The sequence below is a fragment of the Lissotriton helveticus genome, chromosome 3_2, assembly GCF_964261635.1.
Source record: "Lissotriton helveticus chromosome 3_2, aLisHel1.1, whole genome shotgun sequence".
Taxonomy (NCBI): domain Eukaryota; kingdom Metazoa; phylum Chordata; class Amphibia; order Caudata; family Salamandridae; genus Lissotriton; species Lissotriton helveticus.
This window is the reverse complement of record NC_136062.1, coordinates 202701877-202846055: the sequence shown is the minus strand read 5'-3', so window position 1 is coordinate 202846055 and position 144179 is coordinate 202701877.

Here is a 144179-nt window from a genome sequence, read left to right as displayed (position 1 = left end):
AGACTGAAAACATAACGGCCCCCTGTCAAAAAAACAGCCCAACCCCATCCAGCCTACTGGGGGATTGCCCTGTGCCCGGAAATACCAGTCCGGCCCTGTCCCCCTCCCTCTTCAACCTTTACCTAGAACCGCTTGCCGAAGTACTACACACCACGAATATTTCTTACCACATGTAGGCTGACGACACCCAGATCTACATCAAGATCTCCTCTCTCGAGGAGATTATTTCCCTGAATGAAGCCTTGAATTTGACTGTCCAATTGCTCTCCTCCAATCAACTCATACTCCACGCAAAGAAGACAGAATTTCTTCTAATTTCCACACACAAAACCAACCCAGAGACTCAGGTATGGATTAACGCCATCACAGCCTTAAACTGCCCTCCGACCATCATGGACTCGGCTAAATCAATTGGAATAACCCCGGACTGTAATTTGTACATGTAGGACCACATCAACTCGATGGCCAAATCAGCCAGATTCCACCTGAGCTATCTAAGGAAACTGAAACCCTTCCTTGATACTCCCGACCTAAAAATAGCAGTCCAGGCACTAGTCATCTCTAGACTGGAATATGGCTGCTCCACCCTCTCGAGTTTACCCAAGATCTCCATGGCACCTTTAAAAGCGTGTCTTAACGCGGCCACCAGGCTACTAACAGGCTCAAGGAAGTTCAACCACATCTCATCACATCTGAAAGATCTGAACTGGCTTCCTCTACAGGCCAGAATCCAACTTAAAATGGCATGTATCATGCACAAGGCCTAATACTCAAACTCCCCTGCATATCTTGCCCAGAAACTCGTGATATCCGGAGGAACCAGAAACTCGCGGTCCACCAGAGACCTCTTGCTCCAACCTGTACATTTTAGGAAAAAGAAAACTTACAATTGGGATTTCTCTGGGGCCGCACCAAGAACATGGAACTTACTCCCACCCGCCATCAGAAGAATCCCTTCTCTGGCTTGCTTCGAAAAGGATGCCAAAACCTTCCTAATGTGCAAATTTCTAACCTAAATGTTGCCTTCTATTTCACCCAGAGACCTTTCTCTATTTCCTCTCTAATGCATCCCCTGGAGTACACAGACACTATCCTCCTGGCACCTCTGGGCATCGCTGCAAGGACCTTCGGACCTTTGTTTCTCGTAAAATGTAAATGTAAATTGTACGTTGTCCCTTTTATCCGTTTGTATCTAGCCCCCCAAAGTATTTTGTATACTACAGCTGATTCCTGTAAAGCACTCTGATACCCTAAATAAATAAATAATAGGGAGAATAGGAGGAAAATGTGTTTGTGCTTCTCATTTTTGTCTCATATTCTAATTATATACAATTTGGTGGGGGAATTGCAGTGGGTACCATGTAAAAAGAAATGGAAAATGAGTGAAGAAATGACTGCTCATACCCTATGTTTCTCACACATTTTCCCCTTTCTCCTATTTATGGAAGCAAGAATGTCTTCCAATAAAAAATGGGATCACTTTTATATATCGCTAGTTTCGAAATAGCGGTTCTATTTGAAAAGGCAAGATTTTGAAAGTGGCTTTACTTCACAGAAAATTCTGAGTGCCATATTAATATGCCTGGGTGAAATCGAAATTACACCAACATAATTTGTGTAATTTTGGGGATTTTGCTTTATTCTTGTAATGCGGAATTCCCCAAATTATGCCATTGCACCACTTTGCGTAATTGTGTGCAGTTCCTGGTAAACATTTACAGCGAATGTTACAGTCAACGCAATGGAACAACAGAACGTGAGCAGCTGTTGTTTGCGGTGCTTTTGTTTAAGTGGGTCCTCGTGCCAAAAATTACTCCGAGGGCACACTTTGAGCTACAATATAGCATGAAATGCCTGATATGTATTTTGCGTAATTAGGCAAAAGCAATTGAAGTGAATTTTGCACATCCCTACTTATTAGTGATAAAGTGCAAAAACAAGGTAGGCTTTTAGGTGTGGAGCTTTGGCACAGTGCATGAAAGCAGAATCCACCTAACAACGTGAGGGAACTTGATTCTCAGCACTGATATAACAAAAACAAAAATATAATTATCCTCAGTTGACAGCACAGAAAACAAAGCTCTGCCTCTTGGCAAAAGTGCTGGTTACGGTGACCACCTGTCAAGCAAGTGCAAAAATATGCCAGTAGCGCCCGTGTTTGAGACAAGTAGCAGGGCAGGCATGCGGGGAGAGGGGGCTAGCGTTGGCGAGGAGAGGGCTTTCAAAGGGAGAGGGGGCAACATTAAAAATTATTTTAAAAACAAACTTACCTTAAGCCGACCGCAACGTGCTCCTCTGCTGCTTCAAACAGGCATAGGCTCACATAATGCGGTCAATCCTGACCTGCTCTCACATGAGCACAGCTACAGGATTGACCAGAGCGCTCTCGATTGGCACTCCAAGACAGACTGGCAGTCTGTGCCTGCTCTCTCCATTCCCAGCAGTGCAGCTGGGTTGGAGAGAGGTGCACAGAGCATGATGGTTTGGCCGGCCTGAGACAGCCGGCCAAACCATCTTGCGCAGTGAAGGGCGTGCACTACCTCCCCTCAGTGCCATCGCCCCACAGGCCCCGCCTCTCAAGACTCGGCAGAAAAGGAGATATAAAATGAAAAGGGGGGGCTCTTGGCCCCCCCGCCCGCATGGCGGCGCGGCGACCGCCTCCCTCTCCGGGCCTCTCGGTGGTGGGGCGTGCCCTCCTGGGCGCGCCTCACCATTGATTGGGTGGCGCCCTCCCTGACCCGGATGTCATTTTACGACTTCCGGGTCAGGGGGGCGGGCCGCAGGAGGGGCCGGGTGGGGGGCGTAGCCGCCACCCCCTCGGACCCCTCAGGAATAAAGAGGCAGGGAGCGCCCGGGAGACCCTCTTGTTCCCCGGACGCTCCCTCGCAGCCTGTCGTGCCCCGCGCTCGGGGGGCTTCTTATTTTTTCTGATTTTTCTTTCAGGCTGCAAGTATCGCGGGGGCCGGTTCCCAGTGCTGCCGGACCAGCGTTCCAGGTCACCGGACGAGTGGGTGTGATCACGAGAGGAGTCGAGAACTCGGGTCGTCGGAGCCGGAGTGCGGAGCGGTGGAGGAGCGGGTCACAGGTCTCGTGAGGCGGCGTTCTGGGATCGAGGTATTTCTCGGGGGCGGGCTCCACAGCGAGTGTCTGCCGACCGGTTTAGGACAAGGAGCATTTCCCGCCATCAAGGGTTAGCGCGGGAGGGTTGTTTCATCGGGTGGGTGAGGTGTGCCTCACACGGTGATTCTTTGCTGGTTATTTACTTCTTGACTCGTGCACGTCCAGCGCCACAGCCTGCAGAGGCAATCGGGCGGAATTTTAAGCCAGCATTACACGAGGTGGGAAAGGAGGCGAAGCAGGGTCGACCAGGGCAGGACCTGGAGGGGAGACCCTTAAGAAGATAGGGTGCAATTTTGATTGTCTTGATAGGAAAACAGGGGTTGTTTTATTGAAGCTTCCATTGTGTTTAATTTTGAACAGCTAAAGGCAGCTTAGGAGGTGATTAACTGGGGGTCTCCAGCTTCTAGCAAGTTCAAGCCTTTTCTGTACAAATTGGTTTCATCAGCTGCTCCTGCCCCATACTCCCAGGTACTGATACATTTTCTATTTCAGGCACTGTGAGATAATATTGCTGCACTTCACGTGGCGAGCACAAGGAGGCGGACGTAAGACGAGGTTGCAGATCAGGATTTGATCGCTAGAGGAAAACGGGGGGCTAGCATTTCATCGCTCCTGGTAACCGCCGGGTGGGTCTACGCTAGGTTTACTCACCCCTGACATAGCCGGAGAAGCCGGTGGTGTTGCGGTTGCCATTGCATGGTGCTGAAAGCCCCCTGGAGATCCTCCATCTGGTGCAGGTACAGAAAGCAAGCACGCCCGGTTGTGACACTAGGAGTGTAGCAGTTGTTAACATGCCAGGACCAAGGGGTGGTAAAGGAGGGCCTAAGATGGAGGTGATGATGCGTGCCATGATGCGGGAAATGGGCGAAATTAACAAACGGTTGGGGAAGATTGATGAATTGGAGGCTCGGATTAATGAGAGGTTTGATGATTCCCCTGGCCCATCGGGTAGGCCTGTTCGTCAGAGCGCGCCCCCCTTGCCAAGGGGGGATTTTGTTACCTCGCAAAAGAGGTCGAAGGCCAAGAAGCCTAGGTACGCTGCCCCTGCCCCTGAGCCGGTAGTCCCGGTACCTATTACACCTACGCCTGTGATCCCAGCGCCCGTGGCACCGGCTCTAGTACCTATTACACCTACTTCTGTGTTCCCAGTGCCCGTGGCGCCGGCTCCAGCCATCCCGCCGGCGCTCCCACCTGTGGGGCCTGCTCCTTCGCCTGTGGTGCCAATCCCAGTCACGCCCGCACCCTTGCCCATTGCTCCTGTGCCGCCGGTCGTGCCCCCAGTGGTGCCTGCGGGCCCAGCAGGTGCTCCAGGCTCAGTTCCTCCGGAATTGGTATCTCGGATAGCAGATTTGCTGCCGTGGTTGCGAAAGGGGTGTGTGTCCTTTGATTCATTTGATCATGTAGCAGAAGCGGAAAAATTGGTAGAGAAGATTAAGGCTGCAACGGCGATTGACAGTAGTGCAGGTCCATCATCTTCTTCCCTTACAGGTTCCAGTCCCGCCCAGGCGAATGTTGATAGTGCTTTATCGGCCCAAGTGCCCGTGAATGGTAAGGAAGTGTCCCTGCCTCTTTTGGGGGACGGCCTAGTGCCAACAAGAAGTGAAAACTTGGGCCAACATGTGTCCAAGGAAGTGAAGGAGATGATTTGGGCAGGGAGATATGTATACATTTTCTCTTTATTACTAGACAATAGGGAAATGGAACAGGCCAAGGTATTGAAGGAGTGGATGCACCCAAGTGAATGGAGGGCACAATGCTCCAGGTTTAGAGTAGAGGAGACTTTGAAGAACTGGATCAGGGCCTTTGCTGTCCTTTCAGCCATCACGGCAGAACACCCCCCAAATGTGCAGGCTGCAATGGCTTGCTACCTGAGCAGGATTGTGGGGTGGAGTGATCAATACACTGGGGATGCATGGAAGGAGTATGATGTTAATTTCAGGAAGGCCAAGGAATTTGACGCATCACTAGCGTGGGACAAGGTGGACTCTATGTCTTGGCATAAATAGTTCTCAGGTGACACAGCCCCATCTCAGGCCATCAGTACAGTCAGGGTGTTCTCCGCAAGGCCTCAACAGCCCTTTCGGTCAACCCAGGGGAATGAGGTCCCGGGGAAGAGTAAGGGGGTGGGGTCAGAAAGGAGAGGGGTATGCTGGGATTTTAATAAACGCACATGCACAAGACCCCAGGGCACCTGTAGATTCAGGCATGCATGTGCAATCTGTGGACACCCGTCACACCGCGAGACAACCTGCAGGTCCAAGCCAGGCAACCATGGGCATAGGGGAAGGGGGAAGCCAGAGTAACTTAGACGAGCTGGGCCCCCCCACACCAATAGATGTGTTAGCATTGATCCCATGGTTAAATAGATACCCTGACCACGCAGCGGCCACCCTACTTCAGGAGGGGTTCTCACAAGGTTTTAGGATACCAGCAGTGGGTTACACAGGTAGCAGAAATTGCAGGAACCAAGTGTCAGTGAAACAAAATCCAACGGTGGTGTCCGCTAAGATTACCAAGGAACTGGCCTTAGGCAGGATAGCGGGCCCTTTCGAGGAGGTACCTGTTCCTAATTTTGTGTGTTCACCGCTTGGAGTAGTACCCAAAAAAGAGAAAGGTGAATTTAGACTGATCCACAACCTATCTGCGCCGAGAGGGGCATCCTTGAACGATGCGATTGATGAAGGGATTTGTAGTGTAAAATATGCCTCCTTTGATCAGGCGGTTGCTTTATTGCGTGCCCTGGGACCAGGGGCATTGATGGCTAAATCTGACATAGAATCCGCTTTCCGTCTCCTCCCAGTGCACCCGAGGGACCACCACCTGTTAGGTTTCACCTTTGGGGGCAAGTTTTACATGGACAAATGTATGCCCATGGGCTGTTCCATATCGTGTGCCTATTTTGAGACATTTAGCTCATTCCTAGAATGGGTCATGAGACAGGCGACGGGCCACCAACAGGTTATGCATTACTTGGATGATTTCCTGTTCCTAGGCGCGGCGGACTCTCAGGAGTGTGCTTGGGCATTGCAGGAATTTTGCGTGCTCATGCGGGCTTTTGGGGTTCCGCTGGCGCCCGGGAAGACGGTTGGCCCGGCGACTTGCTTGGAATTCCTGGGCATCGAAATTGATTCAGTACAGGGGTGCTTCAGGTTGCCCAAGGACAAAGTGTCTAAGTTCAGGGCAGCTCTGCGTCACTGCCTATGCAAAGTCAAGGTTACCCTGCAGCAGCTGCAGGAAGTGGTGGGGCAACTGAATTTTGCACTGCGAGTCATCCCAATGGCGCGCCCATTCTCACGCTCTATTGCCCAGGCCATGAAAGGACTACGGGAGAAACACCACCGCACTAGGCTGTCAGCTGAGGTTCGCCAGGACATGCTTATATGGATGGCATTTCTGGAGGACTTTAATGGCAGGGTAGTGTGGCAGGTCCTCCCGCTACATCAGCAGAATTGGGTTTATGGACAGACGCTGCTGGTAGTGTGGGCTTTGGCGCCATTCTAGGGACCAAGTGGGTAGCCCAACGGTGGCTAGAGGAATGGAAAAAATGGGGCTTGACCGCCAACATTGGCTTCCTGGAACTCTTTCCAGTATGGGTTGCATTGAAGGTCTGGCCAGAACATCTATGTAACCAATCAGTGGTGTTCTGGTCGGATAACATGACAGTGGTTGAATGCATAAACCAGCAGGGGGCACGCTGTCCGTTCATCTTGCACCTAATTAAAGAGATTGTGCTTCAGTGCTTGAAATGGAATGTACTCTTCGGGGCCAAACATGTCCCAGGCGTCCTCAACAATGCAGCTGACTCCCTTTCTCGCTTTAAAATGCAGGTTTTCAGGGAACATCTTCCTGCAGCAGACCCCTCGCCAGCACAATTCCCGGCAGTACTCTGGCAGATTGGTGCCCCAGATTACTGGACCTCGTGGTTGCTAGCCTAGCCCCCAGGACCAAGACAGCTTATGAAGGGGCATTTTTGTCTTACCGCGCTTTCCTAGGGCAGGATTGGGAGGTCAGGTGGGCGCAGGAGGACAGCTTTGCGGACTATTTGGAATGGATGCACAGGGAAGGGAGATCAGTGGCAGCAGCAAGCAGACATAGGGCGGCGGTCTCCTTCTTTGCGCAGGCTAAGGACATGCGAGACCCCACCAATAATGTTATGGTGCGCAAGGCCATGAGGGGATGGCGCCGATTGCAGGGCCACTCTGCGGATACAAGAAAGCCCATAGGACTGGCGCGGCTGACAGCCTTATTACTGGCATTGCACGAGGTGTGTAGTTCAGAGTGGGAGATACATCTGTTCAAAGCCGCTTTTTCCCTGGCTTTTTATGGGGCGCTAAGAATTGCTGAACTGGTGGCAGGGTCGAAAGGGGATAAGTTGGGCGGCCTACAACTGACTAGTGTCAGGATTAAGGAAGATACCATGTGGGTGACAATTCAGAGGTCAAAAACTGATCAGGAATCTCGGGGTCACACCATAGTGCTCCACCGGGTCGGGACCAACCCCTGTTGCCCGGTCTCTCATGTGGAGGTTTTCCACAGGCAACGGGAGGGCACGGCAGGGGGGGCACTGTCGTGTCATGCCGATGGGACACCATTGACTAGATACCAGTTTAGGCGGGTCCTGGAACTGACCGTTAGACAGGCAGGGTTGGATCCCAAGGAATTTGGCAGGCACTCCTTCAGGATAGGGGCGGCAACTGAAGCTGCGCTAGGGGGTCTCTCGGCTGACAGTGTGAAGAAAATTGGGAGATGGTCATCTGATTTTCACAAACGATATGTACGGATTGACATGTTATGACAGGATGATTCTCACGCTGGGTATGTTTTCAGGTTCTTGTAGTTTCTCAAACCTGTGACGCAGGGGAGGAACTCACCGCCGGGAATGAAGGAGCTACACCATCGCAGCACAGGCAGCATGCCGGACACGAAAAAATGAAGATTTGGATTGTGGGCCATTCTTATGTAAGGCGGGTGCAACATGTTTTTCTTTCAGGAGACCGTAGGAGAAGGGCGGCACTGAGGGGGTTGGACATCTCATTCTTCGGGAGAGGGGGTCTGTGCCTTGGTCAGTTTAGGAACTTCTTCCAGGGAATCTTAGCTCAGCAGCCCGACTCCCCATCAGTGGTGATAATTCACCTAGGGGAGAATGACCTGGCCAAACTGGGGAGGCGCATCCTCATTGATGAGATCATCTCCACTGCGGGGTGGGTGTCCAGGACTTGCCCGGGTTGCACAGTAGTATGGTCTCAACTTATACCTCGGTGGCAGTGGTGAGGGGGGGATTCGGTCAGGGCGTTGAATCACTCGGTAAAGAGGATCAACACACAGTTGGACAAACTATTCCGAACCCCCCGGTTGCAGACGATTCCACATGGGTGTATCTGGGGCGCACAATTCTACCTGGGTGATGGGGTGCACTTGACTGAAGCAGGGAACGTCTTGTGGTCGAATAATGTCTGGGCCTGGTTGGAGGGTTTTGCTAGGTGAGCCTTTCTAGGGTGGGTCAGGTCAGGGGGAGGCCAGATCGTCGGTTAACAATGCTGGCCTGTGGCGGTAAGGTCATGACCGGTGAGCAGCTAATTTTAAGGTCTGAGGGGGCGGACATCATCCCATGGAGGTTCCCGCCCAGGGGGAGGGGCCATTGGCCCCTCCTAGAACTTCAGGGGCAAGGTAACTGGTGCTTCAAAGGGCCGCGGGTTGGAGTAGTCACGCTTTCCTTAGGCTGGTAGCCACCCCGCGCGCGCATACTTATGACGTCACCTGATGGCGCAGAGTAAGGGCCCTCCTTTAGTGGGTAAATGGAGTTCACGGCGTGGACCGAGGTAATTAACGGGCCCGGCTGCGCATGCGCACATCTCTAGGTAAGGCGCAGCTAGTAGGACCTGACACCGGTTAGCGACCTTGCCATATGGCCAGAAATGTAATATACAAAAATCTAGGTGAGGATGTTAGATTCGGTTAGGAACAAGCTGTATTAGAGTCTCTGTTAAGGTTAGGCTCTCACATTTGTTGACAACATTGTATCTAATGTCTCGATGATTTTTGTATAAAACGTTTATCATGCAATTAAAATTTTTATGATCTTATATCCTAATAAATACGGCCGGGGGGTGGGTTTCGCGACCCCCTCCCCTGCCTTCCAAAAGTTAACCATGTTTCAAGTGCCTGTATCCGGGTCTGGTGTGGTGAGTTGGGAGAGGGGGGCGGCAGCCAGTCGCCGACCATGTGAAAAGGGGGGGCTCTTTGCCCCCCTGCCCGCATGGTGGCGCGGCGACCGCCTCCCTCTCCGGGCCTCTCGGTGGTGGGGCGTGCCCTCCTGGGCGCGCCTCACCATTGATTGGGTGGCGCCCTCCCTGACCCGGATGTCATTTTACGACTTCCGGGTCAGGGGGGCGGGCCGCAGGAGGGGCCAGGTGGGGGGCGTAGCCGCCACCCCCTCGGACCCCTCAGGAATAAAGAGGCAGGGAGCGCCCGGGAGACCCTCTTGTTCCCCGGACGCTCCCTCGCAGCCTGTCGTGCCCCGCGCTCGGGGGGCTTCTTATTTTCCCGCCCGCCATCCCTGGAACAAAGTGGTCAATGCTGTACTAGTTGGGTTTAGGTGTAAATTCGTAGGTTATGGCTATGTATATTTTGCTGATGATGCTTTCTTTAGGAAATGTTTCCCCTTTTTAGGGATATGTGTTGAAATATGTTTTGTGGCTCCAATTGTGTTTAGGCCCTTTCTTCCTTTGGTAGATACGTTGATGTGTGATGTGATGTAGCAGAGAGTAGTTGTTCATTAGATCTTTTTCCCATAGGTCGTCGTATTTATTAGGGTTGGGACATGCGGTAAGGTCATGACCGGTGAGCAGCTAATTTTAAGGTCTGAGGGGGCGGGCATCATCCCATGGAGGTTCCCGCCCAGGGGAGGGGCCATTGGCCCCTCCTAGAACTTCAGGGGCAAGGTAACTGGTGCTTCAAAGGGCCGCGGGTTGGATTAGTCACGCTTTCCTTAGGCTGGTAGCCACCCCGCGCGCGCATACTTATGACGTCACCTGATGGCGCAGAGTAAGGGCCCTCCTTTAGTGGGTAAATGGAGTTCACGGCGTGGACCGAGGTAATTAACGGGCCCGGCTGCGCATGCGCACATCTCTAGGTAAGGCGCAGCTAGTAGGACCTGACACCGGTTAGCGACCTTGCCATATGGCCAGAAATGTAATATACAAAAATCTAGATGAGGATGTTAGATTCGGTTAGGAACAAGCTGTATAAGAGTCTCTGTTAATGTTAGGCTCTCACATTTGTTGACAACATTGTATCTAATGTCTTGATGATTTTTGTATAAAAGGTTTATCATGCAATTAACATTTTTATGATCTTATATCTTAATAAATACGGCCGGGGGTGGGTTTCGCGACCCCCCCCTGCCTTCCAAAAGTTAACCATGTTTCATGTGCCTGTATCCGGGTGTGGTGTGGTGAGTTGGGAGAGGGGGCGGCAGCCAGTCGCCGACCATGTAACATGAGTGTCTTTATTTTTACCTTTATCACCTTTTTTGGTGGGGCGGGGGAGGGGAACACTCTTCCGCCATCGCAGAGAAGCTGCCGCTGCAATATGCGCCTCGCTGAACCGCACGAAAACCACATCTTTTTTTTAAAAAAAAGATGGGATTTTCATTTATTTACTCGCTCATGCAGAATCGCTGAGACTGAGTGGACAATCTGTGTTCACCTTGCAGTGCGAGGGAGCCTGTCTAAACGAGGGCCAAAGGAGGTATGAGAGTTGGTCAGAGGGGATACCAGGTATTGGAGAGCTGGCTAGAGATGACGGAAGGCAGACAGAGGGTCTCTAAGACTAACAGCCTGATTCATCAAGCCTAATTGCGCTCGTAAAGGGCCAGATTCTGAGAATCTGGCCCATTGCGGGCGCAATTTTTGCATTTGGGATTCATCATCCCAAATGCAAAAATCGGTAATTGCTAATTCGCTAAATTGCGAGGAATTACATTTAAGGAATCTCTATTTGAGATTCCTTAAATGCAATTCATCAACCATTTTTAAATTGCTAATTCGCAATTTCGGGCCGCTATTTACCGAGAGGTCAGACCTCTCGGTAAATAGCAAAAACTTAGAAAAATGCTTTTAAAAGCATTTTTCTAAGTTGCATGTTGCACACACACATGTCCTTTGGACATGTGTGTGCGCAACACCAGTTTCAATTTGCATTTAAGGGGTGCTACAGGGTGTCCTTTGGACACCCCTGGCACCCTTTAAATCGCTATCTTATTTGCGAGTAGCAAATTGCTAATCGCAAATAAGGAATACTCCCCATTCATTCCTATGGGAATGAATGGGGAGTTATTCCTTATTTGCCTTTTGGCCCTTTGGCCCATAGGAATGAATGGGGCCCATAGGAATGAATGGGGAGTTATTCCTTATTTGCGATTAGCAATTTGCTACTCGCAAATAAGGAATGTGTAAGAATCTCTATTTATTTAGCAATTCCTACATGAATACCGTTTTGCGAGTCCTTAATAGCGATTCGCTATAAATCGCTATTAGGGGCTCGCAAAACGGCCTGTTGATGAATAAGGCTGTAAGGGCCATATGTATCAAGCTAATTAGCATTCGCAAAGGCCGAAATTCGGCGAATTTCGGCCTTTGCGAATGCTAATTTGACAAATGGTATGTATCAAACATGTTTGATGCAAAATAAGCAAATAAGCAATAGCAAAATTTGCAATTCCTTATTTTGCGATTGCACCTAAGGAATCGCAAATTTTGCGATTCCTTAAATGCAATGTATCAAACAAAAAAATATTCAAAAAATGCCATTAAGGATTCGCAAATTACCACCAACTTCTAGTTGGTGGTAATTTGCGAATTCTTTTCAAAAAGCTTTTTTCCAAAAAACAAAAGGTGCCATATGACGCCCATACATGCCTTAGGGCATGTATGTGCGCCTTATGCCCCCAAATGTCTTTTTCAGGGGTGCAGCAGGGTGTTCTTGAGACACCACTGCACCCTTGAAGAAATTCCTAATTTGCGATTAGCTAATTGCTAATCGCAAATTGCACCTTCATTCCTATGGGCCTCCTGGCCCATAGAAATGAATGGGTAATTTGCGATTAGCAATTTGCTAATCGCAAATTAGGAATGGTAAAGAATCGCTATTTAATAGCGATTTTGTACATACATACCGTTTTGCGAATTCCAAATAGCGATTCCTTAAAATTCACTATTTGGAAATCGCAAAACGGTAGTATGATACATATGGCCCTTGGTGACTGAGAGATCTAAGAGGGATTTTCAAAGGCCTTTGGGTAGTATCAAAGTGCAATGGCCTCTGGGACGGACTGTTGAAGGGAGGGACTGATAGACATCCAAGGGCCCCTGACGGTGAGGTGAAGTTCTTTCATGCCAGCATTATATGTAGCATGCACATATTACGTAAAAGTCTATGCTGCTGGAGTGATGAAATTCAGGTCAGGAGGTCGAAAATGGTCGAGAGGTGGAATTGTTCCTGAAACCCAAGTAGGAGATGGTAGAGTGAATAAAGAGCGGTAGTTTGTTCAACGATAGAAGGGTTAGGTAAGAGAAGGAGCGGCCTCCTGCTCTGAACGGTAGATGCTAGGTTTGTGGAGAAGTGGGAGGGACACCAAACGAAGATGTCTGGAAGAGAATCGGAAGTGGATTATGCTGCTGAGGTAGGAGGGACCGATATTGTTGAGCACGCTGTAGAGTGAAAGAGTAGTTTAAAGAGTGCACACGTGTGCACAGGTAGCTAGTGAAGGTTGCCATAGTGGCCCATGATGAAAGGACGGTGGTGCAAGTTCGCATCGAGCATGGCAGCTGTGTTCTGTACAACCTGTAGCCCATTACTGAGGTGGGAAGTGATACCAACACAGAGTTAAGAAGTCTTAGAAATTCCCTGCTCAGAGACTAGTGCTGTTTTAGGAAAAGTTGTGGTGTCTGAGGCAGAGTTTCACAAGTGGGACAGACAGACCCCCCCCCCCCCCTCCAACTCCACCCCCGCCGCCTCTACCCCCACGCCAAACCCATCTGAGGGCCACCGGTCTGGGATTAGTTTCCACATTCTGAAAGGCAACTATAAGTTGAAAACAAACTAAACCTACCGTTTTGCAGGCATGGGACTGTTCTAGTAAGGATTGTGTTGTCAAACAACAAATATGTGTTTTATAATGTACGTGCCCTGGCACGTACATTTTCACTTTCTACCCACAGTTCCACGAGGAAGTCGTGCTGCCTCAGAGCGCCATAGTTACTTTTCGGAGAAATGTTTCAGATTTTCCACAGTGTAATCATTTCTTCAAATTTGTTTTATAGCATGCATTTTAAATGTTAATAAATTAATATTTCAACGAGTTCACATAAAGTGTACATGCAAATTTGCTGCATTTTAAGTTTAGATTTTTTTTGTATCCAGTATGCCCTTTGCTCCTGATTTTCATAATCTAATTTCATTCTTTCCTTTTTAATAACCATTTTCTGGTGCCCAGTTTGACATGGCTGAGGCTCATCATTAATGTCAACACTCCCAATTTAGGTCTGAGACTCCAATGCAAGTTAGCAGGAGGACCCAATCCGCACTAAAGCCCATTTTAATTTCTAGCTCTCTCTTTATTGTTTTTCCAAATGACATGTAGGAAAGCTTTACTTGTTTTGAAGATCTGAGCTGCTGTGGGTCCAGCAAATTGTTTATTTGAAAGAGGATACACAACATAATTGTTTAGGAGGCAGAACCCTAACTTTTGTTTTTAACCAATATCACTTTGTACCTTGGGCCATGCTTAGAAAGGCAAAAGTGGGATTAAATGTTCCAGAATGCTTAATCAGTTGACTACATAAGCCAGGAGTAGGTGCCTAACTGACGTGGTATTTAGCACGCCTTAGTGGGATCTTCTCTGCAGACTTTCTTTGTGCCTGAAACTATATCTCTTTGTGTTTAAATCTTTGTATTGGCATTTTGGAAAGGCAAAAGAAGAAAGAACATAATACAAAGAGAAACAGCAACAGCCCTGCCAAATGCCACGCATCAGGCGTTGGACTAATGCATTTCAGTGTGGTGGTCCACATCACTGCACAGAAATGCAAAGTCACACATAACAGTGCCTGAGCCTGACTTGTCAAGTTGAGCGCTGCTTATGCACCAAACACTGAAATCTGAAATGGCAGCGCGCGGCCCGCTGGCGATGTATCTGGCCTGGGATAGGTGTGGTGCATTATCAGGGACGCTGGATTACTGGGAGTTGGTATGTGCCATTGCAGGTTCATGAAGGAGGGATCAAAGAACACATGTGGTGGGGCAATGGTTTGCCGTAGGGTAGTGGGATGTGGGAAGGGAGGTCCTGACAAGGTTCCTTTGTACAGTTCATGAGGCAGTCCTGTATAATCAAGGGCACGGGTGGAGGTCGCCAGATATCTGAGTGGTCCTATGGAACAAGTGGTTGGTATAGAATTTAGCAGAGAAGGGGACTCCATGTGTCATTGAAAATATGTTCTTGATCGTTTGATCTGCATATATCACTTTGATTTTTGCGTGTTCTGTTTTGCATTGCAGGTAGGACCTTACTGTGAGCTGCTATGTGTAATATGAGAAAGAATATATCTACTCGTGCATCAAGTATGACTATGATTGTGGTAGCAAGACAGCCACATCAATGCTGATGTAGTACATTCTCCATGACTCTATAATGCTGTTTTTCGGCAGCTCTTATTTTGAGCATTGTTTTATTGATTGTCATTGGACAATATGTTAATGTTACACAATGACACCTCATTTTTTTTTAACAAGTCTTTATTGAGGTTTTTTATCTTTTTTTTCCAACATCACATTTGGCCCCCCCTCCCCCTCCCCTAGGACCCCTCCTCCCGGTACAGGTAACAATTTGCAACATAGCATTAAAAAATTAAAAATTAAAAAGAAAAATAGAGAAATAAAGGCTTCGAAGAGAAAAAAAAAAAAACATAAAACATCATTATATTCCTTACGAACTCGATACTTCTCGGTTACATTATTGATCTAAACTGGGCTCCCTAGCCATAGTCTAACTGGGTCCCAATTTTTTAATCCGTTTGTTTTCTTCTTGATACCTTTCCGGCTATAAATGGCGATTTCAAGATTATATGTAGCTAAGAAGCGTGTCTGCCACTGTTGAAATATGGGTGGGTATTGCTCCAGCCATGCGGAAGTCAAACAGATTCTTAAGACTGCCATAGCAATATAGATGAGTCCCTGCATGGCGATAGGTCTGGTAGCTCTATCCACCCCTAACATAATTTATGCTGTGCTGATCTCTATATTGACTTCTAATATTTCAGATAGGAAGTTTGAGATATCTCGTTTAATATTATCTAATATTAAACGAGATAATTTTAATGCATCTGAATTTAATTTTGATATTCAGATTCACAGCATTGCACAAACAGAATGTTGTACCTTAATGCACAGTTGCTACCAGAATAAAACTACGTAATGCAAGGGTAATATTTTGAACTGGTTATGTTTTAAAACAAGGTTCATGAATAGGATATGCCTACATCTAAGCAAGGTCACCGCCATATGGCAGCCAATAAGTTGCCACTATACTGAGATAAGTTGCCACTATACTGAGATACGAGATCACTGGTTTAGGAGACTGCCCTAGGAAATGGACTATCTCAATATTATAGTATGAGACACAGTTGCACTTAAACTTGTAGATATACCTGTTAGTAGTGCAAGATATTCACCAACCAAGGTGCTATGCTTCATCATAGGGTCTGCTCCTCTACTAGTCAAGACGTGAGTTATGGCAGGGTGGGCTTGAATGTCGGAGTTCTTGTTGAAGATCTTTTTAAAGCAGGGTTTGCTTGGATAAATATATCTTCTTATTAGTAAAACCAGCCTGTCGGGCGGGATCGCCCCGGACAAGCGTTTTTGTACCCATTCCTTTCGAATAGGCGCAGCCACGATGGCATTTTTGGAAAGTTTGCCAGAGGAGGGCATCAGGCAGGTAGGGCGGTGGCAGTCTCACTGCTTCAAAAGATACATTAGTCCATGAGTGCATTAGTTTTGCAAGCCAGTAATAGTCCCACAGGAGGGCAGTCTTTGAGGTATTGGGGGCATCTAATGTTAATGAAGGTTGGCTTGCAGCCATCAAAAGTGATTATTTGCCAGGACACGGCTTCCGGCTGGCAGCAGAGTGTTGTGTGATGTATTCATTGCAGTGGTTTAAGTGTGTTAATAAAACAATTTTGATACATCACATCTGTTTCATTTACCAGGAACAAAGGTCTGGGTGATTGGCCATGCGGGTGTCTCCAGACTGGCACAATGGTCTGAAAACAGGAAGTGGAAGCATGGGTTGCACAACACTGAATTTGTGTGGCTGGGAACACCGGGAATGCGTTGGAATGGGTTGCTGGGTTCGCTGCAGCGAGAACTGGGTAGGACCCTCCCTCCTCCGGATGTGTTAGTCATAAACCTCGGGGGGAACGACCTACCGGCACTGGGCAAAAGGACTTTGTTGAGGGACATGAAGGCGACCCTGTTCAAGATTAGCAGCATGTTAGGGACATGAGACCTGTGGTGGTCAGAGATCATGCCACGGCTAGTGAGGCATGGGGCTCGCTCGGGTCAAGCTTTGGAGTTTGCGCTCAGGAGAGTTAATTGTGCTATGTGTAAATTCACCGATCAAATGGGGTTCGGTTTCATAAGGCATGGGGAGCTGCACGCCAAATCCACAGGTTGTTTCGATATAGAAGGAGTTCACCTTTCCAAAGTGGGCATGGACCTTTTCCTCCTAGACCTAGAAGATGCACTAATAGGAGCAGGTTGCAAGAAGGAGGGCGGGCTCTGGTGGGGGGCCCTGGTTGCGGCGGTCGCCACACCCAGGGCTTTGGCGGAGTTACAGGATGATCCAGAAGCGGAAAGGTACTCAGGAATACCCTATCCAGGAGCACAAAGGGTGATGAGGCCTATTATCCCTTGGAGATCTGTGCGGTGGACCCTGGGGTGCGACGGTGCCCCGTTCATCCAATGGGTGGTTTGAAACCTGTACAACCGGGGGTCGCATGAACGCTCCGCCCCTCATAGGGGGGGTGTGAGCAAGAGGGTGGACCAATGGTTCACCGGATGTGGGAGGGGCTATCCTCTCACCACAACCGCTAAGCACCACCTGGCCAAAGCCGCGATGCAATTTGGCCTATCAAGTGGTAAGCTGCGAGGGGCGGCTTGCTGTTGGATCATCTGTAAGATAACCCACCATGTTGGCATATTTGTTATGCTAATAAACCTGCTGCAACGTTTTTCCATCATCATATTGTCTGGTCGGTATGTTACCTTTATAACGCAACTTTTACAACGCACTACCATTACAACGAAACTTTTACAACGCAAAAACTATTACAACGCATGTATTTACAACGCATGTTTTTACAATGTAGGTACCTTTACAACGCATACCATTACAACGTAAGTATTGGTACGTATATAATTATAATTAAAATGTTATATGTTTTGGTTTTTTTAAGGGGTATTTTTAGGGTTCATGGTCAGTTTTGGGTTTTTGGGTAAGGGGGTATTTTTAGAGTTTAGGGTCAGTTTTAGGTTTTTGGGTAAAGGGGTATTTTTAGGGTTCAGGGTCAGTTTTGGGTTTTTGGGTAAAGGGGTATTTTTAGAGTTTAGGGTCAGTTATAAGTTTTTGGGTAAAGGGGTATTTTTAGGGTTCAGGTCAGTTTTGGGTTTTTGGGTAAAGGGGTATTTTTAGGGTTCAGGGTCAGTTTTGGGTTTTTGGGTGAAGGGGTATTTTTAGGGTTCAGGGTCAGTTTTAGGTTTTTGGGTAAAGGGGTATTTTTAGGGTTCAGGGTCAGTTTTGGGTTTTTGGGTAAAGGGGTATTTTTAGGGTTCAGGGTCAGTTTTGGGTTTTTGGGTAAAGGGGTATTTTTAGGGTTCAGGGTCAGTTTTGGGTTTTTGGGTAAAGGGGTATTTTTAGGGTTCAGGGTCAGTTTTGGGTTTTTGGGTAAAGGGGTACAGGGTAAAAATAAAGTAAAATTAAATTTAAATTAAATTAATTAAATTAAATTAAATTAAATTACATTACATTAAATTATATTAATTTCAATTAATTTACAAGAAAAATTTTTATATATACTTACCAATACTTACGTTGTAATGGTATGCGTTGTAAAGGTACCTGCGTTGTAAAAACATGCGTTGTAAATACATGCGTTGTAATAGTATTTGCGTTGTAAAAATTTTGTTGTATAGGTATGCGTTGTAAAAGTATGCGTTATAACGTCATATATCCTGTCTGGTCTGTTTATTCATGGGATATGTATTTTTGCTGTGGAGGGGCTGGTTTGCGGGCCGATATTGGCACTAAGCTGGATGCCATTTGAGCTCTGATGTTTCCTCAGATTTTCTGCCAGCAAGCGTGGCGATGGCCAACCGAAGGACAAGGTGTTGCGCACTGGAGGTGCGTGTGTTTATGTGAAGGAGTCTGCACCGCCGACTCGCCTGGCTTGAAGCTTCCCTCCTTTTCACCAGGTCAGATAGCAAAAATGCCAGCTGGGCCTGGGATATTTGGTTCGTTGCAATTATTGGAGGCCTGTTAAAATTGATGTCCCTTTGGTTGTTTGGATAATTATTTCCTCTTTTATGCAGTTTAGAGAGGTTTGAAAAACAGCGCCTAATTTTATTAGACTATCAATGCGAGGTATGCGCAGTGCTTGACAAGTTCCTAATTTGAATTTTGTTAACAAGATAAGGCGAGTGAGGCTAACGACATAAATACATTACTTTAACTCACTTGACAAAATATTTGTGACACTCTAGTCAGCAAAGAGTTAAAATGGGAGGCTCGGGATTGCATGTATATTGGAATCATTTTCCATATAGAGCCAGCGGTCAAACATGCAGGTACCTGCTGCTTTACATCGAGACACATAAGGTAAGCAAAATAATTGTGCTGCAGGATATCAGCGTTAGTCTTTCTCTGATGAGGTAATGCAACATGTAAACTGCATTTATTTCAATCTGTTGATCAGCCTTATTTGACAAATGCAAATGCAGTCCTTCTATTTCAGTGTTCTAGTCTGGAACGTAACTTTAACAGCCATTATGGACACATATTGCTTTCACTTATCTATTGTCTTGTAGCCTGCAGCCTGTGTGTTAATAGCCCTAATAAATAAAACCTCTGGGCCTGAAAGCTGTGCCCTTCTGAGTCCGAGCAATATGTGTATAAGCTTACATGTACTTGAGCGAGGCAAAGTTCGGGATTTTATTTTGTGTTTGAGCAATAGAACTTGTCCAATTTTGCTTTCAGTCTCTCTGACTACAACCGTGCAGTAATATCTGATTGAAAAGAAAACTTCCATGTATTTCCTAGCTGGGGATGACTGGATATTCATGAGTATCTATAAAGACCTTTGGTTTGTGTAGATGATGTTCATTATTGACTTTTAAAATAGTTTACATTTGTCTTCTCAGAGGGCAGCTTGGGGTACCTCAGTATCCTGCCACTTGCCTGCTTGCTGCATTTTCTGAGTGCTGAACAGTCCACATGCATGCTTTCACCGTACACTGTTGTCTGGCTATACGCAGTGTGTATCCTGCAGGTTTTGGGCATGATGTGTGCTTACGTGCTCTACATGTTCAGCATATTGTGATCAGTATTAGCTTGTAGATGATATTTTAGACTATGTATTGTTGTGAAAATGCTATTTGTGCTCAGAATAATATTGTTTTATTTAGTCTGCACACACACAAATGCTGTATAGAGTATAGTTGTGTGGGACCTGTGCATGTGTACAGTATGTGTGCAAATAATCAATGTACAGTTATTTTGATGCTGTGTCTCTATATTGTATAGGGTTTGTACAATCTGTGTGGCATACCATGCATGCACATTGTGTTTACCCAGTTTATGTGTACATTGTCTGTACAGTATCGTCAGTGTGAATGTTTCTAAAAAATTTCAGTACGTTTTGTATATGTGGTTAGACAATAGTGTAAGCACACTCCAATAGGCTGCATCATTTTATCTAATTTTCGTTAAATAACATTTGCACAGCAAGTGTTAACTAGCTTCCCAACAAATGCCATGTCCTCCCAAACGTGACCCCTCCTCCTCTCACCCCCAGCGAAGCTCAGCTTCACCACACTCAAACTTCACCAGCCGCCACTGGCAGGAAGGAATTTATTTTTAATGAATTAATATTAAGTTGTTAATTAATTAATTGACAATTAAATATGGAAATTGTGTAGTTAGGCGGAAAAAGTCATACACGATAGCAGGGGTTGTAAGAAAAAGATTGATAAAATATGGTCCCCCTGGGAGACATATAGAAACAGAGGAGGGATATTGCCTGTGTGTGAGTCAGGGCGAATAGGCAAAATCTGTGTATAGAATCAATCCAGAGTCTTAAACTATTTGATTTAACCAATGTTAAGGATGTGATAACCCAATAAAACTGGGGTGTACTTTAAATGTGGAGCTGGCCATAATGAAACTGAATAGAAACCAATGTATTGAAACGGTAAATTATTTGTGCACTGTACGAGATATTGTGAGCCTGTTTAGTAAAAAGATTTTTTAAAATAAATTTTGTAGTTAATTATAGTTGTAGGTTTTTAGTTTATTAGTTATAAATGGTGGGAAGTCATTTATTTTTAATATATTATTAACTAATTAATAATTGATAGTGAATAATGAATTGAACATTACTTAGGTAACTGTTTTTGTGTGCCTGTTTTGGGTCTGTAGGGGTAAAGGGTGCAGAGTCAATTAATTTTACTTTATAATTAGTTCATACATACTAATGGTTATTTAATTGAAAATAAAGTTTTATTGTGTAATTAATTTTTTTGCAGTTTAATTTTAGGTGTGGGTTGTGGGGATTATAGGCGTAAAGGTTGGGAAGTTAATACATATTTATGTGTTTTATTTGTTTTTTAATTAATAATATTTGTTTAAATGATCATCAATTATGTTAATTATGCAAAGATTTTTTTTTAGATATGGGTTGTGCATTGTGTGGTGTTATAGGGTAGGAAGTAAATAGACTGCATTTATGTAATAATTCATGTGTTTGTAAATAAATAATTTGTAAATAAAAGTATGTATTTGTTTGAAAATTATTTTTTTATTTCATTTAATATTATATATACAGGTATTTGTGATATTTATTTAAGATTACAATATGTTTTTATTTTTAAATTATTTAATATTACATTTCTTTTTATTTTTAACATATTTAAGTATTTTTATACACTTTTTAAAAAAGTGTTTTTATTTTGTTGATATTTTCCTTGTTTTTAATTTTGAACTGACTGGAGTGGGAATAGTAAATTTCACCCCTCCACAATCCAACACTTTCCCTTTTGATGCACTGACTGCAGTGGGAATAGTACATGTTATCCCTCTGCTATCCAACACTTTCCCTACGGTTTCACTGACTGTAGTGGGATTAGTAAATTTGATCTCTCCGCTATCCAACGCTTTGCCTACTGTTGCACTCACTGTAGTGGGAAAAGTACTTTTTACTCCTCCGCTATTCAACACTTTCCTACTGTTCCACTGACTGGAGTGGGAATAGTAAATGTTATTCCTCCGCTATCCAACACTTTCCCTACTGGTGCACTCACTGGAGGGGGAATAGTCATTTTTACCCCTCTGCGATCCAACACTTTCCCTACTGTTGTACTCATTGGAGTGAGAATAGTAATTTTTACGCCTCCGCTATCCAACACTTTCCCTACTGTTGCAATGACTAGAAAGGGAATAGAACATTTAATCCCTCTGCTATCCAACACTTTTCCTACTGTTGCACTCACTGGATTGGAAATAGTAATTGTTACCCCTGCGCGATCCACCACTTTCCCTACTGTTGCACTCATTAGAGTGGGAATAGTAATTTTTACCCCTTTGCTATCCAACACTTTCCCCACTGTTGTACTCATTAGAGTGGGAATGGTAATTTTTACCCCTTCGCTATCCAATACTTTCCCTACTGTTATAGTAGTTTTTACCCCTCCGCTATCCAACACTTTCCCTACTGTTGCACTGACTGGAGTGGGAAATGTAAGTTTAAAGATATTTAAATAGTTTAATGTTTTATTTTATAATAGAATTTTTTTTAATAGATTTTATGTTATTGGTATATGTATATCTATATATTTATATTTATTTGTTACATTTTTATATCATTTTTAAATTATAAAATACATCAAAATGATTGGTTTAATTATTGTTTTAAAGCAACTATATATATATATATATATATATATATATATATATATATATATATATATAAAAATTACTATTAGTGTGTTTTTAAATTAATTTTATTTGTTAAAATGTAAATTAAATGTATATTTTTTAAATTAATTTTATTATTTAATACATTTAATATTATTATTTTATTTTATATCTATATATAAAAAACGATGTCAGGCTGTCCAAGTGCCTTTCAGAATCGATTCGGACTGCCCGAACAGTTTCCGGGTATAGTAATGGGCCGTTAGGAAAAATGTATGATTCGTTTAGAAACAAGGGTCCCGAATTGGATTCTGCAATACTGAATCCCATTCGGAGCCTTCCAGAACCACATTGTAATTGGCCCCTTTGTCAGTGTGTTACACCGTGCAGCACACATGCAAAGTCGGAAAAGAAAGGAGAAATAAAAACATTTTTTCTTGTTATCACCTTCTTTGAAATAGCGTCACCTTTTGGCACAAAACTTTGTCTACTATTGTTTGTAGATAGGGTTTTGTGTCAAAAGGCATGCGTGGTTGCATGGGAACGCCCAAGTACCACCCATGCAACGCTTCCTTAGTGCTAAGTAATGGCAAGCAGTGCTTGGTTCGGCTATGCGTTGCTTTTAGGATTCTTTCCAGGGCAAAACTTGCAAATTAGGCAAAAGCATTTTGTACTGGTTAGCACCACTTTTGTGACACTAACCCAGCGCAAAATGTTTGTAAATCTACTCCTTTGTCTGTTAAAATTAATCTCAGGGAGGTAGTAAAAGGGAGAGGGGTTCCAGCAGCAGTTTCAACCTCTAATTGCGCCTGCCTCTCAGGGAAATGCCCGATGGGATAGATTGCCAAATCGGTGCTGCTCTGAGCCTAGGTAACTGCCATAGCCTTTGAAAATTAGAAGACCCTGGGCTAATGCCCATTGGCCAAGAGGAATTAAAAAGGTGCCTGCAATATAGTGCTTCATGTGCGGCCTCCAATAAATGAGGCTTTTGGGGAGCTTGCCAAGTGAAGAGTGCATAATGAGTAACAAAGACCATCTCTATCATCATAAGCCATTACCTGGTGCTTATGCCACTCACAGAATACCCTGATCATTCTGCAAAAGGGAGGGGGGAGGGGCCTGGCTGTACAGCACTGTGAATGTCAATACCATCAAAGGCTTAACCTTTTTGGCTTGGACCGGTACTTATTGGAAGAAGTGCTACCTAGTCACCCTAGAGGAGGGCCGTCAGTTTCCCGTACCACTGCAGATTGAGGCTAATGGTGTGATCTTGGAGCAGGACAAAATGATTTACTGTCAATATTGAGTTTGATCAAATGGGTATGCTTAGTACTCAAGGTGGCCAAATGGAAGAAATAAGTGCTGCTTTCCAACCAGCACGTTATGGTATGGTATGGCCTTTTCTGCCCGACCAGAAATCGTGCGGATTGCCGACTGGCAGAAAAGCAGCGGACAAACTTTCCGTCCGCTGCGGCACCCCCGCCATGGTAATATGGCGGGGGTAAATGGTGGTCAGACAGGGAGTTAATGTGGTAGTGGATCACATTTGCACAGCCTATCAGCAGAGGCCCCCCTGCCAGCAGGCCACATTTTTTTTTTTATAATAAACCCTTGTTTATCGTTTTATTTTTTCTCTCTGAGCCAAGACTTGGGCATGGGGACAGGGTCATGACAGGCAGACAGTTGTTGCACTGCTACTCAGTGCGCATGACGGTTTGGCCAGTCTTCTCAGGTCGGCCAAACCGTCATGCGCACTGATCTCTCCAACCCAAGCTGCGTTGCTGGTTAGGAGAGATCAGGCACAGGCTCCCAGTCTAAGTGGGAGCGCAAATCATAGGGCCAATCCTGATGCAACTTACAGCAGCATGAAAGCAGCATCAGGATTGGTTGCAGTGTACTCTGGGAAACTGTGCCTGTAGAAGAGAGGGGCACAACGGGCAGGTAAGTGTTTTTAAAATAACATTTTATCTGTCTCGTCCGTCCTTCCACCCCAACCCCGCCCGACACTCTATAAACACACCGGCAGCTACTCAAGCCTATCCTCAGCGCCAAACCCCCACCCCTCATGTGTGTCACTTTCTGGTTCAGGATGGTCATGATTCCAGTGAGTACTGAGATGATCAGGAACCTGAAACTAGGATTATGACACATGTGGTGCCAGAGAAGGTATATGATAGATCGTGGAGAAGTGTGGCTCAGGGGTTAGAGGCAGCAGACCTGGAAGCTGAGATCGGTCCTGGACCAGGGTTCAATTCCCCGCCTTGGCGGGTCTTGGGCTAAAAATTCCACGGACTCGATAATTCTCACCCCGGTGCCTCCTCGACTCACGGGTTCACACTCTGCGACTCTGGGCAATAGCTTGCTTAATCTCCACAACGGCCCCTCACGGCGGGATGCCTGACTTTCACCTTGTGGATACCCTGCTATCTCACAGGGGAATACCAGGAAGGGTTCCCTAAGCAAGCGCCGGGACACCCACTGCGGGTAGCTGTGCGCTATATAAGCTCAACTACATTTACATTTAGCCAGGCTCTGGCTAACGTTGGTTAAACCAGGACTCTGCTGGAGGGCACTGGGGTGCAGCAGAGAACATGAATGGCTGGAATATCTGTGTTAAGGTTGGCAATTCTATGTCAGGACAGGAGGCAAGGCTTATGCTATACTTTCTCCACTTTTATTACAACAGCCATGTAACATGTAACAAGAAACAACGGGGAAAAAATGTAGTTGAAAGCAGCCAATGGGCAGCATTCTGCTAACCAATCAGCACATAGGCAGTTCAACATAGTCCATCATCCATGTCCAGTCCTCTTTCTCTGCTGCTGCAGCAAAGATTAGTGCTCTGTTTTTTATCTCTCGCCCTATGTGGTGAAAATTGTGTGTAGTAGCCCGTAAATTACTTCAAAGTGTTACTGCGCGTTTGCGCTGTGCAGCGCTTGCTATCGTGCGTTCGAGTTCGATCATTGTTTATTTTTATCTGGTACGCGTTTCTTCAAGTTGGTTCATTTGTTCTTGCCCGCATCTAACTGTGTGTACACAGCGGGCGCTTGCGAGCGCGAGAGAGGCTTTTCGCTTTTACGTGCTGGGTTCTGGAGAGCAGTTGGCCTCCTAATGGTAGGGGGCGTGAGAGGCTCAGCGGGAGTGATGCACACTTCAAATTCCTCTGATAGGAATTTCGACGTTTGCGCGCTTCCCATTGCAGAGGCCGGTGAGGATTACGCCCATGTGTGGGTCTGCACTTGCATCTTGGTGACAAGGATTCTGACGCTCTGCTTCAGCGCAGAGTCAGTAGCGTTATATACGCCTCCTTGAGGTCTGGTATTGCCCTTGTTAAAGGCACCTTGTCATGGACACGTCCCCTGGCCTCAACAACTGCCTTGTTATCGCTTCTGCTCCAGACTGTTTCCCAGGGCCTTGTGCCCTTCAGATTAGAGTGTAGTACCCTCCTTTCCTTGACTGACACCCAGTCTCCCATAAATTTGCCTGATTCACAAGGTGGTGCTGACCCAATGGCAGATCTCCAGTGGGATGAGGATTTTTACGACGCTGTGGTGCGTCTATATATAGGGCACTGGAGGAGGCTATGAACCCTCTAGAAGAAAGTCTCTCTTGTCAGATTAATCAAGCGCTTGAGAGGTGAGCCCCTCCAGTCGCACCTGGTATCCGGGGATTCTTCAGCCCCCCCCCCCAAGTGTATTTGCGAGGCTGGGGTTGATACAGATTTTATTTATTTATTTATTTATTTATGCGATTTTATATAGCGTGAACTTTACCCGAAGGTGTCAGAGCGCTTTACATAGGACCCAGTTTCAACCATAAGGACTGATGGTTACATTCGGAAAAACAGATTTGCAAATGTTTGACTTACATAAGAACCAGTTGAAAACATACGGATTTAGGATTACATGTGTTACAAAAAAAGGTACAAACAGAACAAATTGCAAATGTACAAGAGATAGAGTCACACAAGGAGGAGATACAAATGGATAAACTCTAGGCATATACTAGAGATATCTCTATCTACTTAGGGAGGGGATACACATGGATATACTCTAAGAGTCACAGAGGAATGGTAGAGAGCACAGCGGACTCCTGCATAAACTAGTGATTAGAGTTATCTCTATATACATAGGGAAGGGGTAAGACTGGATATACTCTAAAAGTCACATGGGAATGGAACAGAGCAAAGCGGACTACTGCATGTCCTAGTGATTAGAGTTATCTCTATATACATAGGGAAGGGATACACATGGAAATACTCTAAAAGTCACATAAGAGACTAGTCATTAGAGTTATCTCTATATACATAGGAAGGGATAAGACCGGATATACTCTAATGGACACATAGGAATGGTAGAGAGTACAAAGGTCTACTGCATACACTAGTGATTAGAGTTATCTCTATATACATAGGGAGGGGATAAGACTGGATATACTAAAGAGTCACATAGGCAAGGTATATGGTGCAAGGTCTAAAGCAAATACCATTGATTAGAGTTATTACAATAAGTCAAAGAGCAGAGTTCCATAAGTGTGGATGCAGTCACAGAACAAAGGGAGGGTGGGAGGAATGCAAGGGTTTGGAGAGAAGGGGAAGCGGAAAAGGGAGGGAACATTTGAGGATCATCCACGGGGAAAAGGGTTGATGGACGAGGGAATGGGAGGAGGGCTAGAGTCCATCGAAACTGTCCGAAAACAGCAGCAAAGTGATGGTCAGGACAAAGCAAAAAGTCAAGAAGTCCAGGAGTGAAGGTGGGAGATGAAGCTGGAGGCCAGCCGCAGGCGCGACACCATCTTGGAGAGCTTGCAGTCAGCCGTCTCAGTGGGGGAGAGAGTGCGCCAGGTGGTGAAGGCCATGTTGACGCTGTTGGTGCGGTCACGCGTTGGCCATGGGGCGCTGCACGGCTGCCGGTGGGTTGTGTGTGGATTCACCCGCAAGCAGTGTGGAGTCCATTCAGAACACTGGTGCCCTGTGGGGGGGAGGGGGAGGGTGAGTGGTCTGGAGATCCGGCCCGTGTTGCAGGGCCCCAGGGCATTCCGGCACTGGCAGGGGCCCCAAACTGGCAGCAGGTCGGGAGGCAGGCCAAAAATCCAAGAGAGGGCCGGATTAGCAGGAGGCCGGGGAGAAGTTGGGGCGAGCCAGAGATGCCTTTGATAGGTTACGTCAGGCCTGTATGACTACTCAACCAGCATTACCACCAGGAAATGGGGGTTTAGCCCCCTTGACCCTTCCTGCTACACCTAAGGGTTTAGGAGTTCCTGCGGCGGTACATGGCCCGTCGGGCTCCGGTGGTTTCTCCCTTACGGCTTCCTCCACCACAGATTTGTCTGATATGCTGGATCTAGCAGATATAATTCACCCCCGTTCTTCAGAATGGGCTCTTGGCAACAAAGTTGCCTGTTATGGGTCGACTCGCATTCGTAGACCCCTTGAAAAGGAAGCTAAGAATTGTTTGGTTGCAGAGTGCCTGCGACCGTCCCTAGAGGGCAGAGTTGCACTAACCCCGAAAAAACTTCATGAAAGAGCCCAAAAAAGGCATAGACCGCTCTTGGCCCGCATGCCAGGATAAACTCTTAGATGCCCTAGGGCCCTTAACAAACATCCTGGATATGACAGAGGAAGCCAAGGTATCTGGTGCTCTTATTACCCCCGATACCCTCTCTGGGTGGGCTCAATGCTCTATAATTTTCCTGGGCAATGCAAATTATTCCCTTTTCACTGAGAGAGGGCATTCTCTCCTTGTAAAGGTGGACCCTAAATAGGGGAATTTGGCGGATTCTGAGTGGGGGCAGTGGCGCAGCACAGTTGCTACATGATAAAGCTTGAAAGTTTCAATAAATATTGTAAACTTTATTTGTGTCTTTCATTTGTTTATGGACATGCATGAGTGAGAGAACGAAAGTAGATCTGGGGTGTCAACTTACCTCTTACTCAGGGAAGTTTAGGAGAGCAGGTAAGGCACTATGAACTTGTCAGGATTTGGGCCCAGAGGTACTGATTTGGTATGGTGACTCAGTCCCTACACACTGACGTTCTGTAATCCCAGGCATAGTTTTGTTTCCAAACAGAATCCCTGCAATACTGTACTGAGTGGGAGTCTGTTAGATTATCCCTTTGCATTGTCTCATTGGGCCGAATTGTGCAGATGAGTGATGTTTTACGTTCACTCAGAGGTGTGCCATGAGAGCGGCAACTGAAAGTATTTTGAGGCATTGTACTTATACAACTGTCCAATCTCTACCAACTTGCATTGCATTGGGTCTCCTGTGATTGGGGTGTCCAGACATTTGATGAGCTACCGGGCTCAGTCACAGAGGGAGCAGGGGAGATGCCAGGCCCTCCAGCACTGTGATCTCAATGTCTCAAGGACTCTAAGACCAGAAGGCATTCAAGAACACACTTGTAAAAGACACTACAATGGAACAAATGTAGGATTAGACCAAATAGGCCTAGGAATGACGCTTAGGTTCTGGATATACTGACAAGTAGAGTCCTCTACAGTGAATTCCCAGAGTCATCCCTGATTGAATCATAATTGATGCTGGTAATAACAGATTCCTACAGAAAATATTTTTCGAGATTTTTCACAACATTTTTAATGGCAATCGTCTTCTGACTGACTGCTCAATAGTTATATTCCCACCATTACTGACAATCTGTAAACATGTTGTAGTTCATGTCACATGTTAGCTAACCAAGAACACTTGTGATGGACAGTTGCAGGCAAATCAGTGGAGTGAACCACCATCCAGGCATTGGTAATTACCAGCTATAAATATCAGTGGGACCCTCGAAAGCATGTTAAAGAGCATTAATTGAATCACATTAGAGGCTAATGCAGAAGCATCTTTTCTATCTCGTCTTGGTGTACTGGAAGGGTCCAGTCAAATCCTCTAGGCTCAGCCCAAATGAACTCCTGTATGGGTGTGAGGTAAATAGCAGTGGCATAACGAAACTTGAGTGGGCCTCTCTGCAAAGTCCATGGAACTGCCTCCTTCCAGACTTACTCAGGAGCTCTCAAGACAAGGTACTGTGCTGCGGAAGCTCCCTAGAGCTCCCCCTCCCCCGTACTGCAGGGGCCTTTGTTACGCCACTGGTACATAGATCCACACACATCATCCAAGATGCTGAGGAAGGCAAGGTATATATGTAATCCTCTTCTGCCATTAACATCAGAAAACATGGTGGGGGGCATGGCTAGCCGAGCCTCGGAATGGCCGCTTTGTAAGCGTGCTCCGCTGGCCGGGAGGAAATCCTGTAATTATCCTGCACCCAGGGAGCTATAGCAGCGCAGAAATTACCTCTCGAGCTGCCAAGGCACCCGCTCCTACATCACTGCTGGTTTTAGGAGTGAAGTGCATCTTGTGTCGGAGCTACAAGTCCTCACGCAGAACCGCAGCTGACCTGCTGGCTCCCGCCCATTGCCGCGACTGGGCCACCTAAAAAATTGAGCCCACGGCTATGGAAGCTTACTAGGCCTTGGGCGGATCGTGCGACGGCAGAGGGCCGGACTGGGGATCGGAGGTTACTCCCGGACTGGGCGACCACCTCCAAAGGTACGAGGAGCTGCGAGGCTACATCGGGACGCGGAGACCTATTTGCGAGGATCGGAGGGATGCTATCTGGGAGGCCGCAACCGCCAATTTGGGCACCAACGCAGAGGCCTAGTGGTGAGGAGGTAGGAGGTGGCTGGTGAGATTGTGGTGCCCCAATACACGCACACCAAGCTCGAACAAGGGATACGTTTGCAGGGGAGCTACTGGTGCTTACAGTTTGAGCACAGGAGATCGGGCCATATTGCATACATTAGCACAAAGGGCTGCTGACCCTGCTACATTGCACCAAGGGCTGTGCCTGTAAGACCACCTGCAATTGCTGTGGACTTAGTGACTCATCCGCAATTGAAGCGAGACACGCGGGCGGAGGAGTGTGACACGCCACCGAAAGCTGTTCTGTGCAGCCATAGAAGTCCCTGGGTATTAAAGAACAGCCCATATATCCTGCTGCATGTACTGGAGGCGAGGCATCACACGCTAGGCACTGGCACTGGTTGCGGTGCAGCTACATCCTGATTGACCACACCAGTTGGTCGGCTGAAGCCTGACCATAAAAGGTTTTGCCCGGACGTTGTTGGGGATACTGCTGGAGCGAGAGTCTGCAGAGTAGTAAAATTGTACATAGCCCGCTAGCTTGTAACTGATTGTGGGACGTCGTGCAGGCCCGTTACACACGTGTAAGACAGTGAGCACTGAGAGGCCTTTTGGCTGCTGGCATAATGGGTAAACCGGATGCCAAACACCCCAAGCTGAACTTTGAGAATAATCGCTCCACAAGACACACAGACCCCAACCCGGAAGCACAGGGCGATGTTCATCGAGACTCACAGGCTGATGATCAGGGGGAGGACTTGCAGACCCTGATGCTGGAAATGCCCTCCAGCTTGCGGAACATAGATACAAAATTGGACACTCTGACCGGGCAGTTGGATTCTGTAAAGACACAGGTGTCTGCCCACAAGACTATGCACATGGATAAGTTGTTAGATATCATAAGGGCCAAGAATGATGATTTAGAGGCGCGCTCTAGAAGGAATAACCTCCGAATTATGGGCATTCCGGATACCACTGCCATTTCTAAAATGTAGGCCTTTGTTGCAGATCTCTTACATGAGCTCTTTGACCCTCACTTGCACTCGGTTTTCGTAAATGAGAGAGCCCACAGGTCCCTAGGTCCGAAGCCTCCTGTTGGTGCAACGTCCAGACCAATCCTGGCCTAGCTACTGAACTACCAGGACAGGGATCTTATTCTGCGCCTGGCGAGGGAGAGAGGTCAAATTTCCCATAAAGGCAACACCATCTCCTTTTACCCTGACTTTACTCCAGCGGTGCAGGCGGTACAAAGAGAGTTTCTCCCCCCCCAAGCGAATCCTAATGCAGGCACAAATTCCATACTCCCTGCTGTATCCAGCTAAGCTAAAGGTCTTGCATGATGGCACTGCTCGCTACTTCACAGATGCGAAATCTGCCCTGAAGTTTGCTAAACATGTCAGCGGGAAGAGGTCGAAGAACGCTGGTGCTGCTGAGGGAACTTTGGGAGGCCACCTCAGTGACAAAGACTGACTTGTCCCCGCATTTATGTCTGTTTTCCTTCGCTGATATATTACCAAGCTATGGAGATGTCCTATCTCGTTTAACATTGCTGGTTTTCTTGTTTTTTTTGGCTCCTTGCTTTGCTAGTTCCCCGAGATGCGATGCTGGTGTCCGGCGGTCCTGAGGCACATTAACAAATGTTATTCACTGATGTTGGTAACCGCTGCTTGCCTTTCTGCATTACTCCCGGCCACCCTGTGCAAGCAGGGTAGTTCGCCGGCTTTCCCTCGCCCTCATGGGAAGTCTCCCCTTATTCCATTTGATGTTTTCACAGGTTCGAACTGGGATGGGTAAGCTGCAACATGATTGGGGGGTTGGAGTGGGTGGTGGGTAGAGGATGGGGTTTGGTTTTTTGTTGGTAAGCCAGCATGCTGATTCAGAGAAAATTGGAGTGCTCATTGGTTATAAGGAGCAGCTGCGCTGCTCAGATGCAGAAGGTGGATATACACGCTCACGGCCTGAACACACAGTAATACACTGAATGTTCTTACAGGGAATATTGTGGGTTGAACGATGGTAGGAAGGCCAGGCTTGTACATACATATTTATCTAGACACAACATCGACTTATGTATACTGCAGGAAACGCATTTAAACGACAAACCGTCCCACCGACTAAGGCACAGCAGGTGGGGCACAGTGTATTCATCTATCTATTCGAACTGTGCCAGGGGTGTGGCAGTGCTGATTAGGAAAGAGGTAGACTGGATGGAGCAAACTGCTTATGTTGATCCAGAGGGGAGATGCATACTCTTACATGGGAAGCTGGGTGGTTTACCCTTAGTATTGGTGGCAGTGTATGGCCCAAATGTGGACTCTCCGGAGTTCGTTCGCACTCTTTGGCCTAAGATTAGAGCAACCGGTTGCAATACAGTCCTTTGGGGTGGTGATTTCAATGCAATATTAGATGATGACATGGATACACAGGGCACATCTCGTAGCCTAAACCCTCAATCTGGCGCTGCACTGCAAGATATTATGTTAGACGGAGACCTGTTAGATATGTGGCGAACTCACCACCCAAAACTTCGAGAGGGGACTTGCATTTCTAGCCATCGCAGTGCCTGGTCCCGCCTGGACTATTGACTAGTTTCACGTGACACCGCTACCTGGACATCGGAGATATTGCATTTGGCGCGCTCACTGTCAGGCCATGCCCCTTGTCTGCTCAAGCTATGCATACCAGGAAAACCCCCCCGCACTTTCACTTGGAGTTTATACCCTCAGGCGCTACTAGATGAGGCCTTTAAGGTAGAAATCCGCTCTGACATCACTGAATACTTTACTCTTAATGCTGGCTCAGTAGATACTGAGGCCTCTTTTTGGGAGGCCTTTAAAGTGGTTATTAAGGATCAATGCATCGCCAGGCAAGCCGGGGTCTTGAAGGCTATAAGAGGTACCAATGCTACCTCGGAAGGGCACATAAAAGAACTTGAGAAACAGTTCTACTCTACAGACGACCCGAGGTCAGTTGCGCTCCTAAAGGAAAAGCTATTGGAATTTGCTGAGGAATCGCAGTGGGAGGTTAAATTCCTGGCATTTTATTCTACCCTGTACACTGCCACCCAAAAATCTAGCCCAGAGGGTCTGCAGGACTTTTTAGACTCCATTTCGCTGGTGTGGTTCAACAATACCCATAGAGAATATATGGATCTCCCCATTACGGTGGAAGACGTAGCCCAGGTTATTAAAAGTCTACCACTTGATAAGGCACCTGGGCCCGATGGCCTGACTACTGCATTCTTTAAGACCTATGTGGAGGAGCTGGCCACTAGACTGCTGGCAGTCTATGAAGAACGCTGGAGGCGGGAGCTCTGCCTAAATCAATGGGGGAAGCTATCATTATTACCCTATTGTAACCTGGGAAGGTGGCAACGGAAGTAGACTCCTACAGGCCATTATCCTTGATAAACGTGGATGTCAACATTTACGCTAAGCTATTGCCAAATAGATTACAGCTGTTACTTCCCATGATTGCACTCCCTGACCAATCGGGGTTTATCCCTGGAAGCTCGACATCTCATAACTTGCACACACTGTTCTCAGTGCTACATTACCTCAATCAATCAATCAATACATTTATAGAGCGCACTACTCACCCGTAGGGTCTCAAGGCGCTAGGAGGGGGGGGTGCCTTTACTGCTCGAACAGCCAGGTCTTGAGCTTCTTCCTGAAGGAGAGGTGGTCTTGGGTCAGGCGCAGGTCGATCGGGAGGGAGTTCCAGGTCTTGGCGGCCAGGTAGGAGAAGGACCTTCCTCCTGTTGTCGCTCTTCGGATGCGGGGGACGGCGGCGAGGGCGTGGCTGGTGGATCTGAGGTGGCGCTTGGGAGCGTAGAAGTGGATTCGGTTGTTGAGGTAGCTCGGGCCTTGGTCGTGTAGGGCTTTGTGTGCGTGGGTGAGGAGGCGGAAGGTGATTCTTTTGTTGACGGGGAGCCAGTGCAGGTCTCTCAGGTGTCCGGAGATGTGGCTGTTTCGTGGGATGTCGAGGATGAGTCTGGCTGAGGCGTTCTGGATCCGCTGGAGTCTCTTCTGGAGCTTGGCGGTGGTTCCGGCGTAGAGGGCGTTGCCGTAGTCCAGTCGGCTGGTGACGAGGGCCTGGGTGACAGTCTTCCTGGTCTCGGTGGGGATCCACCAGAAGATCTTCCGTAGCATGCGCAGGATGTTGAAGCATGATGAGGAGACGGCGTTGACTTGTCTGGTCATGGAGAGGGAGGAGTCCAGGATGAAGCCCAGGTTGCGTGCGTGGTCCGTTGGTTTGGGTGCGGTGCCCAGGGCGGGGGGCCACCAGGAGTCGTCCCAGGCGGAGGGCGAGGAGCCCAAGATGAGGACCTCCGTCTTGTCTGAGTTCAGTTTCAGGCGGCTGGTCGTCATCCACTCGGCTACATCTCTCATCCCTTCGTGCAGGTTGGCTCTGGCGGCGGCGGGGTCGTTGGTCAGGGAGAGGATCAGTTGGGTGTCGTCGGCGTAGGAGATTATGTTGAGGTTGTGTTGGCGTGCGATGGCCGCGAGGGGGCTCATGTAGACGTTGAAGAGGGTGGGACTCAGCGAGGATCCTTGAGGGACGCCGCAGATGACTTCGGTGGCCTCTGACTTGTACGGTGGTAGGCGGACTCTCTGTGTTCTTCCGTAGAGGAAGGAGGTGATCCATTCCAGTGCCTTCTCCTGGATTCCGATGTTGCCAAGGCGCTGCACTAGGGTGCGGTGGCAGACAGTGTCGAATGCCGCGGAGAGGTCCAGGAGGATGAGGGCCGCTGTTTCTCCGTTGTCCATCAGGGTTCGGATGTCATCGGTGGCAGCGATGAGGGCGGTCTCGGTGCTGTGGTTGGCTCGGAAGCCAGACTGTGTGGGGTCGAGGGATCCATTTGTCTCGAGGAAGGCGGCCAGCTGTTTGTTGACGGTCTTTTTGATGACTTTGGCTGGGAACGGGAGGAGCGAGATGGGACGGTAATTCTTGAGTTCGGTGGGGTCTGCTGTAGGTTTCTTGAGTAGTGCGCTGAGTTCGGCGTGCTTCCAGCTCTCAGGGAAGGTGGCGGTGTCGAAGGAGGTGTTGATAATGTCCCGCAGGTGGGGTGCGATGACAACGTCGGCCTTGTTGAAGACGTGGTGAGGGCAGGGGTCGGTTGGAGATCCGGAGTGGATGGAGTTCATCGTGCGGATGGTGTCTTCGGTGCTGATCGGAGTCCAGGCGCGGAGGGTGGTGGTGGGTGGCGTTGCTGCGGTTCTGGCGTGCGTTGGTTGGATGTTGAAGCTGTTGTGTATGTCCGCGATCTTGTTGTGGAAGTAGGAGGCGAGGGAGTTGCAGAGGTCTTGCGAAGGGGTGATGTCGTTGTTTCCGGCATTGGGGTTGGAGAGCTCTTTCACGATGTTGAAGAGTTCCTTGCAGTTGTGTGCGTTGTTGTCCAGTCGGTCCTTGTATGCAGTTTTCTTGGTGGTGCGGATCAGTTGGTGGTGTTTCCGGGTGGCGAGCTTGAGGGTGGACATGTTGTTCATTGTTGGTTCCCTTCTCCATACTTTCTCGAGGGCTCGGCAGTTCTTCTTGGAGCTCTTGAGTTCGTCGGTGAACCATGGGGTTTTTCTGCTGCCGGGTCTGCTGGGCGGGGTCCTCAGAGGGGCGAGTTCGTCCGCGCAGTTGCTGATCCACTTCGTGAGGTTGTCGGCGGCCTGGCTGGGGTTCGTTGAGCCGGCAGGAGGGTGCTGGCTCAGGGAGGCGGTGAGCTGGTCGGCTGTGATCTTGTTCCAGCTTCTTCGGGCAACCTGTTGCTGGTGGTGGTGGATCGTCGTTCTTTTGAAGGTGAAGTGGACACAGCTGTGGTCCGTCCAGTGGAGTCCTGTTGCGTGGCTGAAGGCGATGTCTTTGCTGGATGAGAAGACGGCGTCGAGTGTGTGTCCGGCGAGGTGGGTGGGGGTGGACACCAGCTGTTTGAGTCCGAGGTTGGCGAGGTTGTCGAGCAGGGTGATGGTGTTACGGTCGCTGTTGTTCTCCAGGTGGAAGTTGAGGTCCCCCAGGAGGATGTAGTCGGCGGACGGGAGGGCGTGCGGGCTGATGAAGTCGGCGATGTCCTCGCTGAATCGTGTGCGTGGTCCCGGGGGTCGGTAGATCAGGGTGCCTCTGAGGGTGGTCTTCGGGTCGGTGTGGATCTGGAAGTGCAGGTGTTCGGCGGTGGTTAGGGTGTCGTCGGTGTTGGTTGTGATGCGGATGGTGTTCCTGTGGATGATGGCGATGCCTCCTCCCGTCTGGTTGGCGGTGCGGTCCCTCCGGGTGATCTTGTAACCCTCCGGGATGGCGATGGCGATGTCGGGCGCAGAGGAGGTGTTCATCCAGGTCTCCGTGAGGAAGGCGATGTCAGGGGCTGTGGTGTCGAGGAGGTTCCAGAGTTCGATGGCGTGTCTGTGGATGGAGCGGGTGTTGAGCAGGATGCACTGGAGGTGGTTGCTGCTGGTGTTCGGCTTGGCGGGTGCTGGTGCAGGGTAGGTCCGGATGCAGGTGAACTTGCAGGCGTGGCAGCTGAAGGGTCCGTGGGTGTGCTTCGGGGTGGCTCGGTGACATCCCAGGATGCCGCCGGTGTTGAGTGCGATGAGTTCGGTGGCGTTGTAGGTTCGTCGGGTCGGCTTCCGTCGGTGGGGGCCAGGGGTCCTGGCCCTGGGCGCGGTCCAGGCGCGGACGGGCGCAGACGGGCTTACCTTTGGCGCGCCTTCGGCGCACAATCGGCGCGCCCGCTGCGCGTCAACGCATATATGGCGAAGTGCGCGGGGGGGCGGAGCAGCTGGGAGGCGGGAGCGGGGAGGGTACACAAAGCAAAGGGGCGAGGCTAGCGGTGAAGGCGGGAAGCGGGGAGCGGGGGGGGTTGAGACGGGGACGAGAAAAACGAAGGCGAAGCAGGCACAAATGGGGAAGGAAAGAAAACAAATCAACAGCAAATAGCAAACAGCTCAATACAAAACAAACAGATCACTATGGCAACAGCAGGCAGGGACACAGGCCGGGAAGCTGGCAGAGACCACGCCGCTCGATGTCAGGGGGCGTGGTCACGCGGCGGAGCCGGGGCAGTGAGGCAGAGGGCGGGGATCACACGCAGCAGCTGGTGGCCGTGCGGCGCGGGGGTGTCCTAGAACTAGGTCACACTCACCTGCGCCCAGAAGTGCATGCTGCCGCTATTTTTTTAGACGCAACAAAAGCGTTTGACACACTTGAGTAGCCATATTTATTCACCATACTGGCGCGCATGGGACTAAGCCCTCTGTTCATAAACCGTATAAGGCTATTATATACTATGCCGATGGTGCGGATCAGGGTAAACGGATTGTTATCTGACCCATTCCATTTAACGCGAGGCGCCAGACAGGGGTGTCCTCTTTCACCCCTGCTCTTTGCCATTGCTATGGAACCCCTAGCCTCCCGGATCCGGCAACACCATACAGCACGGGGTATCGGCTTCAGTATGCGGAGCCTCCTGATCTCACTTTATGCTGATGATGTGACCGTATACATTCTAAACCCAGAAGAACATTTAGACTAAGCCTGGGCCTACTAGGCGTAGTGGGGCTACGCGAAGCTACGCGAAGTGGACCAGAAACTACGTCCACCTATGCACTTCGCGTAGCCCCACTACGTGCCACCCGCCTCCCTCCCGCCCTCGCTAAATACCACCCGCCTCCCTCCCGCCCTCCCTAAATACTTAAATAATGATTTTATAAACAATAAACACCACTTACCTTGTCGGCTGCGTCTCCGGGGCTCCCTCTGGTAACCGCGCCGCCATCATGGATAGTAATGCGCATGCGTGGCCGCCCGCGCATGCGCGTTTCTCGTGAGAAATGAGCATGCGCGGGCGGCCGCGCATGCGCATTACTATCCATGATGGAGGCGCGGTTACCAGAGGGAGCCCCGGAGACGCAGCCGACAAGGTAAGTGGTGTTTATTGTTTATAAATTCATTATTTAAGTATTTTGGGAGAGCGGGAGGGAGGCGGGTGGCGGGCAACTTCGCTACGCCCACGGAGTGGGCGTAGTGTTGCCTGCTACGCCTACTTCGCAAATGGCGAAGTAGGCAACACTACGCCCACTCCGTGGGCGTAGCGAAGTGCTACGCCCAGGGTTAATTTAGACCCGGTTCTTAGGGAATTTATTAGATTTGGAGGGCTTTCTGGGGTCTCCATTAATTGGACAAAATCAGTGACTTTCCCACTGACTGATGGTACACCCACAATAACGTCTGACGAGGCAGTCAAATATTTGGGAGTGTGGCTAAGCCAGGACATGTAGGAGATATGGAACTTGAATTTCGGTAGGGCATCCACTAGGCTAGAAGGAAAGGTCGACTGCCTCTGTCCATTGCTGGGAAGATACCGCTGGCCAAAATGGTCATATTGCCGAAATTCCTATATCTTTTTGTCAATGTGCCCATTCCTCTTACGCAACACTTTTTCTCCAGCTTGAGATCGCAACTGCTGTCCCTAGTTTGGGCTGGAGGCCAAGCTAGAGTTTCATGGGACCTATTGACACTCCTGTTGCGGCAGGGCGGTTTGGGTGCTCCAGATATGCAACTATACACTCTATGTGCCCAGGCTCAGTTCCTGTATTTCTGGGTTCACCCAACGCTGTGCCAACCTCATGTAGCAGTGGAGATTGATGCGGTGACCCGAGTGCTGCTTAGGGTAGTGCTTTATCAAGCGTCACACCGCCCCAGTGGGGATGTAGATATGGCGGGCACTCTGCGGTGGGCGTGGAATGCGCTTCGGAGGAGGGCCAATATCCCTCTGCTGTATGCTCCATCCATACCGTTGGCGCAAAACCTCATGCTTCCCTGCATTAAAGACGGGGTGAGTAAGACCTTGGTAAGTGATATGACCCTGTACACATTTGAAAATCTATACCCAGATGGCCCGTTTAGGCCTCCCCCGCTGGGACTGAGGATCGGGCTGTACCTTTTGCAGAGCTACTTCTGTATCACAAGCTGCGTGCGGCGTGTTGTGCGCTTTGGGAAGGATTTCCTGATGCTCCCCCATTATTGCCAGCTTTAGAGAACATTCTGGAATCACCATCCCCCCCAAACTAGTTACACGCCTGTATACCCATATGCAAGCTACGAATTCAGTGGTTAAGCCTAAGTCCCTCCAACATCGGAACAACGAACTTGACACTCAATTGACAGATGAACAGTGGGAATTTTGCTGTAGACAGCCAACAGAGCTTTCTCCAAACTATAGGCTTCACCTGATTCATTTATATTTTTTACATAGATATTATAGGACACCTGTCAGTTTATATAGCATGAAACTTAGGGAGGATGAGAGCTGCTGGCACTGCCGATACAACCCTGCCTCCTTTTTACATATTGCTTGGGATTGCCCACAGATTACTACATTTTGGCTGGAGGTTTTTACCGCAGTTAACCAAATTGTAGGCAGAGCGGATGTTCCTTCCCCGGCATTGGGACCTTGGGATATGTGAAAGACACACCACCAAAACAGCGCAAACTACATGCACTCCTCTTACTGTTTGCACTAAGACAGGTTACTATTCGCTGGGGAAGAAAGAGAGTACCTTGTATAAAGGATTGGCTGACTGATGTCACGTATGGTCACACACAACTTAGCGTTTTCTGGGACTTAATGCCCTCGAATTCGAGGCCGAGTGACATTTGGGAACCATTCTTAATTGGGCACACAGTAGGTCCGGTTCCCCTGAACCCAGCCCACCTGTAGATGATTAATGATGTATGGCCTCCAGGTACTGTTGTGGACTGCCTTGATATTATATACTCTCTGACCTGTATTTTTCCAATATAATGTGCTTAACTGGTCTCTGCTATTTGTGTTCCCCCGAGGATTCATGTGTATTTCAGGTCTCCAATGCTTAAAATTGAAGATAGTGGTATGTGAATTGTTATATTGATCACTGTATTGTGCGAGCTGCTCACCTGAGGTATTACTCTATATGTGACACTCCGTTGTATTGTACGGTAATGCCGCTTTATTAATGCATTGTCATGCTGGCTGATTTTGTTGGAACTCGCAGTTCCTTTTGTTTGTATTTGAAAAACCTAAATAAAACAATAAAAAAATGTAAAAAACCATCAGAAAACATGTGTAGCAGTTTATGTCTTTGCTCAACGAACTCTATGGGAGGCATGCACAAGCTGAAATTCTGGTAGGACTGCCAAGCCTAGGTCATTACCTATAAGGCGTAGCAGGAGCCCTTACTTTTGTCACCATCCCTGGATTTTGTCTTTGTTCAATTTCTGACGCAGATCTCCTTCTTCTTGAGGGTAAAAAGTGGTAATCAGGCATGATGTGTATTTGTCAAAACTGTAAATCACTGCAGCTTTGTTCCGCAGCCCCCGGTGACTGTCTGGAGTCTGTGAGAAACCAAGCAAACCTAAACCAAGTCCTTGGCTCATGTGACCGAGTGAGCCAGGCCATAAAAAAACCTCTGCAGGTAGTGTCACAGTTAAATGGTGGAAGTATGCCTGATAGTATAATTAATCTGGAATGGCAGAAAGTGGGACTATAGATTTAAGGAGCTGGTGGAGAGGTGTGGTCGGTAAATCTTCTTAATGCATTGCAGCTGGAAAACTGTGGCTAAGCTCACTTTGATAAGATGAACAAAGGGCTGAGTGCATCATTTACAAAGCATGAACCCTCAAGTGAAATGTGAAGCTCCTAAAATCACAAGATCTGTGAGAATAAACACCATTTTTTCTTCACATTGTCCATCAGATTTTGCTGTGAAAATCACAGTACATGCTTATCATTTCATGCTGGTCCTGCAGGGAGTCGCATTGTTCCATATCTCTTCTATATGCACGTCTTCAGGAGCAGAAGAGGGTGTCAGGGTGCACAGAATATGGACTCCACCAGCAAAGAAGCTACTCACCTCCGATAGGCTCACTACACTGAAGACATGCGTGTAGCCAAGACCTGAAATTGGTTGCAGACGTCTTGATAGCATCCTTGCTAGGTAATTGTGACACATTGTTGTTGTCGACAGGACTAATCAGAATTTTGAAAACCCTGCAACCTGATATTCTTGGAAGAATGTACTGCAGTCTGAGAAGTATTCCAGCACAGTCGTCAGGTTTAAGGATATATCATTAAAGCCTAAACATTAATTATGGCTTGTGAACTCCTATATTGCACTTGTCTTCACAAGAAGCCATTCATTAGGATTACCCAATCCTATAATGCACTTGTTTGTTAGCAGAAGGAGTCATTCATTAAAGATTACAAATTCGATTCTTGCACTTGTTCTACAAGAGGAACAAATAGGAACCTCATCTGATACAGACATTGATAACCTTCTTTAAAAACATTTAGTATTAAAGATATTGCTTAAAACAGCAAGTAACAGTAGGTTGTTTAGATGAACTACATGGCATTATTCAACACCTAATATATTATAGTTTATGAACTAGTTATGTTGAAGGTAAATTGAACCACTAAAGAATATTGCATAACTGTGTAGGTAGTTATCTTTTGCAAACACATAATAGCTAAGAAAGCTATTGATACTACATAGATTCTAATTGTTATTCAGCTGTAGAAAAACACTCAGCTACAGAGGGTTGGAAATAAAGAGGCTGTTGAAAGGTATACATATACAATAACAGAAGTTAGATGCCACAGTCAACATTAAAGAAATACTAAAATGCATTTCTTGTCTTTAGTTATCAATTTCCGGCAGTACAGATCAAGCCTAGCTGAGCTACCAGGCTGTGTCACAATATGCAGGGACTCTGGGGCATATTAGCAAGAACCTCGTTAGAATTATTGCCGTTTTAGCGGCAGGAAACTGCCGCTAAAACGGCGATAATGGGCTTGCTAATATGCGTTATAGAATTTCAATAGAAGCCCAGGTGACCTGGGCTTCTATTGGAATTCTATAACGCATATTAGTAAGCCCATTATCGCCGTTTTAGCGGCAGTTTCCTGCTGCTAAAACGGCAATAATTTTAACGAGGTTCTTGCTAATATTCCCCTCTGTTTCTTTCTTTTGTCACATTTCCCTTTTCCTGGGTCTACTAATAACCAAAATATTGTCATTGTATGGTTGACAGTGAGGTCAGAGAATTGTGGAAGCGCACATAGCTTCCACTGGATCTGGATTGAAATGTTAGTGCATCTTGACATATATTGTTGATATCAATGGAATTTTACAACGGCTTCCTACATCACCGTAGGTTGTAAAGATTGCATTGTTAAGCACATCATAGATGTGAATTACAAAATAAAATAATACATACTTGCTCATATATGAATCTTGCTAGTAATACATGTGCAAATGTTGTACACTGCAGCAAGCGGAGTGTCTTTCACTGAGAGGTTCTAAGTAGCATGATAGACAACAAAAGCAAAACTTGCTAATTCTTTGATGTCGACCGAAAAGCCTGAAGTAGAAAATATCTATCTTGTTTACAATCACCCATCAAAGAAACCAAATGTAGGGAAGGGTTCTAGGGGAAAACATTTTTTTTAGAGACCTACTTGTATCTTGTCCCCCAACTCGAATACTGAAAAACACGAAAGATACCAAGGGTCTATAAGAGAAGAGTCACTACCAAATGTTAGTATGTGAGCTTACAAATACCTATAGGTTATTGTTGTGACATAGGAGAGAAAGAACTTTACATTAAAGTGAAACCCATCAGCCCAACTATTGGTGAAGACTCATCATCTGGGTTTTGTTTCCAAAAAGTGATGCCCACTAGTCATTTTCTCATAATGTCTAATGAGGATGGCTAGAATAGGGTCATCATCTGGAAGAAAAGAGATGAGTATGATGAAGGCTGATAGGATGTTGTGCAGTGCTCAAAAAATGATAACAGTGTGTTAAAAAATGCCTGTTGTGATGTCTAATTGCAAAAAACAACAAGTGATGGACTGAATGTGGATCAATGTCACACACTCCCCCAGTCAAAAGATCTGGGCCCAAATCCATCGTTTTTTTGCACTCCACACCACCCTGGGTCAGATAATGGCTTTATGCAAATCAGCTCTGACCCTGTTGCCCCATGGGAACAGTCCAGTCCGAACTACAACAGCCATATCTTTCCCAGACAGGAATCAAGCATCCGAGGACCGGACCGGTTTCGAGGTAACACCTCTCTTCAGCCCGGCTAGCTTGACTCCAAGTGGTGTGGAGTGCCTGGGACCCACGTCTGGGCATCCCCAGCGCACTTAGGGCGGCAATTGCAAAAAACAACAAGTGATGGACTGAATGTGGATCAATGTCACACACTCCCCCAGTCAAAAGATCTGGGCCCAAATCCATCGTTTTTTTGCACTCCACACCACCCTGGGTCAGATAATGGCTTTATGCAAATCAGCTCTGACCCTGTTGCCCCATGGGAACAGTCCAGTCCGAACTACAACAGCCATATCTTTCCCAGACCGGAATCAAGCATCCGAGGACCGGACCGGTTTCGAGGTAACACCTCTCTTCAGCCCGGCTAGCTTGACTCCAAGTGGTGTGGAGTGCCTGGGACCCACGTCTGGGCATCCCCAGCGCACTTAGGGCGGCAATTGCAAAAAACAACAAGTGATGGACTGAATGTGGATCAATGTCACACACTCCCCCAGTCAAAAGATCTGGGCCCAAATCCATCGTTTTTTTGCACTCCACACCACCCTGGGTCAGATAATGGCTTTATGCAAATCAGCTCTGACCCTGTTGCCCCATGGGAACATGATTCCGTTCTGGGAAGGACATGGCTTTTGTAGTTCGGACTGGACTGTTCCCATGGGGCAACAGGGTCAGAGCTGATTTGCATATCGCCATTGTCTAACCCAGGGTGGTGTGGAGTGCAAAAAAACGATGGATTTGGGCCCAGATCTTTTGACTGGGGGAGTGTGTGACATTGATCCACATTCAGTCCATCACTTGTTGTTTTTGCTGTTGTGATGTCTAAGGCACAATTTTAATAGAAATGACCATCAGAACGGCATAATTAAAAGCAACGTGAAAATAGTATTTATAAAATATAACTATTAATCATAGATGAAATTGGTCAACATGTTTCAGCCCTTCAGGGCTTTCATCAGGACCTACGATATCCACTACTGCAACAATGATCACACTAAGTGAAAAAAGAAACAAATAGACCTACCAAACGTGTGGTCTTTTGATCCAGTTCCTCTCCTATGAAACATGACACAAACAGTAAATATGTATACATAGTGCACAGTCATCCTCAAGGTATGAAGCATTTACTATGTTATATCTGATATGTCAATTCTTTTATCAAGAAACCACTCACCCATCAATGTAGGGAGGAAAGGCCTCACCTTGCCTGGCACTCGCTCAGAAATAAGGGGCCACGCACTGTAAGAACAAAAGTATTTGAAGATTGTGTAAAGTTTTGTTTGTTTTGCTATTATTTTTGCACCATAAACAGATAAAACTCCGAGGGCAGAGAAGCAGGGTCCGAAATTTAGACTAGAGACCAGCAAGCAAAATTTGACAGACCTAAATATCCATGCAATTGGAAATCAGAAAAAGACTGCTTTAAATCAGGAAAAGAGATGCTGCCCTGTATTGTCTACAGCGCCTCTTAGCATATAAAACTAATTACTGATCCAAAACAAGCTCTGAATACTTAGGATGTCTTACCACTGAAAGTAATAGGTGGTGTCAATCGCATTTATATCGTTCCCTAGCGCTCCCACATACCTGTCCGTCGTTGCCCCGGTCTGGAAATGAGCCGAGGGGAAGGTAGTGAGTATACGTGCTGTGTTCATTTAAAAAGGGAACGCTGCGGACCTTGTAGGAAGCATGCTCCTCTTATTAGTCCTCTTTTGATAGGCTGGTTCGCGTTGTGTCTCCGCCTCTATTTCCATAGTAAAGTACGTGTATCAAGGAACGTCTAGTGATAGGTCACTGCTGGCGGAACCGGAAATAAATCGAACTGTGGAATCTGCTCTCCCGCGAGTCCGTTTTCCGATATACTAAATTGTTCCTGATAGGTTCACGTTTTTGCAAGCGATATGGTGATAGGACATCGCTAACGTGAGCGGAAATGTATTGGATTCTGATGTCGGGTTTGCCGCAATGCCTATTTCTTTTACGCATAGTCGTTTCTCATAGGCCACAGCTCTGAAAGCGTTGTGATGAAGGGACAAACGCTTTCGTGAGCCAGAATGTGTTGAATACTGATATCGGGATTTGCGCAATGTCTAATTCCCTTACGATTGGTCATTGCTGATAGGCCTAAGTTCTCAAGGAATCAAAAAATGCACTTGGAGACAGATCTTGTTGTTGCATTATAAATTGTAACTGGACAGGAATAATATAGAATCAACCACACAACGCTACTAAGTAAGGCGGTGTTCTCAACGTATGTCTACTTGGCGCTTGTATCAACAGATCGCATAATGACCAAAAAGAGCCGTATAGCATGGAGGGGTTTATCGAAAGTGCATCGCCCTTCAGAAAAAATATACCATGAGGCGAGGTCACGATGAAATGTAAGAGGCTGCTGTCCTGCACGCATTTGACCTTAAAACAAAGGACATCCATTTGGTACAAGCTGGCTGCAAATTGATACAGGAATGTAGGGTGAAAGTTCGTGTTGTTTATTAACTATTGTGGATACACAAATATATGCTGTCTGAAAATATAGGTCACCTATGTACTCACAGGCCGGTATTTAGACAGTAATCATTTTTACTGGACAGCCACACATGTTGTACCAGTGCGGTTGACCATAGACAGGAATATATTTATTAGTATTTGATTCAATCCACAATACGTCAAAAAATGTTGGTGAATAATACATGATCACGATGGTGCTGATGACATACTAGATTACAGCTGTAACCAAGGGATTTCGTCATTCAACCCTTCTGAGTCACATTTCAGTCTGAAAACCCACTTCTGCTCTCTGATGAGTAGGAAGTGTGATATGTCACACACATGAGGAGGTATGAAGGGTTGTTCTAGGACCAACCACTCCAAATCTTCAGCCGAGTGTTTCATGCTTAAAAAATGCGATGTCATCTTGGTTTTCGGTAAAGACTGCTTGAAAGGTGACTATCTTTAGGCATCACTAGTAAATCCAAAAATGGAAGTTCAGTTTTACTGTATTCGACAGTGATTCTGAGATATGGATTCCGGCTGTTCACTGGTTCCTCGCCATACCACCAAAATATCATCTATGTACCTCTTCCACAACACCGTCTGGTGGAAGTACAGATTGTTGTGGTTGAGGACATGATGAGTTTCAAAATGATGAACATACAAATTTGCCAGACTGGGCGCAAATTTGCTGCCCATTGATGTCCCTGATGTTTGGAGATATATGCAATTCTCAAAACCAAAGAAATTCTCAGTCATTGCAATTTTCGCTAAATCCATAATGAAATGGATAGGTGTAATACTGTCATGTTCAGTAGTGGCTATGAGTTCTCGAATGGTCTGTAGAGTTTCCATTTGAGGTATACATGTATACAACGTAGGTCCTGATGAAAGCCCTGAAGGGCTGAAACATGTTGACCAATTTCATCTATGATTAATAGTTATATTTTATAAATACTATTTTCACGTTGCTTTTAATTATGCCGTTCTGATGGTCATTTCTATTAAAATTGTGCCTTAGACATCACAACAGGCATTTTTAACACACTGTTATCATTTTTTGAGCACTGCACAACATCCTATCAGCCTTCATCATACTCATCTCTTTTCTTCCAGATGATGACCCTATTCTAGCCATCCTCATTAGACATTATGAGAAAATGACTAGTGGGCATCACTTTTTGGAAACAAAACCCAGATGATGAGTCTTCACCAATAGGTGGGCTGATGGGTTTCACTTTAATGTAAAGTTCTTTCTCTCCTATGTCACAACAATAACCTATAGGTATTTGTAAGCTCACATACTAACATTTGGTAGTGACTCTTCTCTTATAGACCCTTGGTATCTTTCGTGTTTTTCAGTATTCGAGTTGGGGGACAAGATACAAGTAGGTCTCTAAAAAAAAATGTTTCCCCTAGAACCCTTCCCTACATTTGGTTTCTTTGTTATTTGTGCGGCTACGGCCGCGGGTTCGGTTATAATTAGGTTCACTGCTATTGTGTGACCTTTGCTATTTTTGCATCAACGGGTAATACAACATGGCAGATTTTGCAGGTCTGGGTTTTGATGATGATACTCTCGCATCCATCTTAAATGACAATCCTAGCATGCTGGATTTGGTCCCTACCACCGTTCAAGCACCCCCAGGAGATTGGGATACTGTGCTTAACCTTAAAAAGAGCCATTCACGCACCATAGTACATGGACAGATCATGGCGGAATACCTCCATGGGAAGTGCGCCCCCACTGGTTTAATTGTCACAAATGCGCCCAGGCTTTTTTTGACAGACAAGACATTCATCAAGGATTGGTCATTGATAGCCTGGCATTGCACTCGGGATTGGTTAATTTTAATTATCACAACTGCTAAGAGGGTGGCAGATGCTATCCTCATAGAAATACAGACCCTAGAGGGACAGATAAAAACAACTCTGACGGTAAAACGCTTTGAGAAACAACAAGAAGAGTCAAACAAAGCTAATAAGCAGTATAAGGAACCCATATTTTTCGCAAAAATTGATAAGTTCAAAAAAGACCTAGCGAAATTCACCCATGAGAGGATCTATCCATACACCAGCGAGGATTACACTCCAATGGATTCTAAAAAACAAGGGAAATCCTATGGGTCCAATTATGCCACATCTTCTGATTCAGACTCTTCAGGCTCAGATAACAATGATCCATCCCAATGGAGAGGGAGAGGTCGCAATAATCGATCCAACCGCAGGCACAATGGGCGAGGTAACGTTTACCAACAGGGACCATGGTGGCCACCCACTCCTTGGGGCTACCCACAATTTCCACCCCCTATGCCACATTATGCTATGCAACCCCAGTACTATGATAGCCAGGCTTTTTTAGGGCAGAGCCGAGGCTGGAACAGAGGGAGACGCAGAGGCTCCAATCAAGTTCAATGGGCAGACGAACAGGATCCACCAGTCACCCGCAGCAAGCGAGGCCAGTAACTAAACCCACTAATCATGATGATTTAGTGGTTAACCTAAGTGCTCGTATTTTGTCTCCTCTAGAACATCAAGTTCTTAACAAAGGGCTTGGTTTTGTGCCCACCAACAGCGGTGATGCCTTCAAACTTCGCGGGGAAATTGAAAGATTCTTCCGCAGAGTAAGATTGCATTTTTTCTTTAAGGACAGTAGCCCCGACCAAACACAAAGTAATGACAATACAGGTCTCAAAACCAAATCTATCTTTATGCCCCTTTTGCATCAGGTGCCATCGAGAGTGGATACGTTTGAGTCTGCTGTTCTGCATGAATTGAAAACAATGGATTTTTCTAAACGTGGCGAATTCCAGAATTTATCTAGGAACGAAAGACAAGCTTTGATAAATCTGTCCAGTGACAAGGACATTACGATTAAACAGGCCGATAAGGGGGGTGCTATAGTCATTCAAGATACATCCTCCTATCGGGCTGAGTGTCTAAGACAGTTGAAGAACACTAATTTCTACACCCCTTTAAAAGAAGATCCTACTAGCAGACTCTCCATGGAGATAAAACATCTAGTGGAAGAAGCCAGCACGGAGGGCTGGATAACAGAAAAAGAGGCGAAATTTCTAGTCACGCCATATCCAGTCACTCCTTACTTCTACACACTGCCCAAAATTCATAAATCTACTAGGCCCCCCCCTGGGCGGCCTATAATTTCGGGCATTGGTTCTCTGTTAGAACCATTATCTTCCTTTGTAGATGTGTTTTTAGCACCATTGGTGAAGACCATGCCTACATACCTTCAAGACACTCAAGATGTCCTACGTCTGTTACCTGAAGTAGAATTCGACGCTGTCCAAGACTATCTGGTCAGTTTTGACGTAGAGTCGTTGTATACATGTATACCTCAAATGGAAACTCTACAGACCATTCGAGAACTCCTAGCCACTACTGAACATGACAGTATTACACCTATCCATTTCATTATGGATTTAGCGAAAATTGCAATGACTGAGAATTTCTTTGCTTTTGAGAATTGCATATATCTCCAAACATCAGGGACATCAATGGGCAGCAAATTTGCGCCCAGTCTGGCAAATTTGCATGTTCATCATTTTGAAACTCATCATGTCCTCAACCACAACAATCTGTACTTCCACCAGACGGTGTTGTGGAAGAGGTACATAGATGATATTTTGGTGGTATGGCGAGGAACCAGTGAATCACTACTGGCTTTTCATTCGTGGCTGAACAGCCGGAATCCATATCTCAGATTCACTGTCGAATACAGTAAAACTGAACTTCCATTTTTGGATTTACTAGTGATGCCTAAAGATAGTCACCTTTCAAGCAGTCTTTACCGAAAACCGATGTCACGCAATTCGCTTTTGAGGTTTGACAGTCACCACCCTTGTTCCCTAAGGGAAAATCTCCCTTTCGGACAATTTCTCAGGGTCCGGAGGAACTGCTCAGAGAAACCTGACTTCCTGGAAGAATCAAGAGATCTATCCATGAAACTGGAACAACGATTATACCCGATCAAACTCATCAAAAAGTCCTACAAGAGAGCCTCGAACAACCACCGTGAGGCATTACTTGCACCTCCAGTCGAGAAACCAGCCTTGACCAGATTGGCTTGTGTAACTACATTTAGCACTGCATCGTCCAAGATACAAAAGATCATTAGACAGAAGTGGCATATCTTGAACAGCACAGGGGACAACATTCCTTTGCCCCTTTTTACTTTCAAGAGAAGTGCAAATTTAAAAGATGAATTGGTCCACACCAGACCAAAACACCCAATCCATGATACTCCATCTAGATTGTGGAACCTTCCGCCAGTACAGGGACACCATCCGTGTGGTATGTGTTCAGTGTGCCCCCAGACAAAGAAGACAATGTCTGTTGATATTGGCACTGCACATCCCTGGGAATTGAGACATCACACAAACTGTAACAGCGAAAGGGTCATCTATCAAATTACCTGTCCTTGTGCCCTTCGCTACATAGGAATGACTACGAGGGAAATAAAACTCAGGATACAAGAACACAAAAGTACCATCAGATGCAATAGGCAGGCGACCAGGATGACATCGCATTTTTTAAGCATGAAACACTCGGCTGAAGATTTGGAGTGGTTGGTCCTAGAACAACCCTTCATACCTCCACATGTGTGTGACATATCACACTTCCTACTCATCAGAGAGCAGAAGTGGGTTTTCAGACTGAAATGTGACTCAGAAGGGTTGAATGACGAAATCCCTTGGTTACAGCTGTAATCTAGTATGTCTCTAATAAAAGAGAGAGGGACCCAAAACCAAAGGGATGGGGTACCAACAATAGACTTCATGTCAAAAATAGAATTCCCTTTGGGCATATAAAGTGTACGGACATCAACTTCTCAACGACACAAATGGACAACAGATATTCGTCCCGCGAGTCAATCGGGAGCGGATTGACTCGCGGGACGTTAGCAGATTCAGAAATTACGAGGCCATTTGAGGAATAATTATAACCCAACCAAGGCCCGGATAACGTTTGTGTGCAGTGGCTACATATACGCACTGTAAAGGGAGATATATTGTGTTTTTTACAACTACGTCGGAGTCATATGGATAATCACAACCAAGCTGTGATCCTAGGCTTGTACCGCGAGTACTTTGGATCTCAAATACTTTCTGTATAGACTATCTACCGAATAACTACTCGTCTCATCTGGGAGTGGTTTCTAAATCTTCTATCCCTGATTTGCTGAGCAGCTTTTCAGTCGCCCAACCAATAGAGCGCGATTTGTTCGAGATAGGAGCAACTAACTTCTTCATTCGGGTTACGGGCTTGAAACAAAAGATTTCTTGGGAATACAGTCTATATTTCCTGATGAAGACGGCGATATGCTAACTGTCCGTCGAAACGCGTTGAACTTGAGGGAATAATACTATTGATATTTGATTTAGGATTTTTGTGTATTTCCCTGTTTTAGGGGTATGAATTTGATTAGATGAATTGATGGTTTTGATTCATTCCCTTGATATATTCTCTGTGTTCCCAATTCTACTGTGATTTTATTTGTTTTTATTAATTTTATGTATAAATAAACTGTGCTTATTTGAACTTACCGTTATCTCATAATTTTGAAGCTTATGCATTGCTCTTAGTTTCTTAGTTTCTATGTTTGAATCTGTTTTTTATGCTCACAATATCTGTTGTCCATTTGTGTCGTTGAGAAGTTGATGTCCGTACACTTTATATGCCCAAAGGGAATTCTATTTTTGACATAAAGTAATCTAGTATGTCATCAGCACCATCGTGATCATGTATTATTCACCAACATTTTTTGACGTATTGTGGATTGAATCAAATACTAATAAATATATTCCTGTCTATGGTCAACCGCACTGGTACAACATGTGTGGCTGTCCAGTAAAAATGATTACTGTCTAAATACCGGCCTGTGAGTACATAGGTGACCTATATTTTCAGACAGCATATATTTGTGTATCCACAATAGTTAATAAACAACACGAACTTTCACCCTACATTCCTGTATCAATTTGCAGCCAGCTTGTACCAAATGGATGTCCTTTGTTTTAAGGTCAAATGCGTGCAGGACAGCAGCCTCTTACATTTCATCGTGACCTCGCCTCATGGTATATTTTTTCTGAAGGGCGATGCACTTTCGATAAACCCCTCCATGCTATACGGCTCTTTTTGGTCATTATGCGATCTGTTGATACAAGCGCCAAGTGGACATACGTTGAGAACACCGCTTTACTTAGTAGCGTTGTGTGGTTGATTCTATATTATTCCTGTCCAGTTACAATTTATAATGCATCAACAAGATCTGTCTCCAAGTGCATTTTTTGATTCCTTGAGAACTTAGGCCTATCAGCAATGACCAATCGTAAGGGAATTAGACATTGCGCAAATCCCGATATCAGTATTCAACACATTCTCGCTCACTAAAGCGTTTGTCCCTTCATCACAACGCTTTCAGAGCTGTGGCCTATGAGAAACGACTATGCGTAAAAGAAATAGGCATTGCGGCAAACCCGACATCAGTATCCAATACATTTCCGCTCACGTTAGCGATGTCCTATCACCATATCGCTTGCAAAAACGTGAACCTATCAGGAACAATTTAGTATATCGGAAAACGGGCTCGGGGGAGAGCAGATTCCACAGTTCGATTTATTTCCGGTTCCGCCAGCAGTGACCTATCACTAGACGTTCCTTGATACACGTACTTTACTATGGAAATAGAGGCGGAGACACAACGCGAACCAGCCTATCAAAAGAGGACTAATAAGAGGAGCATGCTTCCTACAAGGTCCGCAGCGTTCCCTTTTTAAATGAACACAGCACGCATACTCACTACCTTCCCCTCGGCTCATTTCCAGACCGGGGCAACGACGGACAGGTATGTGGGAGCGCTAGGGAACGATATAAATGCGATTGACACCACCTATTACTTTCAGTGGTAAGACATCCTAAGTATTCAGTGCTTGTTTTGGATCAGTAATTAGTTTTATATGCTAAGAGGCGCTGTAGACAATACAGGGCAGCATCTCTTTTCCTGATTTAAAGCAGTCTTTTTCTGATTTCCAATTGCATGGATATTCAGGTCTGTCAAATTTTGCTTGCTGGTCTCTAGTCTAAATTTCGGACCCTGCTTCTCTGCCCTCGGAGTTTTATCTGTTTATGGTGCAAAAATAATAGCAAAACAAACAAAACTTTACACAATCTTCAAAAACATTTGTTCTTACAGTGCGTGGCCCCTTATTTCTGAGCGAGTGCCAGGCAAGGTGAGGCCTTTCCTCCCTACATTGATGGGTGAGTGGTTTCTTGATAAAAGAATTGACATATCAGATATAACATAGTAAATGCTTCATACCTTGAGGATGACTGTGCACTATGTATACATATTTACTGTTTGTGTCATGTTTCATAGGAGAGGAACTGGATCAAAAGACCACACGTTTGGTAGGTCTATTTGTTTCTTTTTTCACTTAGTGTGATCATTGTTGCAGTAGTGGATATCGTAGGTCCTGATGAAAGCCCTGAAGGGCTGAAACATGTTGACCAATTTCATCTATGATTAATAGTTATATTTTATAAATACTATTTTCACGTTGCTTTTAATTATGCCGTTCTGATGGTCATTTCTATTAAAATTGTGCCTTAGACATCACAACAGGCATTTTTAACACACTGTTATCAGTTTTTGAGCACTGCACAACATCCTATCAGCCTTCATCATACTCATCTCTTTTCTTCCAGATGATGACCCTATTCTAGCCATCCTCATTAGACATTATGAGAAAATGACTAGTGGGCATCACTTTTTGGAAACAAAACCCAGATGATGAGTCTTCACCAATAGGTGGGCTGATGGGTTTCACTTTAATGTAAAGTTCTTTCTCTCCTATGTCACAACAATAACCTATAGGTATTTGTAAGCTCACATACTAACATTTGGTAGTGACTCTTCTCTTATAGACCCTTGGTATCTTTCGTGTATTTCACTACAATCACCCATCTGCAATTTATTACCATGCTACACCAATAAGTCATGTTAAACCTAACCCCTGCCTCTTGCAGAACTTTCCGACATGCTCAACTGCCTCGAAGCCATCTCCGAGGGAGAGGTTGACTTACCTAAAACAAAGGGTTTTGAGGAGGAGCTCTCTTACCCCTACTCATCCATATCTCATTATTGTAATAGTATTATATAGAGCTTACAGCCCCTGACAAAGCGTCGAATCACTTTTCAGCGAGTAGCATTCTACTACGGCACCCAAGAGAAATATGTGTTAATTTGAGGGGTGGAGATGTGAGTCTGTCAGTTGGATTGTATAGGATAATGGAGGGGTAGAAGAGGGAAAAGACTAGAAAGGGATTAGGGAGATCATAGTAGTAAAATGTGGTTTGGGGTGAGCCAGGAGGGAAAGAGGAGGGAAGAGTCTAGAAAGGACTATTTTGGAGATCGTAGTAGTAGAATGAGGTTTGGGTGATTCAGGGAGGGGAAGTAGACGATATATTAAGAGAGGTATAGGGTGAGACAGAGTAGTGCATTGGAGAGAGTGAACTTTTTTGGTACTTTCTTCTACAGTAGGAGTAAAGTAATAAATATATACATCCACAACTACATACAAAGGGTATGCATGTATAAGGAAGATAATATATTGAGATTTGAAGTTGTATTGTATTATCTCAGACGTTCAAATTTTGCAGTAAGTGAAGCTAATTTATTTGTGTATTTTTATAACTCAATTGTTTTTTTAAATTTTCTTTTCTTACACATTTCAACTGTGAATTACTTCTACATAAAATTGTTATGATAATATTTACATATTGTGCTAGATAAATAAAACAGAGACCCATAATCATCTAGTCAAATATACAAACTATGCAGTGACCTAAAAACGTGTTAAGCATAGAATAATATATATTTAACCATAAGTAATATATACATTTGCTAAGCAGACATAAAAAACATCTATATATTTTAAAAACCATATTCATTATTCATATATGTACAAGGAAATACATATATCTAGATACATACATATAATTAAATAAAAAAATGTACCCATGGACATGCTGTACATTAGTGTTTGAGTATGGTGGTTATGTAGGAAAGAGCCAACTCTGAGTCTTGAGAAGTCTGTAAAAGATAAGATAGTTATCAATGGATCTTAGGTTTGGGGTAATGAATTCCATAGTTTGGCTGCTTGAACAGAGAAAAATGTGCCACCTATGGTCTTTTTCTTGTATGATGGACTTTTGAGGCGAGGTGCCAATCTTGAGTGGAAGTTCCTTTGTTCCAATTTTCTGCAACTGAATTCCACCAAATCAGAGATCCTCCTGGTTGGCAGAGATTCCCATCTCTGGACAAATGAATGGTGGCCTCCGGCTTTGGGTGACCCCCCTGATCCTAAACCTGTGGTAAAAAACTTGGGCTTCATACTGGATAAAGATCTTAATCTTGAAACACATGCTAAATCAGTGGCCGGGAAATGCTTTGGGCTATTGCGCGGCCTTAGACCAATTCTGGGTCTTTTTAATGCCCAAACACGCCAGTTGATTTTTCAAGCATCTATCCTGGCCCATCTGGACTAATGCAATATGCTTCTTCTGGGATCTAATAAATCTGTGATTAAGAGATTGCAGAGAGTCCAGAACGCGGCAGCACACGCCATCTTTTCCATCCCGAAATTCAGCCGCGCCTCTAACCTTCTTTATGGCCTTCACTGACTGCCCATCGAACAGCGTGTTAGGTTTAGGACGCTTTGCATCACGCATAAGAAACTAATAGGAACTGCCCCAGACATTCTAGACAATCTGTGCACTCTGTATACTCCATCACGTGCGCTGCAATCAACGAACCAGTGTCTTGCATATACTCCTCGCATACGTAAAGCTAGATCTGGTGGCTGCTCTTTCAGACGTCTGGCACCCACTCTTTGGAACTCTCTTCCCCTTCACATCCATACAAACCCTGATCACCAGGCATTCAGGCGTCATGTGAAAACCTGGCTCTTCTCTCAGGTCTAACCCCTTGTTGTGTCACTTGCCCAGTCTTGCTCCAGCACTGGGACGCCTTTTTGCCGAGGCAGCAATGCGCTTTACAAGTATTTTAATCTAATCTAACCTAAACTTGAATGTATGTGGTGATTATATTCCTGATAAAAAGCAATCCTGTTCTACGTATTGCTTTGAAGTTGGTACAAAGTAGCTTGAAGGTGGTTCTTCTGGCAAACGGTAACCAATGTAGGGTCCCCAAGGCAAGTGAGATGTGGGGTTGTGGCTTTACATTCAGAGTCTTGCAGCAGAGTTCTGAATCCATTGTAGTCTTTTTTTAGTTGACAAAGATGATCCGTCCATGTTAGAGACCATTGGCGTGATCAAGTTTAGAAAGTACAAGAGATATAGTAGCCTGGACCTTGTGTGGAAATCTCAGGTGGGGAAAGATGGGTCACATAGTTTTCATAGTAATGAAGCTTGGACTTATCTGTCCACTTGGGCATTCATTGATTACTTGGAGTCTATGGTATTTCTAAGGTGTATTACTTCCTTAGATACTTTAGGAGGAGGTCCCAGATTGTCAGGCTAGGGGCAGAGTGGGTCACAATTTTTCCAATCACCCCATGTGAGTATTTCATTTTTGGAAACATTCAATTTGAGATGGCTCCATGTCATCCACTGATCAACGGTTCTGAGGCAATTGAAGATTTTTTGAGTTGCCAATATATTTGTGGGTCTTTTTCATAGTGAGCTGAAGTCATTGATCATTGCTGGTAATGACTTTGTGAAGATGTTGAAAAGCATGAGGGATCCTTAGTTATGTGAAGTGTGGTATGGATGAGAAAGGGGGAGTATATACATAATTTCTTCTGTTTTGAAGGTAGGATGTGATTCAGTTGTGATCTATGCCTACCTTTCTCAAGACTTCTTCCTAGATACTCCTAATACTTACATATCTCCCTATTCTTGAAGAAATAAATTCACACTAGGCCCTGATGACCTCGCCAGCTGATAGCCCAACAGTTTTCCATCCTTCATCAACAAGATTATCACAAAAACTCATCTACACTCGGTTCCAAGATCATATCAACAATCTCTTGCAAGAATACCAATCCAGTTTCAGATCATGTTGTAGTATCAAAAGTACCTTGCAAAGCATAGACTATGGCCTCCTGAACACAGATCAAGATGAACACCGCCTCCTATGCTGCAGGACCCCTCAGCCTCATTCAACAGTCGTACATCACTCCCCTATTCACACCATGGTGAACTTCACTGGGCACGTCCTTCACTTGTTCTCTTCTCTCCTATGCAACAGACGCCAACCACTCTATTTTCAAACCCAGCTGCATCATCTACAAGGTTATCCTGACAAGGAACCTTGCCCATGTGACTGAAAAGCTCATCATTTCAAGTGTTACTTGGCAGACCCCCAGTCAGGACACCATCAGAGTGGAGATAAAGAATTGCAAAAAACTAAAAAGCAAGGGTACAAGGCCTTCTTTGTACCAGCTTTGCCATCATTGCGGGGTAGGCCAAAGGGGGGTCTTGTAATTTTTATTTCCATACTGATACCCTGTGAAGTACGAAGAATTGTAGCACAACATACAGGTGTAATGGGCTTAACTTTATCTGGAGGTAATGTCCTTGTGGGCCGGGTGGATTTTTACAATGCTACCTATGATAGTGCAGGCAGGAATCAAATTCTCATACTAACCTCTTTTGTCTCTGGGCCACAACCTCATGATTATGGGGGATTTTAATCTGCATCCATGTATAGATCCACTGCACAAGTGCTTATCAGAAATGACCTGTGAACGTGCGGACTGTCTCCATATGGAGCACACTAAGGAGGGGGAAATGTGCAATGACCTATTGAATGACTTTGACCTTTCTCTGGCTATGTCTCTAAAGGACCCGCTATATTGCTTTGATACCCCTACCTTTAAAGGGCACGGAAGGGGTACCTTTATAGACCATATACTGGTCTCTCGGACGATGCAAACTTTTTTAGATTCTTTTTGCATTGTTCCTAGCGAATTTAGCGACCATAACCCCCTAACAATCTGTTTAAAAAGTCCCTGGGTAAAAAAAGGTAGTAAGACCATTAGCCAAGGCAGATTGGGCACAACAGATGGGAGGAGACGGCTAAAATGGTCAATGGTCTCTGCGGATATCCTTTATAAGAACATTTCTGAAAGGTGTGCAGAGGACATTAAAGTTTGTACCAATGTGGGGGGGTGAACCTAGGCTAGTTCTAGAGGCTTATCAAAACATTTCGGAGAAGGTGTCAGCGTTTCTATCTGTCCCTAATAAAACGCAGGTTAATACAGGCCCGAGATGGTTTAGTCATGACTGCACTAAAGCTGCTTGCAAACTGAGGCTTGCATTGTCAGCTTCCCCGAGGAATCGGGAGGTTGTAAAACTATGTAGAAAGGAATACAAGGCTATTACTGTCGCACGTAAGGAGTTTCTGAGGAAAGAAGCCTGGGAGGAATTACTCGACCCTACTACCCTGAATAGCAGCACCAAATTCTGGGCACTGGTTAAAAAACCTTTTTTTGACCGAGGTGAGGAAAAAGGGTCAGGCAGATCAGGTCGATTACCCCTTTTCAAGGTTTGCCCGGCGTTAGCTGCCTCTCACCCAACTCACGGTTACCAAATAAAGAGGCAGGCGCTGGAGACTGGAAGGCAGGAAACAGGATTTTATTCCGACGGAGCAGAACACGTCAAATCAGACAACAGGGTATCTTCTCGAGGTGCTCTAACCGCATCTCTGAGGCCTGGCCTCTTATACACAGGTTTATGGCTTTATTACATTTATGACATCCGTGGTATTGCTTTGAAGTTCAAAAAGGCATCTTTGGAATCCCCGGTTCAGGCCCGTTCTCACACATATCTACAGTAGAGGTCCCCACCCAAATCTCAGCATGATGGCTATCGCGCAGCTGGACATTCCGCTGGGAACAGGAATGTGGGCGATCGGTCGGATCTAGGGGTGTGAAGGCATTGATTAATCCCCGCTCCTTTGATGGGGGGCGAGGTCCTACTGTAGGGGGCAATAAACTGCATCTGTTGAGCTATGTGATGGCCTGGGGTCAGGCCGGACAATCGGGCAGGGAGGAAGAGGTTATCAAAGGGCCTGTTCTATGAATGAGATGAAAGAGTGAGGGGGTGCAGCACGGGATGTGGCTCGGAGACAGGGTCGCGCTGGAGGTGCGTTTATGACTCAAGCAGGAGAGACCGGGGGCTGTCGGGGATGCTCGCGAGGCCGGGGAGTGAGGGGGAGAGAGAGACGCTGGCTATCGGGAGCGGGCAGGGAGGCCATGGCAATCAAAATGGCTGCTGCTTACGCGCACGTATGGATCTGAAAAGGACAAGATGGCGCCGATAATGTTTACGCCACAATCCAGATTTTAACAGTCCTCCCTTTTCAACATATCTAGCCAGCTTGTCAATTTATGTCTATCCCCATTATATTACGTATTTCGATATCATACAAAGCTTTCATACGTTCAGCTTCGAAATTCGGAGTCTTAGGGCACATGCAGTTAGCAATGAGTGAACACAGAGGTGGCAAGCATTGAATACCTAGGCAACACCCACACAGTACCACGACCGGTATCAATATAAATGTAAACAACCTCCATCCCCAGTCCTTCAAAGTACCCCACAACCAGCTCCCAAGCGACCATCCTTCTTGCTCCTGGTGAACCTCTGAGGAAAGTCTGTGGAGGTGCTCGATTGCTTTGTAGACTGAGGGCGAGTTATCTGGCACGTAGGTGCAACAGCTGGATCCGATGATGCGGCATGCTCCTCCACGGTCAGCTAGAACCACATCTAGAACAAGGCGGTTCTGAGGAGCCACCAGGCGGACTGCCTGAAGCTCGGCCGTATTGTTAGTGAGGATGCCAGCCGTGATGTTCACGGTCGTTTCTACTGCCTGGGTCAGGTGTCGGATGGCGCGGCTGTTTGCCATTGGGCCCCACAGAGGAACAAGTCCCTTCACTGCATCCAGGAACTGTGCTCCGGTGGAGTCGGCTTGTTCAATGTCTCTTGCGCGCTTCTGCCGGTGATGGTTTGCTGGGGCCACGTACGTTGGAGGGAGAACGAAGGCGATGTAGCAAGTACCCCCCCAACTTTTTGGAAGCCAAGTGTAAGCTTTGGTGCCACAAACAAAGTACATATTCGGCGAAGCAACAAAGGAGGGGGGATCAATTGAGTCCAATGTTCTGGTGATGTGGCAGGAACTGTGACCCACCTGCTGTGTTCCCAGGCCTTCGAGGCACACGAGGCCCGTGACATTGATAACAGACAGAGCCACAGTAAGAGTGGCAGCAGTTCGTTTCCGTAGGTAGGAGAAGGTGGGTCTGACTGGATTATGGAACACCTGCATTTCAACTCGTTCCTTGGCAGGGATGTCCATATGGAAGGAGGAACCAGAGGTCAAAGGACAAAAGGGAGCAGATGTCCTCCCGGTTTTGTTCAGCCAAAACCCATGGTAGAAGTGTGGCACTGTTTGACCAGAAGTGGCGTTGTCCTTGTAGCTCTCTTGCAAGTGGATCAACCAGGCAAGGCAGGAGCCATGAACTGAGAAAGGGGAAGGGATGAAAGGGATGGAGTGTCCGGTGGCATGCGGGAGCAACCCGCAGATCCAGCAGTTTGTGGCGTTGGCGGCATGGTTGTGTTGGTGCAACAGTTACACGAAGGAATTGTTCCAGAACTCCTTACGCCTTTCTCGGAGCTGAGGCGAAAGGGAGATCAGGTGATGCTCTTTCATAGTGGTTGGCTGTGCAGTGGTCAGCAATATCTGATGAGCAGGTGCGCTCTCTTCCACGATCCAGAAGGAAGTCATGAGGAGGAGGCAAAAGAGGAGGACGATGAAAAGGGCAATTGTCTTTGATTTGTGCATACTGTCAGTCTTTGGGTACCTGTAGTGGGTATTTCCGGTTGCTCCCATCATTTTCTTATCTGGCGCTTCCATCATCTTTTTATCTGGCGCTTCCATCATCTTCGAGGTGCTCGGTAGTGGGCAGAACCGCAGACTTCGTTTAGCTTCTCTCCGGGTAACCCTTGGTTGTGTTTAGGCTACCGTTCTGAGATTCAACTTAGTCTGTGGTCTACTTAGCCGAAGCTCCCTCCTTTCGACGCAGGAAATACCCTTCCCTGGATGGCACAGTGGGATCAGAGAATTTTGCAAGTTCGAGTGCCTCGGTATCAGGATAACAGTTCAGTGATGGCCGGTCTTCGTTCAGGAGCTCTTCTTGGGTGCTGACGTTTTCTGTCGTGGCCAGGGTCGAGGAGACCTTCTTACAGTGGTGTGCGTGCAGCCAGTGTCGTTTCCCCTCCACTCGAAGAGCCATCCGGGTGGTGATCAGTACTTGCCAGGGGCCCGTCCACCGGGGTTCCAGACTCTTTGCCCGTTGGAAATTTCGGATCAGCACATAATCCCCCGGTTGGATATCGTGACCCAGACCCCTGGAAGCATCGGGGATGGCCTGCTGCACCTGCTGATGAATGACAGACAACGTTTTAGTCAATTTGCACAAGTAATCAGACAGTAGGACATCCGGGACGTCGTGAATTGAGGTCGGTTTAGGGGCAGTCCAGAGGTTCATCGGTCGCCCAAATACAACCTCGTAGGGGGTCAAATGATGCTTAGTGGGGGTGGAGCGCATCGATAGCAATGCTAGTGGGAGGGCATCTGGCCATTTAAGTCCTGTGGTGGCCACTATCTTCGACAGTTTTAGTTTCAGTGTGGCGTTGTGTCGCTCAACTAAGCCAGCAGATTGGGGGTGAAAGACTGCATGAAACCTCTGTTTTACACCCAACCCTTTCAAGATTAGTTGTATAACTTCAGCTATGAAGTGGGGGCCGTTGTCGCTCCATAGAATTCGACAAAGACCGTAGCGAGGGAAAAACTCTTTCAGTAGTACCTTGGCAGTGGTCATGGCAGTGTTATCACGGGTTGGATAGGCTTCTAACCATTTGCTGAAGGCACACACAATGACCAATACATACTTCAGGCTTTGGCATCTTTCTAGTTGGATGTAGTCCATCTGGAGGACGTCAAAAGGATGGTCGGGGACCCCAAACCCTCCCCGGGGTACCACAGTTCCTTTCCCAGGGTTGTGTTGCAGGCAGATAAGGCATGCTGGACCAGGCGTCTGGCTGAGTCGGTGATTTTGTCGTTGTGCCAGACCTTGGAGATGAGTTCGATCATGGGGGCAGATCCTATGTGTGCAGGGGAGTGAGCCGTAGTCAGTATGGGGATCAGGTACGAGTTGGGTAGCAACCATTTGTTAGTGTCCTTTGTCCGCCAGCAGCCTTCATCGTCTTTCAATCCCACCCGTGCCCATTCAGTCAATTCGTGTGGTGAGCTGGCCATCTGGATGTCCCTAATCGTTTCCCTAGCGTCAGTCCATTTTTCTGCTTGTGACCTGGTCACGTACATGCGTGTCGTCGTCCTATTTTCAGCTGTGATTTGGGCAGTGATGTCGGCCAGTGCGTTTCCCTGTCCGACTAAGTCTGTCACCTTCCTGTGTGCCTGGCATTTGATTACGGCTAATCGTTTGGGGAGGAGAACTGCTTCAATCAGGGCGGAGACTAGATCTCCGTGGAGGATGGGCGTGCCGTGGGGCGTCAGGAATCCCCTTTCTCTCCACAAGAGTCCAAAATCGTGAACCACTCCGAAGGCGTACTGGCTGTCCGTGTAAATGTTTGCCGTGGTCCCTGTCGCTATAATACATGCTCGTGTGAGGGCAATCAGTTCTGCCGCCTGTGCGGATCGTTGCGTGATGCGGGCGGTTTCAACTACAGTTCGGGCTGTGGTAACTGCATAGGCAGCTGAGGTGGTGCCGTCGGGGAGTTTTATGCAAGAGCCGTCTACCCATAGCTCTCCGTCAGGGTCTGTGAAGGCGGTGTCTCGGAGGTCAACTCTATTCCTAGTCTGTTCATCTGTGAGGGTCACACAGTCATGTATAGGGGGGACATTTGGGTCGTTTTCAGGCAGAGGCAACAAGGTGGCTGGGTTCAGTGTGGTGCATCTTTCAGCGTGATGTGGGGTGCAAGCAGAGTCAGTTCGTATCCGGTCAGTCGTGCGCTAGTCAGGTGTTGCGTCTTAGTCTGGTTTAGGAGGGTGTCAACAGCATGGGGCACTAATACCGTGAGGGGATTCGAGAGTACGATCCCCTCACTTTGTCGGATAGAGACAGCAGCGGCAGCTACAGCTCGAAGGCAGGCAGGCAAGGCTCTCGCTACGGGGTCAAGGGTGGCAGAGAAATAGGCACATGGTCGTTGCTTGGGGCCAATGGTTTGAGTCAGGACAGACAAAGCGCACCCCTCCCTTTCGTGAGTGTAGAGAGAGAAGGGTTTGGTGTAATCGGGGGTTCCTAGGACTGGTGCAGAACAAAGGGCGTCTCGAAGTTCTTTGAAGGAAGATTGGCATTCGGGGGTCCAAGGGAGTGGGAAGGGGACATCTTTGGTTAATAGGGAAAGTAGTGGCTTTACAATGAGGCTGAAATTTGGCAACCATTGCCGGCAGAAGGAGGTGAGGCCTACCAGGGAGCGGACTTGTTTCTGGGTCTTTGGGACGGGGGTTTCTAGAATGGCCTGAATTCGATCGGGTGTAAGCTTTCTCCCGTCTTTGGACAAGAGGTGGCCTAGGTAAGTGACCTGGGGTTGGCAGAATTGCAACTTCTTCTTGGAGACCTTGTGGCCATTTTCCGCAAAGAAGTGCAAGAGTTGGATGGTGGCTGTGACTGCAAGTGGAGTGGTGTCGGCCGCCAAAAGGATGTCATCGACGTACTGTATCAACACCACTCCCTCCGGTAGCTGAACGGCGTCCAGCTGTCTCTTGAGGGCCTGGCTATAGATGCTGGGACTTTCTGTGTAACCTTGGGGAGCTCTACAAAATCTATATGAGCGGGATTTTAACGTGAAGCCGAAAAGGTAGCGGCTGTCCGGGTGGATGGGGATGGAGAAGAAAGCGTTCTTGAGGTCTATTACGGTGAAGGTGGTGGCTGTGGAAGAAATCAGGGTCAGAATGGTGGCGATATCTGAGACTATGGGGTACTGAGGTACAACTACCTTGTTGACCTCTCGAAGGTCGATGATGAAGCGGTACGCTTTCTCATCTCCCTCGCCCTGCTTCTTCACAATGGGTAGGATAGGGCTGTTGCAAATATTGCTGACTACTTCCTCTACCACTCCTGCCTCCACCAGGGACTGGATAATCATTACCAATGCCTTCTCACCTTTGGGCGATATCCGATATTGTGGGAGTTTTGGGAGTATCGCATCTTGGCGAACAGTTATGTGCACGGGGTCGATCATCATTCGTCCTACGTCAGCGTCAGTTTTAGCCCACAGATACAGAGGTAGAGAGTCAAGTAAGGATGCGTCAGCGTCAGAGATGGAGAACATGTGTCGTGCGGGATGAGGTCTGAGCAAAGTCGGGTTATCGTACAGAATGACTCGAACTCCGTCCTGTGAACACCTGATAGTAGCCCGGAAATGCTTCAGTAAGTCAAGTCCCATAATGGCATCGGGGGTGTTGGAGGAAAGCAGAAACGTCGTGTCAGTGGGGTTACTGTCCAAGTCGAAGGAAACCGGTGCGGATAAGGGGTTAGTGGAGGGCGTTCCATCAAAGCCTATTGATGTTATGTGTGAGCCAGACAAGGGTGCCCTTGGAATCAGTCGTTTAGATAACGCACTACGTGTCGCGCCAGTGTCTACCAGAAATGGAGATTTCGTACCTAGGACCTTAGCGGTGACATAAGGACCTTGCTGGTCAACATAGAGCTCAACTGGATCCCTCCCTTGCCCTTGGCAGTCCTATGCAAAGTCGCGTGCATCGTCACAGTCAGTCTGCTGGCATTGGTTCTGTCGGGGGTGGTCTAAAGTGTTCGGTCTGCCTGATCTGTCATTGCTGGTGTTGTTTGCGTGCCCTCGTCCCTGTCCTCTATTTTTCGGCCCGCCCGCTACGTCTTTTGCGTCCCTATTTTTGTACATTTCTAGCAGGACCGGGCACTGGGACTTCCAATGCCCATATCCTTTGCAAAACGCACACTGGTTCTCATCGAGGTCTGTTCGTGGAGCACCGGGTGCGGGTGTGCGGTCTCTTGGGGGTGGATTTCTAGGAGCATTTGACTGGTAGTTTCCTCTATACTGTTCCCTTCCTGTCGTCGCTCCTTGCAATTGAGCAATCATCACTCGTTCTTTCAAGTCCTTTTTCTTTTTCTCAGTCGCCCTATCGTTCTCGTTCTTTTGCCGTTCGTAGTATTGAGCCATCTGAAGGATAGCCGCGGGTTTGGAGGCAGCCCAACTACTTTCACTAGTCTGCAGTTTTTGCGAGACTTCTGGTGTCAGGCCTTTTACAAAGTTCTGGACGAACAAGTGATGTCCGGTCGCAGAGGTCATGTCCTGGCCACTGTAATCGGAGAACACCGTTTCGAACCGGGAGAAATAGTCTGAGGCGTCTTCCTGTGGTTTCTGGCAGCAGGCCGTTACTATCGACCAGTCCACCTTTTTTTCTGGTACTATGGTTTTCAGTTTTAGTACTATTTTGTCTGGCAGGTCTAGAATCGATTTCAAGGGTTTCTGTCCGGGCTCTCGCTGTTTGTCTATGCCATCGAGTTGTGACCAGGTATGTCCGAACAGCTCAAGGTGGTCGACTTTCCGGATTTGCTTCCACACATCAGCTGGCAGACATAGCCCGAAAAACAAGTCGATGTCCGCTAGGGTCATAATCGTCGAACCCAAGGCGGTACCTAATTCTGTGTAGAAGGCAGTGGGGTTCTTTCGTAGATCGGGCAAGGACTTTCGGAAAGTCAGGATGTCTTGCCGATCCCAGGGTTGATAGACCCAGTTGTACACTACCCTCCCTCTCGCATCTTGGTGGTTAATATCGTCGTGTGTTCCCTGTCCTCGTGAGGGGACCCAATAAGGTGTTGCTTCTCTTATTGGCATCATGGTGTCAGTTCTCTCGGTTTGAGGTTCAGTCGCTACAGGGGTCGTGGTGTCGGCTTCTAATTTTTGTTCAGTGAGTTGGCGGAAGACTTCAAGCGTGCGCGAGAAGAGGTCCGTCACATCACCCTCGCCCTGCTCTCCAATGTCGATTTTTCTATACAGAGTCGTTAGGCTTTCAGGACCTTTGTTACGATACCGGTCTTCATAGGCGTTAAGGGTGTGATAACAGAAACGTGTAACAAAGTGTCGTTTGTGGTTATCAGCATATGTATTGCATATATCTGTCACGTAATCTTCGTTTTCTTTCCGCTCTACTAGCGTCTTTACGATCTTATCAATCCCTGCCCGTTCATCCTTACTCAATCGATTGAGCCTAGCAGAGTCTTTCTTCTCGGTTTCGGGCTCATCTAATGTTGCTGCTTGCGCTGCGCTGAGTACAAGGGGCTCGGCCGGCGCGGAGGCCGTGAGGACCGAGGCTCTGGCACTGCTCTCATCTGTGCTAGGGGGCTGCGCACGTTGCACTAAGGGTTGGGAAGGGGCGTATGGAGGGGGCATGTAGATGATCGGGGGACCTAGCAGTAGATCATCGTTCGCTCGATGCTTCGAAGGTAGCTCAGGGTAAAGCGTAGAGGGTGTTCTAACGGGACATTGGCTCGATGTCTCGAATTCTTGCTTCAGTCTAGCTTCCTCTCTTTCCTTTATCTCTTCTTTCAACTTGCTCGCGGCTAAATGAGCTGCTTTTCGCAATTCTTTCTCTAGTCTGACTTCGTTTCTTTTCTTTCGTTGTTCCGTCTCCTTGCGCCACATGCCGAAACTATCAAGCATAGTGGGCGTTGTTTTATTGTTACAAAGGGCTGTTTCCAGCACGCTTATTTTTGCGTCATCGAAGGATCCTATCAGTGGCCACTGACTTTCCCGATCCTTTTTAGTATATTTATGCCATAACTTACTATAAGCTACGGCGACTAGTCCATACTTTAAAAACATATCCTTATTAGGGGTGCCCTCCAGAGGAGCCAGATGATCCACCTCTAACAAGCGATCCGGGCTGAACCAACTACTGAACAATGGGGAGAAGATAGGCATGACGGGTTACAATGGGGACAAAAGTCTGCACTACCTATCCTTTCACTGCTTACAAAGACTAGACAGAATATCTCTATTCCACGTTATTTGTAAGCGGAGAATACCTCCAAAGATCCAATATCGAACAATTAATGTCCGTTCAATCAAACAATCAGTGGCGAGAAAGAAATAGGCACGACGGGTTACAACGGGGGCAAAGGCCTGCGTTACCTATTCTTCACTATCTGCAAAGGAGGACAGAATACTTTTATCCTTCCCCGTTTGTAGACAGAAAATTCTCGAGAAAACAATCCTCGAACAAACAATGTTCGGGCAAACAATCAATCAGTGGGGGAGAAAGATAGGCACGACGGATTACAACGGGGGCAAAGGCCTGCGTTACCTACCTGCAAAGGAAGAGAGAATACTTTCTATTCCTCTCCATTTGCAGACAGAGAATCTCCAAGAGAACCAACAATTCGGAGAGTAATACTAGTATTTTCCAATCAATCAATCAAATATTTCACAGTTTATCGTGTTACACGACCTTACCCGGACCGCATGGACGGTTTCCTGTCTTCCGATTCCAGCGCCCGATCGTGCTCTATCTCCTGTCGTGGCACTCCTGATGGTTCCCAGTCAGGACCGTAGATCACTCGAGAGAGGTCTGCTCGGAACCAGTGAAGTTCGGATGATCGGCTGCCAGACGAGGGTCAATCGGGCAGGTGCACTTCCCGATCGTTGCAGTCGTTCACTCCGTCGTCAGGACCTCTCCCACTGGATCCACGTGTCGCTGATGGGCCCCACGTTTGGGACGCCAATTGAGGAAAAAGGGTCAGGCAGATCAGGTCGATTACCCCTTTTCAAGGTTTGCCCGGCGTTAGCCGCCTCTCACCCAACTCACGGTTACCAAATAAAGAGGCAGGCGCTGGAGACTGGAAGGCAGGAAACAGGATTTTATTCCGACGGAGCAGAACACGTCAAATCAGACAACAGGGTATCTTCTCGAGGTGCTCTAACCGCATCTCTGAGGCCTGGCCTCTTATACACAGGTTTATGGCTTTATTACATTTATGACATCCGTGGTATTGCTTTGAAGTTCAAAAAGGCATCTTTGGACTCCCCGGTTCAGGCCCGTTCTCACACATATCTACAGTAGAGGTCCCCACTCAAATCTCAGCATGATGGCTATCGCGCAGCTGGACATTCCGCTGGGAACAGGAATGTGGGCGATCGGTCGGATCTAGGGGTGTGAAGGCATTGATTAATCCCCGCTCCTTTGATGTGGGGCGAGGTCCTACTGTAGGGGGCAATAAACTGCATCTGTTGAGCTATGTGATGGCCTGGGGTCAGGCCGGACAATCGGGCAGGGAGGAAGAGGTTATCAAAGGGCCTGTTCTATGAATGAGATGAAAGAGTGAGGGGGTGCAGCACGGGATGTGGCTCGGAGACAGGGTCGCGCTGGAGGTGCGTTTATGACTCAAGCAGGAGAGACCGGGGGCTGTCGGGGATGCTCGCGAGGCCGGGGAGTGAGGGGGAGAGAGAGACGCTAGCTATCGGGAGCGGGCAGGGAGGCCATGGCAATCAAAATGGCTGCTGCTTACGCGCACGTATGGATCTGAAAAGGACAAGATGGCGCCGATAATGTTTACGCCAAAATCCAGATTTTAGCAGAGGACCCTGGAGATGGACTTGTCTGCTGCATAACCAAAGAGGAATGGGAAAGTCATTTTAAAATTCTGTACTACTCTGAGGTTTCTGGAACTATGACTGCCGCCCCCCATGATAGGGGCAGCACTATTATATTTGAAAAAAGAGAGGTCTTAACTGCCATAATGGGTCTCACTGCAAATAAAGCCCCAGGACCTGACGGAATACCACCGGATCTCTATAAATCTGATCCAGCTCTTTGGGCACCCATTCTGGTTGCTGTATTTAATGCTGCGGCCATAGTGGGTTGTCCGGGAACGTGGGGACTGTCAACTATAGTCCCTGTCTTCAAGAAGGGAGATAGGGGAAGTGCTCTTCGTTACCGACCAATATCCCTAATCGACTCAATGGTTAAGATTATGGGGAGAGTTTTACTTCAACGCCTAACAAGCTGGTCGATTGAAAATAACATCATGTCGATTTCTCAATACGGCTTTTGTGAAGGCCGCTCCACTATAACCCAGTGTCTTAACCTCTTTCTTATTTTGAATAAATATACTGTGGTACAGAAAGGAGTAATTCATCTTGCCTTCATGGATCTGTCCTCAGCCTTCGACTGTGTTAACAGAGGGAGGCTGTGGCAGACCATGAAGGATAAAGGAGTTGATAGGGGGGTTGTGGATTTCCTAGCGGATTTGCATAAGGACACAAGAGCCAACGTGAGGTTCTCATCGACTGGGGAAACCACAGGAAATTTCAGTATTAATAAAGGAGTACGTCAGGGGTGTATCCTGGCCCCTTTTCTTTTTAATTTTTATATAATTGATTTAGAGGCTGAACTACAAAAGGTAAAATCTGATTGTCCGAGAGCTGGTGCAAGGGGTATTCCTTTACTTTTATATGCCGACGATGCGGTTTTAATCTCACGTACAGAAATGGGTCTTCAGGCACTTTTAAATGCTTTTAATAATTTTATGTCTGATAGGGACCTCACGGTCAACAATTCTAAATCTTACATAATGCATGTTGGCCGTCAGCCTAAAAAGAAGTTCACTTTTAAATTAAATGATGTGTTGATCCCCATCACCCATACATTCTCATACTTGGGTGTCTTATTCGATACGAAGCTTAGTTGGGCTCCACATGTGGCCAGGAAGAAGGGGGAAATGACTAGAGTAAATGCCTCCATCTTCAACTTTGCCTCCAAATTGGGGAAAAAGCCAAATGTGGCTATGATGAAATTATACAATGCCAAATCAATAGCCACTGCAGTATACGGTAGCGAGATACGGGGCTATACAAATGGTGAACAACTACAAACAGTTGAAAACAATTTCTTAAAGTGTTTGTTATGTGTCCCAGGTAGCACACCGAATTTAGCTGTACATGAAGAGCTTGGTTGCCAGCATTTATCCGACATTGTGGGATTGAAACCACTGTTATGCTGGGTAAAATTAATTCACTTAACCCAACAGATAGTGGAAGATCTTGTATCACGTGATCATGCAATGTGTGTACCCTGGCTTAAATATCTGAAGTCCCAATTTTTGAAGCTTGGTCGCCTGAACTTGTTTGATAACCCGAGGGATATAGTTAAGGGTGATGTTGCAGCAATTAAGAGGGCTTTTTACATGGATCGTAATGCCCTAAGAGACGAAGTTGAGCTTTTGAAACCCAATGTTAGAAAGTATATCATGTTGAGAACTTGTGACACTATGGAAATGTACCTAACATGCTACTTTACCTCCCATGAGAAATTTTTGCTGACCCGGTTTAGGTTCAACATCTTTCATCATCTTTTAATTAGACCTAAGTCGGACATTTTTAAGAAACCTGCAGCTCCCTGTGGCTGCGACGGGAAGTCTCCACAGGACATGCTGCATTTTATCTTTTTATGTACATTTTATGAATATCCCCGTAGGCGGTATCTTGTCACTCTTTTAAAAAAATTAAATTTTAAACAAATCAGACCCGCCCTTATGTATTTACAGCTGCTGCACTCTGATAGTGTCCTCTAGGTGGTAGAATTTTTAAAATTAACTATGAGACTAAGAAAATGTTTAGATGAGTAACTGTGAATCATCTGTAGCCCAATGCACCAATGCACTTTTTTTTGTACGTGGGCACTATTTGCACTTTTCTTGTATTAATGTTGTCTACTCACTCTTTTAAGAACCATATGTGTTGTATGTAACCAAGATTGACTTTGTAATTATTGAGATGTTTTTAATATGAAATGTGTAATGTTGTGTACTTTTATGGATTGCAATATATCCGAAATAAAGTAAATTTATTATTATTATTAAAAAGCAAGGTAACAGGCCTTCTACACCTAGGCACAAAGGATCTAAAACGACATCTGACAGGACTATTCCAAACCTGCAACAATATGTAATAAACAACCTGATGATACTCCTGTTTAAAAAAACATTACATTACAATGCTATAATAATTTACTTCTGTTCTCAGTATCAAGCTATCCCTAAAATAACTCACTGACTGAAACTTTGTCTTTGATCTTGTACAGCGCTTCACTGCCCTACAGCTAGGTAAATGCTATGCCAATAAAACATGCATACATACGTTTCTTTACCAGAAAAGAAAGGTGCGTTGCTGATAATAACCATAAAAGGATCCGCGCATAACACTCAATAGAACCTAATATTCATTTATAGTGTACTAAAAACCGGAAGGCTACTAAGTGGTATAGCAACTCTAGTGGCCATTCATTTAAAATAAATAGGCTTTTATTGCTTTTCAAAAGGAATCACGTGGTTATTATCAGCAATAAAATGTGCTCATTATTATTATGTAAAACAAAATGATTGTGCAATGCTTGCAAATAAAAAAACGCTCTATGTTTATTTTAATAATTATGAATTGAAGCCTTCAGTTGTTCATAGTTAGTTTTTTTTGTAGTAGCATTTTATGATTATTTTTCATTTCCCTAGTTTGATGTTTAAAATCGCAACTTTCATTCAAGATGTCTTTCTTGTTCGTAGTTCATCAAATCTGGTGTATGCTTGCTCTTAATTTCAAGTCTTAAGTGGAAAAATGTATTTTATTTCAGGGAATGGAGTCATTCAGTCTTAGATGTGGTGCAGCCCCCTTGGTTGTAGGAAGAGATCAAGTTAGAGGGTGTTTTATTTCGTACCATCGTGACGCTGGATCAGTGATTTACTATATGTTGCAGAGTGTGTTTCTAAAAGGGACTGGATATGGGACTAACGGCCAGATTCATCAATGTCCCGTTTTGCGAGTCCTTAATAGCGATTATTAAGGAATCGCTATTAAAGACTCGCAATTTGCTAATCGCAAATAAGGATGCGATTTCAAGGGTGCCAGGGGTGTCCAAAGGACACCCTGTAGCAGCCCTGAAATGAAAATGTAGACTGATGTTGCGCACACACATGTCCAAAGGACATGTGTGTGTGTAACATACAACTTGGAAAATTCACTAAAGTGCATTTTTCTAAGTTTTCGCTATTTACCACGAAGTCAGACTTTGCGGTAAATAGCGGCCAAAAATTGTGAATTCGCAATTCTGAAATGGTTCATGAATTGCATTTAAGGAATCTCAAATAGAGATTCCTTAAATGTAATTCCTCGCAATATAGCGATTTTGCATTTTGCGATTTTTGCATTTGGGATGATGAATCCCAAATGCAAAAATTGCGCTCGCAAAGGGCCAGATTCTCAGAATCTGGCCCTTTGCGAGCTGATTTTCCCTTGATGAATCTGGCTGTAAGAGCATCTGCAGATACAAAGATTTGAGACTAGCAATTTTGCAAGTTCTAACTAACTTCACAAGCCTTGTAAAGTGCAAAAGTTACAGAGCCTAAAAAAGGGCAGCTTTTACTGGCTGGAGTAGACTGCCGGCTGACGGCAACCATTGCAGTCTTGGTGGCTGATCCCTTGTCGGTTCTGGGTGGATCCTACAGAGCAGACACCCGGGTGCCCTGTAACCAGTGCACTCATGTGGATGCACCTCTGTTTCCTTTTTCAATAACTTAAGTTGCCTGGCGCTGTTAATTGCCAATGATAAAGGGCTCAGTGTAACTTGAAGGAGCTGGCCATTACGCCATAGCCTCCTTGATTTGCAACCTGTCTCATTTTGTGTCTCTTTGCTTCGCGTGCCACGTAGCCTTGAGAGGCCGACATGCCCAATCAGGCCTCGGGACTTTAACTGCCTATAATCACAGCACAACTGTGGGTTACTTACTTCTTTTCGCTCTTGGGTAGTCTCGAAAGAGCTTTTACTAGGACTGTATTTCTCCTGTGCATACCTCTTAGTTACTGTTATAATAATGTTTTATTATAGTGGTATGCTCCTTCCCCCTTTTCCCTTTGGAACTTTAGAACATTCCGACAGTTGCCGGTGAGCGTGCCTTGGAACGTTGGGCATGCGCAGATGAGGCGACACTGCAGATGTATTGTTGAGCAGTGGAGACGCTCTATAAAGGATATTCTTCTGGAACCCGCCTCCTCATAACACTGGTGACGACTTGGTTTGCGTAAAGAGGCATCTATTATAACAGTTACCACGTGGTCACTCTAGGATGGACTTTTTATATAACTTAACATAGCTGCCTGTACCCAGCATATCCCTCGGTGGACTAGATCATTTGGATTATAAAGATCTCTTGTTAAGGCTGCCCATATTCAGTCCATGCACAAAGACTGCTTTTGTCTCACTCCTGGTGCACTGTAAAGATATAATCAGTGTCTGCCTGTACCCACTACATGGCGGTGGATTCTTACCTGTCACTCCTGCATGGCAATGCACATCAATTTCCATAAATGCCTATAACGTGGGCATGCCAAGGGGTTAGGTCTGTTGCTACTGGATAGTCTCGAAAGAGGATTTAGCAAGCATGCTTGTAGCCCAGTGCATTCCTGCATGCTGCTCCTCTGTGGCTCAAACCCAACGAGGAACTGTAACCTTTGCCCTGTCTAGGATGTTGGATACAATGTGACTAATCATGCATGGCAGCAAAACACAAAACCCAAAACACTGCCCAACCTGGCTACACTTATAGCCCTCATCCTTTCATCTAGACTCAGCTATCAATTAATGTGAAGTGCATTCAGTGATTCCCTAACTTGCTTCCCCCATATTCTTGCCTAGGTACTGCAACGCTACTCTGTGTAACAAGCCCCACTCTAGTCAATTACACAAGACAAATGCTTAATTTGAGCCAGTGTTTTTTGGAAACCATCACTTTTCTTTTTCATTTGACATTGACCGAGAGCAATATAAGCCAAGAGAGGGAAAACACACACAAAGGAGGAAAGAAGGAGAAAGAGAAATACAGATAACCATTAGCAAAAGGAGAAAGCAGAATCCTGCAAGTAAGTGATAAAGACTAAGGGTGTGTTTGGTAGTTGATCAAAGAAGTCTGAGGAGGATCCAGACTACCATTCGGCTTACTGACAATTATCATGCAAGCTTCTGAACGTAGATTTGGGCACCGGCACTCCTTCGTTTACAAATTAAACACTCCACACAACACCAAAATACTTCAGACTTATCTCCCCCTATCCACTCGCCAATAGCCTTCCACGTTTCCTCAAGTGTATAAAACACTATATAAATGCAATTAAAATGCAGTACAATCTCTGCCATGGAAGGGGCTGCTGCCGGCCATCTCTGGATTTTTGGCACAGGAGTTCTTGGCCATGGGACATCCTGCAGCAGGAAAGACGGTCTGCAGTTGAACCTATTGTGAAGTCAGGATTCTCCGCCTAGCTCGCCAAGATAATTTTTCCAGACTTTGCCTAACTGGGAAGGTGAAATATATGCCTCACGCACTCCTATTAGTAACCCAGAGATGGAATATAGATCTGTTTCAACAATGTGGATGTTTTTGACAAAGGGGGCCATATTCACAAAGAAATGGTAGAGCGTGGAACAGCGGCAAAATTTGCATTGCCACACTCCGCCATTTCCAAAATGCATATTTGCAACAATATGGTGAACCTCTGTTTTCCCTAGCGCTCGTGCTAAAAATAGCTGCCTAGTGCGCCATAGTGAAAGGGTGCCTGTATTACAGTGAATGATTTTTTTTGTGCATTTGATGTCCCTTCCTGCACGTAAACGATCAATAATGGCGATTTGTTACTACTATGTGTGCTGCAGAATAGTAGTAGCAAATCTTCATTATTTAATGATTGTTTATGTGCAGGAAGTGATACCTTCTTGCACATAAACAATCATTACTATCAACTGCAAAATAGTAGGATGCTCCTACATAGGCCAGATGATCACCTGTTGGGTCACATGTTCAAGGTTATGTTGCACGAGAGTCCAGCTGAGGGTTTTATGTATAAGTTTGGGGCCCCTAACTTTTAAAAAAAAGTTTGCCTGAAGATGTTACATGCTGCTGCCAAATTGTGGTTCGACTCCCGTAGTACTTTAGGTATTCCTTACTATAGTGAGTGGGCCCCCGTATGGGATTCCTGGGCACTCCGGAATGCCTGAACAACTTTCCTTACCAAATATTTTCATGCTATGTACCTGCTGTGCCGCCATCCTACACTACGCTTCCAAACAAAGGTATTTGTAAGCTGTTTTATACAGTACTAAATCAGGTGGAAAAAAAGAATTTTCAAAGCTAAAGGTTTGATGACTGGTCGCTGCACTCTGTCTGACAGTTTCACTGCCTCCTGAGCGGTCGCTTCTCTTCACTTACCTAGAAAATTTGAATTAAAAAAACATCAGTTGGATTCCACTTTATCTCCTCTCCCAGTGCATCTTGTAAAATACCTTTGTTTGATTATTCAGGGAGAAAAAAGGCTCCTCGGGCGTGCACTTGAATTAAAATAAGCCCACGCAGTCGATGGGTCTGTGATGATGACAGATTTTACCGGCTGAAGTGTAGCGCACAAGACGTGATACAGACATCTAAGCAAAGTTGTATTACTTGAAAGATCTCTGCTCTGACGTTAGTACGTGTGTATAACTTGCAGAGTACCACGCATCGGTGGTGAGACTAACTCATTTTAGTGTGGCGGTCCACATCACCACACTAAACTGCATAAGTCACGTATATACAGCGCCTTCTGACCAGGGCACAAGTCCTGAAAAAAAGAAGTGGTGGGGACGCTGATGTACCGACAGGAAGTGGCGTCACGAAAGGTGGCTTTCACCATCAGACTCATTGCCTCCCCTCGCTCTTCCCTTAAATGCGATTGTATCAGAGAAGCCAGTGCGTGAGCAGCGTTCTGAATGGGCTGCAATCTCACCCCAGAGACGCCAAAGAGGGAATGTGTGGCTCCATTTGCTCCAGTTCAGTGGCGTCACTAGGGTTGGTGTCACCCGGTGCGGGTAACTCATGGTGTCACCCCCTCACGACTTACCGCATGGACCTCCTCCGCTCCGAGTCCGCCAGTGGACACAGATGGCAAATATATATATGTTCATACAGTTTCTCTTTACTGCGGCATGAGATTAAATCACAGAACCATATTTTCATCTCGTGATTGACTGTCTCTTTCACTTTAAAATCTGGTTCCTCTCTTCTCTTTGTGGGCACTTGAAAGGCGCAGCATGAATGCTCTATTTTCTAACTGGTAACCCCACAACGCCGATTTTACCTCCAACAGACCAGAAACCCAAAAGAGAAATGGCACAGCCAGTGTGTACCCAGAGAAGCAGGGCCCCAACCGAGGGAATGACCAAAATAACAAATCACAAGTCAGCAGAAACACAAATCCACAGCCAAAAGCACAGGGACATAAAAGCTGCCACTGCCAGGATGGACAATAAGGCAGCAGGATGAAGACCGGCCAGCAAAGCAGGCATATTTCAGCCAAAGCAGTTCACTTCATAGTATACGTATGAAGTGAACTAACTGTGAAGTGAACCACCTGCAAGTGAAGTGACGAGTTCAAGGAAAGGCCTGGCCTGCTCCCTGCCTTGAGCAATGAATCAAGCAGCCGGCCGTGTGCAACTGCAAGCACAATGCAACGCCCGGGTCAGGACTAGCCATGGGGTCTTCCGGTCTTCTATTTATTCATGCGTTTTTATATAGCGCTGACTTTACCCAAAGGCGTCAGAGCGCTTCACAATAGGAACAGTAATGAAACATAAAGAGAAAATTACAAGTGAACAAATTACAAAAGCAAACGTTAAGTTACAAGAGTCAAAAGTGACAATTGTGAGCAAACAAAATACATGAGGTTGCAAACGGTGCATTACAGGAGGAAAAAGTGACGTGTGCAGGTTACAAGTGCTTAAAAGATAAACTATGACTGAAGGCAGGTTTTGAATTTTCCAATCCCTGAATGTAAGAGCTTCACATCCACTGTCTGAATGCCAGATGCATTATCTACACAAGTAATTAAACTAATAACAATGTATACAAGCAATTACTAATGCGTCTTTCTTACTAAAGGAACACTTTTGTGAAAAATTTGAATAATGAAATACTGAGCAAAAAGCACTGTTTCTAAACTTATACCTTGCAGTTAGCATGCAAATCCTTAAAGATGGTTCATAATTCATTAAGCAGGTATATTACAATGGTAACCTGAGACCTATCTCACTCAAGAATGTCTACAATGAAAGCAGTAACTCGCTGAGCTTCCTACGTAAAATACAAATCTGTGACCTGCATGGTGCATGCTTCACTTTGCAGCTGGGACATCACATTAACTCTGTCTCTTTATACTTTGTATGAGTCAGGCCGGCCTGTAACTAGGCTGCACACAGATCGCGCCAGCAAGTGTATTCACCACCAAAGTTATCTTACAGCTACAACGCTTTGTAATTTGTTGGGTAAACAAAGATCTCTGCACCAGGTGTCTACAGTCTAATCCCTATAAACTATTTTAAAGTGAAGTCTGCTCAAGAGAAAACAAAGTACAATTAGAAGAGGTATAATACTGCAATATATGGTAGACACTCAAGCACAAGAACAAACGTTACGTTCGTAGGCAATGGTGGCACTTGTGCAAGTATCAAAGCAAACAAAATGCCATTACCGCGCAGTCCCCGGCAACATTCACTTGAAAGATCTGCCAAGGTCGGTGCCCTTTTTGTCAACTGGAGAGCATTGTTATATTCCCACCCAGGTAGATTTGTCCACACACCCACTGTGTTAATATGAAGAGGATCAAGTGCACACAATCTGATGGTCTTTCTGTAGAGCATCACCCCCATTGCCATTGGGCACACCATGAGATGTGCCTGCATTCCTATTGTGATAGAAGGAGCATGGGTTACACCTTTTGTGAAATAAACGCCTACTGTACATCCAGACAGAACACGGTCTGTCTAAATAACCACCTTAGACATCTGTACTGCTTTACAAAAGAGACACGATGAACACTGTGAAACAACACCCTCCGTTTAGCATTATAAACCCATAGAATGTGCGAATACCGGTTGTATTGAATCTGCATAACATTGCGTTCACAACGATGAAGGGATCGATCAAGTTCAGATGGGGGGAGAGGGTTGTTTCTTCACCTAGATATTACAGGGGGGCTCCTTCATGTTTAGGCACAGGGATGTGAAGCCAGAATGAAGCTCAGTGTGTTGGGTCTCCCTGCCGAGACAGCAACCCGGCTCTCCAGCTTCAGGGTCGGCCGCCCTGTACAGGGCAGCGTGAAGCAGACAGGTGTCCGGCAGTGGGCAGTGCCAGTGGCACTTGATGGTGGCTGAAAGGTGGGCTTCAAGGGTTACAGCTTTTCGAGTGGCCCGACTCGAGACCTTGTGGGGGCTGGGATGGTAAGGTACCCCACTCTAGCGCTTGTCATAGTAGGGTGGTGCCTGTGATACTGTCTGAAGTGAACCCCCCACCCCTATAACGACTTAAGAAAGGGTGGGGAGGGACTGCGAGACCTTTACAATTAGCATGCAGGCAGCAGGCCCCGTTCCTGGTGTTTGGTATTAACTCTGACCGGCTGGCAGGGTACAGCAGGAAAGCACTTCCTATACATCATGAGTTGCACCCTTCGAGAACAACAGTCTCGACATGTCTGCAATTGTTGGACTTGGGAGGAAGTGCGCAGCACAGAAGGCCCTAGCTGAATGCTAAGAAGAAAGACCTTCTTTTGTGTCAGTTCTTCCACATGCCACTGCCAGCCTGGCTGCATCTTGGCGCCTAAGATTTTTTCATGTCCACCACATCGAGGGTGTTGATTTAAAAGGATAATCTCTTTCAGAGCCTGCGCTGATTACTAGGTGATGAGAGCTTGTTTTGTGACTTGACTACACCGTGTTTTCGAATATCAGCGTTCACAAGTCGCACTTAGGGGGCACATAAATGATCATGAGGTGTTGTGGGGGGGCCCGGGCCCAAGGCCTTTCTTTCGTGACTGTCTGCCCGTAGCCCAACTAAGGAAGGTTAGAATTGAAAGCTAAAGCTTTAGCCTGGTGGTGCACCCGCGCGTTCGTTTGTCATTGTGCCAGTAACTTACAGTAAAAAAAAAAAAGCATGATCATTTGTGTGCCAATGTACTGTCATATTTTTTAACTTAGTAAGTTCATGCACTGTCGGAGTACTACTGTAATAAATAAATATTATTTCTCTCTCTCACCGTCCCAAATTTTGAAGGGGAGACTGGAGAGACCACGACGGCGCTCGCAAATCCAATCACGATAGCATCAACAAAAAGTCAGAATGATGGTGGTCTCTCTGGTCTCTCTGATGTCGTCGTCGGTATTAATTGTTTATTCTCACGACGACCAGGCACCACTGCGCATGCCGGGCGCGTGACCGCCGAGACGTGTCAGAGAGGGAGCAGCAGGTGCGCACTGTGCACAGCGTGCGGGGGCTGTCCCAATTAGATTGACGGCCCTGGGACCCAAAAGTAAACTGCTGCCTCACGCATCGCATCGCACCACCAGCCCAGGCAGTGACGATCGATCCGGATCATCATCACTTAGGGCCCGATGTAGGTAGCCCTTTACCGATCGGAATCGGCCGAAAATACCGATTTTCGGCTGTTTCCGATCGGTAAAGGGCTATCGAGATGTAGGTGCACATTTTCGGTAATTTTACCGAATCGTTATCATTACCGAATCGGTAATATTTACCGAATCGGAAATGAGAACGATTCGGTAAAATTACCGAAAATGCAATGTAGGTAGCCTATGTTCCATCAGCACATGGCTTACAGAATCGGTATTTTACCATGGAATACAACTCCATGGTAAAAAACCGATTCCTGTGTACATGCACATCTGTGCATGTACACATGTGCCATGTGACAGACAGACGTGCCCTTAGGGCATGTCTGTGTGCCACATTGCACACATGCCCGTTTTGGGGGTGCTAGAGGGTGTCAAAGTGACACCCCCTGCACCCTTGTGAATTCTTTAATTACCGATTCGGTAAATACCGAATCGGTAATGCCTAATCATTCCTATGGGCTTCAAAGCCCATAGGAATGAATGGGCATTACCGATTCGGTATTTACCGAATCGGTAATTAAAGAATTGTTAAGGATTCGGTAACGAATCCAGATGTTGGGACCTACATCCCATTTACCGATTTTGAAATACCGAATCGGTAAGAATCGGTATTTCAAAATCGGTAAATGGGATTTACCTACATCGGGCCCATAGTCATCATAGTCAGTATCTGGTGGCGCGGTGCGTCGTGCTGCTGGCGGTGCGCTGAGTCTGACTAGCAGCAGTAGTGGCCAGGAGGGCGGAGGCGGCTAGATTGGTGTCACCCCCAGATGGGGTGACAACCGGTGTGGTCCGCACCCCCCGCACCCCCCTAGTGACGCCGCTGCTCCAGTTATCGAGCTCCCAGTAAAATAAGTGGGGGGACGCTGTCCACCCACATGGTACCCCGATTCGAGCCCTGCTTCTGAAACCACCGGTGCTGGGTAAAACCCTGACAGTCTCCGCTTTCTGCGTTTTGGTGTATTCGCACTCGCTTCAACCACAGAGATCGTATGTCAGGTCTCGTTCGGTTTGACAGACTGTCCAAGCTGATCAGTTACCGCCAAGGAGTGCTTCCTCAAATCTTCGTAACAATCCATTTGGTCTCAGCTCCCCAGGTGGCTTGGGGAGAGTTATGCTCCTTGATTGTAGCCAGCAGGATGGTGAAAGGGGCCAAAGATAACGATGACCTCTGCTCCCCCTTGCTAAGAGCAAGAATCTGCTCTGCATGTTTGTAAAGGGGAACATGGAGGATGGGCAGGCGGGATGACCTTCGGGGATGTTGCAATGTGATGAGGAGAGAGACGAACAAGATGGTATGTTCCAAAGCAGCACAAAACTGCAAGAGACAAGAATGCTGCTCAGCAGGGACGGTAGTGCAAAGGTGCTCCCAACCGCATATATGTTAGACCACTGAGATGCTAAGAGCATGATGCTACACACAGGCACAAGCATGGCTCCAGGCAGGTGATCCTCAAGATGGCTTTTAGCAAATGTATGCAAATATATTCTTTGTTCCCTTTTTAGAAATTATGAAAATATATAGATATTATGGAAAGACACTCTTTGACCCAATTTTTAGAAATTATTTCTCTTACAGCCTCATCAAGGAAATTGGGTATCTTCGTTCACTCCAAATTTAGAGATCACAGAACCTCCTCCATGGATAGAATTAAACTTTCTTATCTCATCTCTTCAATTTCGGGTTCCTTAAGTTGTTAAACACTGTTGGCTGGGAAAGATGGTGCACTTTACCATATTAGTAAAGACAAATTCAAAGTCCTATTAGATCAATGTCCAAAAGTCATCTATTGCTCAGGCGAAGGAAGAGCCTTCCATTCTTCTTCAATCAGTAAAGGTTCCAGAATCAATAACAAAATCATCCAGGCGCACAGAGATGATATTGAGATCGTGGTATCAATAGTTCTTTAATTTCTTTGTGAATATCAAAGCCCCTTTGCCAACATGTGTTTCGTCTCAAGCTGTTCATGCTACAGCAGACTTCCTCAGGGCAAAGTATTCTTTCTCTTTGAATGATCCTGTAATTCTGTGTGAAGTTGTACAGGTAAATACAAATGAGTCTTAAATTGCCCAGTAAAGTATCATCAATCAACCAATCAATCAGGAGTTTATAAAGTGCGCTACTCACCCGTGAGGGTCTCAAGGCGCTGGATTGATTTTGATAATTGTGTCTGCAGGTACCCAGTCCAATTCTTATGAAAACCCCCTTGTACCTCTGATCAGCTAAGAGTACTGGCAAAATCATGAGGTCCTTCACTACTTCACACTGAATGAAGCCCTGTGCTCCAGAGAGAGTGGGTTCATCTGGAGCACGGGACGCCCAACTCCTCCTGTAATCCTCTACCTGCCTTGTATGTAGCCCATACCCTGGGAGGCTTCCATCTTCTTCATTGAACTTTTGACTGGAGAAAGGTAAGCGTATGCGAAATAAACTGTGCAAAGCAGTTCCTGTGCAGCTAGGAAGCCATGCTGCAGCACCTCTAACGTTAAACAAAAACGGGTTAACCCAATCAAGTCACTGGGACCTGGGTGCTAATTGATACATAGAAAAAGGGGTCCCAGTGGGAGGTATCTAAAATACACAATAGATATTCAAAAGAAAATTCAAAAGACAAACATCTCATCCATTTGACACACTGTTGTTTAATCACAATGTGAAATGCACAGCTGCATACTTTCTTCAGCAATGCAATTATATAAAGTGCCCCAGGGAGAAAGGGGGAAGGAAGGGAGGTTGTATGTGAGAGGAAGGATGTGCAAAGATTGATCATAGTGCAAACACAAATATCAACAAATATAAGCGCATAAAATACACTTTAGAACAGGCTTCAGAACACTGAGCCAAAAAGCAAAGATTGAGCAGTTAATACTCTACAATTTCATAAGACACCATGCTATCGCTGCCAATGTTTAATAATTGAGTGTTGGTTGTGTCGGCTGGTGTATAGTTGTAGCCGTCGACGTTTCGACCCCTATGCATGCAGGTAGGTGTACATAAACCTTAAAATGGGGTCTTCATCAGGACAAGGGGGACCCAGGGGGGCGTGTACTTCTGTGAAAATTGAGGTGAAATCAGTATTACTATCCAAGTGTGAAAAATGTATTAAAACCACGCTCAAAGTGCCACAATGCCAATAGAACAAACAACTAATTAATCACCATGGAAAGTTGGTCCGTCCGGCTCTCAACGAGGACAGGAGAACGAGAAGAAACCTGTAAAGACAGGATGAAGGGGTACTTAAAACATATTCATTGAAGTACCCAGGCGATCCCTACAGCGTGGATCATTGATGATAACTCACGTGTTAATTAGAGTTATCTAGCTCCTTGCGATCAAATTTGGGTAGATGACATCGTGGTCATCTTGGTTCTACAGAGGATAAAACAACAGAAGGGCGTTTAATTTGCACCTTAAACACGCTCTAATCAATAGACATACGACTCCGCCTCGTAATACCCAATTATTCACTTGTCAACGGAGCTCAAGGAAAGGGCATTCTATCCCTTAAAAACGGTCTGATTCCATCAAATGTACTTCAAAACTACAGACAAAAATAATAACCAAACCATGGCTGTCAATACATATTCTGGCTACATCTATTGCATACAAATGGCCACAATATCAATAACCAGCATTTTATACACAGTTAACTCACATGCGCGGGCCAATCAGTCTCCGCCGTGCTTCTGGGTGAAGAAACCGCCACCGCGGTCTTCACACACTGAAAACCAAAAATGGAAAAAAGGGGGCCGTCAGCGAGGCGTTCTCTCACTAATTAGTAGTATGGTGCCACAACACACCACAAAGTCCTTACCTCTCAATCTAGTGAGAAGGACCAAATCGTTCATACGCTACTCCGTTCGGTAACTCTTGGAATCCGCCTCCGAATCCAGTGATTGTATTGCTGACGCGTTCACGTGTGCTCTGGCGTCACGTGAAGGGAATAGAAGAAAGACTCTACCCAAAAACTTAATCAATGTAAAGTGTTCTATAAAGTTGTGTGACAAGGTCGAAAGAAAGTATGTATCAGAAGAAAGACTGAATTCTCTACCCAAAAACTTTATCAGTGTGAAGTGTTCCATAAGGTTGAGTGACAGCCGGAAATAGTGTATCAGGTAATTACTTCAATATACGTAGGGGGAGACTGGCATAAAACTACGACGAACCGTATTAAGTATCTACTACTTTACAAACATGCAGGATTGCGATTTTCTCATAGAGCACATCTACGATCGCCGGGCACCTCTCAGACAGGAGGGTGTAGGCGACATCCATTAAATACATGTTAAAATAGAGACAGTGTTAATCGGGAAAAATTGGGAACACATTTAGAAGCTTGTAAAGCGCACTTTATAATCGCCGCGCACCTCTCGTACACGAGGGTGAAGCGACATTCACACATTGAATCATAAGTATTACTGTCAACGTTGTGGTGAAATCGACATTCACAAACTGCATCATAAGTACTCCTATCAATGTTCGGGGAGCAGAGAAACTGACCCCGGTGGCACATTTACCTGCCCAGTCTGGCTAGTTGTGCATGGCTACTATCTGCCTCATTAAGGCCATTGTTAATTGAGTCCAAATTGGTCATCCATTTGGACTCACGGATGTTCAAGATCGATGTTATATCCCCTCCCCTGGGACCTAGCGTAACTTTTTCAAGGACTAGCCATTTCAGAACATCAGGGGTGTGCCCATGTCGTTTGCAGTGATCTACCAAAGGGGCCCCAGGTACATTACATCTGATCCTACTCCCATGTTGTAGAATTGTCGCCTTAACTCTCTGCTGTGTCTGTCCCACATATACCTGATCACAGGAGCATTTTATCACATAGATGACATTTGTCGTGTTGCAATTAGTATGCGACTTCAATTTGAAAGATCGCTCTTGGTATACAAACTCCTTAGTTTGAATAGCGGTTGAGCATGCTGCACATGACCCACATCTATTGTGCCCCAGGATGGGTGGGAGATACCACAAGGATAAAATGGTTGGTGGTTTCGTAGACTCCAAAAAAGAGTGGACTACCAAATCTCTGATATTTTTCACTCTCTTAAAAGAGTGTAAAGGCAATGCGTTCTGCTTGATATCATCTGAAACCAGGGACCAATGTTTATTAATGATCTTTTTAATATCATTACTCCTGGTGGAAAAGGTGGTCACACAGATCATACGCTCCAGGGTCTTATTTTCTTTCGCTATGGGTTCTATGAGCGTCTCACGTGGGTTATACCAGGCTCTCTTCCGGGCTCGTTTCACGAGTCTTCCTGGATATCCTCGTTCAATGAGGCGGTTGGCGAGGTCCTGTGATTCTGTCATATAGTCAGTTTTTCTTGAGCAGTTCCGCCGAATCCGTAGGAACTCTCCTACCGGTAAATTGTCTTTGAGCCCCCTGGGGTGATGGCTTCCATATTGCACCTCTAACAGCTTTGGCAGCCGGGGAGGAGCTGGCAGGGGCTGAGAATATTTCCCTACAGTCGCCAAATAAGGCTTGAGGTAACACAGCAGAGGCACCCTCACTACCAGGCTCTAGAAGGAGTGGGGAGTGTTCATATGCGCCCCATGACCCTGAGTAGGGTAGGCTGGGTGGAAGGCCATACAAGGTCATGTAGCCCACAACCCCAACAATTAACTGGGGGCTGTATGGTGTGTACACCATCCTCTTCCAACAGGAAGGCTTCCGGTGCTTTGAGGCCTGAAAGATTTATATTAGATTTCTAGTCACTCTTGGAGGTTCTCTGTCTTTATTTCATTCTTGCAATATCTTTTTCATCCTGTCTTTATCACTGTTTTCCTGTCTATCCCTTCCTACTTCTTTTACCCTTTTCATCCTTTCTCTCTCTTGCTCTGGGTCGAAGTCTAATGATTAAAAATAACTCCTGGCCACTCAAGATAAAGGCACAAATAAAGCGCTGTTAACATACATTTAAAATTAAAACATTTTGACAACACTCATATGTTTTATTTTTCCTTTGTATAGTGCATGCTCGCTACTGCACAAAATACACATGCAAACATGTACACACACTATGAACAAGGACCGACAAACCTACAGACATTACTACACACAGACTTAAAGTAATGGTTAGCCCTGTGGGGTAGGGTTTGGAGGATGATATGCATAACCAGAGCACACGATGAGGGAGGCATGGCTTGGCGTCTAAGGGATATGGCGGCGGGCGAGTGAGGCTGCGCGGCTCGCCTTGAAGACGTGAACCTGCGTGCAGTCTTTTCCCTGTGCCGAGGATGTAAATGAACGTTGGAAAGTACCGGGAACACTTCGGGACGCTCAAAGACCTTTTTGGTGCACATTAAGCACTTTTAACCAGCGCAGTGAGTGTTTCCCGGTCCCAATCTATTTGAGGCTGACAATTTAATTCACCCGCGCGAGGTATGCATTTCCTCACAAAAAATCCCTTCTACAAGCTCCCATCAATAGACTGACCTATCATGCTCTCAGTAGGTCAGAATTACCAAGTGGATGGGTTTTTTTTGGAAGCAAATAAGACATTAAGCACTAGGCTCTATTGACAGAGCTCACTTTTAGCATTTTCCTGCAACATTAGTGGCAGCCATTTTAGGAGCACCGCTTTTCTTCAGAACTTTCCATTGGACTATGGCATATTGTTACCACACTTCATAAATAAGGATATGTTCCACTTCTAGCACACCATGAACTGGTTTAGTTTTTCAAGCTGAGGTTTATTGTTTAATGCAGCATTGTGCTGCATTTTGCTATTTAACCTCTGACTAAGTGCTGATGAAGTAAGCTGTGAGATGGACATCTTAGGTTTCATCCTTAAATACTGTCATCGCGCACTTCCATCTGGTCTTTCACCATGCTTTTTAAGGAGGTATTTTGCATGTTTTGTGGCTAACTTATTCAATTAAAAGGGACTTTTGTGTTTTAATTCCACAGGTTTACTCACAAATAGCTACATTGAGTCTCTTTGTCATAAATCCTCCTTCCCCAGTATGATTCTCATAGCATGGTGTTCTATTCTTACTGAGTTCGCACCAAAAAGGAGTGTGTCATGTGAGATTTATGGGCAGATTAAAGACATCATATCCTTCGTCATCCAAACCAAAACGCATTTTTGTAAAGAATTCGAAGATTTTTTCCGAATATCCCATATTCGAAGACCCTCTTGCATCATTTTCGCAAAGCTCAGTTACAACAATGGAATCCTCTCAAGCCGTTTCTGCTAAATCTAACACTAAACGTCTGGAAAAAAAAACTCCCTCGCCTCCTAAGTCAATGTCACTAGTTTCTATGAAGTTATTACTAGAGGAAATTAGACCTATCTGACCCTTTATGGAAGAGACTAACGCTAAACTGCAAGTCTTAACGGACAACTGGTCCCAACTTGAAATAAGGGTCTCTTCAGTAGAGCAAAGTGTTACCTCTTTAAAAGAAACATTCTCAAGTTACTACGCTCCAAAAACAGGTTGAGGACTTGGAAAATACGCAACATGCGGAACAATTTATGTATTTACGGATTGGGAGAAGGACTTGAAGGATCTGACTCTCTTACTGTCTTCAAATAATTTCTTCCTAAGATTCTTCACATGCCAGAAGGCACAATACTAAATATCCAATGAGCACTCCTGCTTGGTCTTTTGCCATCTCATGCCTCACCCTCACCAAGGCCAAGAGGAGTCATCTTGTATTTCTTAGAATATACAGACTTACTGAAGGTACTGGCGGCAGTTAAATCTTCTCCAAAGATTACATGGTCAGGTTCCTCTTGCTCAGGATTATGCTAAAGCCACTGCCAATCGATGTAAGGCCTTTCTAAATATGAGAGCTGATCTCCGTTCACTGGGAGCCAGATATGGTCTTTTTTACCCTTGTCTATTCAAAGTTATATACAATAACAGAACAGCCACGTATGAAGATCCACTGCACCTGCAAAGTTTCATAAACGTATGCAAAACATCTACCATGGATTCTTCAGAACCTTCTTCTTCATTCAATGTTTGAATTTGGAAACCGTTTCTGCTTAAAAATGCTGTTTGAATTTTTGTTCCCCTCATTATAATCTCCGATAGTTTGAGAATTGAGCTTTTACGATAGTACTACTTTTAGCGTGCTCTGCCCTCAGTTTTATGATTTTATATAACTGTTAATTGTCATTCTTGGTTATTATCATTGTTGTCATTGTTCTTTCTAGTTCACTATCCTAACTTGTTATCACTTCCTCCACCCCCACAGGTTCCCTATCCTAGTCTTATGATGTCTTCCTGGTATCCCGTTCAGCCGACCTTGGATGTGTCGTCCATACCATTTGGTTCCACCCCTCCTCCGTGTCTACGTGTTTTTCCCCATGTAGGTATGTCCCTACTGGTGGCGACTCCTCTTTTTGGCTTTCAATAGCTAAGCAGATCACTCTTCATATGGAAGATAATTTCATACTAGCAGGTGACTGCAACCAGGTTTTCAATCCATTTATAGATCGAAATTCTAAAGGTTCATTCATCCCTAACAAAACTAAAAAATCTTTCACTCAAACGATTACGCAGCATAAACTTCACGATGCTTGGAGGTTATGCAGTCCAACTACAAGAGAATATACCTTTTACTCCCCGGTGCATTATTCTCATTCACAACTTGATTTTTTTTGTATCACATAATATTTCGCAAACGTTTACGTACACAGAAATAGGACCTCTATTATTATCAGATCACGCTCCTATTTCAATTGATTTGGACATTTTACCCAAAACTAATGCTCCTAGAAGGTGGCAATTTAACAACTCTCTCCTTCTAGATCCGCAGTTCTCTTCTCCATTTAATGCCTTTTTTGTTGAATATTTCCTCATAAATCAAACTGAATCCCTACCATTCTCAATTATTTGGGACACCTTCAAAGCCTTAGCTAGAGATTTTATTATAACTTATGTGTCAAAAAGCGTAGTATTGCTCGCAACCGCACATGTTCGCTACTCTAAGATATCAAGAGACTGGAGCATTCTTTTTACACATCCAAGTCAAAGGATGTTCATAATACCCTTATAAAAACAAAGCTACAGTTTAATAAGGAATCCACAGATAATGCCTCGTTATATCTATTGAAATCTAGTGCAAACTTTTATGGTGGTAGAAATAAGGCAGGTAAACTTTTGGCCAACTATTTAAAAACTAAGCATAACAAATTGAATATTGATTCTATTTTTGATGACAGTTCTATTTTAAAATTCAAGGATGTGGAAATTCTAAATGAATTTGCTCTATTTTACAAAACACGGTATTCCTCCGAAACAGACCCCACAGATCATACACTGTCACACTTCTTTTCAACCATACAAAACCCCAACAGCTCTCTGATGATTTATCATTCTTGGAAACTGAGATAACACAACAAGAACTCTTGGATGCACTCAAACACCTTAAAAAAGACAAAGCACCTGGGCCTGATGGATTCACTGTTGATTTTTTTCTCCACTTTTCTAATTTATTAATGCCTAAAATAACCGTTTAATTGATTCCTTTTATTCTCTGGGAAAGTCTGGTGGCTCTTTTTCAGATGCTCACATATGCCTAATACCCAGGGAAGGAAAAGATCCGAAGTATTTCAAAAACTTTAGACCCATCTCACTTGTTAATATAGATTACAAGATCTTCTCCAAAGCACTAGCCCTTCGCTTAGATCCGTATCTTCCAAAAATATTAGGCAAGGAACAATCTAGCTTTGTGAAAGGATGAGTTATACAAGACCTCCTTAGCAGCTATAGCACTAGATGCAGAAAAAGCATTTGATAGATTGGAATGGCGTTATCTATTCTACAGCCTCAAATGGTTCAGTTTTGGCCCAAATTTCATTTCTCTAATATCATTATTATATTCTAATCCTTGTGCTGCTGTATGTGCTAATGGTCTAATCTCACCATTCTTCGATCTTGGCAGAGGGGTGCGTCAGGGATATCCCTTATCCCCTTTTCTTTTTAATTTAGCCCTTGAACTCTTCATCTCAAGAATTCGTTAAAATGTGCAAATAAAAGGTTTTCAAACCCCTACAACCAATGTTAAACTTGGGTCGTACACCGACGATATGTTGCTTTTTATCTCAAACCCTAATGAGTTGATCCCTGCTGTCTTAGAGGAAGCCCACTCCTTCTCACTTATCTCAGGATACAAGCTAAACAGCGATAAATGTGAAATTCTTCCCCTACCTAAATATACCTTTAAAGCTGATTTCGCCTGAACCAATTTTACCTGGAAACCTTCTCATATTAAATATTTGGGTTTAAATGTTATGCCGACCATTAAAGGCACAGTCACATTATGCATGAATAATTGCAGTAAAAAAAATTCAGACCTCACAACTATATGGCATCCTCATTATTTATCCTGGTGGGGCCGCCTGGATACTATCAAGATGATGCTCTCCCCCATAGTTTTATATACCATCTCTAACATTCCAGTCCCCGTTTCTACTAAATTATTTAAAGCTGTCAACTGAGTACTATTTTCTTTTTTATAGAACAAAGAAGAAACCACGGATGTCCATTTCTAAGTTAACACGTCCTAAAACCAGAGGTGTCAATTTTCCCAATTTCTCTGTCTATAAAAAAGCTTTTTTATTACGACAAGCCTCATACTGGTTGCTTGATTCTACGGATGATTATCCCCTATGGGCATCAGTTGAACTTTCGTTTCTCTCTCCCTTTTCATTTCAAGAATACCTTTATTTCTCTCATAAACCTCAAACACTTGCCACTCCTTTATTCAAGTTCACCTCCAAATTATAAAGCCCTATATATCCCTTAGCTCAAGATACTCTTGACTCTTTTTTAACCTCAACAATATGGCACAATAAGACTTTACTGATATGTAACAAACCCTTTTACTGGAAAACATGGAGACAACGTGGCTTAATATGGATCAACCAATTTTTTTCAAATAAAGAATTTCTTTCTTTTTCTTTGCTTAGACAGCTATATACTTTACCCACCTAATTTCTCTCTAAATATCACACTCTTCGTAAAACTGTATTGGATACATTCATACACGCATTTATCAAACAATGCTTCCATGGTACATCCCACTCACTTACATAAAGATTTGTCCAATCTAGCTAGCACTAGCACTAGCACACTGAGACAGAAAGCAACCATTGAAGTGGCATGGGAGACAGATTTTAATGTAGTATGGACTTTAATAGTGTGGAATAATATTTGGACTACGGTACGCAAATCCTGAACAAAAGATTTCCTAATACACCGAATACTTGCTGGTCTTGTACGTTTCCTAATGCCGAGCTGTTTCATATGTTATTCTCATGTTCACCAGTACATACTTTCTGGAAGCGTGTCTGGTCTCAAATCAATTTAAATTTTGGCACAAAGGCCCCGTTTACTGTAACAAACATCTTTTTAGGATCACAATGCAACTAACTTCAAAATAATTGATCTATTAATAGCAGTCGCCTTTAAACAAATAACAAGAAATTGGAAAGACTTCACAAAAATTTCATACAAGGCTTGGTGGTATGATATATGTCATAACCATAGAATAGATACATTCTCCAACTCACCCACACTTATGGTTACAAAGAGAATTCAGTTATGGTTACCTGTTACAACATTCTTTGATACCTGTGCCAAACAACATTCCCTTATTGAATCCTTCCCAACAAAAAGTAATCAAACCTCCATAGTTCATCTAATTGTTTGGAGAAGTTTGATCACAGCGGAAATAGAATAGTCTCTGCCATCATCAAACTATGGTCTGCTCGCATTTAAATTGGGTGGGTGTACCATAGTCTTGGTGGGAGGGAACTCTGTTGCCATTGCAACGGAGTTCTCTCTCCAATATATAAATCGAGCCCTTAGATCGTATCAATATAATACTTTTCCCATACCATGCCGATAAGCTTTGGATTACAATGTCTTCCCTATTTTGTTACATATATTTCCGGGGGGTCTGCTCTGCAAGGACACTGAGAAAGGTAATTGCTGCTTTCTTCATTAACTAGCTCAGGGCTTCAGGTGGATACTTGGCCTGGCTGCTTGAGAGCTTACAAAGTTAATTAAAATAATGTCCCTTTACACTATGAAAACTCTGCTTCAAAACAATTTATTTAGCTTTTTGACATTTCCATGCCTACAGAAATGTCTTCTTTTTCACACAATATTTAGCTTTTTACATTATACATAGAGAGATATGAATTCTAGTATGCACAATCTAGCAGGAGCCCATCCAATTGGACACAGCGCTGTACCTCAGCTCTCTATATCCAGTGCCTTCTTGATGAACCCGCTGCTGCACGAGGTGCTCTTGTGAAGCACTTCACTCAGTGCCCCACAGAGGTGAATCCAGCAGTACTGCCATTAAACATACCACACTGTGCTGTCCTACGGTGAATTGGTAATGCATGTCAGGACCTCACCTTCTGCTCTCGTGCAGTATCTCTCTAAGTGCCCATTTGGCTTTGTGCCCACTGCTAAGACTCATACTGTGCTCTTAGGCTTAAAAGAAAACTTTATTTAAGAATACAAAGGTGCCAGTATACAGTACATGTGTATAATCATCAAACAATATATAACAGATGTATTCCAGCATAAATGAAAGAAAGTAAAGGATAATATCATTACAATGAGAAAGTAAGGTATAATATGAGATATTGGCAGGGAGACACAGGGCTCTAGAACTTTCATGCAAAGGCATATTGAGGAGGGGTGAGAATATTACTAAGATGAACAATAATAAGATGTTTTTGTATTCTGCATGCCTGAAAATATGGCAGTTTATTAATAACAATGTAGCGATGGGTGTTCTGTATTTGGTTTGGATTTTCGAATATGAGAAGCATGACATTTTTGGATTGACTTTGTAAGTGGTTGCAGTTAGAGGTGGGTAGAAAATATTGGCAACTAAGCAAAGCGGTAAAATTGAAGTCTGCTTCTGAAGCAGAACTGGGCGATACAAACTTCCCAAATCCACTCTGCAGACAAACCAGAGAAATGGGTAGAGTCTGGCATTTCATGTGGTTCCCCAGAAAGCAAAAAGGTGTCCATGGCAATCCTAAAAACTTCTTTCAATACACAAAGCACATTTGTTTTTATTCATACATAAACAACAAGTTGATGGAAGGAATGCTTGCAATAATCTCAGCCACTGGCAATTGCTCTGGGCACATTCCAGACCGTCGTTGTTTGCCTGCTGTGCTCCTTATGAAAATCAGTCTTGGTCCTGCTCCAATAGGAACAGTCCAGCTGGAATTTCAAGATCCAGTCCCCTCCAGATAGGAAAACAAGCAACCCCAGACCAGTCTTGGCCTACTTAAGTCTCATTAGTGAGTTATAGCTTGAGTCTGGCACAGTGAGCACTTGACCACACCCGGACATAACCATCGCACTTAGGGCATATACTGCAAAAACAACAAGGTGATGGAAGGAATGATTGAATTAATCTCAGCCATTGGCACTTGCTCTTCGCTGCATTCCAGACCGAGGTTTTTTATTTTTTCATTCATGACAGGGGATCTGTCTTCTTGCCATAATCAAATTTTGCTTCCCACAATATGAACAAAATGCCCGGAAACAACTATAACCAAACTATAGAGGTTTGCCATTTTAAAAAAAACGTACTTCCAGAGTACTTTACGACAAAAGTAAGGATTGGAAGCCAAAAAGTGTCATTGTTTTTACACACATGTCTACTCAGCTAATAGTAAATGTTAGAGGTTGGTAGCCTATCACCAAAATGCCAGCCTACCTGAAAGTTTGTTGGTCATACATACATATTTAGACACAGAGGACACGAACAAACAACACATAGCACACACAAGACCATACAGGCCGTGACCATCTGGAGATACTCTTACAGCATGTAAGTGACAAGAAGGGAAGATTTACTATTTATATCTCAAGTCCCACAAGCTAGACAAGTCTGTGCTGAGTCAAACCTGACTTGGTAAAGGAAACACCACCGAAGCTCCTAGCCCTTTGTAAACAAAAATCTGTTTGTTCGAAGACCTCTATTTATCCCAGAATAGTGAGTTTGTTGCTATAGCTATAACAAACTCAATACCCAAGAAAGTCTTGATTCTGCTGGTACATTGACAGTCCAGATGTTTAAGGCTGAGAATGGTGGAATGCTGTTGTGTGATAAATGTGCCAAAACCTGAATTCTCATGGGTACTGCCATCTCCTATGTCCTAAATGTGCCGAAGGGCCAAATCCATGCCAGATTTATAGGATAAAACGGTTGAAACGTACAATTGGAGTATTTGTATTAATAGCAGTGCGCATTAGAGTCCTGGTGATCTTTTTGGGACCAGGCCACATACAAGATTTACAGGATATACACATAAGATAAAGTTGCATACCTTGAATCTGAGTGAGTATCATTTACAAAGTCATTGTTTATTCTGAAAGTCTGTTGTGTATGTAGTCTGACAGGCAACTGTTAGATATGCCTGCCCTACAGCCCAGGATGCTTTGATCTAATAAATGTGTTGTGTCCTATGTAGAAAGACACCAGGAGCCAGGATGTATATTTGGGTCTTCTTTATTAAGCTTCCAGTTCAGTATACATCAGTCTTGACTCCAGCCAGCCTAGTGTGGTACCAGCCCCACCAGGAGCAGGCTGCCTAGCTGCTCAGCCCATCTCTAAATGCTACATTCATCCCACTCAGACACCCAGGCATTCCACGTATTACAGGCACACCAACATTCTAAGACCAACTCACACTCTGGCTGAGCAGCTAGAGGCAGCAGGGCTAGAGTGCATGCTATACAAGTAAGTAGGGTATAACATTATCCCTTTTTCCTTAAACAAAAGCAAAAAGTAAACAAGAGAACTAAGCACTGGTAGAGTAATGGAATGAATCTCAAAGATGCAGCAAATATACAAAGCATCAAAGAAGATAAGACCAAAAAAACAAGAAAAATCAATAATGATATCATTCTCTAGGATGCAGCAATGAGGACAAAACATCACAAGAAAAATAACCATTGGGTGAAGAAAGAATGGTTAAGAAACATACATTTGAATAGCAATATCCCCCATCCCCCCTAAAAAGAGAATTTGAAACAAATGGAAGCGTAATCAACAGCGTAACATTACAAGAAATACAGTTCGTAGCATTTCGTATATTACACTGTAACATAAAGCACCGTGACCCAAAAGGTTAAAAGAACCCACAACACAAATGCCCAAGAGCATATCATAGAATAGTGCTAAAGGTAGACTACCCTGCAACTTCATTCCCAAGAGAAAGGGAAACAAAAACAAATGGGTCGTCACCCATATAACCAACATAAAGGTATGTACTCTAGTACTGTGCGCAACTGTAACAGGGATTAAATCCCACATCCAACCCCGCGTAGGAGTTTAACTAGGTACAACCAAATGGGAACTAATCCATGTCCCAACCCCCTCATGGAGGTTACATACCGCCGTGTAGGGATAACAAACATAACTGTGAAAAGGTCCGTTACTCACACCCATGCTATGGGTACAGGACCAACTATGACGACCACCCATTAAAGGAATACATAGACTGTGGCATCACGACAACAAAATAACTAATCATGACCCTAAAACAAAAACTTAGATGCATTAATGGAACACGCCGGTGAGCGATCTCTCACCCGAGTTGTGGTAAGAAAACTTTTCCCTGCACAAGGAAGAGAAAACACAACACAAACCAAATATCTTCACATGTTTCTTCCACACCTGTGCGCTAAGTCTCTCACAAGATTTACACAAACTATGAGTAAACAATAGGCATTATGAAAGAAATGCAAAACCCCCAAGGAAATGCAGTAGAGTGCACACAGGTACATTTCAATATTCACCCTGGTTACATTACACTAAATCACATACTGGCAGATGCATCAAACAAAATAGCTCCCGGCAAAATAGCGAATCGGTAAAACAGGCCGTTACCGAACGCAAACCCTGAAAACCCAATGCATCAACCCCAATTCCTTAAAAAATAAAGAATCGCAAAATAAGCCCCGTGGTAAATTACTGAATTACAAATTAAAAAATCGGTAATACCCAGAAAGCAATCAGCCCCCAGAAATACTGCATCGCTATTAAAAAATCGCAACGATATGCATCAAAACTTGCAAATAACGAAAATGCCCAAAATCGCTATTTTGCATGAGCAAAATAAGGGGAATCTCAAACTGGAGGTAAAGTTGTTGGAAGGAAGAAAAAAAAAATAGACAGTGCATACAATCAGAAACCCTTCAAATATGCCTCTGGAGACCCTGTATGTGTACCAAAATGGCTGCCCCCTACGTGCTTGCTAGGAGGAGGAGAATCAACGCTCTTGCACAGCGCAGGAGGATGATCCAGGACAGGGTTTTCAGGGTGCGCATCACATTCCTGGGCCAGACAGTGGAACTAATCTACGACAAGTACAGACTGAACCAAGCTATGATCATGCGCCTCATTGCTGACCTGGAACCACTACTGCAGCACCAGACCCGTAGGACCAACGCCATCCCAGATCATGTCCAGGTCCTATGCAGCCTGCACCTGCTGGTGTCTGGAAGCTTCCAGGGGTCATAGCAGAAGCCGAAGGCGTGTCGCAAAGTGCACTTTCACGCTTCTTCCACAAATTCCTAGATGCCATGCTGACATTAATACATCACCACATCACCTACCCCACAACCCCACAGCAGTTGAACCGCACCAAACAGGAGTTCTACCAGGTGGCACAATTTCCCCATGTGATAGGATGTGTTGACTGCACGCATGTCCCCATCTGTCCCCCCTCAGCCAACAAATACATCTTCCGCAACCGGAAGTCATATCATTCCATCAACGTGCAGGTCGTGTGCAATGCCAAGCACATCATAACGGACATTGTAGCCCAATTTCCAGGAAGCACACATGATGCATACATATTCTGACACAGTGGCATCCACAGGCGTCTGATCAATGGTGAATTTGGAGAGGGACACCTATTAGGTACATACTAATGCCTCATCATTAACTCCATCCTCACATATGTAATTGTATTCATGCTGCTAACCCTTTGCTCCCCACCCTGCAGGTGACAGCGCCTACGCCTTGTGGGAATATCTCCTCACTCCCTACCTCAACCCAGCAACACCTCAGGAGCAGCGCTACAACACAGCACACATCAGCACCTGGAATGTGGTCGTGCTAACCTTTGGCATTCTCAAGAGTTGCTTCCGGATACTACACAAGACAGGAGGTGCCTTGCAGTATGACCCAGTGACCTGCTGCCGGATAATAGCGGTCTGTGCCATGCTGCACAACATTGGCACAAGAAGGGGGATACCAATAGAGGTGGACGGAGAGGACGTCTTACGTGCACAGCATCCCCCACCCCCACAAAACCAACAGGCACACGTGCCTAACACAGCTGAAGGCCAAAGGAGGCGGACATACATCACACATCACTTCTGAGACAGGTAAGAATGAGCCATCACAACATGATCTTGTTTGCAAATGTTTAATGCACATGAGCACTTGTCAGGTGCATATAAATGAGACGCCAACATGATGCAGATTCAAAAAATAGGTGAAGATACATGTCCGTTGACATCGCGGGAGTATCTTGTGGTAGTGAAGGTGACCCATGGTTACGTAACCATGGCCAGGGAGTCAATGGAACATGCCTATTTGTGCTTCCCACGTACCCCTAGACTCCTGTCGCGTGACTTCTCCACATCACCGCGATGTGAGTCAGTGGCTGTGGAGCTGCGCGCACTGCGCCTCCTCTCGCTGGCCTCCGGCACAGAGACGCTGCTGATGCTTGAAGCAGCCTCACTCCCCTCCTCCACTCCCAAACTGCTGGCACTAAATGTCCCAGACTGCAGATGCTCCACTGCAGTGGTCACTTTTTCCAAGGCGTTTGCCACATCTCCACAGTAATGGCCCAAGTCGACCTGCAGGGACACAGATCTGCGTGATAGTACAGCTGTGTTGTTGCACAGCTTTGTGATGGCCCTAATGGAGGCATTGGAACGGAGCATGTTCTGCCGATGCCTCCTGCGCTCGCTCTGTTGCCCTGCTATGACAGCATGTGTGAGATCCTGCAGGCACAGTTTCATGTCTCTGTTACCCTCAGCAACGGCTGTGGTCATCTCACGCACAGCGTCAGTCATGGTGCCAATTTTGTTTGCCAATTTCTAATGTTGATAGCACCCATGTGTCTCCCTTGCAGGTGCTGAACCCGCAGCATCCGTGTCTTAACAACACCGTAGCCGTGTGTTGGATCCTCAGATCTCTTTGCAGATCTACCCAGGGGCCTGCCCCGCTGTCGGACTCGGACACATGCTGGTGTTTGAGCTGGCGGAATGACAACTGACTGCCGTGGAACATTTGTGGCTGCTGGCCTCTGCTCCGTCTCCTGCAGGGAGGGGACATTTGCCCAGCGGCTTGGTGTTGTTGCCCGCTGTGGTGGTGGTGGTGGTGTCTGCGGTGGTGGTGATGGTGGTGGTGATGGTGTTGGTGGTGTCGTGGGTTGACATCCCTGCGGAGTCTCAGCATCGGTCACTGCTGGGATTTCAGAGATTATGAGGCGTCCGCTGTCATCTGAATCCAGGGGTGATGCATCTGTGTGTGAAACAGTGCATTGTTATTATTTTGTCTGGATGTATCTGTGTTGTATACTTTCATCTGTATAAAGGACATATTTGGACTGACAATTGGCCCTGTGCTGCTGGTCTCATTTCATTAACATTAGGGCTCAGACTTGCAAACTTTCATGATATGACCACAACTCCCATGATACAACACTCTGGTGAGGGTATATGCATTAGGCACGGCTACATGTGCACTGTGTTTGGCCTGGGCGAATGGGCAGGGGTAGACAACACGCTGCGTATCTGCACTGACATGCATCTTACCTTGTTCTCCTGCCGCAGCGCCGGAAGTGTTCAATTGGGTGACCCCCACAACAGCTTCAGGCTCAATGGTACCCTCAACGAGGTCCTCGAGGGCTGTGTTCGGTGTGACGTTTGATGTTTCCCCTCCTGTGCCAGCTGAATCCTTCACCCTTTCTGCAATCCTCTCCTTTGCCCTTTTCCTGAGGTCATACCACCTCTTTTTCAGATTGTCTATGCTGCGGTGGGTGACTCCTACAGCATTTACCCTCTCCTTGATGCGCAGCCAGATCATGTGCTTCTCTGCCTCAGGCACCTTTAGGGACAGCTTGCCAAACAGCCTGTCATGTTTGCTGCTCATCCCCTTGATGAGTAGTTCAAGTTCTTTGTCAGAAAACTTTCGCTTCCTCTTCCTGGGCGTGTCCTTGTCCTGGGGTGCATCCTTCTCCATCCTTGAATGCAGTGCAATAGCTGGTTTGTGCTGTCACTGTATCTCTCCTCAGCTCCTGTGCTCTGCCTCCTCCTCTGAGCTCCTCAGGGCACTGAATGAAGCATGGGCTGTGTTACTTCCTGGTTGTGATGTCATCAACCTGCTTCCGATGTGACTTTTTTTGGCGAATTCGCTAATACCGATTCGGTATTTGCTAATTCGGTATTTGCTATTCTTTATTTTGGAGTCTCGCAATCGTGGTTTTGGATTTATTCAGCGATTTTTTGCGATTCGGTATTTAATACCGAATCTGTTGATGCATCGCGGTATGCGAGTCCTTATTTGCGATTCCTTATTTTTCGCAAATAAGGACTTGTTTTACCGATTTTTGATGCATATGCCCAATAGTCTTGTGAGGTTGAACCAAATGCCCCATAGCAATGCCTAGCTTTGCGACCTGTAAGTGGAAATAAATGACACAGAACACGGCAATATGAGAACCAATGTAGGCATTAACAAGAATGAAAACTGAGTGAAGAATCTAGAGCACCAAAATCAGATTCTCACGAAGATGATCCCAAGCTTTTGCTGCACAAACATTACTCATGGTCCTTGCAACACACGTGGTATGTGTTAACAAATTCACTTGCAGTTGACAGGCTTCGTGAAAAATGAATATTGTACAAAGCAGGAATAATACCTAATGCATTTTTCCTCCGACATACTTGAAATAGAGGCAAGTCTTGTACACAACCACTTACAAATCCACTTACTTCTCTTGCAAATTCTTCTGCCAACTCGCTGACCAACAAGAAAACTCCCACGCCGCAAAATTTGATGACGAGTTGCACTGTACATACAAAGTTTTAAAACTTTATTGAATCAGCGTGATTGGCAGCAGAGTTGTTGGTGCAGTCTGCATTGAAAGGAGCTGCCAACCACAAAATGGTGGCACGCTACGTGCAATGCGCCGGATGGTTGCAGACACAAGCGTGCACCAAACATCGTTAGTAGAACCCAGAACGTCATACCCTACCCAATCAACGTAGATGCGGGAGTCTTAGCTTCAAAGAAGATCTACAGAGCTGCGGACATGCGTCATAGATGATCCTCGAGGCTGCGGTCGTCCACAAACAGGTAAGATCATGCTTTCATTGGCTTTTGAAAAATGCTGCACAAGAGAGATAATGTGCTCGAGCGGCTAACGGCTCGTGTCCCAGTCTTTTAAAATCATACGGGGACGGTTGAACAAACAGTTGCACAACAACACGTGCTCTTAAAGTCTAATGGCCAAAATCAATAAAGATTAAAGAAAGAAAAAAAACATAGTTCACATGCCCTGTGCTTGGGAATCACACAGACCGGTCATTGCGCCTGTTCCAGTGAAATAAAACCATGACACCTTCCCTTAAGTGCCAAAAGGCATACCTCCATCTCCTCTAACAGCATTTCCCAAATTAGCATGTAGTCCAAAGTGGATGCACTAACCTCATTAGAAAATGAAGTCACTTACCTTAATGCAACTACTAGACAGGCATCAAGCATTGCTTAAAGACAGCATGTGCTAACCTTGTGCAGGAAAACTAGAGGAAGACCCCTTGTGGGAATCTCTGTATCCTTGTAGATAGGATCAAACGTGTGGAATCCAAAAAGTCTCTAAGACTTACAGCTGGCACCTCACCTCTAGAGCAGACCTCCAAAGGTAGACAAAGGTCCCACATTGCTTTAAACCTTCTTCTGCAGCAATGTCCTTTTGTGCAGCAACTGTACGCTGTTAGCTTTACTATATTTGTAATGATAACTTTTTCTTCCTTTTTGTGGCTTGAACACCAAATGCGGATGTATGTCCGAATGAGGTCGCACACTGCTCGTCCCATCAGCGTGTGACCCCGAAGCATGATGGTCGATGTAGTCGGTATCAGCAGGTGCGCTTCTACCCGAGTGTTGAGTCTTGAGGGTGTTCACTGGTGTGCTTGCCATCCCTGGACACGTGTTTCGCGTTCATTAACGCTCATAAGCAGGGATTAGGCGTGTGCACGGGGTTGCTGCGTGGGCTGCCGAAAATATTCATAGGTCCAGATACCTCTTAAGGCACGCAGGTGCGTTATCTCGAGGTCGTCACCTCCACCGGCTTAAGGGAGCCTGTATAAATAGTATGTCCGAATGAGGTCACACACTGCTCGTCCCATCAGCGTGTGACCCCGAAGCATGATGGTCGATGGTCGATGTAGTCGGTATCAGCAGGTGCGCTTCTACCCGAGTGTTGAGTCTTGAGGGTGTTCACTGGTGTGCTACCTGAGAATATTTTTTGGCAGCCTACGCAGCACTCCTACATATATGCCTATTCCCTGCTGACGAGAGGTAACAACCTCGAAACACGTGTCCAGGGATGGCCAACGCGACAGTGATTTTTTGCTCAAGACTCTGGCAGAGGCGCACCCGCTGATGCTTACTTCATGGACCACAATGCTTTGGGGCAACATGCTGGTAGGACAAGCAGTGTGAGACCAATTGGACTTTCTTTTATATTCAAGCTCCCTTGAGCTGGTGGGGCTGACGAGCCCGGGTTACGCACCTGCGTGCCACGAGCGGTACCGGACCTGAGAATATTTTTTGGCAGCCTACGCAGCACCCCTACATATATGCCTATTCCCTGCTGACGAGAGGTAACAACCTCGAAACACGTGTCCAGGGATGGCCAACGCGACAGTGATTTTTTGCTCAAGACTCTGGCAGAGGCGCACCCGCTGATGCTTACTTCATGGACCACTATGCTTTGGGGCAACATGCTGGTAGGACAAGCAGTGTGCGACCAATTGGACTTTCTTTTATATTCAAGCTCCCTTGAGCTGGTGGGGCTGACGAGCCCGGTTTACGCACCTGCGTGCCACGAGCGGTACCGGACCTGAGAATAATTTTTGGCAGCCTACGCAGCACCCCTACATATATGCCTATTCCCTGCTGACGAGAGGTAACAACCTCGAAACACTTGTCCAGGGATGGCCAACGCGACAGTGATTTTTTGCTCAAGACTCTGGCAGAGGCGCACCCGCTGATGCTTACTTCATGGACCACAATGCTTTGGGGCAACATGCTGGTAGGACAAGCAGTGTGCGACCAATTGGACTTACCAAATGCGGATGTAGTTGTACTACTCTCCCAACTCACTGTAATTCTTTTTGTGGCTGGAACACCAAATGCAGTTGTAGTTGTACTACTCCTCCAACTCACTGTTGCTGTAGTGTTCCCTGGTTGTAGTGTCAGTTGAAGGTGACACTGCTCGCTGGGGTTGTTCGTTGGAAGGACACTGGTAGGGCTGGCGCTGGCTTGACTGGAAATACTTTCTTTGTAGTTGTAGATGCTTGATGGATGTCTTGGTTTCACTTGTAGTTTCTCAGTTTCTTTGTTTGTTTGATGTACCAAGAGTCTCTTGGGTTCAACTCTGCCCGTCGCCAAAAATATGTTGTGTCCTATGTAGAAAGACACCAGGAGCCAGGACGTATATTTAGGTCTTCTTTATTAAGCTTCCAGTTCAGTATACATCTGTCTTGACTCCAGCCAGCCTAGTGTGGTACCAGCCCCATCAGGAGCAGCCTGCCTAGCTGCTCAGCCAATCTCTAACTGCCACATTCATCCCACTCAGACACCAAGGCATTCCACGCATCAAAGGCACACCAACATTCTAAGATCAACTCACACTCTGGCTGCGCAGCTAGAGGCAGCATGGCTAGAGTACATGCTATACAAGTAAGTAGGGTATAACAAAATGACTTCTCAAAACCTGTTGTGGTGAGACAGCATTTATCCCATATGTTTCATTTGGACCCTTGCTATGAATAAAATAAAATAGAATCTGTAATGTAAGAATCAATGGCTGTGAGCTCCCTGATGACCTATCCTTTATACTGAGAGGGAGGAGCCAGTGCCTGTGAATATTGTATGAAATACTCCTGATTACAATGCTCCAATGTTATGCACCAGAGTGTGATCATCCTATTGCCACGTATAGCAGGTAAAAAAAAATTGGAAGTGTCTGAGCGACCGCAGCATGAAGTGAAACTTTCAAATGATATAAGCTCGGTTCATCTGCGTTTTAAAACGCTGCCTGTGGCAGCAGTACCATGCGGTTTGTGCATTTCTGTGGAGTGTGGTAGTGCTTATTGTGTCAGTGGTGTTCATTTATCACTCAAGCAATTGGGTAGCTGCTGGAAAGCGCTGATAGAAATATAGCATGATCACACACTTCATATAGCATAACACTAGGGTATCCCTGACAATAATTTGATGTGTTTTAATAACAAAATAAATGCATAGCTTCTAACAAGAATCACTTATTTTCTTAATGTGTTACACAAAGGCTCAGCAGATATACATGTGATCATTATTTTATGCTCAGTAAATTATTGTGTATGAATGTATGCAGTACTCTTTAAGTGCACATCTCATGTGTCGCCTCACATTCAACATGCAAGTATTTGTGCATGAGCGTGTGGGTCATTCAGTGCTTTTTTGCTTTTTAATTAGAATCACACAATATAATACATCATATATACACAGTATACATATTTACCTACACATTATACATGTATACCACCATTAAAGGAATATTCTAACATTAGTTGAGAATTATTTTGTTCTTTCTTGCGCAGCAATGCAAGGATTTGTTACAAGTCAGAAAGGTTTTTAGTCTGTCCTCCGATGGGGTTGGTTCACAGTGGCTCCTCCACTTTCAGTCTCTAAAGAAATACTGCAGTAACAGCTTCTTGAGCATTTCCATCAGCATTGACAATACCAGAATAACAAGCAAACACATCTTTGTAATGATTCAGATAATCAACAGGAGTTTAAACGTGGTTCGGTTTGTAACTATTAATTTTGGTTCAGACAGCTTTCACAGGACATACTAAAATAATGGCGTCCAAAAGTGCATTCCTTGCAGCAATCAGAGCAGCCGCATCAATGGGTGCTTTTCGAAATAGCCTTTTCTCATAAGCTGCACTTGGCATCATAATTAACAGTTGATTTGCATCAGTCTAGTTGCCTTTGTACAGTCAAATACAGTTTTCAATTATTCACAAAACGTTTGAGAGTTTTATTGTATATTGAAGAATTGACTTTTGATATTAATTAGGTCTGCTGGGGACCAGGCAACATGGATGGTGACTAAACCTTCCACATTTGGCCTGGGTATTGACTTAGGGACAGAAGGGCATCAGGTTCAACATGGGGAATGTTATTAAAGTCATCACTTTCTTCCCCACCACCCAAGGAAGGAGGCTGTTCTAGTTGGGGTGTTCGCTTGGTTTCCCTTGCTCTTTTCCTTGGGTTCTTTCTTACACTTTATCGAGTGAAAGTCGGACTGCGAGCCCAATGCATTCCTTCAAAATGGTGTGGTGCTGAGTAAGACCTTATTCAGGGTGGCAAGTGGGGTGCCATTGTGTCAGATTCTCATGTTGTCCTCACGTCAGTCACTCTGATGCTTGTCATTGAAGTGACCTGTGCTGTATTTTCCTGTGACCCCCCACCACCCCCCCCCCCCCGCTAGGCCACTGACTGGCGCTGTTCCAACTTCATGGGTCTCCTACAGTGCTTGCCATCATTTACAATCGGTTTTAAAACATTATAAAAGTCTAGAAAAGCCTCCTCCTTTTTTGCTGGCACTTCGGAGTTCTCTCTTGTAATTTGGGAAAACGTATTAGTGGGAGGGGGGAATAAGGCCCTAACCCTGCCCTTCAAATGACTAATCTGGCTTCTCAGTTTCTCCTGGTGTCTTTCAATCCCTGCCCCTGAGATTCAAGTTTATGCTTCATGGCCTCTCTGTGCCTATTTAGAAAGACTCAGATATTTAGGATCCTTCATTTCTTGAGGTTATTCAATCACTCAGTGTCGAAAGTACCTTTTTAAAGAAAATATTTTTTGAACTCCCTGCTAGTCCTCTTGACCCAGTCTTCAATATACCTGCACCTGCTTTTTCCAATCTTGAGCTACATTCCATGTTCAGGAGCCCCTTATGCTGGGCTTTATTTTTTACTTAATATCTCTGCCATCTCCTTACAACACTTTCAGTCTCAACCAGGTGCACAGTAAGCCGTCTGCTGGCCTTGTGCCATAGCTCATTTTGTGGCAGTGATGTGGTAGAAGGGTTAAAGTGGTGCGGGTGGATCTAATCACTCTTTCTCATCTGTTCTCATGAGGGAAGGCAGTAGAGTTCTTCTGTGTTAGTACATAGACCCCATTGCATTCGGAGACCCAATCATTGGCTTTTATGGCTTGCAGAGGTTCTGGGCGGCTAGATCAGTGCGTTTTTTTCATACATCAAAGGGCTAGGCTCTGTGCTAAGAGCCCTAGGTACAACAGTCCTCCCTTTTCCGTACTCTTCTATGGCCTCCTGCTCTAAACTGTGGATTATGCATACAGTTTTAACTCCTGATAGAAAGTGACCACACTTACCTACCCAAAATGCTTTATCCATGTATGTATATCAAGAAACATTGTAAAATACTGCATACGAATTGAGTTTGACCAGGCTTTGTAGGATGGTGATTTACAACCAGTCCTTCTGTATATAAATAATCTAAAATTGTTTTCTCCTATGTCACCACTTTGAGTTTCCCTTCCTGCCACGTTTCACTTGAGCACTTTTCTCCTTTTGCACGCTCTCTATCCCCTGGAGCAACCTATTCCTAATAACATGACGTGTTTAAATAACGGTCTCACCATTTTGAAATAAAATATATGGTGATTTCAATTACAGGGAGTTGCACATGTTATTTTCTTTTCTTTACAAATGATGTATTAAGTACTAAAGAGCTGTCACATTGTTTCAAATAGCTCTGGAAATAGTAGATAAATATACCTACAAGGGAATTGATTCATGTCTCTTTAAATACAGGTCAAGGACCATTGTTTTTTGTATTAATCTGTACCCAGGTCCATGACCACGATTGGGTTACCCCATTTTTTGTAATGGCTATCAATAGTTTATGGGGGTCAGATGTAATATTCTGACTTAGGACAGTGCTGGATTTTGGGGCATTAGATTTACTATTCACATTGTGTGTAGGACTTTAGGGGATCAGATTTATTATTTCCACTCTAAACATAGGCGTATTATGGAAAGTGTTGCACTTTGGGGCATCAGATGTACTGTTTCCACTTCAAACTTACTCACATTGGGGAGAATATTGGACTTCACAGGGAATCAAATTTACTATTCACACTCCATTTGAAGAAAGTGTTAAATACTGCAGCCATATTTTCTTGTACATAAACAAAGAGATTCTATCAATGTGTGGACAATTATTTTATTGATAGTTTTACAGTGATGAAAATATGGTGAAAGTACTCTCTCTTAGGGTGATAAAGATGAGAGCGTTATGTGCTTTTTAAAATACCCCTCACACACTAAAAAAATCCAGTAGTGTCATGCTTCATCATTGGGGTCTTCCCGTCCCTCTACGGGGCGGGGCGTGCTACGACCTGACCGACTACGCGGGAGCACTGAAGTGGTGACAGGACTATGTGATGGTGCAGGGTGTCAGTGAAAGTGTAGGGACCTAACAATGTGTGTGAGTACAAAAATTAAAAATCCTCTGGCTAGTAGAAAAAAACAATTTATTAGCTTCTCTAGCTGGGGACGTTAAGAAGGGGGTTTTGGGGTTGAGCCGATCGCTACAACCTGGTCTACATGTTTCGTAGGCAGTCCCCTACTGCCTACTCATCAGGACCTTCTACTGGTCCCTACAAAAATAAGCTCAGTTGCTAAGTATTTGTCAGCCTGTCTTCCTAAAACCTAACAGTAAAATTCCACTGTTAGTTTATGCTTCAGGGCATGAGCTGGCCCACGGGAAGCAAAAATTTTATCAAAAATAGTGACCCAATTGTGGTCTTGTTGTGGCAAATGCGTTGTGCCCCATGAGCTGACAATCGGTCTTGCCGCTCTGCTGAATCAATCATTCAGCAGAGCGGCAAGACTGGTAGAAGTAAGACTTAGGGACAATGCGGACAAAAGCGCCGCGGTGATTTCCTACCGATTGTCAGCTCATGGGGCACAACGCATTTGCCACAACAAGACCACAATTGGGTCACTATTTTTGATAAAATTTTTGCTTCCCGTGGGCCAGCTCATGCCCTGAAGCATAAACTAACAGTGGAATTTTACTGTTAGGTTTTAGGAAGACAGGCTGACAAATACTTAGCAACTGAGCTTATTTTTGTAGGGACCAGTAGAAGGTCCTGATGAGTAGGCAGTAGGGGACTGCCTACGAAACATGTAGACCAGGTTGTAGCGATCGGCTCAACCCCAAAACCCCCTTCTTAACGTCCCCAGCTAGAGAAGCTAATAAATTGTTTTTTTCTACTAGCCAGAGGATTTTTAATTTTTGTACTCACACACATTGTTAGGTCCCTACACTTTCACTGACACCCTGCACCATCACATAGTCCTGTCACCACTTCAGTGCTCCCGCGTAGTCGGTCAGGTCGTAGCACGCCCCGCCCCGTAGAGGGACGGGAAGACCCCAATGATGAAGCATGACACTACTGGATTTTTTTAGTGTGTGAGGGGTATTTTAAAAAGCACATAACGCTCTCATCTTTATCACCCTAAGAGAGAGTACTTTCACCATATTTTCATCACTGTAAAACTATCAATAAAATACTTGTCCACACATTGATAGAATCTCTTTGTTTATGTACATCGTTTTGGAGGGTGATTCTATCAACTCCTCTACACTTCCCTTTTTGTTTTGGAGAGCCATATTTTCTTGCCCATAAGTATAATTGTTGATTTGCTGGCTCAGCTGGAAAAGTTTACATTCTTGTTACAACTGAAAGTCATCCTCTTCTTTTTTCATGATCTCTGACTAAGGCACCTGTGTACTCCCTTTTGTCTGACCCTGTTTTCATTGGCTATAGGATTCTGGACACTTTAACACTGCTGATCATTGCTAAAGTGCATATGTACTCTCTATAAATTGTGACAATGATTGGTTATCCATGATTGGCATATTTGATTTACTGGTAAGTCCCTAGTAAATTACAAGGTGTGTGCCAGGGCATGTAAATCAAATGCTACCCGTTGGCTTGCAGCACTGGTTGTGCCACTCACATTAGTAGCCCTGTAAATGTGTCCAGGCTCAAACCTTTCCTTTCATGTAAGGCACCCCTAAGGTAGGCCCAAGGTTCCCCCATGGACAGGGTGCAGTGCTTGCGAAAGGTAGGACATGTACTGGTGTGTGTGACATGTCCTGATAGTGAAATTCGGTGTATTTCCTTTTCTTTGCTATTGAAAGGCTATCTGTCCCATAGGATTATCATTGGGGTTGCACTGTAACATTTTTACACGTGTAACTTTCCATAGGGACAAGATAGAAAAATGTAGTTTAGGCTCACTGAAATCAGATTTTATTAACGCACCTTTTGGTAAAGGTGGTATTTAAATTCTGTTTGAAAATGCCACTTTTAGAAAGTGACAATTTTCTTACTTTACCATTCTGTGTGTCTCTGGCTGTTTGTGTATTCAGGGTCTGGTGTTTGAGTGACAGGAGCTGTGCATTCACTCTAGACAATCACTTGGGGGGTTTGAAGTGTGCCCTGCCTTGCCTGGGTGACTAATTTAGAGTGGTGGGAGGGGGTTTGCTTGCACCTGAATAGGCTATGTCTCCTTTTCCACAATGCTGTCTCTGTCCCTGTGGTCATGCTGCGCCAGGGAGGACAGGACTGGTTTGGATTGGGTTCAGAGACCCTTGCCACAAGGCGAACAAGGACATTTTGGGGCATAAGTATTACACCTAAAAGCCCAGGACTTTAGATTGCTTCAAGAAACAAGAGAACCCTGCAAAGAAGAAGAGTAGAAGGACTGTGTGAGGAGCACTGCCTTTTCTGAGTGAGGGGTGGGTTGGCCTGCAGTCATTGGTTCTGCCAGTGGTGGAGGAAAAGGACTGACTCCTTTTGCCCTGTCGTGGTATTCTGCTTGGGACGAATCTCCAAGGACTTGTGTGTGCTTTCCTCCTGTTCGAAAACTCAGGGAGATAAAAAAATTCAAGACAGATCCTTGCTGGACCCTAAAGTAACCTGCCTGGAAGGAGGGCTGGAAGTTGTGTGAGGAACGCAGCCCCTGATGTAAGTGAGCTGGGCCGGCCTGCAGTTGCTGCACCTGTCTGGAGCAGGAGAAGGACTGGATTGTTCTTCACTTCCTGTTTAAAAAGAAGCCTTCAAGAACGCTTTATTCTGGAATTTCTGGAGCTTCCCTTTATTCTAGGATTTCTGGTGCTTCGTGTTACTCTGGGATTTCTGGCACCTCGCTTTGCATTGAAATCCTTAGTGTTGTGCTGAACTCCCCTGCGCTGCAGAGGAGTTCATTGATCTAGCAACCCCTGTGCGCTTTCGTAGCATGACCGAGAACAGCCCTGCTCTGGACCCTGCCCCTGCTGCTACAGGACATGCTGAGGGACCACAGGCGGCTGCTTGTTAGTGGAGCAGGTGCCTCAGGGGCTCTAGGCGTCACTTAGCAAAGTACCTGAAGCTGGCGGCAGGTGAGGAGCTGTAGTGCTACTCACCTTCCTCACGACCCATGCAGCAGAACGCCGCACCAAGGGCCGACGATAGCAAGTATACTCCCACTTGACCGGGAGACTCACAGCCGTGCTGCAGTCAGCAGCAGAGAAAAGCCCTTGATACTCCTGCTCCATGTAGCAGGAGAGGCATTGCAGACAAGGACCTGCTGGTTGCGGCCAAAGCCAAGGTGAGCCCTACCCACCTTTATTGCCAGTCTGCCAAGCAGGGAGGAAGCCTCGACAGAAGTCCCACTCGGCCGTATTGTTTGGGGAAGTACAGCCTCATTTTAAAGCAAGGCACGGGCTGGCGGCCCAAACATGCAGGTCAGCGCCTGCACACCAGGTCTGTGTGACTTCGGCCAATTAGCACAGAGGTGCTAAATCCCGAGGTATGGATTAGGGCAGCTGCAACTCTCCTTGCAAGGGGAAGCACCTTTGGTTAAAGCATTCCCACCCTCCCGGGGATAGCACACGGGCATCCCTGCGGCCTGAGCCCTATGTCTCTTCCTAAATTGCCACGTTTATTGTGGTAGGTGGCCCTGTAGCCTATGTGGGGGAACCACAGTACCGAAGGTGTATTATAAGCACAGACCGCTGTGCTCTATGCAATACGGATGATTGAGGTACCCCCTAACTACTGTATTTTATGCCCTAATGTTGTGTCCTGCATGATCAGAATGACCAGTAATGTTATGCTGGGGAACTGCACCATAACGTACAGTGAGGGTGCACAGTAATAATGTTCTTGTGACTTGGGCCATATACATGTTCTAACATGTATATGGCCCCATGACTGGGCCCATAAACATGTATTGCCGTACCTGTGCTAATTATGACGCTTGCCTTATGGCAAAGTGATTTTTGACCTGTGTGATGTCTCAACCATTGCCTAGTTGGCAATGTGATTTATGTGAATGTGGTCTAATGTGCTTTGCATGCTACACAGTGATTTTTGGTTATGTGTCTTATATATAATACAGTGATATTTTTATATAACCTTGTGTGGAGTCTCTTTTTTTTGTGGTGTGCCCAGGGTATCACTGGTGTGTTTGTGTTGCGCAAACGCTTGACACATTGCCCCTGGGATAAACCTGACTGCTCTGCCAAGCTACCATGGGGGTGAGCAGGGTTTATATTGGGTGTATAATTCCCTTATTCTTACTAGAGTGGTGGGATGTACCTGGCTTAAGTGCAAACCCTAGCCAACCAGAAACCCCATTTCTAACAAGGTGAAATCAAGATTAGGTAATCTTCATATTCAGCAAAGCTAGCATTCAATCAGTGCAATTGTTACCTGCTGTCTATCACCAGATGCCAAGAGGTCTGAACGATATGGTGCCTTTGGATCTCAGGAAGTAGCGAAGATCCAATAATCGCTGTAATTTAAATTCTTGCAATGCCTGGCTACTTACAGCAGGAATGAGAAAGATAAATAACGTGAGTGGGATAGCAAGACAAAGAGGAAGAGATCAACCCGAAGTTTCCTGCCTAATTTGCAGAAACCAAGCTCAGTAAATTATCAAATGTAAGGTTCTGTTGAGCAGCATTCAATACCACGTAATGGTAAAACTAAAACCTACAATTCTTTTGAGAACGATTGAAAGAGAAGAGTGCACCACCACTACCTTTAAAGTTCACACCGACACTTTACCTCACTAAGATCTTTTTTCGTCCACATAAATTTCCTCATGCCAAGTTGCAATAAGCAGATCTGACAACTTGAAGCTGGGCTTAAACTGAGCTCTAGATTTCAGCCTGTGGTCAAAGGAAACTCACCTAGACCTCAAAAGAATAACTGACGACTGAATCCCTCAACATATCTGGTAGCTTCATAACTAGCGCCACCAAAAGAAAGGCAACTTTGTGAAAGGAAGGTTATTCTTTTTCATTCCAGCAAAATGAAACAAGTATTTTATACCTCAATAAGGTCTGCTTGAATAAAAACCTGTCATGAGTGGCTTGCAGTGAAGTTCAAGCTCTATAAAAAGTTCTAAGTCCTGTCATAAATTTGCTCATCAAGCCAAACCTAAAAGACACATTTGACTTCATTCAAAATTGTGAAAAGATCTGTAGCAACACTTTTCCTTATTCGATAAAAATGTATTCCACATATTTCCACTTCAGCAGTTGACTCGAGTGGCTTGCTTGAAGCAGTTAAAGATATTTTTATTCATTTTTCCTTCACTGGTTTTCTTAAATTGTTTGAGAAGTTAATTAATGATTTTTTCATTTTATCAACCTAGTTTGGACCTTGCTATCTATATTCTTTTAATTGTATTGCTTTTTCAGTATTTTGCACTCCTTAAAATACACAACCCTCACAATATCTCATCAAAGATTGCTACCCAACCATAGGGGAAAGATCTTTCAAGGAGTCCTTTTATTTGTCTCCGTTGAGGTCTGCCTGGCAAGATTGTAGTGGAAACTTTGTCTGAGCACATTGAAAAATGTTGGCCATTCGTCTCCCTCACCCTTCTAGTTGAATTTCCTACTCTGGGCCCTATTACGACTTTATGCAGTGCAAGGGCTCACGGCTCGCCACTAACGTGGCCCGCACCGCCAAGAGTCACGGCCGCTCACCAGATTACAGGTTTTTTGCAGCCTGGCGGGTGGCGTGATGCGCCTGAAACAGCACTGACGCAGTACCGCCAGTGGACATTCCTGCACAGGAAGAAATTCACCATGTTGTGCATTTCTTCATGTGCAGGAACTAAGAGTGAGGAAATACAGATGGGCACAACATGTGCCCCGTGCACAGGGGCAAGAGGGGACCCTGTATGGCCCCCCTTCTTTCCTCATCACCATCCTTTTCATGGATGAAGAACCTACATGATAGCTTTGGCAGTGAGGAAAGTTGTAATATGGTTGGTGGTGCCTCAGGGTACCACCAAGCATATTGCGGCCCTCAGACAGCCACGGGACCGCCGGGGAACATCGGTTCTCTAGTGGGTGCAGCGGTGCAATGGTGGTGCGGCCGCCGCGGTCTTAATAGGGTGGTTGGATCGCCGATGCTACAGTGGCTGGAGCGCCACTGCTGAACCGCGCAAATTTGGCGGTCCTCAGCCCGCCAGACTCGTAATTAGGGTCTCTTTGTGTTTTTTAGAACGCTGTTACCATGTCATGTCTGCTGCATCACAGAGAAGATCAGTTGTGCTATTGTTTGTATTAAAGTGCCACAGCAATGAAAGCAGCACTCGTAATGCCTTGCGTTCCAACAGAATCATTCCAATCTTAGGACATGATTATCACCTCAAGTTACTACTTGTAAAGTCACAAAAGCCTTGGTATATGAGACACCTAATGTCGTAAATTGACATATAAAGTATTCAATTTACATATCTGATTGACTGAAAATGGTTTTGACCCACAGACTGCTCCACTATGAGAAACAACTGGCTTTGTTGCTCAACTTTATGATGTGTGGCTCGGGTAGCTGGTTCATACTCTTCAGTCCAAATCTCTTTGGTGAGGGATTTTAAAGGGGGCACAGCCTGACCACATGCTTTTAACCATGTTTCCAATGTGACATATGATGTACAGTATTCTCCTGTCTCCTGTACCATCACCAACTATGAATCTCACCTAGACTTGTGACACCCTCTGTAACTGCATGTGCTTTGTCCTAATGCATCTCTGTCCTATAGCCTTGTGAGGTGCTGGCAGAGTCACCATCACCGTTAGTATGATTCCATCATCTTTTGCTGCGATCATGCATACTGCAAACATAAGCGGACTAGGACACGGCTTCCGGGTGAAATTCAGAAGTGGCCTGTGCAGGTAAGCGCAGTGGGGCCGGGTTAAGGGGGGAGGGGCATTCGACAGACTGCGTTGAGGGAAAATGTATTATTTATTTAATTTTCCATCGACGTCGTCTGTCGAATCTCCCACACGGCCCACCGCTCTACCGCCCTTACATGCACGGGCTGCTACTGGTGAAATTATAGCGGCGTTCTTTGGTATACTAGTTCAAATGTAATTTGACAACGTTTCAGGAACGCTTTGAATTCAACCATTAGGTTTTAAGGTAAGACCCCCCCAGCAAAATCAATTGGTGAAATATAATGTAAAAAAAAGAAAAAGATCCTGGAATCTAATGTTGTATGTTTGAACGTCCATCCGTGACTGAGGAACAGAATAACTTTTCACACACTTAGAGCTAACCCTACTCCTAACTAATGATATGGGCTTTTTTCAATGCCCAGGAGGTAACTTTGCATCAGCGGGGCTCACCAGCACATGTTGTTAATCTGCCCAAATATTTTCCACTGTGCAGGAGGCATACTTGAAAGAATTGTTGAATCAGTTGGAAATTTCCCCACGGAATGGGGTTTTAGTACTGTATTGCAAGAAAACTCCAATTTAATCTGTTACAGAGTAATTGCTTTTTTAAATGAAATGCAGAAACGAGTGTGTATGAAGAATTACAAATACACGTTTGGTGAGTTTCATGTTCTAAATAAACAATCGGTCTTTTCTTAATGGATGTGCACGAGGAAGCTTGCATGTAATATTAAAGTGTGTTTAAAATGCACAATTAATACTTTGAATTAGTAACTGGATATCTAGATCGTAGACTCTTCTACAAGTGATCGACAATCATGTGCTGCTTGAAAGAGCAAGGAATTTGGATATTTTGCAGTGATACACTGGATCGGAGTCGATGCATGGATTTTTCCTTGAATTCACTTCCAAGGTCCCAGGAAGGAACTGGATTTGGCGCCACTTGGCAAGTCAGGGCTCTCAGTAGAAGAGCCCTGGAACTGACGGGTGAAGTCTTTGATGACCCTGAGACTTCTTAACATGAGGCAAGCTCTACTCAAGCTCTTGGAGAATCTCGGACGCAGGATACAAAAGCAAAGTCCATACCTTTCAATCTCAGGAGAGAAGCAGCAAGTGGCAAGCCAACACAGTAAAGCAAACAGCAATGTGGCAGTCCCTCCTGACAGCTTTTCAAACTTTTTTTCAAGGCAGAATGTCCCCAGTCCAGAAGTGTTCTATTTTTGGGGTGTCAGAGGTCCAATACATATACCTCTTTCTGCCTTTGAGGTAGGCAAACTTCAAAGGAAAGTCTTTGTAGTGCACAAGACCCTGCTGTTCCCTGACCTAGCTCCAGACACACTGCAGGAGGTAGAGACAGTTTTGTGTGAGGACAGGCACAGCTCTATTTAGGTGTGTCAGTGAAAATACCTCGAACCACTCTTGCTCAGGAAGCCCCATGAGCCTGGTGATTGCCCATCAGGATATGTAAGGCACACCTCAGCTCTCTTTGTTTGACTGTCTAGAGTGAATGCACAAGAGCCCAACTGTCTGCCAACCCAGACATGTAGGCAGAGGGACAGAATGATTAAGTGAGAAAACGCCCACTTTCTAAAAGTGGCATTTTCAAAAATGCAATTTAAAAACCAGCTTCTCCAAAAGATGAATTTTAAAATTGTGAGTTCAGCGACCCCAAACTTCTATCCGCTCCCAATGGGGAATTACACATAAAAGATATTTCAAGATAATCCCTGTGTTACCCACTGGGAAAGAGAGTCTGTGAAAAACGTTAATTACACCAGTACACGCCCTACCTTTTAAATACACTGCACCTTGCCATGGGGCTGCATTAAGTCTTGCCTAGGGGCAACTTACATGTAGTAAAAGGGAAGGTTTGGCCTGGCAAGAGGTTGCCCTTGCCCGGTCGATATACCTGTTTGAAACAGCATACAGAGACACTGTAGTGGCAGGTCTGAGACATGTTTGCAGGGCTACTCGTGTGGGTGGCACAATCAGTGCTCCAGACCCACTAGTAGCATTTGATTTACCGGCCCTGGGCACACCTAGTGCACTTTACTAGGGACTGACCAGTTAATCAAATATGCCAATCATATATAAACCAATCACCAATACATTTTAGACAGACAGCACTTACATGATGGGACCTCCCATAAAATTGAAAAAGAAGAGTTACTTTCTCTGTACAGACTCCTCCACTTTGGAGCTCTACCCTCCTACACTCTACTTCACAGTATGCTGAATGGTAACAACCTGGTATAGATAGCTCTGGCTCCGGTATATGGCAGATACCTAGGCCATTGAGGCAAGAGATTCTCAACTATATAACTGTGTGTAATAAATGCATCACTACATCAAGGCTTTTCTTTTCACGTATAGTAAGTCCACAAAACCAAACTAAAACATAAAAGTGAAATTGCTTGTGTTGTGTTGATGAACTTTCACTCAAAGCACTAGGATCCTTTCTGGCGTCAAGATAGTGCCTGATTTTAGTTGTTTTCTTGGGTGGAATTTTATATGTTGCTCTTTTTAAATAAAAAGAAAAGGAACACTATGTATTTTAATGCAAACATGTTTTTTAAAGATTTTAAGTAATCACACAATAAAGTTTTATCACTCTAGACTGCTAAGAGTTTGGCACAGGGAATGCAGAAAATAGATTTTCCTAGTGATGTGCTAGCTCACAGTCTAGATCTTTAAAGGCTGTTTGAACTATAGCTGCAGCCATTGGACTTTGAACCTTACTGGATGGCTTTGGTTGGCTTACTAGAGGAAGTATCCTAATGTATAATGTTGTGCTCTGTCACTGAGGCATATTGCGAGTTATTTTATGTTTTCATTTCCGTGTGAGATTGAGGACATTGGAGGTGATTTAGGCACTGAAAGAGGACTAGAGAAATGGCTTTAGGGTTGGGTGAAGGAGCTCTATTTCTTTAGGGTTATCCGTATAGCTGAGATTTCTCTGCCACTTGGAAGAGATATTCTCTTTTAGCAGCCAAATTAAAGTGTGGTAGTAGAGTACAGATGAATACTGCTACAAACCCATACTTGTACTGACAGTCTTCTGGATGACGAGGAAAGGAATGGCACTTTGAAACAAGAGATGGCACTAGTGAGAAGAATGTTGTAAATAAATGATACTCCTGTAGCCAGATCATGTATAAGTACGTTGTAGGTTTATTCATAGATAAAGCTTCAGGTAAGTTGCTGGAAGATGTATAGTTCAGGCGATGCCCCACCAGGAGCAGCCTCCCTGCTGCTCAGCCTGCTCACTCCAACTGACACTCCCAACCTCCCTAGGCACGCATCCATTCCACAACATCATCAATCATCCAACATTCCAGACATTTCCAAGCACACCAAAACTCATTCTGGCTGAGCAGTAGGGAAGAGATACACAAATAAGGGGAAAGGCAAACAGTAGATTATAACAAAGTACTGACCCCAAGCCTTACTGAGAATAATTTTAGGTTTCATCTCAATCAATCAACATTTGTATAGTGCAGCACTGTTACCCCTAGGGGTATCTGGGCGCTGTGGGTGCAAAGTCTGCGTTGAAAAGCCAGATCTTGAGTTTCTTTGTGAAGTCTGCCAGGGAGTGTGCCATTCGAAGATGGAGGGGTAGGTTCTTAAAATCTTTGTGGTGACGTAGAAGAAGGGGCATCCTCTGCTGTGGCTGCAACAGATGCAGGGGGTGACCATGAGCTAGTGAGGGGGAGTGCAGGTGTATTGCGGTTAGAAGGAAGTTAAGTCGTGGTTGATGTAGGTTGGTCCTTGATCATGTAAAGCTTTGCAGGTGTGCTTGAATAACTTGAACTGACATTTCTCCTGAATGGAGAGCCAGTGATTGTTTCTGAGGTGGGGGGTGATGTGGGTCCGTTTGGGGAGGTCCAAGGTGAGTCTGGCTGCAGCACTCTGAATGACCTGTAGTCTTCTGAGGAGCAGGGTGAAGATGGTGGCATAGACAGCATTGCCGTAGTTGGGGCAGCTGGGGACAAGGAAGGGTGGGTGGGGAACAACGCTCTGCCAGAGGAGTTTTGTCAGAGTTCAGCATAAACTCAGATGCTGCAGCGTGGCGTAGTTTGCCACTGCCACCCACCCGGTGGAAAGAGTTAATGGGTGAGGAGGACCAGGTCTTACCTAGTTTAGGTGTTCTCCGCTGTGCCCGGGCTGTCCTCCTCCTGGTTTTCTCTGTGCAAAAGCAACCCCTGTATGCTGTACGCCTTGGGAGAACAGTGCATGCACGCGCGTGTGGGCATACACAATCCTCGCAAGTCATACAGTGTAGGGGTTTTTCTTTTGCACCTAGGAGACCAGGAGGAAGAAAGCTCAGGCACAGTGGAGAATGCCAGGCCCAGGTAAGTGCTGTAAAGCTGGCGGCAGTCTGGGGGTCAGGGATCCTCCAGTTCTGCTTCAAGCATGTAGGGCGGATCAGAGCGGAGTTCCACTAAATTTTTAGGCATCTCTGTGGAATTATGTGTAGTGGCACTCCGCCAATCTGCCCACCCCTGGTGACGAGGGCCTGAGTGTGGTCTTTCTGGTGTCTGCGAGAAGGGTCATGTAGGTGTAGAACAAGATGGGACAGAGGGATGACTCTTGTGATGTCCTTAGGTTTGGAGGAGAAGGGAGACTGCCAGATTCTCTGTGTTCATCCTCTCAGGAAGAAGGTGATCCACTTGAGGGCATTTTGCTGAATGCCAATGTTGTAGAGTCGGTTTTTGAGAGTGTGGTGGGATGCGATGTTGTAAGAAGCAGAGAGGTCGAGGAGGATCAGGGCAACTTTCTCCCCGTAGTCTTGGAGGGTTCTGGTGCTGTCTGTGGCATAAATGAGCACAATCACATTGCTGTGATTGGCATGGAATCCTGATTGGGAGGTGTCAAGTAGGAATTTGTATTCTAGGTATTCAGTGTTCTGTTGGTTTGCCTTCTCAAGTACTTTGGCAGGGTAAGGGAGCAAGGAGATCGTTGACAATTTTTGAGTTTCCTGGGGTAGTGGAGGGTTTCTTTAGGAGGGGTCTGACCTTTGCGTGTCTCCATCTGTCAGGGAAGGGTACTGTGGTGATGGTGGTGTTGATGATGCTGATGAGTACCGTGCTGTTTGGGGTGGATCCGAGGTTGAAGAGACGGTGGGGGCAGGGGTCGATGGCTGTCCCTGAGTGAATGGATGACATGATGGCCGTAGTGGTTTAAGTGATGAGCAGAGTCCAAGTGGGGATCAGTCTGCTGGTGTGGGCAGGTAGATCGAGGCAGTCGAGGGTGTGAGCAGTTTTTGGGCTCAAAGTTGCTGTAGGTGTTGGCAATCTTGCTATGGAAGTAGTCGGAGAGAGTGCTGCAGAGTTCTTGGGAGGGTGGATTGTGCTTTCTGTGGCTACCAGGTTGGAGAATTCCTTGAGCTCTTTAGTGCGTTTGGCTGCTGTGTTAATGTGGACTTTGATGGCTGCTCTCTTGGTTGCCTTGATGCACATGTGGTAGTTACTGAGGACTGGTATGTGAACAGCTCTGTCAGAGGGGTTCCTTGTTTTCCTTGTGGCGTGCCATCATTTCTTGATTCTGTAGTAGTTATGCTTGGTGGTTCTGAGCTCTGAAGTGTACCAGCTAGCTTGTTTTTTGTTTTTTTGCTGGTTTCATCAGGGCGACCCTGCTTGTGAATTTGGTGAGCCATGCTGAGAGGTTTTTTATGGCCTGATCATGGTGGTAATGAAGCTCTGGGTGGGATGGAGCTGAGTGCCTGTGCCCACTGTGTTTCAGTTACCTTGCCCCAGCTGCTGTGGGAAAAGCTGTGATGCTTGTTAATGGTGTGCTGAGCATTGGAGATGGTGAAGTGAACGATGAAGTGGTCGGCCAAGGTGAGTTCTGTGACTTGGCTGAATTTAATTCTTTGCTAGACGTGAAAATGGAGTAGAGTGTGTGTCCAGCTTTGGATTTGGTGACCACTTGGGCGAGGCAGATGTTGCTCAGGTTCTCCAAGAGGATGGAGGAGATGGCGTTGTTGCGGTCGTCGACATGGAAATTGAGGTCGCTGAGTAGGACGTAGTGGTAGGAGTCTTTAGTTAGGGGGGTGATGAGATTGGAGATGGTCTAACAGAAAGCCAGTCGGGGTCTATATACGATGATGCCTCTTGTTGTGTCCTTGGTGTCAGTCTGTAGGTGGAAGTTGAGAGGTTCCATGAGAGGTGTAGGGTCATCATTGGCAGCGATGTATCGGATGGTTTCCTCGAATATGATGTTGATGCCCCGCCGTTTTTGTTGGTTCGGTCTCTGGATATCATATTGTTGTATGGCGTTTTAGGATCCAAGCAAAATTTACCGATTCATGCCCTTATATAGGTATAATTCACATTGCCCTTATATAGATATAGAAGTCATACCCATATTTAGACATAACCAAACCAGTCCAAATACAGGCATGGCTACTTCCACTAGTTCCAAAAAGCCACAGTGATTTCTTGGAAAACTTGGCTTCAGCAGTCAGGGACATCCCCTTACTTGAATATTGATTTGTCCTAGAAAGCATGGTGTTTTCAAAGAACTACTATTCCGTTGGGGTTCTTTGATGACATTATTAGGTCCGACTTTACGTAAAACCAGGCACCTTTAAGGCATAAATATGCCTACACTTGCCCTAGCAAACACACGGTTGCTCGGAGCAGCTCGACTATCATCTTGCCCGACACAGCTCACTACAAGCAAGTGCCGAAGGAAGCCGACCCTCTAGCTGATGCACTGACAGAGAAGCTGTCCTTTGTCTCGCTGAGCAACCAGCTCCATTGTTTCCAAGCTCCCCTTGCGGGGTGTTGGGAAATCGAGTCAGAGACAGAGATACCAGACCTCCTTCATTCTAAAACCAAGGTACGGAGCTGATTAGACCCTAAGAGAAATCTTGGTTAGATAGTTTGCAAAGAAAAACTAAACCTATGTTACACCTCACTTACTTCTTCCCTCGTACTAAACTTAGGTTAGGTACATCGGGATAGGCGTATTTTAGAAGCACCAGTTGAGTACGTTTTAGCCTTTGTTAGTTATGTATGTATTTATCTATGGTGTAGGAACCATACAATACTTTTACAGTATTATTTTGTAATACTCTTCTTACTGTACGCATTTTACTTTGCAACCAGTATTACGATTGTAGCAGTTCATTTTAATTGTCTGAGAAAGAAGACTTTTCAATAAACCCTTTTATTGAAAACACCTGTCTCTCTATTTCTCTGCACCTCTGATGAAACGAAGAAAGCACGATTGACTGAGTAAAATATCTATCTATTGTTTCCACGACTCTGAAGATCAGTTTTATTCTTGGAGAAACAAAGTGTTCCTGTTTATGCGGTTGTCAGACACTAATCCCTTCTTGTTTATTCGAGAAAGTTTCTAGTGACCTCTGAGCTAGCTGGCACTCACAATTAAGTCTAATATATTCAATAGAGACCTAGTAGACATAAGTCCTACGTCACATCTATAGGATATGTTATTTCAATGCCCAGAGCCTATTGGGAATATAGGACCTACACTACATGGCGCCCAACATTTGGTAAGGACCAAATTTAATCCTTGATACTAGAGTAACTAAGTAGTGCTGTTCACAGAGACCCCTTTTTCCCGTAAAATACTCCAACAGACGTCTGGAGTGGGTAAAAGGATAAAATATCCGCCATTACTGAGTAGGACGAAAATCCTATGTATTAGTTTTTGATTTGATTCAACGTTGAAGGATACAGTGTTCCAAAATATTGTGCACCTTATCTTTGTTTCCTTGAAACTTGCTCTGCAAACTTTCGGTCAACAAAATGAGTGACCCCGAGAATGGTTGAGCTGCAGCTGCAGCCCGACCGGGTTTAGACGTTACAGGTTTCCAAGAAAATTACCCAGATGCTATAATCATCCCAGGAAACCTAAGGAAAACCCTCACTATAAAGCTTATAACAAATGGGCTATCATCAAGAGCTGGTAGGGTAATTTTTGTCATAGAGGCACATGAATATCAGCAGACAGAGGAATTCTATTCATGGATAATCTTCCCTGAAGCAAATGCAGTATCGCATGAATACGTTCCTTTTGAGGACATTGAAATTCCACTAACATACCAAGAGCATCAGCTCTGGTTTAAAGGCGCCCTACAACATCAAAATCACATTACCAGGCTCGGTCCACTAGGTAGACCAGGATCAACATGCCCGGTACTAGCCAGCTATACACCACACCCTGCTGTAACAATACATTTGTGGATAATCTGATGAACCTTCTAAGTATTATTGTTTTGTAAATTTAGCAGACATCTCTAAATCTGACACGTCAGGTGCAGAACTATTAGTTCAACTAAAACAACTAATAAAAATACATAGACAATTGGTTCAATATGTCATGCGCACTCTAACAGTCCAACCTCCTATAAGGATTCCACAACAAACCCCTCACCAGGGGAACACAAATAAAATTACACCACAGACTGTACAATCAGTCATTGGTAAATTGCCTGCAAAAAGTGAACAAATTCCATTCTGGATAGCTAAATAAATTACTCAAATCACACATGGGGGCCTCATTTATGAAAAGTGACGCATCGCTGCGTGAAAACAACGATGCGTCACTTTTCACTGCACCCTCCTTGCGACACCAATGATGCGTCATATTTACAGTATGACGCATCATGGGGCAAGGAGTTACAGATACGTCAGTATTTCTGACGTATCTGTATGGCGCAAAAGTGACGCATTGCTGGAGTGTGTCACAAAAGTGACGCAACTCCAGCAATGTGTCCTTTCACATGGGGCAAGACCCATGTGAAAGGGCCTGCGTCAGTCTTATGCCTGCTGTGAGGCAGGCGCAAGATTTTGACGCAACAGCGTCCTAGAAGTGACGCAGTGAAATCTCATAGATTTCATTGCGTCACTTCTACGAGGCTTTTTGCGGGGGAACGCCCCCCTGCATACATTATATCTGGCGCAGTTATAATGTAGCGCAGGGGTTTACAAAGTGACGCATCTGCTTAGATGCATCACTTTGTAAATAGTGCGCAACAGGAGGCATGTTTTACGCCGCTGATGCGTCACAAAAAGTGACGCATCGGAAGTGCAAAACTGATGCACAGCCTCATAAATGAGGCCCATGGTGTTCCGTCTATGGCGGTTATACCAGACGTCCTGAAACAGATTGAAAATTAATACGGGGCAGAGCCTGCTTTAAATCTGGGTATGAAATTGCTGAAAGATTTCAAACAGGTCTCAGCTATATTATTAGCTAATATTACAGGTGAAGCAGCATCAGTGGCGATCCGCCAAAAAATAAGGGAAATTGATATAAGTGTGCAAACATATGAACTGGCCAGAATAATTGAAAAATCCTATGAAGAACTAGGTAGAGATAGTTTGGGTGGGAAACCAGTAAACCCCCAACTAACAGAAAATCCTGAAAAGGTATTTATTAAAACACTCTCACTACTCCTAAGAAGAAGTGGGAAAATACTAAACAAACTTCTATGGAGAAGCATTCTCAGTCCCGAGGAAGGTCTCCTCAAAAGGAGCCCTCTGAAAAGAGGTATAACCTCAGGAACAGGGATAATTTGAGAAAACCTGATAAATATCAAGATACTGATACACGTTCCGCTCGTACCTTTCAGACTTCCTCACAGAAATCAGAAAGAAGAGGACGGTCAGAACACAAGGAAGAACGCGTGAAGTCCAAGGACGATCAACACATTCCAAAAAATAAGAAAACCCAATTCACCAAAAAGAAGGTAGCAGGTCTAAAAATCAGACATGCTGAGGATCTTCAGGACACAACTCAAGAACGGGGATTGGGCCCAGACAATGCTGGACAGCGCAGCAGAAGTCACCATAGCTCGCAGGATCTTCAAGACATTCAAGTTGAAACAGCTGATACCAGGGTTAGTGTACCCCATAAGTTATATGAAGTAACGCTCCGGATGGAGGGGGACATAACTAGGAAAATAAGAGCACTCTTTTGGGAGAAGCTCTCTAAGGGTTATGACATTTTTCTAGCTGAAAAAGACTGCCCACCAAAATTTGTCAGGGAGTGCCCACACGGCAAAAACATCATTATGCAAGCCTTCTCGAATCATATACCAATTCATTTAAAATACACCTATGCCTGAAAATGGGCAGAAGCCCAGGCTTCAGCATCATATAAAAATCATGTAGGATGGGATGAGGATTCACCTCACCATACAATCCAGTTAAAAACTCAACCAACTGCACAGAGGCAGTGTCTAGTTAAGCAAGAAGCTAAAAAACAGGTCAGGGAGATCTTAGATCAACTTGAATACCAAGGGGTGATTGAAACATGCACCTCATCAATGAACATGCCTTTGTTTCCTGTCTCCAAACCAGACAATACATATCGTCTAGTTTTGGACTACAGACATTTAAATTCTTGTTGCAAAACCTTTGCAGTACAAAATGCACACAGTGCAGCACTAATGAATAACATTGTGCGTAAAAAGTGTAAAACCACATTAGATATTTCGAACTGTTTCTTCTGTCAAAACATTGCACCTGAAAGCAGGAACTTGACCGCTTTCTCAATTATGGGGACACAATGTCATTTCTGTTGTCTCCCCCAGGAATTCAAGATTAGTCCAGGGTTATTTTCAGCCAGAGTAACAGAGTTGCTACAAACGTATGATGATGAGGCATTATGTTATGTCGATGACATCTATCTAACAGACGATGATTTGGACAGGCACTTGAACAGAGTGAATACCATTATACTTGGATTCGCCTCAGAAGGGTACAAATTCAATTTTAAGAAATCGAGAATTGATCGCCTCAACGTCCTTTTTCTAGGATATGAGTTATCAAGTGAAGGCAAAAGCCTGGCAGCCAACTTTTTAGAAAAGTGTGCGTTTCTCCAACCTCCAAAAACTCTGAAAAACTTACCGTCAATTCTAGGTTTCCTGAATTTCGGAAGAACTTACATGCTAAACTATGCAGAAAGGGTTAAACCTCTCTACAAATTAATCAAACCTGATTTTAACACACCTAATTGGACACAAAAAGACACAGAAATTTGCATTCAGTGCAAATAGACATGTTAGCAACATCACATTTACAGACACGCGTAAACGTACGCAACCTTGTAATCAGAATAATCCCCGGAAGATGCGGACTTATGTACTTAACCTTTAATGAAGGTGAAAAAGTACCAATCGCTTACAAATCACACTTGTACACACAAGCTGAAATGAAATTCACTTCAACAGAAAAAATTCTGACAGCAGTTCAAACTGCAGTAGCAAAAGAGAGAGCCCTTGTACAGGGTAAGTGCATAATGGTCGTAACTCCTGTACCTGCCCTAGAGGCAGTAACAAAAGCAAGCATCCCAAATGCTAAGGCTTTACATCTGAGATGGATACAATCGGTTAACTCTCTTCCTGCAACAGACATTGAATACGTTTTTGACCCCTACTAGAAAACTCAAGAATTCTTAAAATACGAACAAGAATGTCCTCTGCCGACTGAAATTCTGCCTCTAGAATAGTACGAATGTATAATTTATACAGACGGGTCAGCACAACCCGCAATTGGGGGTAAACAAGCTTATAGTGCTGCGTCCGCAATTGTTAAAGGTGGCTGGCAAGATGGTAAATTCCGACCTTTGGTCACAAAAACACAATCTCTCGGAGACTGTACAGCTCAGCGAGCTAACCTACAGGCATTCAAGATGGCACTTGAAAATACAGATGGCGAATTCCCCACATTCATAGTGTGCGATTCATATTACTGCGTTCAATCTTACAATGAATACTTGCAGAACTGAGTTCAAAACGGTTTCAAAGATTCAAAGGGTGGCAAAATCAAGCATAAATTGCTTTTGGAACAAATAGTTCAATTACAGAAAGAACTACAAAAGACTCATGTGATCCATACACTGAGTCATCAGAGTGATGGCGTTCACATTGAAGGGAATTCATTGGCTGATGAAGCCGCGAAGGCAGCTGTGCAAATGGCTTCCGTAGCTGCAATCACTCGTTCAAAATCAAAAATAGACAGCAAAATAATGCAGGCTGTCGCCGCTTACAACAAAGACAGCGGTAAAATGTTACCAAAAGGCTTTCCACTCAAGTACTCATATATAACTGATGTAAATAATGTTACTTTTTCTCAAATCCCTGGAGTGGGGGGATAGAGTAATTCCAAACATGGAACATAGATTAGGACTACTCTTAGCAGCACATGAAGGGCTTGCCTCTGCACACACAGGTGTTTCTGCTACAGTGTCATTACTAAAACAAAATTACTGGTGGCCACGCATGAAGAAACAGACCAGAAACTATATTTTGGAAAGTGAAATCTGCCAGAAAATGAAGGTTTCAACAGTGAAACGCCCGGCGCGGATGCCCCTTTTAATTTCAGATAAACCATTAGCATGTATTTACCTGTACCACTGTGGTCCCTTATAGAGGGATGGCAACTATAAATATATCATATTCGCAGTGGATTCATGCTCAAGATTCATTTGGATGTGGCCTCAGCGCTCGGCTGGCGCCAGAACTGTTATAAAAGATTTGCGACTCTTTATCGGCACATAAGCAATCGGCACGCTACATTCTGACCAGGGTCCTGCATTTAGCTACAAAGCTTACAAGGAGGCCATGGCCAATTTGGGCATTGCATTGCGGTATTCGAGTCCATTCCATCCTGAGAGAAATTCTGTAGTGGAAAGAAAAAACCGGGACATAAAGCAATCTATAACAGCTAGGGTATTAGGCTCGGGTGACGGGTTGGTCAAACATCTAATAAGTGTCCTACGTAGTTTAAATAATCTGCCAAGAAATTCTCTGGGTGGAATCACTCCATGTGAAATCCTTTTTGGTACTAGAATGCTTGTGCAGGACCTCGATCGTCACACTTCAGTGGTGGAACAAAAACCCTTTGATATCAAAGACCGTTTGGCTGTTTTGCAGGACTTAAATGAGAAAAGGAGTAGTCAAAGCAACACAACACAGAAGCAAACAACCACTGAAGGAGAACCACCCACCCCAGCAAGGCCTGTCTGGATTCCAAAGATCGGGGATCTAGTCAGAGAAAAGATTGCGGATAAGAAGGAATTTGGACCTTCTTACAGAAGACCAGTATCTGTGATAGCAATCCACGGATCAAATACGGTGTTACTTCCACCCCTTGCTGGAAGAAAATAGAACAGGTTCGTATCCATCGACCTGGTCAAACCACATCATGTGGCCGATAATAAGTAGTAGGCAAAGTAAACTCCAAAGATGTAGCAGAAGACCAAATTTTGCTACTATCCAAGAGGTTCAGACTGAAAGACTGATAATATTTGAAGACTCTGCAGCACAAAACAAAGGACTAAGCAATAAAGCTATGGAACTTGTGCCTCTTGAGACCCAAATAACAGTTCGTCAAGACACTCCTGTCTACAATGATGTAGCATCTGACTATTCTAATATGAAAATCCAGTGATTTCAAATAATCCTGATGCAATTCCAACAATTGACAGAACTGCCTCTGGCTATTTCATTAACTTTGATACGTTTTCTGAGGATCCCAGTGAGCCTGAAACGATGCCAGCAAATAAAACTTTTAAAGATCAAGTGACATAACTCTTTCAGCAACTTGAAAAAACTTATCTGGTTTCACCATGGGTTGAATTTTGGATTGTACTAGGCATACTTTTTCTCCTACTTTGGCTATTCCTGGTATATACTTTGGGAATGCTGATAAATGGAAACTATAGTAAAATGGACACAGGAAGTAAGAACATCAACTTGGTCCTGAAGCCACACAAATCATCTCATCGTGAACAAAGAGACTTGACATCAGTAAACATCACAGCCATCCCTATACCTGGTGGTATAGCATGGGACAGAACTGATTATGACATTTACGGTCCAGCAGAGATGTTGAAGATTCCACATCAATTCAAGGTTTCCTTGAGTGACTTTGTTTCACCCAGTACATTTTCTGATGATTGGGACTTTAAGACTGTTAATAATATGATGTCAGATTTAGAAATGTCTGCTAAATTTACAAAACAATAATACTTAGAAGGTTCATCAGAGTATGCACAAATGCATTGTTATAATCACTATGGTCATCATTACTTGCACAAATCTGAAAACCCTAGGAATAATTATACTTACAATCAATGGGAACTTGTCCAACGCCACCAAAAGGTAGCTCAAAAACATTCTATGATAAATTTACATATTTCTCAGGTTTTAATGTCTCAAATCCGGAGACATTTTACTTTAGAAATGTTTATAAGACAGAAATGAAACTATGTTAACCAATACAAAGCAAATTTATTCAGCAGCTTTTAATGCCCAACTGGCCTCATTGGGTTTCGGCTTTTGAAGTGACAACATCGACACAAAAACTGTCTGGGGCTCAAAAGACTGGCAAGCACAGGGAATAGAAGCTTTATTTTGAGCCTGCATTATCCCTGAACAAATAATGTTTTTGAATGACACTGTTCAATTGACATGCTGCCTTGGCCTGGCCAAGATAAAAGATTTGAATAAACCGTCCATACCTACACCTACACATGATGGCAAAAACACTTCAGAGGGAGGGGTCGACGTAAAATGTATTTTTCTAAAAAACAGAACTGATCCTGATTGGACAAAATGGTTAATCTGGCCCACAGACACGAATAACTGTCAAGATAGAATCCTGAACAAAACACAAGGGTTTACAGTAACTAGGCCAGATCCAAGATATGTCCAGAGACAACATCCAGGTATAGTAACAACATACAGTGTAGGAAAACTGTGCCTTGAATGTCTACAAAAATCTACAATGACAGCACTTATCTTTACTTAAGGATGGCATTGATTTGAGGGACTTCTTATCAGGTCCGGCAAAACGACGTCATAAACATTTCGTATACGCAGGTATATATGTCATTTATAATGAAACTTGGAAAGCGATAAAGGCAGAGACTGCAGAAAGAATATGAGAAATTGATCGTATTCATTTAGAGAAAGCCCTCTCAGTAGTTGACAATGGGTTAACGACCCTGTCATCCAGAATGTATTCTTTGGACAGCATAGTATCCTCTGCCATAGACATAATGGAACAGGACTTGCTGATGCTACAGCATGGACAGTCACAATTACGTTCTATAATGCTTTTAGGCTGGACGTTCCAAAATCTTCGTTCTGGATATGTGCCATGGCGTCTAATCAACACCATGTCATTGTTTTCTGTATTTAACAAATCGCTTTGGCACAAAGAGGAGCAGACTATACGGTGCTGAGCATTGAAAAACTGGAAAGATTACCACTAACTGTTTCAGAAAAGCCTGCAACAGAATGGATAATACACGGGATAATCACTCTGACTGTCACAATTTTCAACTTTCAATACTATTTGAAACATATACCAGTTGCCGTGTATGAAAGGTTGGGTAAGGAATACGTAAAATCAACCTGGGAATTACCATACACACACAAATGTTGGAGTGGGGGAAAAGAAGTATTTCTTAGTGGTACACAATGCAAAAGCGCACTAAGTGGTACACTTTTATGCCAGGGTATTAATTTACATGGAGCCTGTGAAGGTTCTTCGAACAACTTATCCTGCCACCTGCAAGGTTCTCCAGCAGCAGTGATAGATCCAATTTTTAGGCAGCTTTCTAACAGGAGCTACATAATGTTGAATGATCACAGCTATTGTGGAATGATGCCAGAAATAGCCTATCTTGTAACAGTGTTAGCCAGGGTCACTTGTTGTATACAAGTATTGTTTCCTAAAGCTAAGACAGACGGGAGTCGCCGCTATGGCTTTCACTGAACATCTCTTCTATTCGAATTGATACTTTAAGCAGAATGAAAGCCATTCTTTTACAAAAAACTGTGCCACTGACTCCTCCAGAGAGACATATGAACTACAAGTTGCAAGGTCCTCTACAGAGATACATGCCCTATTATCAACAAACTGCCCCATACATTTCGTAGAAATGTTAGGTCGTATCTTAAACATGTCTGATACCAGTGGTATGGTACATGTATTTAAGACAGTTTTTTCGGGACTGTTAGCACCTTTTGAAGCAGTCCTCTGCATTTTTCTAAACTTCGTGCACTCTGTGTTCGGCGGCTTGCCTCTCATTTTGGGACTCGTAGCAGGAATACTATTCTTCTTCCTTCTGCTCCGATATGGCAAGTCCGGTCTGCAACGACACCCAAATTACCATCGAGAACACTCTCCTGGCAATGAAGTGTTGTCAGCGCATGATACAGATCCTGGGCCTGGCTCGTCTAAGAGACCTGAATACCATATGGTTCCTATCATTCAGACCAATCTGGCAAGATTGCATCTTACCTGTTCTACGATGCCTGCTATGTGGAGAAGAATGCGTGTTGGATGTCTGTCTAACACTTCCATCAGCACTGCCAACGGATGTTGATACCCTGCTTGGTTCGGTAACAGCCCATACATCGTGTTGTCCCCAGCGGCTACCAATCCTGATGACGGCATTCATTGAGATCTCACAGACGCAATCTGCTGACGGTGAGATACGTGAATAGACAGGCACACAGGTACCACCTTCATCTCCATCTCCGACGAACATTGCTAATACGGCTAACTCTGACGTCGATGCTTCACATTTTTGTGCTATTGGTTTACTTAATGAAGTGGTCCAACTCTCACCTACTGTGGTAGACGATTTCATTGCCAGCTTAGAAGATCTTATGTTTTCTCCTAACAAAGAGAATGACTTTTGAAGTTAGCACACAGCGTTCTATGGGACTCTGTATTCGACCTTCACTTTTCAAAACAAAACTTCCAACTTTAAGAACTCTATTTTTCTACGATTTGACTTTTTCCACAATAGAACCTTTTTGGCACAAAGTAATCTGTTTAAAGTAGAACTATTCTTAGAGAACAAGAATTCTTTGAAACTCTTCCAAATGACAATATTTAACCTTGTCCACAACCTGAACAGTATATATATTCTGTCATGAAAGGTCTCGACCTTTCTTCTGTATTTAAGAGCCATTTCATAATGCTATTTCATGGTTCATTCTGATAAGCATATTCCAATGTCACACTACATGCTTTCAATGGAAATATTGCTTTTTTAAAATGCGTACAGCACAAATGCTCATCTTTCATGTACAACCATTTCAAATGCATTTTATGTATTTTGGGAGGGATTTATAAGACATCATGCTTTAGATATGTTTTAAATGCTTAGAATTTAGTAATATCGAACATAATAAAGTGGAGTGGGTGTTGTATGGTGTTTTAGGATCTGAGTGAAATTTACCGATTCATGCCCTTATATAGGTATAATTCACATTGCCCATATATAGACATAGAAATCATACCCATATTTAGACATAACCAAACCAGTCCAAATACAGGCATTGCTACTTCCACTTGAGTCCACAAAGCCAGAACGATTTCTTGGAAAACTTGGCTTCAGCAGTTAGGGACATCCCCTTATTTGAACATTGATTTGTTCTAGAAATCATGGCGTTTTCCAAGAACTACCGTTCCCTTGGGGTTCTTTGATGATGTTATTATGTCCGACTTTACGTCAAACCGGGCCCCTTCAAGGTATAAATATGCCTACACTTGCCCTAGCAAACACACGGTCGTTCAGAGTAGCTCTACTATCTACTTGCCCGACACAGCTCGCTACAAGCAAGTGCCGAAGGAAGCCGACCCTCCAGCTGACGCACTGACAGAGAAGCTGTCCTTTCTCTGTTTCAAAGCTCCCCTCGCGGGGTGTTGGGAAATCGAGTCCCGAGACAGAGATACCAGACCTCCTTCATTCTAAAACCAAGGTACGGAGCTGATTAGACCCTAAGAGAAATCTTGGTTAGATTCTTGGCAAAGAGAAACTAAACCTATGCTACACCTCACTTACTTCTTCCCTCGTTCTAGACTTAGGTCAGGTACCTCAGGGTAGGCGTATTTTAGAAGCACCAGTTGAGTACGTTTTAGCCTTTGTTATTTATGTATGTATTTATCTATGGTCTAGGAACCATACAATGCTTTTACAGTAATATTTTATAATACTCTTCTTACTGTACGCATTTTACTTTGCAACTAGTATTACGATTGTAGCAGTTCATTTTACTTGTCTGAGAAAAAAGACTGTTCAATAAACCCTTTTATTGAACACCTCTGATGAAGCAAAGCATGCACGATTGACTGAGTAAAATATCTATCTATTGTTTCCACGACTCTGAAGATCAGTTTTATTGTTGGGGAAACAAAGTTGTCATGTTTATGCGGTTGTCATAAACCAATCCCTTCTTGTTTATTCGAGAAAGTTTCTAGTGACCTCTGAGCTAGCTGGCACTCACAATTAGGTCTAATATATTCGATAGAGACCTAGTAGACCTAAGTCCTACGTCACATCTATAGGATATGGTATTCCAATGTGCAGAGCCTATTGGGAATATAGGAAATACACTACAATATTGTAGCCGTCCGGAGTTGCTGTGGCGATGTCTACGTTCGAGGATGAGCTGAGCCATATTTCAGTAATGAAGGCGACATCGGGTGTGGATAGTGATGCTGTCCAAGATTTCCGTGGCATGCTTGCAGAGGGATTGGGCTTTGAGCAGGATGCATTGGAGATGGTTCTGGTGAGTTTGCTGTATTCTGGGCGGAAGTGACATGGGATTGAGTGTTGTCTGGCAGTCCTGTGTTGCAGGAGAAGCGGTAATGGTGGCAGGTGAAGGGTCCTTTGGCTGATCGCGGGGGGGGAAATGTAGCAGTTACTGTCTGTTGGGGCATCTAGGGTCCAAGGCTAGACACTCCTCTGGGGTGTAGTGGTGGGTGGCAGGGGCAGAGATCAAGGCACTGGGTAGGATATTGGTGCCGACAAGCACAGAAGGGCTTGCTTTTGGCGTGCCTTCAGACCATTAGGTAGGTCCTGGGGGGAGAGGCCGGGAAGACCAGTGACAGCGGAATCGGGTTTGAAGGGAATGGCAGGAAAAAAGACAAGCAAAGGCCAGGAACAAAGCAAGTTCTAATGAATTCTGCAAATGTATTATGTATCCTAGCGTGCACATCATATATTGTCTGGCAATCTCATTCCATCTTAGAGCTGCTGTGATGGGTTACAGAACTTTGGTGAGATAATGATCTTGCCTACCAGAATTTGTTGGACTATTAGTCTTTTCTTAATAAAGACTATCGGCAACGAGGATGGGATTTTGCTTCCCCTGTGTTGCCAACCCCTGAGAGTTACTTCTGAAGATAGGTAATCGTCGCAACGTTCAGTGAAGTGCGGGGGATGTTTTTGGAAAACCTGAGCTTAACTATTTACGTGCTGTGTCTGTACTAAGGCGCTGGTGTGTCGGGAACCAGGCACGTTTTTTTTCCTTATTAAATTTGGTCCAAGTGCGTGAAAACAAGGGGTTAAATCTAGTTGAACACAAGCGCTCACTCGAGAAGGTGTTTGCGTTAGAGCAGTGCCTCGCACAAGCATGTGCTTGAGGCTGCTTCCTGATCAGAGCAAGTCGACATAGAGCATTGGCTTCAAGGCCGTTGACAGGACGGCAGGGCCACAACTCTGCATTAACTCAAGCGCCATAGCGTAGGTGTTATCAGCAGGTTCAAATTTAGTTAATAGCCACACCTCACCTGCATTTAAGGCCATCATGATTGTTGTTGAGGAAGGCCGTTTTGTCATATTTGCCATTTGATACAGTGCTGAGGAAGTTAATGCTCCACCCACTTTCCCGTAAACATTGTAGAGGGACTCTCAAACCATTTCTAACTCTAGGAACCTCTTGTGGCATGCACTTGTGGCATGATTATAGAGTGAGGACTAAACTCCTGTGGGTTTGGAGTGTGAAGGAGGCGAGAATCTCTGTAGTGCAAGAAATAACACACATGTGGCATGGTCATAGAAAGAGGACCCAACTTCTGTGAGTTGAGAGCATGGTTTAAAGAAGAATTCCAGTAGTGCAATAGGAATAAAGCAAGAGGAAAAAAAGAACGGAAAACAGTGAACAGAGATGACTTTTGTTGTTTCGATTCATTGTGAACTGGGTAAACTTATTAAAAAAGCAATTATTAAAAGCAATTTCTATGGCGCAACTACACCCAATGGGCGTCAAGGCGCATAACCAAACGGTACCAGCTGTTCAAAGTACAACTATTGCGGGTAGGCCTTGACGAAACACCAGGTTTTGAGCGCCTTTTTAAAAGAGGAAAGAGAGGGCTGAGTCTTAATGTCTTGGGGGAGAGAGTTCCACAGCTTTGGAGCAACAATGGAGAATGCCCTATCTCCCCATCGTGCTCTTTTGGCTCGAGGAACGACCAGCAGGTTCATCTCAGCAGATCTAAGCGCTCTCCCAGGCTGGTAAGGAGTAAGCAGAGCGCTTAAAGGATGCGTAGATCTTTCTGACAGAGCTCTATAAGCTAGGCAAAGAATTTTAAACGAGATCCTCAGTTGAATAGGGAGCCAGTGAAGAGTCTTTCTAGCCATAGTGGCAGAGGAAGTATTGGGAAGTGCTAGGACAAAACGGGCCACAGCATTTTGTACAATTTGTAGGCGCTGGGTGAGCCCCTTGTTGGCATCTGCATAGAGTGCATTGCAGTAGTCCAACCTGGAGCCCACCAATGCCACTACTATCTGCTTCCGAGCTGGGAGAGAAAGATAGTGAAGAATTCTCCTGAGTATTTTTATGACCCCCCAGCAGGTAGCAACCGTGCGATTAACTTGTAGAGTCATAGACAGAAAGGTGTCAAAAATTACGCCAAGATTTCTGGCTGACTGGGAAGGAGAAGGACAGATTCCCAGCGAGACGGCCACCACTCAGTAGACCAGATATCCTGGTCCTTGCCAAAGACCAGGATCTCTGTTTTGTCGCCATTAAACTTCAAAGAATTCTGAAGCATCCAGTCAGATACTGTCTGCATACAGATTCTGAAGTTGGCGGCGGATGTAGAGACTGAGTGGGCTAGTGACACCATGATTTGAGTGTCATCGGCGTATGACACCACTTCCATCCCCTGAGATTTTACTAGCCTTGCAAGGGGTGCAACATAAATGTTAAATAGGGTCGGGCTAAGAGCCGACCCTTGAGGCACCCCACATTGCAGGGATTTGACAGGGGAGAGAAATTCGCCGAGCTTGACTCTCTGCTCTCTATGTTGTAAAAAAGAGTGCAGAAGGTTAAGAGCCGCACCGGAGATCCCTGCCTCCCTCAACCGAGATGTTAAGATGGAAGGAGACAGGGTATCAAATGCTGTGGTAAGGTCCAGAAGGACCAGCACCGTAGTATGTCCGGCATCTACCTTCATACGGATGTTATTTACCACCATGGTCAACGCAGACTCCGTACTATGAACTTTGCGAAAGCCATGTTGGGATCCATCAAGATACCCAGATGAGTCCAGGAAGGTAGAAAGATGACGATTAAGGTGGGACTCAAGTATTTTTGCGGGAGCGGGTAACAGTGAAATGGGTCTAAAATTTTTCAACTGTTCCGGGTCCAGCGTGGGCTTCTTGAGTAGTGGCTTAACTATCGCTCCCTCTTCCACAGTAAAGGGAAGGTACCTTGGGTGATAGAGCCATTCATCACCTCTAGCAGAGGTGGCAACAAAGTGGCTCTGCAATCCTTCAGGATTTTCAGAGGGCACGGATCAAGGAGAGATGAAGATTTAATCCTATCAAGAAGATTGTCAAGTTCATCCAGAGTAAGGGGCGGAAAGTCCGTTAGGGTGTTAGCGTGGTCACTAGGCCAGGCTTCCAAACTATTCAGGATTTGAAAAGAGGAGTAATCCATATTATTTCTTTGCATTTCCAAGGCCAGATAGATATCATCAATCTTCTTATAGAAGAACTCTGATATATCGTCGCAGAGCTCCTGTGAGCCTACTACTGGATCCGGCACCTGAAGGGTACAAAGTGAGTCAACGATCTTAAATATCTCCCTAGAGGAGGTGAGGGAAGTAGTGAGATTAGTAAAGTATTGCTGTTTTTCTCTGATAACAGAAGACTTATAGTCTACTAGCAATCTCTTATGTAGTTCCCTATCCTGTGAATCCCAATTTTTCCTCCATTTCCTCTCTTGTCTTCTACAGCCCTGTCGCAGAAGTCTGAGAGATTCCGTATACCACGGAGCAGTAGGTTTACGGCGCGCAGAGTATCTATAGGATAAAAGAGCTAGTTCATCCACCGCCATAGCGATCGAATCAAAGAATAGTTCGGCTCCTCTATCCACATCCCCTGAGGCAGAATAGCTGTCATTATTTATAAATGGTGCAATAGCATCATTCGTGATGTTTTTAAAGCTCCTCTTTGGACCTCTAGCGAAGGTGAAAAGATCAGACTTTCCTTCCAGAGAGTAAGCCATCTGAAGAGGGATGGCAAAATGATCAGACCACACTAAGGGCACCGGAGTGTCTACAGATAGTCTTTCGTCATTAGTAAAGACTCCGTCCAAAATGTGGCCCGCCCGATGTGTAGGAGTCTTTACAAGTTGGATACAGTCACAGGCTGCGAGCGCATCCACCAACCTGATGGAATCATGGTCCCCCAAATTATCCAAATGGAAATTAAAGTCCCCAAGAATGGCCAGGCGAGGGTTACCAAAATAAGGTTCAAGGATTCTAAGAAGTTCCTCAGTAAAAGAGGCTCTGGAACCAGGGGGTCTATATAAAAGGATTCCAGAAAAGGAGACCGAAGGGGCACATAATATCGAGAAATGTAGGGCCTCAAAAGAGTCCGAGACTGAAGACAGAGGTTTAATCGTACATTGCAAGGAAGTACTGCAAAGAATGGCCAGTCCACCTCCTCTACGTCTAGGTCTGTCATATCAAAACAGGCTATACCCTTCAGGGATAGCCATTAAAAGATCATGGCCAGAAGACTCAGAAGCCCAAGTTTCTGTAACGAACATCCATTCCGGTTTCCTATCTGTCACAAACTCATTGAAGGCGATATTGTTCTTAATGATGGACCTAGCGTTGATCAAAAATCCCTTCTTTATTATTAGACTCTCAGAGGAGCTGGAGCTGCTCCTATATGCTAATATAGGGAGCATAGGGGGTAGAACAGCAGAGTCACACGTATGACAACAAGAGGAATTCAGAATACCATCAGGAGAGAATTTATGGGTACACGGTAAGATGTCAGGCTTAAGGACTAATAACTCTGATAAAGAATAGTAGTGAGGTACCTTAGATCGAAGAGGCGATGGTCCAGAGTCCAACCCGTCCTCAGCGCGGACGGGCGCAGACGGGCTGAACTCTGGCGTAACTCCGGCGTTAGTCTGGCGTTCCCGCTGCGCATATCCGCTGCGCGTCAGCGTGACCTCCATTTAAAGGCTTCTAGCGTCCTTTTGACGACTAGAACGCGCTATGAGCCCAGACCGCCCCAAGATGTCCGCCACCGATGTATCCACACCGGGAAATGAAGCAAGGAAAAAGGTCCGCCCAACAGCGGTGGGTTTAACTCTTTTAACGTGCAAGCAATGGGGACAAGGTAGGACCAAGGAGAAAAATGTAATGTCAACTAAATAAAATCAATAGCAAAAGGGAGGTTAAAATCCGCGAGTGGCCGCTCTTCAGTCAGAGACCACCCGCAATGCGAGAATGTAGAGTAGAATAGCTGAAATTACCAGGACGCCTAATTTTCCCTCCTTTAAAGGCTTCTAGCGTCCTTTTGACGACTGGAACGCGCTATGAGCCCAGACCGCCCCAAGATGTCCGCCACCGATGTATCCACACCGGGAAATGAAGCAAGGAAAAAGGTCCGCCCAACAGCGGTGGGTTTAACTCTTTTAACGTGCAAGCAATGGGGACAAGGTAGGACCAAGGAAAAAAATGTAATGTCAACTAAATAAAATCAATAGCAAAAGGGAGGTTAAAATCCGCGAGTGGCCGCTCTTCAGTCAGAGACCACCCGCAATGCGAGAATGTAGAGTAGAAGAGCTGAAATTACCAGGACGCCTAATTTTCCCTCCTTTAAAGGCTTCTAGCGTCCTTTTGACGACTAGAACGCGCTATGAGCCCAGACCGCCCCAAGATGTCCGCCACCGATGTATCCACACCGGGAAATGAAGCAAGGAAAAAGGTCCGCCCAACAGCGGTGGGTTTAACTCTTTTAACGTGCAAGCAATGGGGACAAGGTAGGACCAAGGAAAAAAATGTAATGTCAACTAAATAAAATCAATAGCAAAAGGGAGGTTAAAATCCGCGAGTGGCCGCTCTTCAGTCAGAGACCACCCGCAATGCGAGAATGTAGAGTAGAATAGCTGAAATTACCAGGACGCCTAATTTTCCCTCCTTTAAAGGCTTCTAGCGTCCTTTTGACGACTAGAACGCGCTATGAGCCCAGACCGCCCCAAGATGTCCGCCACCGATGTATCCACACCGGGAAATGAAGCAAGGAAAAAGGTCCGCCCAACAGCGGTGGGTTTAACTCTTTTAACGTGCAAGCAATGGGGACAAGGTAGGACCAAGGAAAAAAATGTAATGTCAACTAAATAAAATCAATAGCAAAAGGGAGGTTAAAATCCGCGAGTGGCCGCTCTTCAGTCAGAGACCACCCGCAATGCGAGAATGTAGAGTAGAATAGCTGAAATTACCAGGACGCCTAATTTTCCCTCCTTTAAAGGCTTCTAGCGTCCTTTTGACGACTAGAACGCGCTATGAGCCCAGACCGCCCCAAGATGTCCGCCACCGATGTATCCACACCGGGAAATGAAGCAAGGAAAAAGGTCCGCCCAACAGCGGTGGGTTTAACTCTTTTAACGTGCAAGCAATGGGGACAAGGTAGGACCAAGGAAAAAAAATGTAATATCAACTAAATAAAATCAATAGCAAAAGGGAGGTTAAAATCCGCGAGTGGCCGCTCTTCAGTCAGAGACCACCCGCAATGCGAGAATGTAGAGTAGAATAGCTGAAATTCTTGGGTGACAACTGATGGCTACTTTTGTAATTTCAGTTTATTGTTCAATTTTGAAGCAACACATTTGGTGCACAGTGTCGGCAAAGATAATGGTGAAGACTTTAATTATTTTAGGTTTTTATTTTTTATCCTGGACAACGGCGACAACTTTCATTATTTTAGTTTGTTAGTTTTGCTTTTGTTTAACCTGTTAAAATGAGCTTTCAAGATGGAGGCACATTTGATAAGACCTCCTCCAAAGTTCTTGCAAAGCCCGTCGCCCTGTGATGCCATGAGAGTATTGGAGAGAGTCATTTTAACCCTATTTTGAGGTGGTGGGAGGTGATGTTTTTGTTTCCAAGTAGGCTATTTTGAAGCATAATCTTGGATTTGGATGAAAGAAAGGTGTTGAAAGCTTTACCTATACCTGTTAGCAATGAAAGTAATGATGACAAGGCCACTGAATCAGATGAGGTGCCTTATGACAAGTATAGTGATGCCATGAGAGCTTTAGTGGAGAATTGTGGAAAGAAAATGAGCATTGTCGTGGAGAGACATACATTTTTGTCTTGTGCTCAACTACCGGGAGAAAGTGTAGAGCAATATGTCTCTGTATTGAGAACCTTAGCTGTTACATGCTTGTTCAAGGATTCGCATGAGGACATTATAATAGACCAATTTATAAATGGAACAATTAGCATGAAAATACAAGACAATTTATCATCGTTGAAGGATCCTTCACTAGATAAAACTATCACTGTTACATGACGAATGGAGAACACGTCGAGATTAGTGAAGGAACTTAACGAAGGTCAAGGGATGGAAAACATTGATGAAAACTGTTTGGAAAATGTTCATGTTGTACAGAAAACCCTGAAATCTTCAAGCTCACAAAAGGATAGCAGCAGGGCTAAGATATCAACAAAGGGCCAATATGTGAAACATTCCTGTTTTTGTTGTGGAAGTATGAGACATTTGGCAGAGTCCGACTTTTGTCCACTACTAAAGCCAGACATTTCAAGTGTAAGAAAAATGGTAATTGTTCTAGGATGTGCAAGTGGGAAGCATGCAGTGGCAATACGAATGATAATATGGTGCAAGATATGGCCTGTGGGTCAAATATGAATGATAATTTATCTGAGTTGTGCCCGGCAGACATTGAGCCCAAAGGTTACTGTGGTGTTAAACTACCTTTGTTGGGATAATTCATGGGTACATTGGAGTACAAGGGATGATCTGCTTTGGCAAAGGTGTATGTGGTTGAGAGAGGGAAAATGCTGTTGGGATGGAAGAAGCAGAAATCCCTTGGTCTCATTTTAAATCCCAATCCCCCTAACCAAGTACTTCTCAATGATAACATTAACAATTGTATAATTGTTTTTGGAGCAACAAATATCCCAGGTTATTTGCTAACCATCTAGGGTGCTTAATTTCTTTTTTGCATTGTATCATCCTGAAGAAAGGATATCTTCCGAAAGTACATAAGGAAAGGAACGTGCCTTGGGCATTGAGAAGGCCGTTGAGGGAGGAGTTGGATAGATTGTGTACAGTTGGAGTGATTGAACCAAAAGAGTCATCTTGGTGGCTCAGCCCAGTTGTATTGGCAAGCTGAAACATCTTACCCCCTTCATAACTCCTGAGGGGGCGTTTCAGTTTGTGTGTATGCCCTTTGGTTTGGCATCCACATCAGCAGTGTTTCAGCATATGATGCAGTGTGTTCTGAATGGTATGCCTAATGAAATGTTTTTCCAAGATGACATTCTGGTTTGGGATCCTGACAAGTTGGGACACAGTGATGTGCTAGATAGGGTTCCTGTAAGACTGGAAAATGTTGGTTTGACTGTGAGCAAGGATAAATACAAGTTTTGTGTACGGGCTGTGGAGTACTTAGTGCACACATTGTCTTGTGTTTGTGTTTGGCCTAAACTTAAGTTGGTTGAAGCTATTGAAAAAGAGCGTTCACCTTCCGACAAAGAATAGCTTTGCTGCTTTTTGGGTTTAACAGAACATTATTCCAAGTTTGTGAAACACTTCTTGGATAAAGTCTGTGCGGCGCCTACTAATGAAGAAGGGAGCAAAATATGAATGGGCCAAGGACTGTCAGGTGGCATTTGAGGATGTCAAGGATTCATTGTCAAGCAGTGGTTTTGAAACCCTATGACCCACAAGACAAGACCATAGTGGTAGCAGATGCCAGTGCGTGTAGTTTGGGAGCTGTGCTGATGCAGCAGAAGGGAGGCCAAGAGTGAGTGGTTCTATTTGCTTTGCAGACTTTAAGAGGAGCCGAAGGAACATACTCTACCATGGAGAAGGTGGCTTTGGCTTGATCGACTGTGCAACATTTTAAAACCTATGTTTGGGGAACTGTGTTTGAGCTACGCACAGACCTAAAGCCACTGCTAGAACTGTTTTCCACCTTGGTTGCTGTAAGTGCAACTCCCAGACTTTCCAAATGGTTAGACCATCTGCAAGAATATAACTTTAACATTAAATATGTTCCGGGTATGAAAAATGTAAATTCAGATTATTTGTCGCATTTGCCTATTTAAGGTCAGCATTAGCCAGAAGATGAGAATTGGGTGTACTATGTAGGGGTACAATTTCCGAACAAGAATGGAAGCAAGCATTGTCAACTTATAAAGGCTTCCAACAGGTAATTTCTAATTTGACACAGGTCAACGGGGACAATAAAGTAGACTTGCCAGAATTATATGACTATATGAAGGTTTGTGTACGAAATACAGGGACCTTATGTCACCTGGTCTGGTTTAACCTCCTTCTCCCCCTTCTTTGTTGATATATGAAGGTTTGGACTGAGTTGGTGGTGGACGATATTGTCAGGAGATGCTGGCGGTTGGTGGTTCCAGGTGGGATGCGTTCAAAGTTGATGGAGTTGCTGCATGTAGTACATGGTGGCCTGTCTGCCATGAAATGGAGGGCATGAGTAGTCTTTTGGTGGCTAGAAATGGATTGGGATATAGAAAGATTTGTGCGGGATGGCTTTGCTCTTGCATGCAGTGATAAGCCCCATACCAGAGTTGAGATGCCCATCAAAGATACAGAATTTCCTCCCAGGGCAAGGTTGAGTGTTGGGATAGAAACATGTGGCCCTTCACATTGTAGAGGGTTGAATGTCAAGTATGCCTTGGTACTAGAGGATTACTACTAAGTTGACAGAGATGTCTTTCCTATAAGAGCATCAGACATAGTAAGGTTCTGTGATGCAGTATTTAAGAGAGAAGGGTGTCCAGAGTGGTTAGTTTCGGAAAATGGTCTGCATTCTGCAGCAGAGGAATTTCAATAAAAATACAAAAACAGGATGTCATCATTAGAGTATGGCGGTTTACCATCCCTGTGAATATGGTCTCTTGGAACACTTTAATCGTGTATTAAAGGAGGCTGTTGAGTCTGGTTTGGACTGCAAAAATTAAATTGTGGATATGCTCTGGAGTTATAGCAACACTTCACACTAACACGCCTGTCCGTTTATTGAAAGGAAGAGTTGCACGTCCAACATAACACCTGCTTGGATGAAGAGGATTAATCTTCCATGTGTGGATAATGACAACATTAAGAAGAGGGTGGAGGAAACCCAGAACAAATATGGTATTCAGACAAATGTCATATTTAAAATATCGTCAGACAATAATATCGAATTGTAAATATCGCCATGCAGACATTTTGTGTGTGAGAATATCATAGTCAAGAATATCTATTTTAAGGTAAATAATACCGATTTTAACAATATCGAAATCATTAATATTGTTTACAAAAATATTGATGTTAATAATATTGTTTTTTAATTATTTTCATATGTGCGAGTATATATTTTTATTGCACATGTTATAAATTGTTTATTAAATTATTGTTAATGTTTTTTTATATGTTTTTAAGCTTTTAGTAGTTTGAAATGTAATTGAAACTGTATTTGATTTTTAGTACTGTTGCTGGTTGTGGGGTATATCGGAGTATAGGGTGGGAAGGAATTAATTATAATTAATAATTAATTAATTTGTAATTAATAATATTCATTTAATTGATACTTATTTACCTTAATTGTATAATTTTTTTATAAATGTATTTTGAATATACTTATTTAATAACTTAATTATTAATTATGTACATTGTGTAATGCATTTTTTTGGGGATGTGTGTTGTTTTTGTATGGATAAAGGGTGTGTAGGAATTTAATTAAACTAATTAATAAATAATGTTAATTTATAATATTTGATTAGTAATTATGTACAATGTGTAAATACATTGTTTAAACTATATATTAGGTGTGAGTCGCTGCATTTGTATGGGTAAAGGGTGGAAAATGAATTCAATACAATTAATGTATTATTAGTTAATTATTCATACTAACTATTTAATTGATGATTAATTATGTAAATTTTGCTAGTAAGATTTTTTAAATTGATATATTAAGTGTGGATTGTTTGTTCTGTACAGATATCGGGTGGGAAGGTACTTAAATGTAGTTATGTTATTATTAGTTAATTATTATAAATATTTTAATAGATATTTAATTATGTAAAATATGTAACTATTATAAATGTAATTATACATTTTAGACGTGTATTGTGTAGGTTCTAGAGGTATTGGGTAGGCTGCTGTCAATCGACCGAGGGATACTGTGTGTGCCTGCACGTTGGCGGTCACCCTTACCGCTTGCCGAGGAGAAGAACTGGTCGCCTCTGTCCCGCCTGACGAGTTCTCCCGCCGCCGCGCTGGTGTCAACTGCGGGCGGAGCGAGGAGAAACTCGCTTTCCCAGGGGCCTCCACACCGGCGCACCTGGAACGCGTCACACTCTAGCGCCAGGAGGCGCTACTAAGGAGGGGCACGCCCGGCCAATTGTGGCTGCTGTCAATCGACCGAGGGATACTGTGTGTGCCTGCACGTTGGCGGTCACCCTTACCGCTTGCCGAGGAGAAGAACTGGTCGCCTCTGTCCCGCCTGACGAGTTCTCCCGCCGCCGCGCTGGTGTCAACTGCGGGCGGAGCGAGGAGAAACTCGCTTTCCCAGGGGCCTCCACACCGGCGCACCTGGAACGCGTCACACTCTAGCGCCAGGAGGCGCTACTAAGGAGGGGCTCGCCCGGCCAATTGTGGCTGCTGTCAATCGACCGAGGGATACTGTGTGTGCCTGCACGTTGGCGGTCACCCTTACCGCTTGCCGAGGAGAAGAACTGGTCGCCTCTGTCCCGCCTGACGAGTTCTCCCGCCGCCGCGCTGGTGTCAACTGCGGGCGGAGCGAGGAGAAACTCGCTTTCCCAGGGGCCTCCACACCGGCGCACCTGGAACGCGTCACACTCTAGCGCCAGGAGGCGCTACTAAGGAGGGGCTCGCCCGGCCAATTGTGGCTGCTGTCAATCGACCGAGGGATACTGTGTGTGCCTGCACGTTGGCGGTCACCCTTACCGCTTGCCGAGGAGAAGAACTGGTCGCCTCTGTCCCGCCTGATGAGTTCTCCCGCCGCCGCGCTGGTGTCAACTGCGGGCGGAGCGAGGAGAAACTCGCTTTCCCAGGGGCCTCCACACCGGCGCACCTGGAACGCGTCACACTCTAGCGCCAGGAGGCGCTACTAAGGAGGGGCTCGCCCGCAACGCGGGACGCGAGCGGGACGCCCAGGGCGAAGCCCGGGCAAAGGGCGGGCCCTCTACGGCCCTCATCGGCCAGAAGAGGCTGGGCTGGGCCAGTGGTCCTGGCATAAGGATTACGTAAGTCACTGTTTCTGTTTTGTATCCACTTTGCCATTACCTCTCATCACTGAATGGCAACTGCGGCTACAAGCCCTGCTTTAGTGGGGTTGGACAAAAACATTACTAATCGAACACTGGACGATTACTTTCTCAAACCAGCCGTAGAAGGTAACAAGGAGCTCATGTTAGCTGAGAGGAGGGCGGACCGCCGTCGCTCTATTGAGCGTATCAAAAACAGAACCTTCTCAGAACCTATAATGTCTGTTTCTTTGGTTGACGATCTGATTAGCCCCTCAGCAGACAACATCTCACTGACTCCCAGTGTACCCTTGCTCCTTCAAGAATGTTTAGCTCCGGCAGTGTCACCCACCCAAACCCAACTAACCACTCCAACAGTGACCAATGCCCTTATTAACACTCCTAAGATCCTGATATCTCCTACAATAAGGCCTGGTAAAGTTGTAAGAGGCAAAAACCCGAGGCTAGTGACTCAAAAAATGCATGGGCCCCCTCCACCTAAAAGAAGAAGGAAAACAACAACTGTGAATAAGCCCAAAATAAGTCACACCGAGTTTGGTAAAAAGTTGAACACTGTTATTATAACACCAACGGGAGCTCCTGACACCAATCAAGCCATAACAGTCAGTTCTACTCCCCCGACATCTCCAGAATCAGACATTACCCACATCCAGATGGAGGAGGATTCGCAATCCGCCACCCCCAAGTCACTTTTGGACAATATTGAATTGATTATACATAGCTATATGCTTGCATTGGCAGAAAGATTTAAGGGGATGGAGCTAAGACTAGGTAAAATTGAGGGGGACCTGACTGTGTTAGGGAATTTTGTACGTTCACAAGGACAACCTAAAGTACAACACCAACAAGTCATTA